The sequence below is a fragment of the Schistocerca americana genome, chromosome 5, assembly GCF_021461395.2.
Source record: "Schistocerca americana isolate TAMUIC-IGC-003095 chromosome 5, iqSchAmer2.1, whole genome shotgun sequence".
Taxonomy (NCBI): domain Eukaryota; kingdom Metazoa; phylum Arthropoda; class Insecta; order Orthoptera; family Acrididae; genus Schistocerca; species Schistocerca americana.
In genome coordinates this window covers 159,649,384-159,793,562 of record NC_060123.1, presented here as the reverse complement: position 1 = coordinate 159,793,562, position 144,179 = coordinate 159,649,384, and the positions used below count along the sequence as shown (strand labels likewise).

The 144,179-nt window shown below is 42.2% G+C and overlaps 1 protein-coding gene across 2 annotated transcripts; it reads right to left on the bottom strand.

Moving 5' to 3' along the window:
• Nucleotides 1-34,071: 34,071 nt before the first annotated feature.
• LOC124615544 (probable cytochrome P450 6a14) lies at nt 34,072-138,106 on the bottom strand. 2 transcript variants are annotated; one of them, XM_047143517.1, is made up of 7 exons: nt 137,984-138,101; nt 72,287-72,768; nt 69,046-69,300; nt 52,403-52,574; nt 49,897-50,127; nt 39,309-39,560; nt 34,072-34,949 (listed from the first exon to the last, which is right to left on the bottom strand). In XM_047143517.1, exons 2-7 carry the CDS (start codon nt 72,731-72,733, stop codon nt 34,774-34,776), a joined length of 1,533 nt encoding a protein of 510 aa, XP_046999473.1. In that variant the 5' UTR covers nt 72,734-72,768; nt 137,984-138,101; the 3' UTR covers nt 34,072-34,773. The 2 variants fall into 2 exon arrangements, with proteins under 2 accessions (XP_046999473.1, XP_046999472.1); XM_047143516.1 differs by having other exon boundaries at nt 34,073-34,949; nt 72,287-72,749; nt 137,984-138,106.
• Between the last annotated feature and the right edge of the window lie 6,073 nt (nt 138,107-144,179).

The window sequence follows — 144,179 nt, the reverse complement described above, 5'->3', positions numbered from 1 at the left end:
TTTGTTTTGTAGTGAGATATTGGCAGAATGCAATAAAAATCTGTGATGTCCCCTCAGTGTAGGAAATGCTGCCGGTGAATCATATGCACAAGTGATGACATTGGAGTCAGAATTACAGTACAAAAAAGTCACATAAATATTTCTTGTGCTTGAAAAAAATATATATTGAGTTCAGAATTGAATATTTTTGAAAACATGGAGGGAGTACCATTCGGCTTACCATTCTTTTTGCTATCTTCTATGTAGTCTCTGTAAATTCTTGTGGTAGTTCTTCTACCTTCCATAAACCTACATCACATCTGCTCTTGTAGGTAATGACTCTCAATGCAAGGGGTTGATTTAATGTGTGTGTGCATATCATTTTTAGAGTTGGCTTCAGCTGACGCATGATTATCTTCTTTGCCCCAAAGATCCTCTAGCATAAATTCATCTTTAATTTTCTTGAAGGTGGTTAAAACTGTTCATCGGTCAATACGCAAAACAGACACAAAAAAATATTTATAGACTCTTAATTGCCGTACATTATTTTCAAAATAGAATGCATGGTTCAGCTTATTATCTTTCTTGGAATATCTGGTTGAACCTTCATTTTGACAGTATGATGAACAATATATTCCTGTTTCTTAGACGAACCATCAGTCTTGAAAAGAAAAGCAATCTTGTCCTGAATTACAAATGGCTTTTACTTTTACTCTTTCCATTCAGGATAGGATTTTTTTCTTATTTTCTTTGGGGTTTATATTATTTTCAGTTTCCAGGTTTTCTTCATTGCCGGTATTAGATGGAATGAGAGGTTGACCACAATATGAGTGATGGTTCTTTTTTCAACTGTTGATCATCAGAAGTAAATGATTTCATGCTGTTAGTACTCTATGGTGGTATCTTCATAGGAGCTCAACAATTTTTTCTGCTATGCTTCCTTTTGTTGTTGCCGTGATCTCTAAATGAAACATATTCTTCTTCTGATGTTGAAATATTGTTACATTCAAAGTCAAATTCAGGCTCCTTTATGCAGTCACCACTGTTAAAGAGTAGTTCATAGTTATTTGGTTAGTACACAGTATTCCATTTGAGCATTTGACTAGAGGAAGAGAAGGTGGAAATTCTTTTCTTAAAAGCATCAAGTCCCACTCACTTATAGGCAGGAAGTATTGAACATGTCCAGAATTGCACAGCAATGAAACATTCCCACTATCACTATACTTCTTAAAATCAAAGACTACACACTAACAACAATTTGTTTTCATGGTTTCATCTGTTTATTTAATCTTGAGCAGACAGTCTGTTTCTAGATGAGACTCAGTGTTTTGTGCCCTGCCAATTAAAACCATTTTTTGGCCTCTCCCAGTGAGGCTGGGACTGTTGAAAGTTGATTTCAATGTGCAAAACTTGAAAAAAGAAAACTAAACAAATAAAAGGAAATTACACCTGTATTGCAAGTCATACTTTTCCATATAGTGGAATGTTACAAATTAAAATTACATGAATGAGCAATGTCACAAGTCTTCATAACATAAACCAACAATGTGGCAGATTAAAATTAAGTAGAGAAGTAATGTGACTTTACAAAATCCTATAGACAAGCAATGTGACAGTTACAAATTCAGTAGACTAGCTATATGGTAGCTAGAAAATGGTATGGAAAACTGACAAGCAATGTAACAATTCAAGAGGTACCTCTACTTACGATATACTACACTCAATGGCTCAAGACCAACCTATTATTCCTAACAGTTGCAATTCTGGACAAGCCTCACCCCTCTTTTTTCTCTAATACAGTACTCTCAAAACAGCCATTTCATGGCAGCTCAGTATGCTAGCATTACCACGTTACTGCAGACTTGCAGAGCAGTTCCCATACTTTTCTGTACAGTACTAACTCAAAATTCTTGTGTACCCCCTCTTGAATGACAGATAAGTCTTTCAATGAGAACCAAAGACAGCACCAGTTACCCTGTGTGGTAGTATGTAAGGTGTTATTAGTCTGCCACCAATACAAATACAAAATACAAATGTTTTATTCCACCTTTGATCATATTTGCATGCAATTGGTGTTGTCAGTGTTAAACAATAATAGTAATATAAACTTGAACATGACAAATGTAGCTGGCGAAGAGTTCTCAGGCTTCCAGCCGGGTGGCGATGTCTTCGAACTGCGACGTTTCGACGAGTGACATACTCATCATCTTCTGGCGAAGTGCCGAGACTTTGCGGATGCCGGTCCCTTTATACCTGCGGTGTGCCCCCCACCACCTGGCCGCAGGAGGCTGGGTCCTGCGGAGCCGGCGGGCGGGGTGTAGGGGGAAGCGGGTGCGCCGTTCGTGTCTCCGTCAGAGCATTCTGATCGCGTCTCGTGAGCTGGACGGTTCTTGTTGCGTTCCTGGCGTACTGCGGCTAATGCTGGATTCCAGGCCGCGCTCAGTTGATAGCCTTCGTCCCTGTTCAAAAGATTCTCGTGGACCCGTATTTCTATTGATTCTTTAATGACGCTATCCCAATAGCTCCCGGCTCTGCACAGCACCCTGGTGTTTTCGAAATCAAGGGTGTGGTTTTCTTTGATGCTATGTTCAGCTATAGCAGATTTCTCTATCTGTCCAAGTCGAACATGCCTGATGTGTTCCTCGCACCTTTTAGAGATGCAGCGCTGCGTTTGACCAATGTACTGCACACCACATTCGCAGGCAATGCTGTATATACCAGGTGTGTTTAGTTTGAGTGGGTCTTTAGCTGAGCCCAGCAGCTCTTTCGTCTTCGGCGGTGGTCGGAAGACGGTATTTATGTTCGATTTTCTTAATAGCCTCCCGATTTTGGCTGATGTGGGTCCCAAATATGGAAGAAAGGCGAGTCTCTTGTTAACTTCCTCTTCCTCTTCCTGAAATTTGTCAGCCTGTCTCCTCTTGAAGGCCCTGCCAATCTGTGTTTCACTGTACCCGTTTTTCCGAAATACCTCTCTTAGGTGGTGCAATTCTTCTGAGAGGCTTTCTTTGTCACAAATGACGTGCGCCCTATGTACCAAGGTGGTCAGTACTGACTGGCGTTGCGCCGGATGGTGGCAGCTGGTTGCATGGAGGTACTGGTCTGTGTGCGTCTTTTTTCTATATACTGAATGGCCCAGCGTGCCATCCGCGTACATGAAAATATCACCTTCACGATGGAAGTAGAAGAGAATGGCTGTATTCTATTCCTGGACATACTGATCAGGAAGAAAGCGGATGGCACGCTGGGCCCTTTCTCTCCCGTCAGCAGAGGCTATCCACCACATCATTCATGATGAGCATCTCGAAACCCGCACACCTTCACAGCTTTGGCGGCACCTTCGTGCATTAATTGATGATCAAGCTGTACCATACACCACACTCTGGTCTATGTGGATGGTCAAACTTTGGTCGGACCTACAACTTCATGTGCTACACCATGTCACCAACCCTCTCGAGGTTCACTTACACATGGCCAATCGGGACTATGCAGTCATTTCTCACCGACACTGCCTGTCACAGATGACATCCCCGTCGCCTTCAGTTGGCATACCTGCACCTCCGGTTCTGCACTCTGCCGGCAGAGGCCAGCGTGCTCGCCCCAGCACCTCAGTGGTCTGTCAGGAGCTCCCACCTAGCAGCCTATAGGAGTTACTGCCTGCAGCCTCCCGACAGCAGCTGACCCTGCCCAAGCAGCAGCCCAAGCGGTCTCAGGCAATGACGTAGTCAGCTGCACCCCCTCCCACTCCACACTGCATCGCCTCCAAGCTTACCTGCTTGCGTACAGCTGGTGCTGCTGCAATATACTTCCTATTCTGCACGTTTTTGACCAAATATAACCTATGCACTACACATCAAACAATTCCGGCGCCACGTCCCACCACGATCGTCCACGGTGCCTACCGTCCGACACTGCACTACTTGCTCCAATGGTGTGATGCCTCTACATCACAGATTTGTCATTGGGCTCTCGCTTTATCGTCGACACCGGCGCCAACGTCAGCATTGCTTCAGCCAAGCATGTAGGCAACATGCTTTCTCCTGTCAACCTCGCTTTGATCACTGCAAATCAATCTGCTACCACGGTCCTTGGCTCCATCAAGATCTCGCTTTGCCTATCACCAGTCACCACCTTCCCTTGGACTTTCCACGTCGGAGACGTGGTCGAACCTGTGATCGAGTTGACTTCCTACACCATAACGAACTTCCGCCAGACCTGCAGGCTGCCACACTCTACCACGCGTCTGATTCTACCGTCCTGCTCTCTGCCTACTTGTCTACACTTTCCACAAGTGCATCTCTGCTCGAGTGTATTACTGCACAACTCTCTGATTTATCGGATGTGCATACACAAATCGACGAGCTTAGCACACATAACAAGGTATTACGCATCCGCATTGTTGGCGCCTCTGCTGAATTATCACAAGCACGGACTATGATTCGCAGCTGTCCGCAGAGCCGCAACGCACGGACCCATCACTCACTTCTACTGCATCGTTGCACTACATCGCTCCTGTGTCGAGCTTCCCTCTGCCTGCTGCAGTTTCTGCGCCTTCGCAGGTGAATATACAGCACGCTCATGTTCTTGCTTCACGGGATCCCTCCAATCGCATGGCTGTCACGTCACGCCCTCCGTCGTCGTCTGCTGCCAACGCTCCGCCCACGCCGTTCCGGCCCGGCAAGGTCAGTGAACTGTCGTCGCACCTGCCCCCCTCTCGCCCCCCATGTCTGCCTCCCTTCGCAGGTATCAGCCATCAGCAATGGCACTTGTCATAGAATGTGCACCATGGATGGCCCACCTGCGCGTTATAAAGCTAGGCGTCTTGACGCTTCCAATCTTCTGCACGCGAAAGAAATCATTCAGGATTTCCTGGTTTCCGCCGTGCTCTGATCATCGGCCAGCAACAAGTCTTTACCTGTCCACCTTGTTGATAAGGACGGCTCCTTACGCATTTGCGGGAACTACAGGTCCCTTAATACTCGAACAATTATTGATAACTATCCCATTCCTCATATTCAGGATTAGGCGCAATTACTGCATGACCCGAAGTTCTTCTCTGTGTTAGATTGTTCCAAGGTGTATCACCAAATTCCCACGCACCCGCCGGATATTCCGAAGACGGCCATCAACACGCCCTTCGGCCTATTTGACTACTGTTACATACGTTACAGCTTGAAAAATGCTCCGCAGACGTGGAAACGGTTTATTGATTACCTTTTGCTACCTTTTCTTTTCGCTTTTTCTTATTTGGATGACATCCTGATTTTTCCCTCGTCTGCCGAGGAGCACCAGTCCCGCCTTGATGCAGTTCGTTTTACTCTCGTGGCCAACGGTGCGGTGATCAACCACAATAAATCTCAACTCTGTTCCACATCAGTTACATTCCTAGGCCATACTGTCTCTGCCGATGGTCTCCAACCAACGGATTCTCATCTCGAAACCATTCTCGCACTGCCTCTTCCTGAAGGTTATGCTCAACTCCGTATTTTCTGGGTATGGTAAACTTTTATCAACGCCATGTCCCTCGGGCTGCCTCCGTCCAATCGGCCCTTACCGACGCCCTCTCCTGTAAAAATACCACGGGGAAATGATAGTTCAAAAAATGTGTATGAAATCTTATGGGACTTAACTGCTAAGGTCATCAGTCCCTAAGCTTACACACTACTTAACCTAAATTATCCTAAGGACAAACACACACACCCATGCCCGAGGGAGGACTCGAACCTCCGCCATAAGAAATGAAAGTTGGACTGGACTAAACACATCTTCAATGCATTTGATAATCTGAAAACTGCGATCTCAAAAGGCGTCACTCTCGCCCAACCAATCCTGAGTCCCATTACAACTGATGCAAGCGAGTCAGCTGTGGGCACAGTATTACAACAGCACACCGCCGACTCCACCTAGCTACTCTGCTTATTTTCTAAAAACATACCTGGAGTCAATGTAAGTGGTCAGCTTCTCGCAGTTTATGTTGCAATTAAATACTTCCGGAGCATCATGAATGGGTGACCTTTCACTATCTACTCCTACAACAAATCTCTCGTGGACGTGACCCAGCGAAAGGCCATCCGCCATAACACTTCCGGCACATGGACTGTATTTGCCAACATTCCTCGGATGCTTGTTACATCCGCAGTGCAGAAAATGTTGTAGCTGACTGTCTGTCTCGTATCTTGGTGCTTACTGCACCCTTGAACTTAGTTGACCTCACCTGACTCCAGACTGAAGACATCAAAACACAGAAATTAATTTCGGACAATGAGTCTTCACTCACTATCCAACCTCTTGTCCTGCACAGGTCGACGACCTCCCCCTCCCCCCCCCCCCCTCGCCCCTTGGTGCCGTCTGCTCTTCGGCACGGGATCTTCAATACTTTACACAATTTGGCCCACCCTGGAATGCAGGCAATGACGAGGCTAGTCAGCTATCAGACGCCTTTAGTGAATTAGCAGTCTAGTTAAAAGTTGATTACTTAACTCTCTAGAGTAAATTGTTGATTTCTTAGGATGGATAGGATGTGTGACTGCTGTGTACGGATGCAGGAGGAGCTGGCCATTGTTCGCGAACAGCTGAACGTGCTGGTGGCCGCGGTCAGCCGTTTTCAGGCTTTAGCCTCGGAGTGTAGCGGCAGTGGTGAGTCTGGTGCGTCGCATGGTACAACCCAGTTGTTACATGCTTCACCCACGGTCCCTGCTGTTGAGACATTTTCACGGGTACCGGGTGCGGTTGGGCCACCTACTCCCCAAGGAGAGTGGCAGGATCAACGGGGTACGCGTCGCACGAGGCGGAGGGTCAATGTGGAAGCTGTCCGTGTGGCATCGCCCGTTCTGCCTGTGAGTGGACATGTGGCCACTCCTTCAACAAGGTCCGAGCAGGCACACGGGGGGAGGGGTTTATTAGTGATTGGGAGCTCCAATGTTAGGCGGGTGATGGAGCCCCTTAGGAAAATAGCGGAAAGGTCGGGGAAGAAGGACAGTGTTGACTCTGTATACTTGCCTGCGGGTCTCATCCAAGATGTGGAGGAGGCCCTGCCGGCGGCGATAGAGAGCGCTGGGTGCACCCGACTGCAAATTGTTGCTCATGTCGGCACCAATGACTCCTTCTGTCTGGGTTCAGAGGTCATCCTCAGTTCATGCAGGCGGTTGGCGGAGTTGGTGAAGGTGGAAAGCCTCGCTCGCGGGGTGGAATCTGAGCTAACTACTTGTAGTGTCGTTCCCAGAACCGATCGCGGTCCTCTGGTTTGGAGCCGAGTGGAAGGCTTAAACCAAGGCTCAGACTATTCTGCGGAGATCTGGGGTGCAAAGTTCTCGACCTCCGCTATCGGATGGAGAAATGTATGCTCTCCCTCAATAGGTCAGGCGTGCACTACACGCAGGAAGCGGCTACAAGGGTAGCGGAGTACGTGTGGAGTGCACATGTGGGTTTTTTAGGTTAGAGAATTCCCTCCCTAGGCCCGACAAGACGCCTCCTGAGACGCGACAAGGTAGCAGTAGGCAAAACGTAACAGGGAATGACAATATTAATGTGGTAATAGTAAACTGCAGGATTGTCTACAGAAAGATCCCAGAACTGCTCCCATTAATAAACGGTCACAATGCCCACATAGTACTAGGGACGGAAAGTTGGCTGAAACCAGATGTAAACAGTAATGAAATTCTAAACTCAGATTGGAATGTATATCGCAGAGACAGGCTGGACAGTGAAGGGGGAGGCGTGTTTATAGCTATAAAAAGTGCAGTAGTGTCGAAGGGAATCGACGGAGATCCGAAACGTGAAGAATTTGGGTGAAGGTCACTGTTAAAGCAAGCTCAAACATGGTAATTGCATGTCTCTATAGGCCCCCTGGCTCAGCAGCTGTTGTGACAGAACACCTGAAGGAAAATTTGGAAAATATTACGAGTAGATTTCCCGACCATGTTATAGTTTTGGGTGGAGATTTTAATTTACCAGATATAGACTGGGAGACTCAAACGTTTATAACGGTTGGCAGGAACAAAGAATCCAGTGAAATTTTTTTAAGTGCATTATCTGAAAGCTACCATCAGCAGTTAAACAGAGAACCGACTCGTGGCGATAATATATTAGACCTTCTGGTGAAAAACAGAGCCGAACTATTTGAAAAAGTTAACGCAGAACAGGAAATCAGCGATCATAAAGCGGTTACAGGATCGGTGATTTCAGCCGTAAACAGAAATATTAAAAAAGGTAGGAAGATTTTTCTGTTCAGCAAAAGTGACAAAAAGCAGATTTCAGAGTACTTGACGGCTCAACACAAAAGTTTTATCTCAAGTACAGATAGTTTTGAGGACCAGTGGACAAAGTTCAAAACCATAGTACAATATGCACTAGATGAGTATGTGCCAAGCAAGATCGTAAGAGATGGAAAAGAGCCACCATGGTACAACAACCGAGTTAGAAAACTGTTGCGGAAGCAAAGGGAACTTCACAGCAAACATAAACGTAGCCAAAGCCTTGCAGACAAACAAAAGTTACACGAAGCGAAATTTAGTGTGAGGAGGGCTATGCGAGAGGCGTTCAATGAATTCGAAAGTAAAGGTCTATGTACTGACTTGGCAGAAAATCCTAAGAAATTTTGGTCCTATGTCAAAGCGGTAGGTGGATCAAAACAAAATGTCCAGACACTCTTTGACCAAAATGGTACTGAAACAGAGGATTACAGACTAAAGGCCGAAATATTAAATGTCTTTTTCCAAAGCTGTTTCACAGAGGAAGACTGCACTGTAGTTCCTTCTCTAGATTGTCGCACAGATGACAAAATGGTAGATATCGAAATAGATGACAGAGGGATAGAAAAACAATTAAAATCACTCAAAAGAGGAAAGGGCGCTGGATCTGAAGGTATACAAGTTCGATTTTACACAGAGTACGCGAAGGAACTTGCCTCCCTTCTTGCAGCGGTGCACCGTAGGTCTCTAGAAGAGCGTAGCGTTGCAAAAGACTGGAAAAGGGCACAGGTCATCCCCGTTTTCACGAAGGGACGTCGAACAGATGTGCAGAACTATAGACCTATATCTCTAACGTCGAATAGTTGTAGAATTTTGGAATACGTTTTATGTTCGAGTATAGTGACTTTTCTGGAGACTAGAAATCTACTCTGTAGGAATCAGCATGGTTTTCGAAAAAGACGATAGTGTGAAACCCAGCTCGCTCTATCCGTCCACGAGACTCAGAGGGCCTTAGAAACGGGTTCCCAGGTAGATGCCGTGTTCCTTGACTTCCGCAAGGCGTTTGATACAGATCCCCACAGCCGTTTAATGAATAAAGTAAGAGCATATGGACTATCAGATCAATTGTGTGATTGGATTGAAGAGTTACTAGATAACAGAACGCAGCATGTCATTTTCAATGAAGAGAAGTCTTTCGAAGTAAGAGTGATTTCAGGTGTGCCACAGGGGAGTGTCGTAGGACCGTTGCTATTCACAATATATATAAATGACCTTGTGGATAACATCGGAAGTTCACTGAGGCTTTCTGCGGATGATGCTGTAGCATATCGAGTGGTTGTAAGAATGGAAAATTGTTCTGAAATACAGGAGGATCTGCAAGGAACTCACGCATGGTGCAGGGAATGGCAGTTGAATCTCAATGTAGACAAGTGTAATGTGCTGCGAATACTTAGAAAAAAAGATCATTTATCATTTAGCTACAAGATAGCAGGTCAGCAACTGGAAGCAGTTAATTCCATAAATTATTTGGGAAGAGGCACTAGGAGTGATTTAAAATGGAATGGCCATATAAAATTAGTCGTCGGTAAAGCAGATGCCAGACTGAGATTCACTGGAAGAATCCTAAGGAAATGCAGTCCGAAACAAAGGAAGTAGGTTCAGTACACTTGTTCGCCCACTGTTTGAATACTGCTCACCGGTGTGCGATCCATACCAGATAGCGTTGATAGAAGAGATAGAGAAGATCCAGCGGAGAGCAGCGCGCCTCGTTACAGGATCATTTAGTAACCGCGAAAGCGTACGGAGATGATAGATAAACTCCAGTGGAAGACTCTGCAAGAGAGACGCTCAGTAGCTCGGTACGGGCTTTTGTTGAAGTTTCGAGAACATACCTTCACCGAGGAATCAAGCAGTATATTGCTCCCTCCTACGTATATCTCGCGAAGAGACTATGAGGATAAAATCAGAGAGATTAGAGCCCACACAGAGGCATGCTGACAATCTTTCTTACCATGAACAATACAAGACTGCAATAGAAGGGAGAACCGATAGAGGTACTCAAGGTAACCTCTGCCACACACCGTCAGGTGGCTTGTGGAGTATGGATGTAGATGTAGATGTAGATGAACGTTTCGTCTGGCCCAGTGTGCAACATGATTGCCACACCTGAACCCGCACGTGTTTCCCTTGCCAACGTAGTAAAGTAGGCAGATACGCGCAGCCTCCTTTAGACCAGTTCGACGTCCCAAGGGGTCACCTTCGGCATGTCCAGCTTGATGTGGTCTGTCCTCTTCCCCCTTCTGAGGTGTGCAAATACATATTATCTAAGATCAGCCGCATAACTCGTTGGGTTGAGGCGGTTCCTCTTGTCTACATAACAGCAGAGACCATAGCACGCACTTTCTTATCCTCATGGCTCACAAGATTTGGCTGCCCTCTTTCATTCACTACTTATCAGGAACGACAATTCGAGCCCATGCTTTTTGCTTGACTGTGTGTGCTGTGCAGTGTAACAAAATTCCACACTACGTACGGCCTATCACCCGCAGGCGAACAGCCTGGTTGAGCGGTGGCACCGAACTCTAAAAGCCACACTAATGTGCCACGGTGGGTTTTGGTCTGAGGCACTCCCTTGGGTCTTACTCGGCATCTGTTCCACCCACAAGGAGGATCTGAATGCTTCGCTGGCAGAGATCCTATACAGAGAGCCTCTCCTCCCGCCAGGAGAATTCGTGAAGGGCGCACCGCCGGTTGACGCCATCGACCTTCCGGCCCTTGTAGAATGGGTGCATGCACACGTCACTTGCCTACAACCATCCCCGCCTTGCCCTCATACCACGCAGTTGGTGTTTGTCCACGAATTTGTGATGCTACACGATGATTCCGTGTGTGCGACCTTGCAACCATCTTACTCGGGCCTGCACCGTGTCTTACATCGTGGAGTGAATACTTTTGTAATGCATCTCAATGGACAATCTCATACAGTTTCTGTTAACTGCTTAAAACTGGCGAGGTCCCTCTCCGAACAGTATTCTGACGCTTCCGATCTGCCTGCCATCGGCGCCTGCTGACGCTGCCGACGTGACCTCGAGCGACATTCCACCGTCTACGCAACAGTGTGACGCAATTGACCCTGTTGGCGCGGTTTCCGAGGCGCCCACTTCTCCCGCTGGACGCCGCCTTCAACCGCCGCGCTGGCACGAAGATTTTGTGTTCAAGTGAGAAAGGCTCCCTCCGCCGTGCTCCGCACTGCCGGTGGGGGTGCTCTGTGGCGCCTCTGGCATAAAGCACCATATCTTTGGACTCGAGCATCATTGATTTATCTTTGTCTATGCTCTCTCGGCGCGTTATGTTTGTACAGCCATGTTGTATTCACTTTCTTATATGTTTAAATAAATGTTCGACATCTAAAGTGTGTTATAAGCTTTTTTCAGTACCTATATCCATGCTTGTTGTACGTCTGTAAAATGTTTTGGAAGCTAGGCCCCTGTTAATAATTATGTACTATATGTCGAGTTGCTCTGATTTCCTGAATAATATGATCTTCAGGAAGATGTGGCATGCAAATTTCTGTGTTCTTTATAACTAGCAGACTTTCCCTGGGAATTGTTTTTATCCATATATTCATCTTTCCTTCATCACAAGGACAAGAAAAACCTGGCAGATATTACCTGTTACTATAATTAGATATATAGCTAGCTATCTGTATATATATCATTTTCTAATTTACATAAAAAATAATTGATCTAGCCAGCTCTTAAAGTAAGACATTCATTGTTATAATACCAGAAATAGCAATAAAATAGGTGTGCCATTCTATAGATTGTCAAAATCATTAGATAGTTATAATGTTTTAGGATTAAAATGTATAATAAGTTACCTTTAGAAATAAGTAATTTACCTTTAAATTTATTTAAATGCAAGTTGTATCACAGATTAGCTGGTTTACGTTTTTATTCTGTTACTGAATTTTTTTAAATGCAATTCTATGGGAAATTGCAGTATGAAGCATGAATGAGGAGATACCTGTCGATATATTAATAAAGTCTATCCAGTACAACTTAGTGTATTAACTTATATATAAAGTCTTTTACTTATTATTACTGACTTTGTCTGTTGCTTGTAAAAGTTCAATGACAATAAAATTTATATTATTATTAGTATTATTATGTATTATATCAATGGAAAATAACATGAAACTTCAGAGAAATGCATACTAACCTCTTTACTGTCTCGCCATCCCTATCCTCACATCTGTTGTAAAAACGCGTTGAAGTGCATACCGTTGCTGCTGTGCTGAATGGGAGAGTTACTTTCATGTTTCTGAATAATCTTCTTGTTATATTTAAGTTTCGTAGAAATGTCTGCTGCTGTGATTACGCTCGATCTAAGAGTGCCACAAACTTGAGTGGGTCGTTTTTGTGGTAACATTTGAGATCTTGGTCGTGTGACTGCAGGTTAGTCGCTATCGAAATCCGCCTGTCATCAAAATACAGTATATGTCTGAAAGCTTAATGTAGTTTTATTACACTGGTGCACAATGTTCATATTCCGGTTGCTATGAGTTTATTTATCGATTCTCATTTGTTATTTGTACGTCAGCTGTTGCTATTTGAATTTACATTACATTACATTTATCGTTTTCCATAGATCCCAAGACCTTTGATATGCTCTTTATTGAATATATGAGTACCCATGTATTTGACTCCTTTTTGTACTAATGTTACGCTTTTATAGTCATATACATTGTTTTTGGTTCTGTTATTATAATCATGTTTTGCACTATTTTGTGTGAAAAGAGACATGTTGGAAATGTCAAAGGACATCAATGAGTGTATGTACTGAGAAGTAGTAGTTAGAATACCAAATTTCTTAAAGAGGTCTCTGCATGATGATCTAGGACTGACACCAGATATGATTCTAATGATTCGTTCCTGAATTTTGAAAATGTTCTCTTTGTGAGAGGAGTTTCCCCAAAAGATGATTCCATAACTCATTAGTGAATGGAAGTAGGCTGAATAAACTAACTTCTTCATTTTTAAATCACCTATTTCTACTATCATGCGTACTGCAAATATAGCTTAACTAAGGCGTTTCATTAAGTCTAGAGTGTGAGTTTTCCAATTTAGGTTGTGGTCAATTTGCAGCCCTAAAAATTTGACACTGTCTACAGCTTTAATATCATTGTTTGAATACATTATACTTGTAGAGTCAGGTATTCTTTGTGAGGTACTAAAATTCAGTGACAATCCATTTGTTGTGAACCACCCATTGATACTTACAAATATTTCATTAGCTGATTGCTCAGTGAGATCAAGTGTACTGTTTTTCATACCAATACTTGTATCACCTGCAAATAAGACAAAATTTGCATTTTGTGACACTGCATATGGAAGGTCATTAATATATAATAGGAAAAACGAGGGACCTAAAATAGAGCCCTGGGACACCCCTTGTCTGATGGTTTCATATTTTGAACTGTTTTCTATTCAAAAGATAGGATGAGAACCATGAGCCTGCTACTCCTGTTATCCCATAATATTTTAACTTTTGTATAAGGATATCATGCTTAACTCGATCAAAAGCTTTATCCAGATCACAGAATGTTCCAAGTGGTAATAACTTTTGATTTAATGATTCTAATATATCATCTGTAAAAGCGAATATAGCTTGATCAGTTGACAATCCTTTCCGAAATCCAAACTGATTGTGAATGAGAATATTTTTCTGTACTAAGTGTTTATAAAGTCTATTGTACACAACCCTTTCAAACACTTTTGAAAACACTTTTCTCATTTAGAAATAGTGAATGGAGCTGTGGATGCTAGAAGATGGAGTACCATATGGAGAAACCCGAACGTTTCAGTCATATTTTTCTGTGTGAGCGCACTAGAGGAGTCAGAAACATTTGCGCCGTGTAGGTGGATAATGCCGTTGGAGATTGCATGGCAAGAAAATGGTTTTCTCGTTTTAAAGAGGATTGTTTTGAAGTTCGTGAAGTTCGTGAATCTCCACGTTCAGGAAGACCTTCGTGGTTTGATGAAGATCGTTTAAAAGCATTCATCCACAATGATCCACATTAGTGTACTAGAGAACTGAACTGTCTAATGTGATTAACTGTGATCTTTCCACTAGCATACAACATTTGCATGCAATGGGGAAGGTTCAAAAATCGGATGTAAGCCAAAATCACAAAAATCAGTGGGGGCCATAAGAGCATTCCTGCTTGCTTATCATTAATTTGCTTGTGAACAGCACTGACCATTCCTATTCTGTATCGTTACTGGTGGCGAGCTAACATAAGTAAGAGAGAGAAATGGTTGAGCCCAAGCAAAGTAGCAACCTATTGTACAAAGACCTGCATGAATCCAAAGGTAATGTTATGCAAAACGTGGAATAGTGACAGTGTGGTGTACTATGAATTGCTTCCCTGAGATGTAACCATCACTGCTGAAATTGTCAATAACTGAGATGTCTTGTAGACGCAATCAAAGAACAACGACCAGGAAGATTGCGTGAAGTGATGCAACTCCACGAGCGTGTCCAAATTCAGCTAGTCATTCCGCACCCACTTTATTCACCTGATCTTGAGCCCTCAGATTTTCACCTTTTCCGCTCTCTATCGAACAAACTTCAAGAACTGCACTCCGAATATGGCTCAAGGAGGTCTTCGTCTCAAAACCACGTGATTTCTACAGTCGCAGAATCGAAAACTTGTCTCAGCATTGGCAGACTGCTGCAAATAGTGAAGAAGAATGTATTATTGGTGACTAAAGTCATACATCTTCTGTACCAATACAGATTCTTTATCCAAGATAAAACGTCAGAATCTCTCTCTTTAAACAGTAACAACTGAATGTAGCACAGCGTAATAGATTTCATATAAAATGTCACTGCACATAAATATTGTCATTGGTTAAAAGATATTCGCTTCATTAACATATAAGTATAATCAAATAACAGTTCATTCACTTGATATACGGGTTGTCAAATGGTATTATAGAATTGTGATATTACGTCTGCACAGTCCATCGACTCAATGAGTCAGCTAATTGTGTTCCCGTCAATTCTGCACTAAGCATAGAGTAGAACCGAATGAGTGGCGCAGTGGTTATCGCACTGGCTCGTTTTCGGGAGGACAACGGTTTAAACCCGCTTCTAGTCATCCCGTTTTAGGTTTTCCGTGATTGTCCTAAATCGCTTCAGGAAAATTCCAGGATGGTTCCTTGGAAAAGGCAGGACCGACTTCCTTCCCCATCCTTCTATAATGCGATAGGATCGATGTCCTCGCTGTTTGTCCCCTCCCCCAAATCAACCAACCAACCACAGAGTAGAAAAATCTTTAGAATGAGCATTGTGTTCTGCGAACAGCAGCATGAAGCTGGGGTTGTCCCAGGATGACGCTGTTCGTTTATGCTTTGTGCAGGGTTCGAAGAATATAATATAATTTACGCATTTACTTTGTTTTTACCATTTGTTTGATCGTAACAGCAAGAGGCCATTTTGTCATCACATACAATAGCCCAAGGCCCACCGCAATATCGGCAATCGATTCAGCAGACGCCATATTTATTTTAGCATATTTAGCATATATTTTGTATTATAACTTGCAGTATGCCGCTTCCAGGCAACAGCACATGAAAAATGTATCACAAACAAGTCACTCTTATCATAAAATGTCAGTAACGCATCAATGATGTAAGTCTCCAATAGATACTAGGACAAATATTATGTAAGACAAATAACACGTGAACAGGCTGTAGCGTATTGTAGTGCATAAGGTCGTGGTTTACAGAGCCGAAGGCTGTAGGTTTTCATCTCCCAACATTATAATTTTTAAAATCCGATTGCTGTTAACATAATCTGGGCCTTTCTTACAAATGTAATGCCAATATTTCTGCAATATTCAATGTTTTTACAGTTCTGTGTGATTAGAGAACGAAAAATGGAATAAATATATGGTTGCTCATTTCCGACTATATGGTGATTTCTGAATGTGGTTAGGCAGGAATCTATGAAAACAGTCTAAACTGCTGCAAATGAAACGAGCAGCAACGACGTTTACAGTATAATGCCTCGCTTGTCACAAATATTTCGCTGTTTACCTGTATTTCTGAATATGTGGCGATTTCTGAGGGTGTGGTTAGGTATGATCCTGAGAGGACAGCTTAATTGCTGTGATGAACCGACCAGCACTAAAATACACGTTCTTCCTTCTGACAAATATTTAGCTCTTTATTTCTGAACTCTTGGCGATTTCCGGGTGTATGGTGCGACAGGAACCCAAGCGGACAGTTTAAATTGCTGTGAGTGATGTGATGAGCAATAACATTCATATTCTTCCACGTCAAAAATATTTCGCAGGTAACAAGACAACTCAAGTCCTCCTGCAAACCAAAGGCAATTCCGGTTGATGTATTCGTGCCGGTAAGGAGGTATGGACAAGTATAAGCTGTTATACATGCGAGAGAGGCTCACGTGAACAAAAGTCGACAGAAGTTCCTGCACCCGTCGATGTTGCCCGTTACGTCAAAATGAAGGCACGTTTGCAAGAAGTGTTGTGAAACGAGTGTTACCTTTGTTGTACCAGCGCAAAGAGAAATACATGAAAGGAGAAAGTGTTTGTATCGTAAAGTACTGTTTTGGTTTCGTCCCAGTTTCATTTTGAATAAATGTTTTAAGTATGCTATTACGTGTGCAACATGTTTAGGACTGTTGGGCATCTGCTGCAGCCGTTTGTAATTTTCATCACTGTGTTCACACACACATGAAAGGTAATTGAAATCCGCAGACTGAAAAACGTTCGTTTCATTTTATAGTGGCGAACATCAAAAGAGAGTGCGTGAAAATTACATGTTTTCCTCTTGAAACACATCTGACAGCTTACACATATGTGATGTATGGCAAGGTCGTTTGCTCGAAACCAGAACATACGCCCTTTATGCAAAAACAAAATATTTGTGAAATGTTTCACTGTTGTCTGAAATGATTGTGTGCGCAATGTAGAAGAAAACGGTGTGTGTGTGTGTGTGTGTGAGAGAGAGAGAGAGAGAGAGAGAGAGAGAGAGAGAGAGGTATCAAATGCAAATTATTATAGTATCTACAAAAGGCCTACACCTGTTCCACAACATCTACGAAGCAAATCTGTCGGCGCTAGCGATGAATTTGTATTAAAAAATTTACAGGGAGCATTGCGGACGGGTCTACGCCATCCAGACATACAGTGGCCAAGCTGGGAGTGTATGTTGACAACGTGAAAACTGTTTTGCGCATCTAAAAGCTCACTCCAGAGATATTTATACTACAAGGCGCTAATGCCTGTATTTATCATAAAGACAGTGCTGTAGGTCGTTTGTAACAGCAAAGATCTTACATTAGAAGAAGTGTGTTTCACAGCAACAAAGACGAAAAAATGCTCATAGCTCATAAGGTATACATTTTCGAGACCATGATTATAGGAAGTTTTTATCTTGGTTTTTCATTACCACATGTGCAAATATGGAACTTTTTTAAATACCCATTACTTTCCATGTCAGTTTTGTTTTGCGCACCTTGTATTTCAATCGGTAACTCTTGCTGAGTAATTTGTTTTTGATATCCTTTCTTCCAGGAATGGTAGTCATGGTGCTAGTTCAGTAAGGTATGTAGAAGAGCTTCTGCAGGAGACAGGTATGTAGGAGACAGGTTATAACAGAATTAAAGCTCTTTGTGGGGGGGGGGGGGGGGGGGGGGGGTATTCGTACCAGGATGTTCATTTGGTTAGACCATCGCTGCGAAAGGCAAGGTTCTAGATTCGAGTCGTGGTCCAGGACACAGTTTTCTTAAGAAAGTTTCTAAGAGTATGTTACTATTTCTAACAGTATCATAGCAACATAAACACCATTAGTATGCACCATACAAAAGAATAATTTGTTTTCCAAATGTTTCATTATTCCATCCTGATTTTGTTTTGTATTTTGACCATGGTATCGCTGATGTGGTAGCCCAGTGTCTAAAGTGCCACTTCTGATCCAGAAGCCTGGTATTCGATCTGCGGTAAGTCCTAGGTATATTATCCATCACTTTTTAACTTATTTCACCTCTGGCAACGTTCTTAACGTGAAAATTGGCCGAGTTGCACCGTGATTCCGAATCCACATTAAACTGCAGGTGTCCTATAACTATCTGGATAAGTCAGTTCAAAGGTCGCAGCAAGGCTGTGGCATACCAGCTGAAACAGGCTCATGCCCAGGAAACCACGGTAGCTTTCAAACCAGCCTTTGGGTAGATGACAGCTTTACCTTTAACACGGGTCTGAAGATAAATTTGCAAACTGGAAGTCTTTATAGTTGTGAATAAATTTATTCAGAAATGTGAACCTGTTTCGGCGTGTAACGTTGGAGATAATATTTGACATATCAGTCTGAAATCCTTTGTTACAAAGTTTGATGTCTCAGTCTCTTTTTTAAAACAAATTTCAGCCACTTCAGTTTGTCAACTGCTTGTCAATTGAGACAGCAACCACAGTGTCGTATTCCTTTCTACTTACTTATTTACTTACTTATCCAGCAGTCACCAGCTTTGTAGGTCCCGCAGTGTTTCAACTACCTTCTCCGCTGCATTCTGTCTGTCGTTGTTTCCTCTCAACTAACTACAATTCAAAGCTTCTGCAGCTTACTTTTTGTCATCTTCCTGTCTATTTCTGGGCGTATCCAGAGGTCTTTCTGTTGTAGTGTAGGCAATGAAATCTCGCTTAGGAAGTCGGGTCTGTGGTTTAAGGATTAAGTGATCTGCCCATTGGGGTCATCTATTATTTTGATATTGTAAAATGTAGAGCTGGTTCATTATCTCATAAATTTCATTACTCTTCTTGCTTTTCAAGTATCTTCGTCTCTCATCGGGACCCTGATTCTTCTCACCGCCTTTCTTTCAATGATAGAAGCTTTTGCATCTCCTCTTTCTGAGCCATAGAGGACAACGAATGGGACGTATAATGGCACTGTGGTCCATTTTTGCCGCATGTAGTAGAGCTTTAGACTTGAATGTATCTCAGAGACGTATAGACATCTGGAGCCAGCAGAAAGTCTTTCATTCACATTTATGGGTATCTGATTATAAGAACTGTATCAACTTTCTTTGCAACTGAGCTAATCAACAGACTTGAAATTGTCTCCGTTAGCTGGGAAGTGCTTTTGTGCATATTTAGCTCGGTCTGCTTGCATTATGTTCCGTTTCTTGTTTACTGATGAGTATTCTGGCTTGACTTGCTGATATGGCGACACTTCTGTACATCTCTCCAAGATCTTGTTCCCTCTCGCTCACTGATGCTATGTCGTCTGCTTAAGCAAATGCGTGAAACCTGCCACTTTCCATTCACAGTCCATTACATCCTTCCCTTTGCTCTCTGTTATGACTCCCTCCAGGGTGAGATTAAACGGTTCGCTTGACAATGCATCTCCCTGTCTTAACGGCGTTCTTATGGCGAAATGCTCCCCAAGTTCTTGCTATCGCTCTCGATTCACTCATACACACTCTAAACATTCCAATGAGTTTATTTGGGAACGGAACCCCTTCAAGATTTTATATACGCTATCTCAAAGGATACTGTCATAAACACTTTGAAAATCTATGAATAGTACCTGGATTTTTCTACCTCTTTCCCAATTTTTTCAATAATTTGCCAAAGAGAAAACAAATTGTCCAGTCTGATATTCTACTATGATATTTTCTGCAATTTGTTTTACCTTTAGAAAAAGAAAATGTACAAAGGATACTGTATGGCGCATTAAGTAGACTGATTCGTCGCTAATTAGACCAATACATCTTGCTTCCTTTCTTGTATGTCTGACAGAGGATTGCTGTATTCCAGTTGCCTGGCAGCGCCCCAGTCTTTCTAATGAGCTGAATGAGTTTGGACAGCTAAGTCTGTAACTTGCTTCCTGTATCCTTCAGCATTTCTGCATAGACCATATTCTCTCCTGGTGCTTTATGTTTTTTTTTTTCTTCCATTGCCTTTCACTATTCTGTCGCCTTTGTTTCTTCTTATTTTTCATCGAAATATACCTCTGGGATAGAACAGCTGAGTAGTTCGCTGAAATACTCTTTCCATCGTTTTAAGATTGATTCAGCATCCATATCCATGATTCCAATTTTGTCATTGATGTACTGAGTTCTTGCGTTGATCGCTTTTCTTGCAATTTTCACGTGCTCGAAGAACCTCCTATAACCGGGTTTCTGCTATTCAGCTCCACATTTTCAAAAATTGTTATTATGTATTTTCTCTTTTCAGTTTTAAGTTTGTCTGTGAGCTTCTAGATAAGTTATCTTTAGTGCTTTATTATTTGTATCCTGTAGCTATAACTCAGGCGTTTTCTTCCTTCTCTTAGCCCAGTGAAGGATTTTGTGAGTGATGCGCTGACCCAGAATGATAGCACACACAACTTGTTAATAAACACTTTTAATAGGCTCAAAGTTTACACAATACGGTGTCGCTAGGTCACAAAAGAGCTCGCCGAAAAGAATACAAAGAGCTTACAAAAGACAAAATATAGCTTGCTGTAACAGTCAACTGTTCATTATGATTTCCCGGTCGACCTTCAGGTCCCTACTCCAGAGGAGTCGCTGCCCCCCCCCCCCCCCCACCCCCCCCCCCCCCCACCCAACTTTTTTTTTATTGACCCAGAACCCAAGGAACGTCGGTGAACTGTTGTTTGATCTGCCGTCCTGCCCTCTCGGCATACATTTAGAGCGCAAGCCACCGAACGGTGCGTGGCGGAGAGTACCCTATATCACTACTAGTCTTTTCGCCTCCTACTTCACTCACAAATAGAGCGATGCCCCTATACGATCCCTAATTTTCGTATGTTATCTCCGTGGTTCTTACGTTAAATATGTGTTGGAGGCAGCCGATTCGCTCTCAGTCAGCTTCAAATGCCGGTCTACTACATTTTCTTAATAGCGTTCCTCGAAAAGAACTTAGCCTTCCCTCCAAGGATTCACATTTGAGTCCCCTAAGCACTTGCGTGTTAATCAAACCTCCTGGTAATGAATCTAGCAGCCTCCCTTTGAAATGCTTCAATGTCTTCCTTCAGTCCGGCCTGGTACAGATTCGAAACTCAGGAAGAGGTTGCTCTGCATCCTACATGCAGCCTCCTCTACGAAGGAACCACACTGTCTCAGAATTCTTCCAATAAAACGAAGTCGACCATTCGCATTCCACGTTCCATTTCACATTGCTTTGCAACGTTACATGCCGATATTCAAATGGCGTGACTGTGTCAGGGGTGACACACCTGATGCTGTATCTGAACATCACGAGTTTGTTTTTCTACTCATCTGCATTGACTTACATTTTTTTTCCTACATTTAGAGCTAGCTGCCATTCATCACATTAACTAGAAATTTTAAGTCATCCCGTATTCTCCTACAGTCACTTGGAATTCGACACCCTTCTGTATACTATAGCATCATCAGCAAACAACCGCAGATTGCTCCCCACCCTGTCCGCCAGATCATATATGTAGTACATAACATTGGTCCTTATTTCTGATGAACACAAGCCGTCGAGGACAACATAGTGGCTTCTATTAATTAAGAAGTGTTCGAGCCACTCTCATATCTGGAAACGTATTTCGTAAGTTCTTACCCTCTTTAACAGTCTGCAAAGGGGCACCGCGTCAAATGCTTTCCGGAAATCTGGAAGTATGAAATCTGCCTGTTCCCCTTCATCCATAGTTTGCAGTATGTCAAATGAGAAAAGGGCAATCTAAGTTCTAAATGAGCGATGCTTTTTAAAACCTTGCTGATTCGTGAACATAAGCTTCTCGGCCTCAAGAAAATTTGTTATATTAGAACTGAGAATACAACGTTCAAGGATACTGCAGCAAACTGATGTTAGGGATATTGTTCGTAATTTTGCGGATCCGTTCCTTTGCCATTCTTATATACAGGAATCACGTGCGCTTTTTTCCAGCCTTTTGGGACTTGCCACTGAAAGAGAGATTCGTGATGAATCCAAGATAAGTTAGAGACCAGTAGCATAGAGTGTTCTTTGAAAAACCGAACTGGGATTTCATCCTGACCTGGCGACATATTTGTTTTCAATTCTTACTGTTGTTTCTTTACTCCGTGAATGCAGGAATGCTTATTACTATGTCGGCTGTACGGTAGTCTGTTCGATGGTCAAACGACGATATGTTTGTCAGATTCTCCTGCGTGAACGATTTTTTAACGCGAAATTTAAGACTATGGCTTCCGTTTTGCTATTTTCAACTGCCATGCCAGACTGGTCAATGAGTGACTGGATGGAAGCCTTAGACCCGTCTAGCGATTTTATATAGGACCAGAATTTTCTCGGGTTCTCGGCCAGATCTTTTGGTAAGGTATGACGGAGGTAGTTCGTAAGTAGGCTGTTTAGGTTTTTTTATTGGTAACGCCACGTAGCGCTCTGTATGAAAATCACTGGCTGTGCTGTGTGCAGTCTGTGACTGGTTTGCATTGTTGTTTGCTGTAGTTTGGGCAGCTGGATGTTAACAGCGCGTAGCGTTGCACAGCTGGAGGTGAGCCGCCAGCAGTGGTGGATGTGGGGAGAGAGATGGCGGAGTTTTGGGAGCGGATGATCTGAACGTGTGTCCATCAGAGACAGTAAATTTGTAAGACTGGATGTCATGAACTGATATATATATATATATATAATGACTTTTGAACACTATTAAGGTAAATACATTGTTTGTTCTCTATCAAAATATTTCATTTGCTAACTATGCCTATCAGTAGTTAGTGCCTTCAGTAGTTAGAATCTTTTCTTTAGCTGGCAGTATTGACGCTCGCTGTATTGCAGTAGTTCGAGCAATGGAGATTTTTGTGAGGTAAGTGATTCATGAAAGGTATAGGTTATTGTTAGTCAGGGCCATTGTTTTGTAGGGCTTTTTGAAAGTCAGATTGCGTTGCGATAAAAATATTGCGTGTCACTTTAGTGAATGTCTGAGTACGTTCAGTTTTGCTCAGCTGTTTGAAAATCAAATAACATAAGATGTTTATCAGCACAGTAATTCATTAATTTTTCTAAGGGGACGTTACAAGTTGTATGCTTCACAAACATATCTTTTCACAGATGCGTGAATCTCTTCTAAACTTTGCCTGTCGTCATTTGCACGTTCTCTTTTGAATCGAGAGTGTAACACAGCCTCTGCTTCCTCAGCATTTTTCGAATGTTGATGTTTAACCATGATAGATCGTTTCCCTCGCTGTTGGTAGACGTCCTGGCGCAAGTGATTGCGCGGCCAATGCTGCTCGTTTATCTACGCGATGTCCATGTCGGTCGAATTCGTCGTCTGGGGCGAAGTGGTAACGGGTGGCTGGTCTCAACCCGTAGACGTATTTCGTCCTCCCAGCTGAATCCGTGCCCGTCGTCTATGCTGCAAGGTGAGCGGACCTTAAGCGGACCACACCCTCCCTATCTAACCCGTGTTAATTTAGGCAAGTATTTGACCCATTTCTGAAAAACCTATTAATATTTTTACTGTATGTTACATGATGCTAATAGAGTCAACTGTACTAAAATCTACTTTATCCATTTTATAGTTTTTAAGAAATAATTTTTTTAAATTTGTTAACAAAAAATATTAAGTTTTTTCTGCAGAAAATATTTTTTTGTGAACTTCCTAATGGGGGAATATTAATGAATATAGTACCAGAGGCGGCCTTTTATATTATGCAGAGTCTCTGAAAATTTCATTCATTGATCTACGATAGTTTCTAATACAATGGGCCATATGTACTGAAAATTTTAGTTTGCTGGAAATTGACTTTAAAGAAAAAAGTTTTGAAATTTACTTACGGTTAATTAAAACTGTCCTGCTGCATATTATGGCCCTTCTTTGGCCTCTAGCAGGTCTTCCAGCTTCTTTTCCACCTTCCTGGATGTTTGTCTTGCTTTCTTGGCCATAATAGATGCAGACCTGTCTGCATCGGCTATCCTCATTTTATCGCAATGTTGCAGCCCAGTGATCATATTTTCACCAGGATTAATACCCAGCTTTTTCAGTACCCAACACTTATCAATATTACCACAATTGAATGTAATAATAGCATCAGGAACTCCTAGTTTCATTGTATGCATGCCTACAAATACAGTTTTAGGAAGGCGGTTCCAAATTATGCTGTTGAAACATTCATTTGGGTTCTGTGTCTGCCCATGCAGACATTTCCTTAGAAGGTCAGGATAAGCCAAGTCTCTGAAAATAGGTTTAACTGCTGTAACAACAGCACAAGGAAGAGAATCCTGGTGAGAATAAGATTCTCCAGTTGCCTGAGCCCTATTGTATTTGCACCTCGAATTTTCTCCTGATGGACACAATCCATGACATGGCTTATCATCTGTAGGGGACTTATGGAAGAACATGGCCCAAACATCTCTCTTAATTGCCTCCAGATTTCCTTTAGTTCTCCTAATTGCCTGCCCATAGTATACCTGTTAGTTTTCTATTTCAGTTTTAGTTAACCGACCCTGTCTGGTCAATAATTTTCCATCTTCTAATTTTTTTCCTCTCATATCAACAGTTAGTTTTCTCAGCCTTGTTTCCAAACGTTTTTGAACACATTCTATTTTGCTAATAATGGCATCTCCATATGGGGTAGAGTTCACCACATTGTTGTATGCCTTACTGTCACCATCACCCAAATATTTGGTGTACCGTATGCCTCTTGTTCCTACAGAGGGATGAAATATTTGTTGTACTCCCATACCACCACTTGTTCCTCTAAAATTAGCCACACAGTTGTGTTATTTATGTCTATTGACTTTACAACATTTGCAATAATTAGACATTATCTTCACATCTAACACTTTACCAGTGTCACTACTCCTTTCAGAGAAGTATGTCCTCTCTTCTGCCAACTTCCATCAAGTGCAACTGCAATATCCGAACATCCATCATTTTCTTCCACTGCTTCCCTAGCAGCAAGTTTCATGCTTTCCTCACTGACCTCACATACAGCTTTCTCTAATATTGCAGTCAGTTTTTCAAATTTATTTGGTGGTTGCTGTAAGTTCATCACCGTACAAAATGTTCTCCCTGCAGCCATGCCCTTGCCAATGGATTGTCAGGCATAAACTAATCTAGTATTGATTTCCTAAGGGCCACTTGCATCTGGTTTTGAAGAACTCATAAATGAAATCACAGCTGAGCATTTAGTGCAAATTAAATCCAAAGCAATTGCTAGGCCTTTTCTCCCACTGGTACTCTCACAAATTTTCACACCCTTTGACTCACCACACTGTCTACATTTTACAAATTTAGAAATTACATCTGGTAATATTCTCAAATTTATAATAATGTTCCTGACCCCTTTGTCACTTACAGTAAATTCGTTGTAACTCTCTTGAAATGGTGAGAGCTTCTTTGATGATACACTTATTGAAGACTTACAATTAGAAACATCGTTTCCAGGCGACATAACCTCTTGTACAGAAAGCTTTCTAAACTTGTTTCCTCTAAATTGTCGTTTCTTGAAAACGCCTTTACGTTTCGTCAATAAACACAACAAAACACACGTAAACAAGCACTGCAAACGTCAGTGTAACAACTACTCGCAATCACACTTGAACAAAACTAACCGCGTATTTGAAAGCGTGTTGTTTACAAACACCAGAAACAAAAGAATACCGACCGTTGCATTCCAAGGATAGCCATCACACTAGGGAGTAAAAAAAAATCCCTATCGTGCAATGTAGGGGATATAAAGATCTAAAATATATGCAGAAAAGTGGGTGACAGAAAAGTGGGCGTGGCACATAAACATACGTGGTAGGAAATGCTCTTTAAATGCCCGAAAAAATTTTTTTCGGCAAAATCCTTTTCAGAGTACTTAAATAAAACCTTAATCTATCGAAATATGAAGAAAAATCGATTTTTTCGACCTGAACCATGGTGTGGTCCCCTTAAGCACTCAATTGAAACCGTCTCCTCACGCCTGTTCCTAGAAATTTTACAATTGTGTGTTCCTCTTGTATCACCAGTGTATGGTGACATAAAAGTTGGGTGGATAAAACCATGTTGCATGAAAAAGTGAGCAGATTTGAACAGATCCCTGTGAATGAAGACTGGTTTGTCACTGGGAGCCTTAGACACGGTCGGCAGCAGAAGAGACATTATCTTTCCGAACTCAGAAATACTCCTCGCCGTTGTAATCTTTGTGGGTTTGTCCGTAATAAGCTCATTTGGTAATCTCTAATTTTCCGCAAATATCATCCGGGCTGCTGTGTGTCATACGTCAACTTCCAAGATGTGGAGCAGTTGTTCCACCACACCATTACTTGTGAGATGGAAATGGTGATTTGAATGTACAGTATGTTCAACCGCATAGTCGAAGCAGCTCCTGAAACAATGATGCTTCAAACTGCCTGCTTCGATCAGTCGCAGTCACCTTCAGAGACCCGAATCGTGAAATCCAGCCATTAACCAACGTCTTTGCCACTGTAACAGCGGCAGTCTCTTTAATGGGATATGACCCAGGCCATCTTGTGAAACAGTCTGAAACTGTGAGCAAGTAACAGTAATTTTCTGAATATGGCAACGGTTCTACCAAGCACGACCGCCCATAACGGGGGCGAGTCCCCCCTTCCCCCATCCCGCTCTAGTTCTTAGGGAAAGGAAAAAATATAGTGTAGTCAGATGTTTTTTCTTTCAAGAAAATGATTTAAAGCTCACGCAGGTTTTTAACAGTGTTGGAACTGGAACTTTTTCATGATTGCCTGCAAGTCGCCATTCGTCTTGCAAAATATGGGGATCTTTGGCCATAAATGTGAATGAAGTTGCGAATTTAATAAATGTACTCAACCTCTGTAAAATCGATATAATCATATTCTTTGTAAGACTATTTGAGACCAGTGATGTTGGTCAGAGAGGTTAACTTTGCTTTGTCAGAATGAGTCAGATAGTAGCATAGCGGAATGCATTGAACTGTCTGGCAACGTACTTGGTTTAAAAAAGGGTGGAAGGTGGCCTGCTTTGTAGTGAACATAGCATTATTTAAGAAGGATTTTGTAATAATATGTTTTAGGGAAGAAGCAAATGAGTTTATATTAATGAAAGCATGATGAAAACCAACTTTGAAGGTAATCTAGTTTTTTTTTTATATTTGTAACCGTGCAGCTTCTGATTGTTAAAACATCACGTATGGTTGAAGGTTGCTGTAGAAATTTTATAATGAAGTATATGGTTTTGTCTTGTAATTGAAACAGGTGTCAATGGAGGCAACTGTCCACAGGAAAGTTATTAAGAAATATTTTTCTAACTTGTCTAGGTCTGAGAACTTTATGAAAAGGTGTATGGTTGTCGTGGCTAAATGAAACATAGTTAAACTTGGAGTGTTTTTCCCATTTATCAGTCGTTAATATTAGTTCCCCGTTTTCATTTGCTTTCATGACTGTGTTTGCATACTCGCAATGCACGTCGCTAATTATGTACTGAGAAGCATTTATGAAAATTGTTATGATACTGTCTTGCACTGTATATCGCAAGTACTGCAAATGAAATTTGGTTTTGAGACAGTTACGTAATTATAATAAGTTGCAGAGCAGATGAGCATTCAGAGCGCAGAGGCCAATAAATTTAATTACCATCAAAGTTCATGTCCAGTGTAAGACATACTGATTGTCAGAGTGTATTTGTGAAAATAATATCTATATCAGTTCAGAGGCTTAACGCCAGTAAAATATTTCAGAGAATTTTCAAGTAGTTTTATCAGAAAGTCAGATGCGTTAATTTTTATGTTCATTTGCTGTGTGTTTACAGTAACAGACCTAGTGCAATGATTGCAAAACTTAAGATAAAGATTAACAATATCCAGGGCTAATACTTTAAACTGAGTCATTTTGTTTTCATTGAAATCATATTGCTTTCTCGCAGACGAATTGTTTGATGTACCGGCTAGCCTGGATTTCGCATCGTGTAGCGTGAGCTCTGCGTATTTCTGTTTAAAAACAAATGTTCACATAGTTCTGTTGCCCTGCAATGAGGATTACATACATCAAAAATAAGTTTTGCACATTTTTCAGATACCAACTTGACACTTACGAACACGAGTTTTAAATATTATAAGAAACATTCAAACGTTAAAAATATTTCGAACCCCCAGATCTAGGACCCGCATCGCTCTACAAACTACCGTATGGGCACCCTTGCTTACAAGTCCTCAGTGCATCTAGGCGCCGACTCATAAATCCCTACTTTGCATTGCTGGTAACGTTACCCACGTTCTGCAATCCTTTAAAACGGGCCAAATAACTTTCTTTGTCAGTAACCTTACAATGGCATGAACTTCCGGATCAGACAAATCATGCAACGCATAGAAGACCAAACGCCGAATGTGTTCGAGGAACATGACTTGAAGTGTGTTACGAGATTTGTCATACCACAAAGATACAGCCAACTCCGGGACATATACCTGTCCTAATTCCAGGCTGGAATGTCCTTGTTCCCACAGGAAACAAAGGATCGAGTCCAGTACAGCCTTAATGTATGCGACCACATTTCTGGTTCCACTGATGTGATGCACATCCATCGTAAACTGCGACACTAATTCTTTATGCCTAAGTGACCCGTTTGAGAGTCCTTTTGTGTGGAGCGCCGTTAGAGGAGCGTGGTCAGTGTAGGTTGTAACGGAACATATTAAAGGCTTTACTTTACCGAAGTATGCGATACCCTCCAAATTCAACCAGTTTAACGAGTATTTATGATAATAGAAAAGTTATTGTGTATTTTAGCAATGATTGCATAACATGTCTCCATAAATTAAATTAAATTATATAAATATTATATAAATTAAATTATACTGAATAACTGACCCACACAAAAGTTAATATCACTTGATCACTGATACAGCAAATGTCATCATGTAAAAACACTAAGTTCATCTTAAATAATTAATATGAAGTACGAAAAATAGTGCCCAACTTACGTATTTTGGATCTCCTTAAATAAAAATCACCCAGTGAAACCTATTTGTTCACTAGGAGCGTTTTCACTCAGTATTCACGTAATCAATCCTATTTTAGACGAAAACCAATGTAATTCTTAATAATTCATGTTGTTTACTTATTTATGCAAATTAGAGAAGTCAATTGACAAACTTCTAAAAAACGGCCTTTTTGTAACAAAGAATTATTCTGTCAAGTCAACAAATCTGTCTGTCATTCTAATAACATGTTAAATTATGTCATTTGCTGTAAATTAATAACTTTTCTGCACAAATTATGATAACAGATGTACATGTGACTTATAAAGTATCTCTCTTTTTAGTAGTTCTTTGACAAGGTTATAAATACAAGCAGCAAGAAGGGTTGAGGGCGCAGTCGGAATGTCACTTTGGTAAAGTGTGTTTGTGTGTTATTGTTTGAGGTGGATAAACAATGCAAAGAAGATGTAAAAGAAGTACTACTTTGTGTTGTTTCATGGTCTTTGGTGGACAGTGGAATTAAGATGGCCACCAGAGTAATAAATATTTGAAGTTTACATATTTGTTGGTTTCGCTCGTTCTTTATCATCAAAAGCACATAAAAAACACGGGACCTCATGTTTTTAACCCTAGACAACCAGATTTAGAGCCAGCATCAGCATCGAAACACAGTAGCGATCCAGCAAGCAGCAGCGATTACCACAATGCATTTTAAAACAAGCTCCGTAAGTGGGAGTGAATTAGTGCAATTATAACAATTAGCAATATCTACGACTAGGCGACCATTACAAGGTGGAGAAATGTTTCCCTTCAAGTGAGTCTCTAAAATGCCAGACGGCGCCATACATGGCGTGTAACACTCTGTCGATGGTGCTACATGCGAATTATGGTGTGGATATGCAAGCAGTATAGGCTGCACTGCTGAGTCCTTGACTCTGTCGCAAGCTATCAGTTATTCTTCTTCCGGCTGTATATTTCCCTTTTAGGAGTACAGCTGTTTGGGACAGGTGCCGACAGTAGTAGTTTAGCACGCTCAGAAACCTCAAATCTTTTTATATTTTTGGCAGAGATATGTTGCGGATAGTACCCATACGTTCTGATAAGAGTGTGATTCCCGCTAACAAAACTTCAAAGCCTAGGAACACATTTATCTTGGTTGATTACCATTCTATACTATTGTAGACGCTAAAAAACTTGGAGCAGTTCGACCTTGCGCTGAGTGTGGGCTCTGAGAAAGCCAGAATGTCATCCATAGAACAAAAGAGGAATTCGGGGCCCCTGAGTAGGTGATGAATGAACATCAGAATTTAAAAGAGCTTTGTAGAACTTAAGATCAGATAAGGGAGAAGGAATAGAAAACATTCCATCTTGGTGTGTAGAATGTATGACTCTTTCGGTATACCATTTGACTTTCGGAAAAATCCAAATGGCGTATTGAGTGCTGTCTTTTTAACGTCAGTAGGTGCCCAGGAATTTGTGAATAACGTTGGCCACAGTCAATGACGTAAAAAACTTTATCTCTCGCCATGGAGTTGTTGAAATCCATGATGTGTGGTGTCAGATACCTGTTAGGTGTTCTTGGGTTCAGCGCACGATAGTTGTCACATGTGCCATCACATTTTTGTACCATATGTAAGGAGAAGCCTACTGGCTCTCAGATGGGCTTGTCACTCATTCCTGAATTTGCTTGTCTACCTGTATGTCGTTTTTTGCTGCCGCGAAATTTTCTGGAGTGAGCCATGAGGGTTTGGCTGCCGCCTTTGGACCTAGTGAGGTGCGGATGAAGTGCGTGTTTTGCTGGACCTTAGTCTTTGCCTGTGTTATTGATATAATGTCAGGAAACTCATCAAAAATATAACTCAGATTCCCTCCGTACTTAACACCTGCGATCTCAGCAACTGTCCGCAGTGCACGACAAATTTGAAATGGCGTATTAATACGCCCCGAAAATGAGGTCACTGACATCTGCTAAAAAAAATTCCGTTCGAAAGGTTTTTTAAGCCGGTGTATAATTTCATTGTCTTCATGCTGCATACCTTGATGAGTGAATTGCTCGCCAGTGTAAAACTAGAGGAGCCACCATACTGTTCGGTTAGAAATGATTTATCAGCGGCGAACTTAGTTCTGAACCAGTGTTCACCAAAACTCTGTTGCTGAATTTGTTTCCACCGCAAAGAGCCACCGAGATACGCTGACTGCGCCCGTAAAACCAGTTCTTTGAAGATTCTGACTAGGCACGTTACGACTACTGATCGCATCTTGGAAATGAAATCGGAACTCCTCGAAGCTGAGGTCCTCACAGACAGAAGCGAAAGTAGTGCAATATCGTCGTGCGTTGAGTAATTCAGTGCCGAGCACAGGACCACATTTATTTGCCGTACGGAAAAAAGTCTGATGTCACGTTGTTCTGTACATTAGGGCTGAGACCTTTCCGGTTCAGGAAAAGGAGACCTTCCGGAATTAGAACAGTTTACTCGTTAGTGACGTGAGCAGAAAATCACTGTGACGGTTCCTCCGTGGAAATCTTCCTGCGTTGTGGGCCCAAGTGCACGCCGCGGAATTTTTCGCTTACGGGCTTCTCCAGTACATCCGGCGCGGCAGTCGCGTCAGGAGAGGGGAGCAGGACGACTGAAAAATGCAGCACGACAGTCGGTAGTGCCATTTAGAGGACGTCGAAAGAGTTAGTGTGTTAGCAAGGCGCGCCCAGTCTCCAACACGCTGGTGAAACCAACATCAGTAATCCTTATCCTTATTTGTCCTGTCTTTATACTCTTGGTTGAGTGCTGACGCCCTCGATTAGTTTTCGTGTCCTCCGCATGTTGTCTATCCTGTAGTGCTCCGACTTGCACGTTACACCTGAACGCTCTCTGCCATCTGTTCTGTGGAATCCACCGGAGCATCCGACTGAATGCCTTGAACGGGGCCGTTTCGTGAAACTGCCACTGAAATGCTTGGTTCGCGCCCGCAAGCCATGTCGATTCTAGCTACAGTGCTGCCAGCATTGAAATGTAGACAAGTAGCAACGGCTTTTTCTGCCAGCACTGTCGCTCTGTCAGAGGCAATTCCGCGTTCGCCGGTAGTATCATTCATCATCCACAGGTTATCAGGAATTTTTTTTATCAAAGTATTGTCAATGACCTTTCAGGCAACAGTTCCGACCCTCCCCCTCCCCCTCCTCCCCCCAGTGACCGAAGTTATAGCAATTCTTCGTGTGTGACTTGCTTCCGAAGCGCTGGTCCGCTAATAACCTCTGTAACCTAATCTCCGGAGTAGGTGGAAACTGTTTGATTAAGCAGTTTTTCAATGCCTCCTCCGCCAGAACAGGCTATGATTCATTTAAATGTGCAATAATGCAGCAAAATTGGGCCGTACCGTGGTGAATACCATGCTGACAGAAAATGCTTTCAGCTTGTGTGAACAAGATTCCTGGTCTAGATGTCCAGATCACCCGCAGTTTGACTTCTTGTGCAGTCCCACCTCGTGCAGGAAACGGATGAATCGGTAGTTACTGGACGACGGAGGAGTCTGCTTGCAGTGAGGTGTACTTCGTTCGCGTCCTCCTGTTTAACGTTGCCATTTCCAAGTTGATACGTCATTATCCCGTGTTCCTGCTCGGGTCACCACTGTAGGGTTCCGTGAGTGATGCGCTGGTCCAGAATGATAGCACACACAACTTGTTAGTAAACATCTTTAACAGACTCAAAGTTTACACAAAACAGTGTCGCTAGCTCACAAGAGAACTCGCCAAAAAGAATACAAAGAATTCACAGAAGACAAAATTTATTTCCCTGTAACAGTCAATTGCGACTTGTGATTTCCCGGTCGATCTCCAGGTCGCTACAATAGGATTTGCGCGACTGCTACGGTCGCAGGTTCGAATCCTGCCTCGGGCATGGATGTGTGTGATGTCCTTAGGTTAGTTAGGTTTAAGTAGTTCTAAGTTCTAGGGGACTCATGACCACAGATGTTAAGTCCCATAGTGCTCAGAGCCATTTGAACCGTTTGAACAACAGGATTTGACGTCGCAAAACTAAAAAGTGAGGAAAAATGTAAAGAGTTTGAATTAGATATAAACAACCGTTTCGATGTACTACAAAATGCAGATGATGAAGGAGACGTGGAGAAAGTGTGGCACTCTGTGAAGACAGCCATGGCAGACGCTGCGAATAAAGTGCAGGGTAGAAAGAAAAAACAGGGAAAAAGAAGTTGGTCTAGTGAGGAATATCTTTCTAAGATACTCTAAATCAGTTTCATATCGATGAAACGGAGCAGCTGATTCCCTGTACTTCTAAAAAGATGTACCCTAACTGGGTTCCATGGACATTGTCTAACAGTAAAATGTATTATACGAGCAGAAAGTCATATTTTTGTCCTCAAACTGGTCTTCAGGCACAGTAGATATGTCAACAAATTAATGCTGACAACTTTACCTTTTATTTGCTTGTTCATAACCGTATTTTACTACCCGTTACATGGTTTAAGATAAAGGCCTTAAGGTTCAAATGGTTCAAATGGCTCTAAACACTATGGGACTCAACATCTGAGGTCATCAGTCCCCTAGACTTAGAATTACTTAAACCTAACTAACCTAAGGACATCACACACATCCATGCCCGAGGCAGGATTCGAACCTGCGACCGTAGCAGCAGCGCGGTTCCAGACTGAGGCGCCTAGAACCGTTCGGCCACAGAGGCCGGCAAAGGCCTTAAGGGAGAAAACACACGAAGTAAAAAGTTTTCTGTTTTTTCTTTTCGTTACTTCTTGTATTAAATTAAGTTTTCTTGATTGATTTACGGCGTGCTCTGTCTTCTTCTGCTGGTCTAAATTTCATAAGTTTGATACATAATTTCCTGAGTTGCTTGTTTCCCTTCGGTTAAGCGACGATTAACTTATAACGAATACTGGTATTTATTTCGTTGTCATGGTACAAAAAATTTTTCGTTTATTGTAGGTGTTTATTTTAGATTAATGATAACAAGCCTTACAACAAAACACGAACTTTTTCGTCTAAGCTCTACACAGTTATCAAAGATGGACAAACAAACTTACAACATGCTGTCTCAGAAATAAGACAACGAAGTGCTGCAACTGAAATTCAATCTGGAGCTCAATGTCTCTCAAATTTTCACAATGACGTTATCTTTTGATTCGTAAAGAACACACAAGAATGCGAAGTGCAGACGGTCTTAACAGTCATCTGCTCCAACAACGTCAAAGATTCATTAAGATTATATCGATAGATGATACGTAATTAATATGTTTTGTATTCTAATTCACTTACGGTACGCTACATAAAACAACAGCTAACATAAAAGACTTTGACGGTACATAATTAGACATACACATAAATAGTGCAGATAAGAAAATACGCATATAGAAATGGCCTATATTGCGGAAGAGGTGTAACATACACACACAGCGGACTTTGGTTGTCGTTAACACGTATTTTCTGTACAGGTGTATGCTGGAGTCGTTCAAAGAATCCTTCCCTGCGCACATCGATAAGCAAATCATGACAGTTTCAAAGTCAGTTAAATCTAAATTTCTGCCTCTTTCCACCTGCTGAGAGTTGGCAACTGCTTTCGGAAACATCTTGCTGAGGCAAGTATTATAAAAATAATAGACTTTATGTTTACAAAATTTATGTCTACAGATGCTCACAAAAACACAGTTAAGCTTTTTGGGATCTCGCAACGTAACGTAGCCAAATGCCAGAGACTGGAGTCAAGATGAACGAACGCGGATCCATCTTCAGCTCCTTGACAGTCCGGCTGCAGGTCTCTATGTTGTAGCGACTGAGCAAACTAGCCAGTCCGATTTTGGTCTGCATCAGGCCGAATCGCATACCTGTGAACGGAAATCATTGTGCTTTACTTCAGAGAAGGCAAATCAAAACACATACACACACACGCATACGAGATGCGCGTATCCCACTGTCACACACTTTCTTTGTTTTAAATTTCATTCATTGCTGTTCCGTTATAACTTCCTCCATCATTTTTATCATCATGTGTTCGTGTCACATATGTATTGTTTGTCCGTCATTCCCATCCTGCAGTGTTTCATAGACGTCCGTACGAAATTATTCTTATGTTTTCGAAACTTCTGTGCTCCCTCATTGTACATGACAAAGCACAGACTCTGAGATTTTTTCTCCCTTCAGATAAAACAGTATCCCTTCCACAACGTTTGTAAAAAAGAAGGAACTGTTGTAAGATTCAGAGACACACGATAATATTTTGTATTCTTCTTAGTTCATTAACAAATTTTAGAAGAAACAATTTGCTTTTATCAATTCTCATAAGTCAATCTTGAAATTATTGCATTAAAGTACATGATGCTATTCTTGTTGACTACCTTTTGAAGAAGGTATGTTCCCGTCATTATGTTCACTGCTGCGGAATTACATTAACAGTTTTCTCCTCCCTCCCGCTACTAAAATGTATCTAACATCATCACGTCTCTGTCAACCGTCCACGAAACCTTAAAAGTTGACCTGTCCACACATACACACACACACAATTTTTAAAACATAGTCACACCATGGTTTTGTCTTATTTTAATGTAGAAAACCGTCCAACTATTCCAACAATCAGTAGTAACATGTAGGCCACATAGGTGAACAACTAGATATGGGAGGGCTGTGCCAACCCAAACTGTGCGTCACTGTCTCCATCAATATATCCTACTCTTCGTCCCCCCCCCCTGAACCCCTGCCCTCACTTCCCAGCTCACAGTAGGGAAGACGTGTGTGGGACCACGTCTGCCGACGGGGGGATAGTGGCGTACGGCGCTATTATATTGTTCCTATTTGAGCTAGCTACATATATGTTATTTCGTTAGGCTCTTTCCAGTGTAAAAAAAATGTATTTCCATTAAAAAATCGTGTCATAATTCGACAGGTATAAACGTTAAGGTAACATTTTCGTCGGTTAGAAAATTCGCCAAAGTGTCCAGTAAAACTCAGCGGAAACCGCAACTGGATATTTATTTCCTCGTTCCAGGTATATTCGACGTTGCCTGCCTTACCTGTCACACCCTGTATTCTGCCTGTGTGCGGCATTTTGCGCAACGTACACCATGTCTTGTTCCTCGGCTTTTAACAGAATTAGACGAAGAGCGGCCATGGTAAGAAGTCCGATGTTTACCCGAATTAGACGAAGTAAGAGCGGCCTTGGTCAGAAGTCCGAAAACGTCATTGCACCATTTAGTACTCCAGAACTGATGTTTCCTTAACATAGGATAATGGCTACCATCAAAAACACCCGGTAATTCTGTCGTAGAAACATTGGCGGTGCATTCTCTTGTATTATTCAGCATGAAATAACCGCAAGTATTTTCAGTAGTTGTTAGTTATCTGAAAAAAGAACTGAAGTATATTGTTCACATACCAAGGTACCAGAGGTTTTAGTCTGATGGAAATGATCGGCCCAACATTTCGTGTCGCTCTAGCAGCACACAAGATTCCTATTTTCACATCGTGCAGAGGCTCTTCGTGTAACCGATGATGATTTTCAGTACTTCAGCGTCGGTTGGTTTGAAAATTCACTTTCCTCGATAGAGGCAGCCATGTTTCATCAGAAAATATGAGCAGTTTAGTATAAACCCATTCATAATGCAGAGACTGCAAGAGCCTATTGCAGTGCCGACGATGTGCTGATTTACTGACTGACGCACCAGTGTGAGGTGCTAAACAGCGCAACGGTTTACTCGTACTTCTTTCAAAGATCACGTCTAACGCATCTTGATCGGCAAAAACCGTTACGCCACTTGCCAAAGTGCGAGAAACACGACACGGAGTACATAACTGCGTGGCACTGGGCTCACAATGCTTCAATCATTCGTAAACCAGCCATCACGCCACGATAATAGATGCTTCATATCTTGATTTGTTTGTTAAATGTTACGTGTACGAGTACACAATTCTGAGTGCCACGCGACTGAATGAACTCTAAAAGAACTCTTGGTGACGTCACGTATTGCGAAAGAATCTGTCCCTCAAGATTGGCTCCCTTTTACTACAAAATGCTGAAATTAATCTGCAAATAATAGTCAGCTTTGCAGCTTCTGTGACGTCTTGTAGATATGGTGTTAATTGGCTTCCTTATACTAAACAATAAAGGTATTTAAAACGGATTAACGACAGTAGAAAATTACATTACTTAAACCTAGTTTACACGACGACACTAGGTTGCAGGCAACTGCGCTACCGGCCACTGCGCATGCGCGCCACGCGTTTGCTCAACTCGTTGATGAAACTAAAACACTTTCGGCGTGTTCCAACTTTGGCGACACTAGTTGCATGAGTTTGAGGTTATGTGTGTTCGTAGAGTGTAGACAAACTGAAATATGAAGTGGGAAACTGAGAATAATGTTCGCTTTTTGGATATCTATGCTTTGCATAGATGTTTGTGGGATATCAGTGGTACTGATAACAAAAATAAGCAACATATTGCTGCAGCTGAGACCGTCATGTGCTATCATAACATAGATGGTTTGACAATATATGAGCTGCTGGGCAAAATTTATTGAGTTAGGAGTACATATACAACTGAGTTAAGAAAAATACAAGCAAGTGTAATTCTAGCTGTGGTAATGCTCTCGTCTACAAGACTAAAATCCCATCGTTTGAGTTGGCCAACTGTTTGTTAAGGAATATTGTTGACAGGAGGGAAGGGTATACAAATTAAAGAAGCTGCATTCAATATTCATCTATTTAAAACTTCGCTGCAGTGCTCCCCATTCACATATCTTAGAATTTTGAACTATTGCCACTGTACTTCAAGAGAGTAGTATGCAAACCATTCTCTTCTTAATGCGGCCTGCTTCGAATAAATATTGTTGCTAATGTTAATAATTATTACTGTTAATGTTAATAATTATTGGCGTTAATGAAATAGCGTCAGCACCAACTAAAACCGTATCTTATAGCATACCGAGTGTTCTCGATTGTAATGCACGCAATATGATACGTAATTTCAGTTCTGGCGACAGTACCTCATGCATTACATTACCTTTATTCCGTATTGCATAATTAACTCTATTTAGAAAAAGTGAACAGTTCCGGTGACATTCTACGATAATTAAAAGAACTTCTTGGATCTTCCGTTATAAATTATTTCAGCAAGGATGCTGAGCAATCGAGCTGACGTCTTTTCTTCATCCAGTCACGAATCGAAACACGTTTCATATTTTTTTCTTATGTAGCGATTCCACGCAACAAGCTTTAACTCCATCACAACTCGTGCGACTCGTGCGACTCAGGGACCGACCTACAAAACGACGAAACTGAAGTGTATACAGATGTCTCCGTGTCTACAGTCATATGTGAAACCACTTGCGTGCAACTTATTCCACGCAACCAAACGTCGTCGTGTAAACCAGGCTTTACTTTAACGTTGCTCTATCAATGTCTATTCCTGTTCCGTCTTACTACAACTCAGAATGAATGCACAGGTCAACTTCCAAAAATCTATCACCAACGATTAACAGACAGTAAATTGCACACCACGCACCAGAACCATATCGCAGTCCTTTTGTGAGCAGTGTCACTTTCAGATAAAAGGAAATTGACCGAGAGAAAAGGAGAACGAAAGCGAACTTCATTTAACAATGTAATTCGCCAAACAGTCGTGCAATTGAGATGTTATTTTATTTTATTTTCACTGCCAGTTTCGGCAATTCATTATGCCATCTTCAGGCCCCATATACACCCCTCAAAAGTAATCGATGTTGACGAACTGGGGCCATTGTTTCTGGATGTCGTGAATTCGTAGCTCAAGTGCTTCGAAAACTTGACTGCAATTGTGCTTCCTTCGAAGGAAGCACTTGAGCTGCAAGTTCACGAAATACAGAAACGTATGGTCCCAGTACACCAATATCGATTAGGTTTGAGAGATGCATATGGGGCCTGAAGATGGCATAATGAATTGCCGAAACTGGTAGCGAAAATAAAATAAAACAACGTCTCAGCTGCATGGCAGTTTGGCGAATTTCGTTGTTAAACAGGTGACCACCCGCTGTCCATTGTCCACAATGGATCAACAGAGACTGAAAGCGAATTGTTCTGCTGATACAAAACTTCGGGTAGAGCTATTCAGATTTCCTTAAAAGTGACCCATGAATAGAGTGCGATGTAGAAGGCTGGTCTATTCCCGTTGTTATTTTTTTTTTTCCTGAAAGGAAGTCACAGTTACTGATACTCACCAATACAAATACGTGGGCCATCACCGAACGGCAGGTAGACGAAGTCGTGTCTGTCGTTTTTCTGTTCCTCCGAGAAGCGCTCGGGGTCGAAGTGCTGGGGCTGTGGGTAGTACTGCGGGTCGTAGTGCAGCCCCAGCACGGGTATGATGACCGAGGTGCCCTTCTCCAGCACCCACTCCGTGTCCGGCACTTTGTACGCCTGCGTCACCTCGCGGTTCAGCGTTGGTACCGGCGGATACTTCCGCAGCGTCTCTGAAAAAGACGTGCAGGCGCCACTTCACACTACAGACCTGCGTCCTCATAATGATCATGGGGCTGTTTTTGATTCGTCCATTTTACAGGAGGCTAATAGTTCCCATTTCACCCTTCGCCGGACGGGGTGGCCGAGCGGTTCTAGGTGCTACAGTCTGGAATCGCGCGACCGCAACGGTCGCAGGTTCGAATCCTGCCCCGGGCATGGATGTGTGTGCTGTCCTTAGGTTAGTTAGGTTTAAGTAGTTCTAAGTTCTAGGGGACTGATGACCTTAGAAGTTAAGTCCCATAGTGCACAGAGCCATGTGAACCATTTTTTTCACCCTTCGTCGAAGTGCAATCGTTCGTGGTTCCAATATTTTACTTCATTTATGTATATAACTTGATCATATTAAGAGCTTCAGACTATCTCTTACACAATACTAGGGAGTCACAAATACTTTATTTTTTTTTAAAAAATACGAGTAGTTACTTATAAATGTCGATAGTATTAATATGATAAATAGCAATACAAAGTAATAGTAAGTAACATTTGATAAATTGTAATATTGCCAGGAATGTATTAAGTATTTTCCAAGATCTTATTAAACAGAATATACACAACATTTGACAGTCATTTAGGTGAATATCACGGTGGTTTTAGGAAGGGAAGGTCAGGCTTTGGACAAATATTTAATCTCAAGTCAGTAATTCACCACATATTACTTAATTCAAAGGACATTGTATTTACGTTTATGGATTTCAGAAAGGCTTTTGATTCTGTTGACAGAGAAACTATAGATAAAATAGCTCGAGAATTTGGCGTAATGCCTAAACCGACAAACCCAACCCGTGAAACACTTACATGTACAGTCTGCAAAGGCTGAAATTTCACAGCCTTTCAAAATAAAGACAGGGGCACGACAAGCTGACGGGCTATCCCCAATTCTTTTTAATAGTATGTTAGAGGAAACAGAGACATTTTGGAAAAAAATACTTACTGAACGCAACATCTCGCCTATTAGGTTAGGAAGGGGAAGCAAAAATATCCAAATCAATTGTCGTGAATTTACAGATGATTTTGATATACATTGCGCTAGTGTGGCATCTGCTATAACACAAATAAACCTCTTAGAAGAAATAGCCAACAGAAGTGGCTTAAGAATTTCTGCAGAAAAAACAAAATTTGGAACAAAAGTTAAGGATGGTACAAAATTCCTGAAAACAGATGTAGAGAGAGTAGAAAAATTCAAATATACAGTGGAGACAATTCAAGAAAATGCTTTGGAAAAATCTGCAATAGAGGAAAGGTTGCATAAAATGTGGAGAGCATATGGTATAACCAAAGACCTCTACAATAAAAAGTTCTAATGCAAAAATAGGTGCTACAACACAGCAGTGAAGGCAGAGTGCCTGTATGCAAGCGAATGCCTGGCATTAAACTATAATTGAGATAAATTAGGAGAACTAGAAAGGTGATTATAAGAAAAATATTAGTACCAATAAACACAGCAGAAGGTTAGAAATCACGAAGTAATGCTGAAATATACCAAAATGTAAAAAAAAAAAAAAAAAAATTCAAACATAATGAGATAAAGAATACATGTTTTTTGGACATTATGCAAGATAGCAGATTAACAAATAATATTTTCAAATGTTTGTGAAGTAAAAAGTCCAGAACAAGTTGGATCAACGAACTAAAAAAGGATTTAGAGAGAAACAACATAAAAACAGAAATTATAAACAACAGAGAAGCCTTTCAGGGAGAAGTATTGGAAATGGAAGGATTCCAAGGGAGGGTAGCTAAAGAGACTGGTTCAAAATGGTCTGAAGACAGAAATAAGTAACATAGTGAACCGATGAAAACATACTGTAAGAAAAAAAAAGAACATAGAACGAGCAACTGAAATTAGAACGTGATCGTCAGATGACCTATATATATAGACGCCGCGGCTGGCTTGGCGTTAAAAAATCCTTTACTACTCCTGCGACGGTCAACGTGATAACTGATGTTGGTTTCGTCGGGTCTGCAGACAGATCATTCAGTCACCTATACACAATATTTCCTCTATCCATCTCGCCGGCGTGATTAGCATGCAGCGTTCTTATCTGAAGAAGACTGTAGAAATATTGTATCTAAATTACTTCATAATTCGGCTGCACACCCAACAGGAACATCATCAATAATAGTGGTAGCAACAGATACAAGATTACAGGTTATCTCAAATGATGTTTTCTGGCAGAAGGAGTTTTGAAGGGGAGAAATTTATGCAGACTGCATTAGCTAAGTGCTTAAAGAGGAAGGTGTGGTTGGAAACACTGGTACTCTAATAGCTGTAATGGAGTAACGAGTGTGTACAAAACAAAGACAGACATTCTTGTAGTTTTAGAAGATATGTCATTCAACGGAGATGTTATTCATTTCTTTGATGTTAAAGGGAAATAATTCCAGAATAGGGTTTCTGGTGCCGAAAAGGCCCCCGCAATAGCGATTGGACGATGGAGTAGGACACAAAGGATTTTGCTCTGATGGTAACGAATGTTTCTGCTGTGTTGTTCCGACAAGAGTGTTAAGGTAGAAGAGAGATATGAGAGACTTTATATGTTGATAACACGGTAGAGGAGAGATAGTGTATGGATATATCTGCACTTGTCTGCAATTAGCCAGAATATCTGTGCATAAGACGGTGAAATATATTTAAAAATCGAATGTCACAGGAATTCTGTTCGCAGGCAGTCATCGCAAGTTCTAAGCGCTGTGAGCCTTCCTAAGAATCAAGTTGCAGTATAAAATCGCTGTAATCAACAATTTTAAGTTAAAAGCATTTGTACAGCTTTCGTTGTCAGATGGAGAGGGGACAGCTTTTTATATTTTTGTAGGGCATGCAGAGACGGTAGTACTTTCTCGTACAGCGCAGCTACGAGTTCAGCCCTGTTTAGATTTTCATTATTACCCTAGACTCTTCGCCGAAAGAGAGATACATATATTTATCCAATTTAGAATTAAATATGATGATATGCTCCCGATATTTCGGGCTAATGAGCCTAGAATAAGCAATCAGGAGCGTATGGTTTTGGACAGGTTGAGTTTTAACCCTATATCGTGTGCCTCTTTTGATGATGCGTACTGGTGAGCACTTAAGTTCTCGATAGCCGTCTTCCAGTTGACTGGTTTTTCGCTTACGAGGAGACCACCCACGTGTAATTCAAAACTCAAGTATTTTTTTGCCAAAGCAGTTCGATGCAACACTAAAAAATTATCAAGGAGAACGATTTCGAAGTTTTCTAAAGAATTTTTATTTCCTATAGTTAAGGTGGTTTTCACGACGGACTGTGTTGGTCAGTTCCGCTTCGCCGTGGCATTTGCAAGCCATGAATAGGAGAAGTTTACTTTGCGTTCTGTGTAACCATTTAGTGTTTATTCGTTATCTTTCTGTTATCGTGTGTCGTGTTCTTTTGTGGTAGCGTTTTCGGCCACATGTTAGTCACGATGTTATCAAGAATGTTTCCCAGAAAAAGCACAATCAGTTTCAAATTTGACAAGGCAACAAGAAATGTTCAGCGAAGCTCATTAGAAGTGCACGATAGTGGAAGTAAGCCGGCCGAAGTGGCCGTGCGGTTAAAGGCGCTGCAGTTTGGAACCGCAAGACCGCTACGGTCGCAGGTTCGAATCCTGCCTCGGGCATGGATGTTTGTAGGTTAGTTAGGTTTAACTAGTTCTAAGTTCTAGGGGACTAATGACCTCAGCAGTTGAATCCCATAGTGCTCAGAGCCATTTGAACCATTTTTTTGATAGTGGAAGTAATTGGTATCACATCAGATCAATTTCACACTGCTTACTGTGGCACGAAGCTCTACTGCTTTTCCGTGAAGCTCTTGAACCCTGTGTTGTTGGAAATGATTTCTCTCAAAAACGGAGGGAAAACAATTCCGCTACCGTGACGCCTCTGTGAGTACTGTCATAATTCCAAACGCTGACCTAGAGTACAAAAATGTGCGCTTGTTTACCCTGCCTCCTGAGGTTGAGAACTGTTACTTGAAAGATTTTAAATAAGTATGGAGGAGTGAAACAAATCCGTAATGCGTGTCAGGCAGAATATTCCCTCTCATTTAACGGTTTGTGGGTGAAAGGTGCATGTTACTTACGGTCCACGGATACGAACTTGTTTCATCTGTAATGAATGTGGCCTTCAAAGAACGGTTTTCGCAAGACGAGTCTTCGTTTCAAAAAATTCGTTAGAGCAACGCAGGGAACTGGTCGTCGCTGAACTTGTGATGGAGAACCAAGTGATGGATACGGAAGCCAAAACTACCATGTGCAGATTTTCCCTGTTACCCTCAAAACTGGTAGCAGGAAAACCACCTGATGTTCAGCTATTAGAAAACAAGAGGCGTCGACTGTGAGACGGAAGCAGCACAGACGAAGAGGTACCTGATTTAGAACAAATCGAGCGGCAAGAGAGAGCGAAACCGCTACCTGAAACTACAGAAAAGCAGTCTAGGCAGCAGCAGAGGAAGTCACACCGACCAACATGCAAGCGCCTCTTGAACCACAACAGGCAGCGGACAATACAGGGTGATCCATTGATACTGACCGGGCCAAATATCTCACGAAATAAGCGTCAAACGAAAAAACTACGAAGAACGAAACTTGTCTAGATTGAAGGGGGAAACCAGATAGCGCTATGGTTGGCCCGCTAGATGGTGCTACCATAGGTCAAACGAATATCAACTCCGTTTTTTTAAACAGGAACCCCCATTTTTTATTACATATTCGTGTAGTACGTAAAGAAATATGAATATTTTAGTCGGACCACTTTTTTCTCTTTGTGATAGATGGCGCTGTAATAGTCACAGACATATGGCTCACAATTTTAGACGAATAGTTGGTAACAGGTAGGTGTTTTAAATTAAAATACAGAACGTAGGTACGTTTGGACATTTTATTTCGGTTGTTCCAATGTGATACATGTACCTTTGTGAACTTACCATTTCTGAGAACGCATGCTGTTACAGCGTGATTACCTGTAAATACCACATTAATGCAATAAATGCTCAAAATGATGTCCATCAACCTCAATGTATTTGGCAATACGTGTAACGACATTCCTCTCAACAGCGAGTAGTTCGCCTTCCATAATGTTTGCACATGCATTGACAATGCGCTGACGCATGTTGTCAGGCGTTGTCGGTGGATCACGATAGCAAATATCCTTCAACTTTCCCCACAGAAAGAAATCTGGGGACGTCAGATCCGGTGAACGTGCGGACCATGGTACGGTGCTTCGACGACTAATGCACCTGTCATGAAATATGCTATTCAATACCGCTTCAACCGCACGCGAGCTATGTGCCGGACATCCATCATGTTGGCAGTACATCGCCATTCTGTCATGCATTGAAACATCTTGTAGTAACATCAGTAGAACATTACGTAGGAAATCAGCATACATTGCACCATTTAGATTGCCATCGATAAAATTGAGGCCAATTATCCTTCCTCCCATAATGCCGCACCATACATTAACCCGCCAAGGTCGCTGATGTTCCACTTGTCGCAGCCATTGTGGACTTTCCGTTGCCCAATAGTGCATATTATGCCGATTTACAGTACCGCTGTTAGTGAATGACGCTTCGTCGCTAAATAGAAATGGTGCAAAAAAATCTGTCATTGTCCCGTAATTTCTCTGGTGCCCAGTGACAGAACTGTACACGACATTCAAATGCGTCGCCATGCAATTCCAGGTGCATAGAAATATGGTACGGGTGCAATCGATTTTGATGTAGCATTCTCAACACCGACGTTTGTGAGATTCACGATTCTCTTGCAATTTGTCTGCTTCTGATGTGCGGATTAGCCGCGACAGCAGCCAAAACACCTACTTGGGCATCATCATTTGTTGCAGGTCGTGGTTGACGTTTCACATGTGGCTGAACACTTCCTGTTTCCTGAAATAACATAACTATCCGGTGAACGGTCCGGACAGTTGGATGATGTCGTCCAGGATAGCGAGCAGCATACATACCACACGCCCGTTGGGCATTTTCATCACAGTAGCCATACATCAACACGATATCAACCTTTTCCGCAATTGATAAACGGTCCGTTTTAACACGGGTAATGTATCACGAAGCAAATACCGTCCGCACTGGAGGAATGTTACGTGATACCACGTACTTATACGTTTGTGACTATTACAGCGCCATCTATCACAAAGCGAAAAAAGTGGTCTAACTAAAACATTCATATTTCTTTACGTACTACACAAATATGTAATAAAAATGTGGGTTCCTATTTTTAAAGAACGCGGTTGATATCCGTTTGACCTATGGCAGCGCCATTTAGCGGGCCAACCATAGCCACATCATGTTTCCCCCTTCAAGCTAGACGAGTTTCGTTCTTTGTAGTTTTTTCGTTTGACGCTTATTTCGTGAGATATTTGGCCCGGTCACTATCAATGGACGACCCTGTATACACAGCACGCACCGCAGCAAGTCGCCAAAACAAAACAAGCAGATCAGCAAGTACGAACTCTCGATTAGCAAAACAAAGAAAGCAGTAAAGCAGGAAGCGAGAGGGAAAGCGGAAGGAAGTTGCCTGCAGAGGAGAATACGTCTAAGACACAGGCCAGAAGGGACACAAGAATAGATGGACTCCGATACCGGCAAGACCCTCCATCTGCCGAGATATTCCTGCCTGGCGGATGACACAGAAATATAATCCAGCCAAATGTCAATGCAGTACGGAAGAAAAACAAATTCGGAGCCTTCAAATATGTCATTATTGCTGCTCAGAGAAAAAAAGTCCCAATCTGAAACTCAAATAGCGGCCGAAGAGACTAGGATTGTTTTCTTCCTTTCCGCAACTCAAGGAATCAGAGCTTCACAAATAGCAGTAGAGCTCTCTGTCAAGCAGTGTGAACTTGATCTGATGCGATTCCAATTACTTCCACGATCCAGTCATACACTTTTAAGGAATTTGGTCGAACGTTTCTTGTCGGCTTCTTTAATTCGAAACTAAGTCTGCATTTTCTGGGAAACATTCTTGATACAATCAGCACTATTTTTCCCTATTTATTGACTTTCGGGACATACACTGCCATCACATCAGTGGAATATCACTTCTGAAGACACGAACGTAAGAACAGCACAGCACACAGTCCCCGAGCGGAGAAAACCTCCAACCCGGTCGGGAATCGAACCCGGGTCCCTGCGGTTAGCAATCCGCTGCGCTGACCACTCACCTTCTGAGGCGGACACCATGACAAACAGGCGGCCGGAACCGTTAACGCAGAAGAACAAAAAGAGATAACACAAAGACAACGAGTAAACACTAAATGGTTGCACGGAACGTAGAGTACGCAAGTACTATTATCCCTGAATGAGATTTTCACTCTGCAGCGGAGTGTGCGCTGATATGAAACTTCCTGGCAGATTAAAACTGTGTGCCCGACCGAGACTCGAACTCGATGGTAGAGCACTTGCCCGCGAAAGGCAAAGGTCCCGAGTTCGAGTCTCGGTCGCGCACACAGTTTTAATCTGCCAGGAAGTTTCATATCAGCGCACACTCCGCTGCAGAGTGAAAATCTCATTCTGGAAACATCTCCCAGGCTGTGGCTAAGCCATGTCTCCGCAATATCCTTTCTTTCAGGAGTGCTAGTTCTGCTAGGTTCGCAGGAGAGCTTCTGTAAAGTTTGGAAGGTATGAGACAAGGTACTGGCAGAAGTAAAGCTGTGATAGCGAGCGTGAGTCGTGCTTCGGTAGCTCAGTGGGTAGAGCACTTGCCCGCGAAAGGCAAAGGTCCCGAGTTCGAGTCTCGGTCGGGCACACAGTCTTAATCTGCCAGGAAGTTTCACTATTATCCCTGTCATGCAAATGCGGACGTCCAAACTGCGTGCCGTTGCAGACGGAAGTGATTCAGCCACGCAGATCGTCATGAAACTTGCCTTTACTGTAGAGAATTATAGTTCCTCGAAAAATTTCAAGGTCGATTTTCTTGAGAATTTTTGCGAGTTGCATCGAAATGCTTAGAAAGATTGAAATTTGAGTTCTGAACTTCACGTAACATAAATATAAACGTTACAAAAATCTGATTGCCGGATGGCCTCTTTGTTAGATCTACATCTACATAAATACTCCTCAAACCACCGTACGGTGCATGGTGGATGATACCTCGTGCCACTACAAGTCATTGCCTGTCCCGTCCCACTCGTAAATAAAACGAGGAAAAAACGACTGTCTGAAAGTCTCCGTAAGAGACCTAATTTCCCCCATCTTATCCTCGCGGTCCTTAACAAAATGTCTGCTAGCAGCAGTAGAATCATTCTGCCATCAGCTTCAAATGCGGGTTCTCCAAATTCCAACTAGCACACGGAACCAAGAGCACAACACGATGCGACAGCCAGGCCCTTGTTAAACACTCAGCGGAAGAACTCATTGGCGCGGCCTAATGCCGCTGGCAAGGAAACATCTGGGTCAGGCATTCAGCCCATACAATGCTCCGAGCACACCGTCTGTGGAACCTTTACAGACTATTTTGTTGTGAGACCCACGCCATCTCATCTGTGTCCATATATTTTTCTGCTGCCATGGATACTGAAATGGTGATGATCCGTAAGTGAACGTGAAAGAGGTAAACAATGAAAATAGTTAACTATGGATCAATACAACAAGTATATTAAAATGGTTCAAATGGCTCTGGGCACTATGGGACTTAACAGCTGTGGTCATCAGTCCCCTAGAACTTAGAACTACTTAAACCTAACTAACCTAAGGACATCACACACATCCATGCCCGAGGCAGGATTCGAACCTGCGACAACAAGTATATTAATTCTCGTCTGTATCTAAAGGAGCTTCAGGTATATAAGAAGTTACTTATTTCAGTAATTATAACTCATCAAAAAGTTAGTATTTTTATTTGCAGAAACTGTCATCATTTATCAAGATAGTTAATTCGTTTTTGCTTAAAATATTGAAAGAAAAGCAATGAATCGACATGTTACTAACCTTTCTCTGTTAACTAAGTTAGTGACTTATTTTTATTCAGATGTTTACCATAGGAAGAAACTTTCTTGTTCAGTTCAATACTATTTTTGTAGTATATTAATGCATATAGCTTTCAGACACCTATCGAAATATCTACGGCTGTTCTGAAATATTACTAGACGGTTGTGGTCAAAATAAATCTGATGAGCCTCACATAAAAAAATCCACTTAGGAGTTCATTAAAGAGTTCTGGTAACACACAAAATTTTGATATGAGGACCACAATTTCCTGTCATCAGGTTAAGTAGATGGCAAGTCTACCGTTAAATCTACAGCTGTACGCATGTCATAAACAAATAGTCGGACAGATGGGGGCATTCTGAATAAAAAGTAACAGATTTGTGGGTCTGGAGTTGAAACCCATGTGCCACAGAAACTCTTACAAATAATTTTCGGTGAACCTAATTGAAACCCTTTCTGGTACCTCAGAAAATTAACACAGGTGGTAGCAACGCGATATATTTATCCTCATCGAGGTAAATTAGATTATGCTCTGAGGAAGGCCACCACATTGCAGTCGAAACGTCGAATATTTTATTATTCCGGTGTTTAAAGTATTTTATGTGGCAACGAGCCAGTACTCCCACGAGTATTTCAACGCGATTCAAACCAGCTGCGGAAATGGATGAAGTCCATTGTATTCAACCTCATCGACAGACAGGAGGTTCATCCAGTAATTAGTTCCACAGAGAGCCGGTTTTTCCCCGTAATAGTCTTCCTGTTGTAATTGTTCAACTTTGTTCTTCTCTTAATCGTAATACTGGAAATCGAGTGAGGTGGCAGAGAAACGCTTGGCTTATGTTCAAAACAGTCACGACTCGTTTCCTGTCCTCTCGTCATTATTTAGGACTTCGAGCAGAACACACCATATGGAACGTAGTGCCGCACATCTTAACACGAACACCAAGTTCTGTTAGTATTTCATAGCGGAACACTTTTTTTTAGGAAAGTACCAGGAGACGTAAAAGACAATGGAGTAGCAGTTTTAGTAATTGTTTTCATAATTTTACGGTAAACAATGCTTTATGGAACGCTGTGGTATTAGCAGTGAGACAGACTTACGAAGGCTCTATTCCTGCCACATATTCGAGACAGTGTTTAATGAGTAATCTGATCTCAACTGAGGCTTTACATTTTTTACAAACAAAAATTACAAAACAAAACAAAAAATAGCATCGATACGAAAAGGTATTTTAAGACCAAAATTTTATTATACTGCTGTACTAGTAAACTGAATACATAACTAAGTGATATTCATAAGCAAAACTCTAGAAACAGAGACTTTACTCTTCAAATTTATTGTTCTTACCTGAAACAACCTTATCAAGATATGGCATGTTCATAACGTCATCATACGTCAACTGCCCATTAGATTTTTGTACAGTCTCATCGACCTCCTGTTGTAATTTCTTCTGAATGTCTGGATTGAGCGCTAGCTCGTGCAGCGCGAAGCTCATCGTCGTTGAGGATGTCTCGAAACCAGCCAGGAAAAATACTACGCACTGTGCTGCAAGCTGCCCAGTGTTTAGCTTTATGTCCTCTGGAAACACAGAAAGGTGGAACATGAGACATTGTGAAATGATGCAAGTGGTTCGTTTTAACTAGTGTAGAACCCCTTTAAGAAGCTATTAACAATGAACTAATACTGTTATTATATGTTTATACGTATTACTAATCGTCCCGGATAATTATCCTTATGGTTTCAGTTTCAAAAAATTTAATAAAAACATTTACGTATCAGTAAACGACCCCAAAGCAGCCAACCAGTTGCAACAAAATGTGATTTTATTCAACCTTTGACCATGCCTGCTATGGATCTTCTTCAGAAACGCCTGTGAGTAAAACTTTGCGTTGGAAAAACAACAAATACTGAAGCGATGTGACATTTGTCCAATGAAAATATGCTGTCGGCACACATCATTTACACATTATTAAGTATACTGGCCCCTATGATTAGGGTTTGTCATGTTACAATAGTTAAAATTCACAAATAAAAAGATCAAATGAAATGTCAGGTCATGTTATGAGCTGACTACCAAACGTGGGCCAGCCACGGTGGCCGAGCGGTTCTGGATGCTTCAGTCTGGAATTGCGCGACTGCTATGGTCGCAGGTTCGAATCCTGCCTTGGGCATGGGTGTGTGTGATATCCTTAGGTTAGTTAGGTTTAAGTAGTTCTAAGTTCTAGGGGACTGATGACCTCAGATGTTAAGTCCCATAGTGCTCCGAGCCATTTGAACCACTCGTGGCCCGACACCTCAGCGACTTGCCCAGCAGCTAGAAGCCCACGTTTCCCTTTCCGTGAAGGTATCCCAGGCGCTAAGATGCCACTCACCGCTTTCAGCAGTACTCTTTATTCTACAGATGTTTCCGTTTGTCGTTCCACTGGAATTATTGTCATTGGCTATTCTCTTGTTCATCCAATTATGACGTCGATTCTCTCTAATGGTATCAGTTCCGGTTATATTTATCTTATGTTTATTTTCTCCATATGTACAGGGTTATTACAAATGATTGAAGCGATTTCACAGCTCTACAATAACTTTATTATTTGAGATATTTTCACAATGCTTTGCACACACATACAAAAACTCAAAAAGTTTTTTTAGGCATTCACAAATGTTCGATATGTGCCCCTTTAGTGATTCGGCAGACATCAAGCCGATAATCAAGTTCCTCCCACACTCGGCGCAGCATGTCCCCATCAATGAGTTCGAAAGCATCGTTCCAGCACGTTTCTTGGTAGAGGAGGTTTAAACACTGAATCTTTCACATAACCCCACAGAAAGAAATCACATGGGGTTAAGTCGGGAGAGCGTGGAGGCCATGACATGAATTGCTGATCATGATCTCCACCACGATCGATCCATCGGTTTTCCAATCTCCTGTTTAAGAAATGCCGAACATCATGATGGAAGTGCGGTGGAGCACCATCCTGTTGAAAGATGAAGTCGGCGCTGTCGGTCTCCAGTTGTGGCATGAGCCAATTTTCCAGCATGTCCAGATACACATGTCCTGTAACGTTTTTTTCACAGAAGAAAAAGGGGCCGTAAACTTTAAACCGTGAGATTGCACAAAACACGTTAACTTTTGGTGAATTGCGAATTTGCTGCACGAATGCGTGAGGATTATCTACCGCCCAGATTCGCACATTGTGTCTGTTCACTTCACCATTAAGAAAAAATGTTGCTTCATCACTGAAAACAAGTTTCGCACTGAACGCATCCTCTTCCATGAGCTGTTGCAACCGCGCCGAATATTCAAAGCGTTTGACTTTGTCATCGGGTGTCAGGGCTTGTAGCAATTGTAAACAGTAAGGCTTCTGCTTTAGCATTTTCCGTAAGATTTTCCAAACCGTCGGCTGTGGTACGTTTAGCTCCCTGCTTGCTTTATTCGTCGACTTCCGCTGGATCTTTGTTGAACTTCGTCCTGAAGTGTCGTTGCACTGTTATGACTGACTGATGTGAGTGCATTTCAAGCACGACATACGCTTTCTCGGCTCCTGTCGCCATTTTGTCTCACTGCGCTCTCGAGCGCTCTGGCGGCAGAAACCTGAAGTGCGGCTTCAGCCGAACAAAACTTTGTAAGTTTTTTTACGTATCTGTAGTGTGTCGTGACCATATGTCAATGAATGGAGCTACACTGAATTTATGAAATCGCTTTAATCATTTGTAATAACCCTGTACAGTGGTTCAGCAACAGCGTACAAGAACTTAAAGAAGAGTGGAAATATTATGAGTTTTTGAGACAGCTTCAATATAAAATAAAATTTTAACTTACTTGTGTTACTTCTTTCCAAACTATAGAGTAACTTACTTGAACTAGCCGACTTTTGTTGATCTCCCTCGGCTACCCTCTGGTCGTCACGCAAATTCATGAGAAGTTGCAAGAAATCCCCTCTTGATATTTTTTGAGCGTCACGGTAGTTCATGGTGTCCTTCACCAAATTAGTGAAATATCTGTCCACGTCTAAAGGTACAGAATGGATCTAAAGTGAAAAAATAGGAAAATTAATGCTCAAAACTAGTTTACAGTCTAAAACATTGCAAAACACTGATAGAACTTACTTGCCTTCTGAACGGAGACTTTACCAACTTATGCACCACATCTAATTTGTTTCTAATCATTTAAATATTTTATTAACGAACAGGCCTTATAGCCTCCGTCAACTCTTAGGCGTTAAACTCTAAATAACATCGGAATCGAAACAACTAGCGAGTAACCGGAATCAACGTCTCAGTGTGTTCCAATGATGGATGGCGCAGCAGCTTCGTCAATATTTCTGAAGTTGTTTAAGATACCATCTAACTTGTGCTTTTCTCACATCTCGACGCTATTCTCAATAGTGGCACATTACATCAACGTTACCGTGAAGAGTTGTAATTCACAACCTTACAAGTGTATGTGTCCTTCGTAGAATCAATGGGGTACAGTAGATGTTTTATTTTATCCCCAGCTGTTTATTTGAATTACACTGTAGGAAATACTGCAGCCAGGTCACAAGTTTCGGGAATGGGCGCATCGTCAGCTTGCACTTTCTGAAGTCATTCACAGTTGTCTTTACCTGGCCGGATAATAACGACATTATTTTATCCATTTTGGTTGGACAACATCGTAGACTTTTTTAATTATTCTGTAGGAAATACTGCAACTTATTGAAAATAATACTTGCTATAACATTTAACAAAATTTGTCTAGCTGTAAAAGTGATTCTAAAATACATCAAAGTGAACATAAAGAACAACAGTAAAAGTACACATCTAGCAAAAAACACAAGTGTAAAACTTGCAAGAGTTCAACGCTACCATCTGACGATGAGCTCAGGCCAGAAACTAGTAATGGTATAATAAAATCTCTTCAAGAAATAATGTGGCCTCGTTGCAATATTTCCTACAGAGTAATTTACAAATATTCTGTTATTAAAAACGCTGCCAACGTTTTATCAATCTCAGTTAGGCATAACAATGAACCCTTTATTCCATTCTTATAATCTCTCGAAATATAAGTTACATATATCAGCAACCTGAGATGTTATGGCTTTGATATAATCACCTTTTTAGTTTTTAAATACATACTATCTTTTACGATGCACGAGATGAAGAAATACTCTCTTAAACGCCTTTGTTTGAAAATGTCTTTTTCTGCCTGACTGTATAGCCCTGTGCGCCAGTACTCATACTCAACCCTCAGATTTGTTTCTTGAATAAAAACTTTCATTAATCTAAACATAAACAATTAAGTACTTTACATGTTACTATCAGAGTAATAGCTTAATAACCTACTCTTCTTCGTGATGGAAGCTCTTGACTGAACATCGTCCAAAAATACTAACTTTGGTGCTCAGCCGACACATTGATAACCAATTGTCAGCATATCGCATCACAAACTTCTGTTTGTGGGGAACCTCTTTCTCAATACCCTTTCGACTACGGGCCATAGTTACGAACAGCCACATGTTTAACAGAGATAAATGCGAAATTGCGTGCCCAGTGCATTCATCAGGGCATGCAATGTCTGCATTCGTGAGAGCACGTGAAGTTGCCGGCGAATTGATGTTCACCACGGCGACGTTATTTTAAGATCCAAAGGCTCTTCTAATAGACAAAATATTGAAGAGTTGCTTCATAAAAGTCGTCCGTGGTCAACAACATTAGCTGGTGACTGTCACCTACAGATTTGTGGGTCGTAGGCACCCAGGCAAGAACCCAGCAGCACTGCATGCTGGAACAGCACAAATCTCTCAGCACTGTGGTGGCAGAAGGAGGTAAATTAATGGAGACAGGTTCTCCTCAGCGATGAGTGCAGCTTTTGACTGTCGCTTGATGATCATCATGGAAGAGTACATCTCATGTTACGCAGTCCCATGGGTACATTGTGGTGCTAAGTCAGTCATGTTTAGGGCCAGTATCAAGTAGAAATGTATACCTCTCGTCGCTCTCTAGGATAACTTGAGCGCTGTGCAGTTTCGAGACAGGCGTCTCGACGATGTGTTCGTCTCTCGAGACGATAACGAGCGAGCACACCGTGTCCATTTAGGCAATATCTTCCCCAGCGAGCACACCGTGTCCATTTAGGCAATATCTTCCCCCGGCAGACAGCAGCCAATCGAAGGGAGTGCTAAATGGTATCTCATGACATCGACTCGATAGAGCAGTCTTACAATTAGTTGTAACTTGCAGTGAACGTCGCGAGGAATGTTCTTCACACACTGGATGACCTCAAGAGAGTCACCACTGAAGAATCGGACAACATCTCGAAGAGTATTCAAGTACGATATAATACATGATATTAAATGTATTAACCAGTGTCATAACCAGGGTAAACGCCACCAGGGGCAAAATTCGACTTTCACCCACAACTTCCAACGTCTTTCCACATTTTTCTTTCCTATATAAGGTTTCGTGCTTCAGACCGTAAAAGCGGAGCCCTTATGGGATCACTTTGTTGTCTGCCCATCTGTCTGTCCTTCTGTCTGTCTGTCTGTCTGCCCGACTTTAAAAGCCCTTTACCACAGGAACGGGTAGGTATACTAAGGTCCACGGTCCCTTGGCGGTGTAAATCATTGAAGCTTCTAAGTCAAGTTTTAAGTTTTTCGCGCCTGCTATTAATTCTGTTGAAGTGATTTAGGACAAGGCGCTCAGGGCACGAGGGGACACTTTCCCAAAAACCAGATAGGTACGGCTTAACTAAGTATCTGCTTCACTTGGAAAGCGTTGTCCTATTTAAGTCTGACTGTCAGCAGTAGGGATGCCGCTGAATCACAAACTCTTCGGGACTCTTGAGAAAAGCCCAGGCATTCGTATTACAAACAAGTGGGCTTGTTCTTGGGTTGCCGCTTTCATAACAACTCAGAATGCAAACAAACACTTGAAGCAACGCCTAACAGACTACAATCCGCTGAGGAGACAGCAGAAAATGCTGGAAGGTTTTACAACAAGGAACCGACTTGAGAATGAAGTGGAAGTTCCCTGGTTGAACACCATCCCTGAAAGATAGGAAATTTCACGTTGTACAACGACTAGAACGATTAGTTACACAGCATTGATCGTTCATTGGGTGAAATTGCAAATAAAAACCACCAATGACAAAGATGATATGATGGAAAATTCAGCATCCTGGAGGGCAGAATGGGGGAGGCCAGTAAGAAAACTGACAAGCAGTAACAGTCAAAGGTGCAGACAGCCAATGGACGGAATAAAATCATAGGTCTGTCAGCGGGCAATGAATCCATGACTCATTAGCCGAGGAGTAAGTAAGACAGCAATGCAGAGATAGGTCTGTCAGCTGGAGGCATGCCAACACACTGCAGTGGCACAAAACAATAGGAGAACTTGAAGCAGAAGTCAAAGGCCGAAACTGCAATAAAGTCACACTATGGAGTCAGTCAGGCGCCGATCAGTGACCCTGGAGCTTAGTGGACGTCTGCAGCTTCCGAGTCACTGCCGTCCGTGCGATGCAATCCGACCGGCAACCAGGAAGAAATGCAGCTTCTAGTATGATAAAAAAATTATTACTATTATTAGGTTAAATATATTTCAATTCTATCAATTTAAATCTGTATTTCATACTAGAATGCCGTGTTCCCAGTTTGGCACAGCTTTGCCACAGGAGACACGAAAGCGGTCGAAGACGTCCGTCTTCTGGTCGGCTCTTGATCGTTGTCAGGAGGAGACTAGTTTTTGATTACGCAAAGACTTCCATTATTTGGAAAAGAACAACCCGGATTTCTTTACGTAATCAGCATGAATTTTATAATTACCTAAGGGACCTTTAACAATGAATAGTAAAAAAAATGCATTTGCAAATGAAATTATTAATAGATGGGGCAGCTATGAGTTGTATAGAAGACAAAGAGCGGCCTTCTGTCTACGACCAGGATGCCGCAGTATTCTCTGCTGTAGTAAAGGCTGTTTGACATTTATAAAAATAATATGGCATGGAGGATAAAAAAGTATAAAGGAAAAGAATAGAATAAGAAATCTGGTAAACGCTAAATATATTCTAATAATTCTCACAAGCAATTAGAGCTACTTTATAGACAGCATAACTTACATAAGTAATTATCTAACTCTATGGTGCGATCACATTTCAGCCTGTCCTTTACTAGCTACTATGTTCGCGTTTTTGTCACAAATTACAGTCACTTTTCTCCTTCGTTAAAGACAATTCTTGCACTGTTCAACACCTCCGATAACAATAGCTTGCCGAGTTACAGTTTTGAACATAAATTACTTGAATGTTATTGATTAATAATGTTGTCTGCACGCTGGCAAGACCGCTCACTTTTCGACCTTCTTCACGCTTTCACACCACAAGCAGAAGTACATTAAAAAAATCTGAAGATCTACCAAAGTTTTTTTTACTGTCATCTTTTATTTAGATCGAAGCGGAACGTCGTTCAGCTTCTGTTAAAATGTTTCTTTGACTGCGCAATCGATGTATTAGCGTCCGCGCTAGATGCGCATCTTTACAGTAATGTTAATTATATAAAACGAATGTCTTTCATGTTAATTATATAAAATAAATGTCTTTCAAAGAATATGTCTCATGAGTTGATCATTTAATATACAGATAGTTGAATGCCTTTCCAAGGGTACTCAAAGTTTTCATAGGACGGAAATACCAATAATATTACAAGCTCGATCCACTACCAATCACGAGAGGCGGTCATTGCCTCCACTCCAGGTAGATTGGTGTGACACGCTACCGTCGCGCCTTCCGCGACTGTTAGCGCATGGAAGCAGTAGTTAACCACGCCTGTACCAGCTCTTCATGGTTCGGCCGCCTGCCCAGTCTGTGTCCGTTTGCACCATTGCCTTATCTCTGCTGCCGCCGGGTCGCGAAGGTGGGACCTCTGCTTGTCTGCCCAGCTCGGGCTGCCAACGCGGCCAAAATAAATCTACTAGTCAAACACAGGCCTTAATTTGACGAAGAAACTTCTGAGAATGTACGTTCGGAGCACAATATTGTATGATAGTGAGTGACGATGACGGAAAAACTGAAAAAGAAGATAACCTAATCGTTTGAGATGTTGTGCTACAGTAGGATGTTGAAGATTAGATGGACCGTTAAGATGATGAGTGAGGAGATGAGGAGATTCTCCGAAAAATAGGCGATGGAAGGAATGAGTGGAAAACACTGACAAGAAGAAGAAGGGTGATATGACATGTTTTAAGATATCAGGAAATAACTTTCATGATACCAGAGAGAGCTTTAGAGGATAAAACTGTAGGAGATGACAAGATTGGCATACATCCAATAAATAATTAACGACATAGGGTGCAACTGCTGCTCTGCGATGAAGATGTTGGCGCAAGAGAGGAATTTGTGGTGGGGCGCGTCAAACCAGTCACAAGATGTACGACAAAAAAATTAACAATCAACTAAAAGAGTGCTTCTGGTTTTGACAGTGGCTCTATAGCAGCATTCTGCAGGCCAAATTTTTTACACGCAGTTGTCCATCAACCACATCACAGCTGTAAATTTTAGCAAAACTTTCATTTAGTCTACACGTCCTTTCTGTCAGCGTTGTAGCACAGCCTCCTGTATCGAGAAGAGATAAGAATTTGAGTATTTTTCATTCAACAAGGAGATCTTTTCACTCATTTGTACACTTTTCCGCCTCCTTCCGCTAACCCCTCCTCCTCTCCTCATACTCTTCTTCTTATTATTATTTATTATTGTTATTACGCCTGCTCCTGTATAAGTTTTGCACAGATTAGATTACTACGAAGATAACATTGATAGCTCCGCGCCAGGTCGTGGTGCTGTTGAAGGCAAGCCTAGAGGAGTTACCCATATAGTCCGTTATCACGCCATGTCCTTCAGCAGCAGTTTAGCTAGCAATCCTAAGGTCTTCGAAAGAGATATCCACGTAAACAGCCACATAAAGTAAGCGCAGCGCCGGCGAGAGAATAGTAGCAGATTACAGCACGATATGATGTGTCAGTTCAGCCGAGCGATCAGTTACATGCTCTGTATGACGTCAGCGGCCTTTCCCACGTGGCAGTCTTCAGGCGCTTCCTGTCGGCCGCCGGCGGACTACATTAGAGATTAGATTGGATTAGTTTTTCGTTCCATAGATCCGTGCTGAGGAGATCCTCGTGGATGTGAAACAGGTCAATTTTTTTTAAGCTGAAATAACAATACTAATAGTATGAATATATACAATACATCATTTGTCTCTATTAAAAAATTCGTCAATGGAGTAGAAGGAGTTGGCCACTAGTAAGTCTTTCAGGCTCCTTTTAAACTGATCTTTATTTGTAACTAAATTTTTTTATGTTTGCTGGCAAATTATTGAAGATGAATGTTCCCGAGTAGTGGACCCCTTTTAGAACTGAAGTAAGTGCTTTTTAAGTCCTTGTGCAGATCATTTCCTGGTATTCTATGTATGAACTGAGCTGATTGTTGGAAAAAGAGATATATTATTTAGGACAAATTTCATTAAGGAGTAAATATACTGAGAGGCAGTAGTTAGTATACCCAGTTCTTTGAAGAGGTTTCTACGTGACGTCCGTGAATTTACTCCACAAATAATACGTATTACACGCTTTTGGACTCTGAAAAATTTTTGTTTGATTTGAAGAGTTACCCCAAAATATTATACCATATGACATTATGGAATGAATGTGGGCAAAGTATGCTAGCTTTTTCATTTTTATGCCGCCTATGTCAGCTAACACTCGAATTGCAAATACAGATTTGTTAAGGCGTTTCTGCGGCTCTGTGGTGCGCTCCTCCCAACTGAATTTATTATCAAGTTGTAATCCCAGGAATTTAAGACTGTCAACCTCTTCTATCTACTCTTCTTCACACTTTATGCATATGCTGGGTGGAAACCTCTTACAGGTTCTGAATTGCATATAGAGAGTCTTTTCGAAGTTTAATGTCAGTGAGTTGGCTTTAAACCATTTATTAATATCCATGAAAATATCATTAGCAGATCTTTCTAGAACTACACTCGACATACTATTTATTGCAATACTTGTGTCATCTGGGCATCTGGGCAGCGATTATCGTAGGATATCGACCTCGCTCTCAGAGGACAAACACAGAGTGATTATAATAGGTTGGTGCACTAGAACTAGAAGTTCCTGGTGTTTTTGTTTTGACTGCTAATATTCCAGTAGCTACGGGCTGATTTATCGATTGTCATTCTTTATTTGTAATTCACTGTTACTATTTGAGTGTATATGTTTTCATTTCCTTATTTGAAGATAGTGACAGGCGCTGTGAATGCTAGAAAATGGAGTGCCAAGGCGAGAAATTGGAACATTTCCGACATATTTTTCTTTTTGAGTTCAGTAGAGGGGTGACACAGTAGCGGAGGCAACCAGAAACATATGCGTCATGTATCAGGATAATGCCACTGGACAGAGCACGGCAAGAAAATGATTTTCTCGTTTTAAGGAGGATCCTTTTGACATTAGTGACTCTCCAAGTTCAGGAAGACCTCCGGGGTTTGATGAAGATCGTTCAAACGCATTAGTCCACAAAGATCCAAGCCAGTATACTCGAGAACTGACAAATGTGATCAACTGTGGTCATTCCACCATCTTGCGACATTTGCTTGCAATGAGGAAGGTTCAAAAATCGGATGTATGGGCACCGCACGCTCTAAGCCAAATTCACATAAATAAGTGGTTGGCCTTATTTGCATCTCTGCTAGCTCGTCATGAATTGGTTCGTGAACGACAACGACCATACCTATCCTCTATGATTACTGATGAAAAGGAATGGTTGAGACCAAACAAAGCAGCAAGTTCCTATACAAAGGGCCGCGTGCATCCACAAAAGATAATGTTATATGTCTGATGGAACAGTGACGGTGTGGTGTACTGAATTGCTTTCCCGAGGTATAATGATCACTGCTGATATTTATTTTCAACAACTGAGATGTCTCTTAGACGCAGATCAAATACAACCAGGAAGACTGCGTGAAGTGATGCTACTCCACAACAAAGCCCGGTTGCATTCAGCTAGACTGACAAAAACCACTATTCAGGAGTTGGGTTGGGAAGTCATTCCGCACCCACCTTATTCACCTGATCTTGCGCCCTCAGATTTTCACCTTTACACCTTTTCTATCGAACAATCTTCAAAGTACTTACTTTCCCGATGAAAATGCGCTCCGAAAATGGCTCGACGACTTCTTCGCTTCAAAATATGTGATTTCTACAGTCGCGGAATCAATAAGTTACCCCAGCGTTGGCAGACTGTTGTAAATAGTGAAGGAGAGTATGTTATTAATGATTAAACTCTCTCTTATTGTACCTGTTCTCTTGATTAAACGTATGGAAAAACGATACAGTGTTACGCATCACCCAGTAATTAAACTTCCACTTTCAAAACGTTGTAAAATAAGAACCACTGCTCTGACTGACGTCCGATCTGGACAGAATATTATCGGAGAAGAGGAAAGCGTAATGGAAACAAAAAGTACTTAATGAAAATTTTTACCGCTGGATGGCGCGGTAAGCGGCAGAATAACCAAAATAAGAGACGCAAGTTACACGGTTGTTCCTGTTTGCGTCTGGGATGCCCGACTTGACTGTCTCAAAGGAGGATCGAATGTTGCTGGCAAAACTCTTGTAAAAATTATTACGAAATATGACAACACAGGTTCTTTTCGAGTGCAATGTGCCAAAGGGAAGAAAAGAATTGATCCGACGTCAGTGGAAGACGTTGTCACAGCAATACAGGAGGGGTCGAGCGGTGGGTGCAAACATGCAACGCATAGGTAATTGCCCAAACTTTGAACATGCCTGAGAACACAGTGCATAAAATTCTACGAAACACCCTCCATTGTTATTCATACGAAATTAACCATGTTCAGGAGTTGTTCATGCTGACCTACCAATGAGAAAACGCTTGCTCTAGAATTTCTTGCTCGTATGGAAGTCGACGATCAGTGGTCATAGAACATTCTGTGGACAGACAAAGCCCATTTCCATCTCGAAGGACATGCCAATATCCAGAATTGCAGAATATGGGCAACGGAAAATCCGCACGCACATCAACCGGTACCGTTTCATTCTGCAAAGGTAACCGTGTGGTGCGGGTTGTCGGCATCGTTCATAGTAGGGCCTTATTTGTCAAAGGAGATGGGTTCTGGTAGCTGTATCGTCGCTGGGAGACACTATGAGAGTATTCTGCACACCTGCGTCATTCTAGCCCTTCGACGGCTTGGATGTGTGGGTAGGGTTATTTTTATGCAAAATGGCGCCCCTCTGCAAATTGCACAACTGCAGAGGCATTTTGAAAATGCTACAGTTATCAGCCGCCATTTCCCTGCAGCGTCACCGTCTAGATTGGCTGATCTTAACCCGTGTGACTTCTGGCTGTGGGATTATCTGAAAGTTGCTGTTTAGTATTCTGATTACAAACGCAGATGAACTGAAGCCACGCATTGTGCAGTACATTCTGAACGTGACACCAGAGACACTTCGATCTCTTGTGGAACATAGTGTTTCTCAGTTACAGCTTGTGACAGGAAACGGTGGACAGCGTTCTGAACATTTGGGTATTGTGCAAGTCTCACGAAAATTAGAAACAGGTGTCATTTTGCTTTTAATGCGGTTTTTACCCCAGGACAATCGCATCCAATGTGGTCAACCTTGCCGTGAATGCCAAACTTGTGGGGTCATGCACATTGCAGAGTACTGTTGGATTAATGTGCAACTCACACCCTAACCGTCGTGATGAGATTCATCTGTCATTTGTAGTCGAGCCAGCTTACTTTATGACGCTTACTTGCGCCATCTAGCGTGAAAATTTTCGTTAAATTCTTTTTGTTCCCATATTGTTTCCCCCTTATTATATAATATTCCGACCAAATTTGACGTCATTCTCAGGAGCGGTTCTTTTTTTACAGCGTGTTGAAACTGAAACTTTGACTATAATCACCCTGTATATAGCACTTCTTTTTCTTTTTTTTTTTACGTTCTCATCCCTTCCCCATTCTTATCCTTTTCACTTGCCCTCCCTCAGATTTCACAGTTTTTCGAAGAATTTCCCTTTCAAACAAAATACATTTATTTTGAATTTATTTAAGAGTACACTTACATTTGGTTTCATAAGGCTTATTTTCCCATTCTCTGTTCCTCCTGAATTGAAGCAACAAGCAGTCGTGATATGCAGGTGGGGCAAACTTTCCTCGATCAATTTAAATAAATAATATTCCCATGTTAGCTACAGGCTATAGACCACGAAATAATGGATGTCAAGCAGCATGTGAGTTAGAACGATAGTGTAACACTATAAAAATTATTCCATTCAATCGTACCATGGTGATACAGCGACCTTATTATGGCTACTACTAAAAATTGTCGTATACTGCACAATGTACTTTATTAACTCAAGAACGACGTTTTTCGTCCGAGTAGTGTGCCACTAGGTTATCTGTTAATATAAGAGGAGGATGACATTACAATTATCCGACGCGGTCCTGTCGTGGACTACTGTAACAGCAAAGAGAGAACCAGGAAAAAGCAGACCATGAAAACGGACTGGATCAAAACACCGAAAACAGGAGCGGTTGAAAACAAGAAAAAACGACAGAGCAGAATTACCTCATGAGCGTTGGTAACAACAGCACAGAACAAGATCACACGCACAAGCTGTAAATATGGCCCTGGACGAAAACGACACCAGAGGCCACATTCACAAAGAGTGTACGTAATATGAGTGATAAGAGCAAAGTATTGGGCTAGTAGCAGGTGGCGCAGTTAAACGGGGTCCAGTGTAGCAACACCAAAAAATCGTAAAATAATAGTGAAAATAATAATTGTTACGAACATATGGAATCCGTATTGGAGTAGAGTAGAAATTAAAATATAAGTAGTCCAGGACGCATAAAAACGCAGCTATGTGTGGAGCATAAGCAGAAAGGCCAGAGGTGCAATCACAGTAGAACCGAATAAAGTAAAGTTCTTAAAAGCAATAATAAATGAAAAGATTTACAACAAATATAAAGCTAAAATACATGATAAGTAACAGAGACCTTGTTCGTAAAGAACAAAAATAACTAAAAAGTTATAAATTCTTTAAAAGTGGGAAACAGGGAATCACAGAACTTTATTTACACTGGTCAACTGACAATTAAGCAACACATTGTTTTCAATGTACGAATGTTCAACAATTTCAGTTTCTTCAAGAAAGTTGAGTCTCTGTCTTTTGGAGCGTGATGTAAAATCATTAGGTTCCCGAGTATGGGTGGTTAAGCCCGTCCGACTAGCCACGCAGTCTAACGCGCTGCTTCCCATGTGGGAAAGCACAAATCCGCTTGGCGGATTGTGTATTGTGTATGGAACTGGGGACATAGAAACGACGAAGAGGTGTCGTCCTGCCGTAACCCTCAGTGGTTCACAACCCCACAACAGGTCACAGCAGACCCCCCCCCCCCCCCCCCACCACCACCCCATACCGAACCCAGCGTTATTGTACGGTTCAGCCCCCCAGTGGACCTCCCTCCCCCCACCCCTCTGGGAATTCTCATACCAGACAAGTGTAACCCCAAATGTTTGCATGGTAGAGTACTTATGGTGTACACATACGAGGAGACAGTGTTTACGCAGCAATCGCTGACGTTGTGTAACTGAGACAGAATAAGGGGAACCAGCTCGCATTCGGCGAGGCAGATGGAAAACCGCCTTAAAAACCATCCACAGGCTGGCCAGCACATCAGACCTCGACACTAATCATCCCAGTGGATTTGTGCCGGGGACCAGCATGCCTTCCTGCTCGGGCCTAGTGGATTACTGTCGAGGCCCGGTGTGCCAGCCAGCCTGTGGATGCTTTTTAAGGCGCTTTTCCATCTACCTCGGCGAATGCAGGCTGGTTTCCCTTATTCTGCCTCAGTTGCACTATGTCGGCGATTGCAGCGCAAACACTGTCTCTACGTATGAGTGCACCATAATTACTCTACTGCGCAAAAATTTGGGGCTACACTCGTCTGGTATGAGACGTTCCCAAGGGGGTCCACTGGGGGCCGAACCGTACAATAACCCTGGGTTCGGTGTGGGACGGCGGTGGGGTGGGTGGACTGCTGTGGCCTGTTGTGGGGTTGTGAACTACTGAGGGCTACAGTGGGATGAAGCCTCATTGTCGTTTCTAGGTCCCCGGTTTAATACACACGATACAATACACATAGGGTGGTTAACAGCCATTGGATTCAAGGTTTTCTGCAAAGGCTGACCATTGTTGTGAGTACATGTTCGTGAAACCTAGTTTTAAAAGCCAGTGTAAGCCGCTTGACATTCACAGTACTCAAGTCCGCGTACGCGAGAGGGAGCATGATGAGTTATCTTTTCGAGGACGTTCGTTGTGAATATAGTATTACTGGTCGTTGTTAGAGCTGGTAAACACTGTTCACCTATTTTGCCCCGAAAAAGTTTAGCTAGACCGTAAGACACATTACCTAAAAGTGAAAGCTTAGTATATTTGTAGTCCTGAGGTATGCGGCTAAGAGTTTCGTTAGTTTCTCTGTCAAACAGCGATGTTTTTTGCATGTACCAAAGTCATATAATTTGCCATTGATTGAGGTGCAGGTTAAATATAATTTCGCCTGTGAGGAACACCTCAAGTCCAGTGGCCTCCAACCACCCACACTCGGGAACCTAACGGTTTTACTCCACGCTCCCAAAGGGAAGAGACTCAGCCTTCTTGAAAAAACTGACATTGTTGAGCATTCGTACATTAAAAACATGTGTTGATTAATGATCAGTTACTCAGGTCTTCTGTTATTCCATGTTTCCCATTTTTAAAGAATTTATGACTTTTTAGTTCGTCTTGTTCTTTACGACGAAGGCCTATGTCACTTATCATATATATTTCATTGTACGTTATTTATATTTTCATTGTTTTATTTTAGCTTTATATTTGTTGCAAATGTTTTCATTTATTATAACTTTTACGAACTTTACTTTTATTCTATTGTAATGCGATTGCACCTAAGAACCCTTTCTATTTACACCACTACACACAGTTTCGATTACTACGTATATTTGCCTTTTTATTCCAATATGGTTTACATTTGCATGTCAATCTGTTCGTTATTATTTTACGACTTTTTGCTGTTATTGAACTGCACCCACATCTTACTGCGCCAACGAGCACTTGTCGTTTCTAGTAGCCCAGTACTGTGGTCGTGGTCGTGCTCTTATCATTCAAATGTGCGCTCTATGTGAATGTGGACGGGCCTCCGGCCCCGTTTTGGTCTACGGCCATATTAACAGCTTGTGCTCGTGGTCTTATTATGCGCTACTATTACTGTTGTCACCAACACTCATGATGGAATTCGGGTCTCTCGTTTGTTCTTCTGTTTCCTATCGCTCCCTGTTCCCAGCGTTTTTCTTCAGTTGTTTTTATGGTTTGTTTTTCAGTTTTTGCAATTTAGTATCATAACTGTAATTGAAACATACCTCTTGGCAGGAACTTTAAATCTTTTTACATAAATTATCGTATATACTGCTGTGCTATTTCATTCGACCTGTATCCTGGTTCTCACTTCGTTGTTGCAGCAGCCCAGGTCAGTACCACGTCGGGTTGACTGTAATGTCGTCCTCCCCTTATATCGTGTAGGGCTCCCGCAAGCAAGCAGAAGTGTCGCAGCACGACGTGGCATGGACTAGACTAATGTCTGAAGTAGTGCTGGAGGGAATTGAAACCATAAATCCTGCAGGGCTTTCCGAAATCCGCAAGAGTACGAGGGGGTGGAGATCTCTTCTGAACAGAACGTTGCAAGGTATCCCAGATATGTACAATAATATTCATGTCTGGGGAGTGTGGAGACCAGCGGAAGTGTTTAAGCTCAGAAGAGCGTTCCTGGAGCCACTCTGTAGCAATTCTGGACGTGTGGGGTATTGCATGTCCTGCTGGAATTGGCCAATTCCGTCGGAACGCACAGTGGACATGAACGGACGCAGGTGATCAGACTGGATGCTTAAGTACGTGTCACCTGTCAGAGTCGTATCTAGACGTATCAGCCACAGACGCCTCACACCACTACAGAGCCTCCACCACCTTCAACAGCCCCTGCTGACATGCGGGGTCCATGGATTCATGAGGTTGTCTCCATACACATACACGTCCATCCGCTCGATACAAGTTTAAACGAGATTCGTCCGACCAGGCAACATGTTTCCAGTCATAAACAGTCCAATGTCGGTGTTGACGGGCCCAGGCGAGGCGTAAGGCTTTGTGTCGTGCAGTCATCAAGGGTACATGAATCGGCCTTCGGCTCGAAAAGCCCATATCAATGATGTTTCGTTGAATGGTTCGCACGCTGACACTTGTTGATGACCCAGCATTGAAATCTGCAGCAATTTGCGGAAGGGTTGCACTTCTTCACGTTGAACAATTCTCTTCAGACATCATTGGTCCCGTTCTTGCAGGCTGCAGCGATGTCGGAGATTTGAGTTTTTACCGGGTTCCTGATACTCAAGGTACACTCTTGAAATGGTCGTGCGGGAAAATCCCCACTTCATCGCTACCTCCGAAATGCTGTCTCCCATCGCTCGTGCGCCGACTATAACACCACATTCAGTCACACTTAAACCTTGATAACCTGCCATGCACCCGGCAAACGGTCTACCCGACGGGAAGCCCTAGTCACACGACATTTACATTTACCTGCCATTGTAGCAGCAGTAACGAATCTAACAACTGCGCCGGACAATTGTTGTCTTATACAGGGTGTTACAAAAAGGTACGGCCAAACTTTTAGGAAACATTCCTCACACACAAATAAAGAAAAGATGTTATGTGGACATGTGTCCGGAAACGCTTAATTTCCATGTTAGAGCTCATTTTAGTTTCGTCAGTATGTACTGTACTTCCTCGATTCACCGCCAGTTGGCCCAATTGAAGGAAGCTAATGTTGACTTCGGTGCTTGTGTTGACATGCGACTCATTGCTCTACAGTACTAGCATCAAGCACATCAGTACGTAGCATCAACAGGTTAGTGTACATCACGAACGTGGTTTTGCAGTCAGTGCAATGTTTACAAATGCGGAGTTGGCAGATGCCAATTTGATGTATGGATTAGCGCGGGGCAATAGCCATGGCGCGGTACGTTTGTATCGAGACAGATTTCCAGAACGAAGGTGTCCCGACAGGGAGACGTTCGAAGCAATTGATCGGCGTCTTAGGGAGCACGGAATATTCCAGCCTATGACTCGCGACTGGGGAAGACTTAGAACGACGAGGACACCTGCAATGGACGAGGCAATTCTTCGTGCAGTTGACGATAACCCTAATGTCAGCGTCAGAGAAGTTGCTGCTGTACGAGGTAACATTGACCACGTCACTGTATGGAGAGCGCTACGGGAGAACCAGTTGTTTCCGTACCATGTACAACGTGTGCAGGCACTATCAGCAGCTGATTGGCCTCCACGGGTACACTTCTGCGAATGGTTCATCCAACAATGTGTCAATCCTCATTTTAGTGCAAATGTTCTCTTTACGGATGAGGCTCCATTCCAACGTGATCAAATTATAAATTTTCACAATCAACATGTGTGGGCTGACGAGAATCAGCACGCAATTGTGCAATCACGTCATCAACACAGATTTTCTGTGAACGTTTGGCAGGCATTGTTGGTGATGTCTTGATTGGGTCCTATGTTTTTCCACCTACACTCAATGGAGCACGTTATCATGATTTCATACGGGATACTCTACCTGTGCTGCTAGAACATGTGCCTTTACAAGTACGACACAACATATGGTTCATGCACGATGGAGCTCCTGCACATTTCAGTCGAAGTGTTCGTACGCTTCTCAACAACAGATTCTGTGACCGATGGATTGGTAGAGGCGGACCAATTCCATGGCCTCCATGCTCTCCTGACCTCAACCCTCTTGACTTTCATTTATAGGGGCATTTGAAAGCTCTTGTCTACGCAACCCCGGTACCAAATGTAGAAACTCTTCGTGCTCATATTGTGGACGGCTGTGATACAATACACCATTCTCCAGGGCTGCATCAGCGCATCAGGCATTCCATGCGACGGAGGGTGGATGCATGTATCCTCGCTAACGGAGGACATTTTGAACATTTCCTGTAACAAAGTGTTTGAAGTCACGCTGGTACGTTCTGTTGCTGTGTGTTTACATTCCATGATTAATGTGATTTGAAGAGAACTAATAAAATGAGCTCTAACATGGAAAGTAAGCGTTTCCGGACACATTTCCACATAACATATTTTCTTTCTTTGTGTGTGAGGAATGTTTCCTGAAAGTTTGGCCATACCTTTTCGTAACACCCTGTATAGGCGTTGCCGACCGCAGCGCCATATTATGCCAGTTTACGTATCTCTCTTTGTTTGGCTCTTCAGTGTATTTCGAGATAACTCGGCAATGCCCTACCCAGGCGAAGCGTGTCGTTCTTGAGTTAGTAAAGAAGACTGTGCAACCTAAGAGTGTTTTTATTATTAGTGTAACCTTAACCACTTACCCAAAAAATGTCGGCGAGTTTCGGGAACAAATTGCAGAAGTTCGCCTGGAGCGATTCGACGGTCGTTGGCGTAACCAACCTCTTGCCCCAGTAGCGGAATTCTTCATCGGGGTGCTGCAGGCTGTGCACTTCGAATCCGAAGGCACAGGAGGCGATGACGTCAGTGGTGAAGCGCGCCGCGAGGTCGCGGAACTCGGCTTCCCCGGAGCCGCCGTCCAGCACTTCAGCCAGTTCGCGTGCGCACTTCTCCATTATCTGCACAGCACAGCACAGCGTCTGCCCTTTAGTGCGCTTAAGCTCTGCACGTCCAACGCTAGAAGAAGCATTAATTACTCGAAACGATGGCGACTCTTGGGTCTGACACGAACCTCCGCTGTTCCAACCCTGGACGTGATAATCGAAGTCAGTCCTTCAGTCAAGAAATTGACTCTAGAGCAGAAATACTGGGCAAGGTTTTGGTAGTGGTTTTCTGCTGTAAAAATTACAGAATACAGAATTTAAGGTCACGTCGACAACGAGGTCGTTAGAGACAGGGCACAAGATGGGACTGAGGAATATCATCTTCAGTGCCCTTTAAAAGGAACCATGTAGGCACTTGGATGTGATATATTGAAATGGGTGTAGCTCGCAGTAACTATGCAGAGATGAAAAAGGTTTCACAGGACAGACTAGCTTGGAGAGCTGCAACAAACCAATCTTCGGAGTAGAGGCCACCACCACCACGACAGCAACATCGTTTGGTTAAGAAACACAACGCGGCATACAAAAATGTGGAGCTGTATATATGCAGACTGAAGCGACGAATGAAAATCTGTACCAAGGACAGATCACTGCTGATCATTAGGCAGAAGCGCTAACAACTACACCACGCTAGCACACTGGGTTTGTACTACTTCGTGGGCTAACTTAGCATGCCACACTGCTGTTTGAATTTAGGGGGAATACCACGTGATTTGAGACGTGAATGGGAATGTGGGCTGAGAAGCGAGGCAAACTAGGGTAGTACTCGCAGTTGTGCAAAGCCAGTGTGTTAGTGTGGCGTAGTGGTTAGCACATCTGCCTCCTGAGCAAGAGACATTGGTTAAAATCCTGGCCTTTGTACCAATTTTCGTTGTTTCAGTCTGCATATATACAACGTAACAGAAGAGATATTGAATTTAATTGATGAAAGGAGAAAATATAACGACAGAAAGTGCAAAATGGCTAAGCAGGGATGGCAGAGGACAAATGTAAGGATGTAGAGGCTTATCTCACTAGGGGTAAGATAGATACTGCCTACAGGAAAATTAAAGAGACCTTTGGAGAAAAGAGAACAACTTGCATGAATATTAAGAGCTCAGATGGAAACCCAGTTCTAAGCAAGGAGGGAAAGCAGAAAGGTGGAAGGAGTATATAGAGAGTCTACACAAGGGCAATGTTCTTGAGGACAATGTTATAGAAATGGAAGAAAATGTAGATGAAGATGAAATAGGAGATATGATACTGCGTGAACAGTTTGACAGAGCACAGAAAGACCTACGTCGAAACAAGGCCCCAGGGGTAGACAACATTCCATTAGAACTACTGACAGCCTTGGGAGAGCCAGGCCTAACAAAACTCTACCATCTAGTGAGCAAGGTGTATGAGACAGGCGAAATACCCTCAGACATCAAGAAGAATATAATAATTCCAATCCCAAAGAAAGCAAGTGTTGACAGATGTAAAAATTACCGAACTATCAGTTTAATAAGCCACGGTTGCAAAATACTAACACGAATTCTTTACAGACGAATGGAAAAACTGGTAGAAGCCGACCTCGGGGAAGATCAGTTTGGATTCCGTAGAAATATTGGAACACGTGAGGCAATACTGACCCTACGACTTATCTTAGAAAGTAGGTTAAGGAAAGGCAAACCTACGTTTCTAGCATTTGCAGACTTAGAGAAAGCTTTGTACAGAGACCAGATGGCAGTTATAAGAGTCGAGGAGTATGAAAGGGAAGCAATGGTTGGGAAGGGAGTGAGACAGGGTTGTAACCTATCCCCGATGTTATTCAATCTGTATATTGAGCAAGCAGTAAAGGAAACTACAGAAAAATTCGGAGCAGGTAATAAAATCCATGGAGAAGAAATAAAATCTTTGAGGTTCGCCAATGACATTGTAATTCAGTCAGAGACAGCAGAGGACCTGGAAGAGCAGCTGAACGAAATGGAGAATGTCTTGAAAGGAGGATATAAGATGAACATTAACAGAAGCAAAACGAGGATATAGGAATGTAGTCGAATTAAATCGGGTGATGCTGCAGGAATTAGATTAGGAAATGACACACTTAAAGTAGTAAAGGAGTTTTGCTATTTGGGGAGCAAAATAACTGATGATGGTCGAAGTAGAGAGGATATGAAATGTAGACTGGCAATGGCAAGGAAAGCGTTTTTGAAGAAGAGAAATTTGTTAACATCGAGTATAGATTTAAGTGTCAGGAAGTCGTTTCTGAAAGTATTTGTATGGAGTGTAGCCATGTATGGAAGTGAAACGTGGACGATAAATAGTTTAGACAAGAAGAGAATAGAAGCTTTCGAAATGTGGTGCTACAGAAGAATGCTGAAGATTAGATGGGTAGATCACATAACTAATGAGGAGGTATTGAATAGAATTGGAATGAACAGAAATTTGTGGCACAAATTGACTAGGAGAAGGGATCGGTTGGTGGGCATATTCTGAGGCATCAAGGGATCACCAATTACGTATTGGAGGGGAGCGTGGAGGGTAATAATCGTAGAGGGAGACCAAGAGACGAATACACTAAACAGATTCAGAAGGATGTAGGTTGCAGTAGGTACTGGGAGATGAGGAAGCTAGCACAGGATAGAGTAGCATGGAGAGCTGCGTCAAACCTGTCTCAGGACTGAAGACCACAACAAACAACAACATATACATAGTAGATGTTTCAGACTTGAAAAGGTCTCTGGAAACATATAGTTTCTTGTGAAAAATGTGAATTTCTATTAAGTGGGCAAGTGCTGTTATCTGTTTTTGTGTAACAGAGTGAAATCATTGAGGTTCACAACCTGTTCAGTGTATCTGCCGGCACTGTCCGTTCAGGGAATCATGTATTTACAAGTCTCTTAAACAAGTGACGATACACAGCAGCTTCAAACACTTTGAATGTAATTTCAAGTGAACAAACAGAAAGCACGACAGACACCACAGTTGACATACACCAGATTCGTGCATTATCGGTACCACACACTTAGAAACGTACCGGAAACATCATCTTCATCTTTCCCGATGTGAATGTGGGAGACAGCTTATTCCTCAGCAAGCGCCATCTCTCGCCATGCATCAGGAATAAGTGTCCGGAGAGCGGATCTACTTTCTCGTTGATGTAGAAGCCGCGGTCGTGGAAGTACTGGAAGTCCTTGATCAGAATCCTCTTGATGAGGTCCGGATCCCTGACCACGACGGCAGGGTTGGTGAAGAAGTAAGCGCCGGCCAGCGGCGTCGACGCCGGGACCTTCTCGTAGAGGCTGCTGCACTCTTCTCCGAAGGAGAGCCGGAGGAGCACGGTCTTCCAGATGTGGCCCAGAGGGAAGCGCGCCGAAGGGATCTGAGGGATGCTCCGGCGCGTCCAGTAGGAGAGCGAATAGTAGGCGTAGAGCGCCAGCGTGGCGCACGCCGCCACCACCACGGCGACCACCAGCTGCAGCATGCTGGATCTGTCCCTCCTGCAACCACACCGGCCGCCTATCAGGCACACCGAACCAGCGTTAAACAGCGGCTGTTGTGAACACAAACCACTATGCGCTTGCTTGAGTCCTGTACACAACTGCTGACTGCCATATCGACGTCTAGCAGGTTTCCCTGGGACAATGGTGCCTTTTTAAGGGAAAATGGAATGGATGGGGAGGGAAACTAAAATCATTAAATGATTGAAGTCTCCAATGCAGAAAATACTTAAATTTACAAAAATAATGTACACTGCTACGTAAAGAGTAACCGCACTGAGGTGAGGAAAGTCATGGGGTAGCAGTATCACATATACAGATGGCGGTAGTATCTCGTACACGAGGTATAACAGTGTGGCAAATTGGCCAGGTTTCCCTGGGACAATGGTGCCTTTTTAAGGGAAAATGGAATGGATGGGGAGGGAAACTAAAATCATTAAATGATTGAAGTCTCCAATGCAGAAAATACTTAAATTTACAAAAATAATGTACACTGCTACGTAAAGAGTAACCGCACTGAGGTGAGGAAAGTCATGGGGTAGCGGTATCACATATACAGATGGCGGTAGTATCTCGTACACGAGGTATAACAGTGTGGCAAATTGGCGGAGCTGTCATTTGTACTCAGGTGGCTCATGTGAAAAGGTTTATCGCGGCACGACGGGAATTACCAGACTTTGAACGCAGAATGGTAGTTGGAGCTAGATGCATGGGACATTCCATTTTGGAAATCGTTAGGGAATTCTATATTCCGAGATCCACAGTCCCAAGAGTGTGTGGAGAACACCAAATTTCAGGCATTACCCCTCACCATGGACAAGGCAGTGGCCGACGGCCTTTACCTAACGACGGAGAGCAGTGGCGTTTGGGTAGAGTTGTCAGTGCTAACAGACAAACAACACTACGTGAAATAACACAGAAATCTACGTCTACATCTACATCTACATCTACATCTATACTCCGCAAGCCACCTGACGGTGTGAGGAGGAGGGTACCTTGAGTACCTCTATCGGTTCTCCCTTCTATTCCAGTCTCGTATTGTCCGTGGAAAGAAATATTGTCGATATGCCTCTGTGTGGGCTCTAATCTCTCTGATTTTATCCTCATGGTCTCTTCGCGAGATATACGTAGGAGGAAGCGATATACTGCTTGACTCCTCGAAGCCTGTACCGAGATACTGACCGTCTCTCTTGCAGAGTCTTCCACTGGAGTTTATCTATCATCTCCGTAACGCTTTCGCGATTACTAAATGATCCTGTAATGAAGCGCGCTGCTCTCCGTTGGATCTTCTCTATCTCTTCTATCAACCCTATCTGGTACGGATCCCACACTGGTGAGCATTATTCAAGCAGTGGGCGAACAAGTGTACTGTAACCTACTTCCTTTGTTTTCGGATTGGGACGTACGATCAACGTATCCGTTAGGAGACTGCGGCGAAATGTGGCAGCAGACGACCGAAGCGAGTGCCTTTGGTAACAGGACATCGCCTGCAGCGCCTCTCCTGCACTCGTCATCATGTCGGTTGACCCTAGACGATTGGAACACCATGGCCTGATCATATGAGTCCCGATTCTAGTTGGAAAGGGCTGATGGGAGGGTTCGAGTTTGGCGCAGACTCCACGAAACCATGGACCGAAGTTGTCAATGAGGCACTGTGCAAGCTGCTGGTGGTTCCAAAAGGTGTGTGTTATGTTTTCATGGCGTGGGCTGGGTACTATGGCCCAACTGAACCGATCATTCACTTTAAATCTTATGTTCGGCTACTTGGAAACCATTCTCTGCCATTCATAGGCTTGATGTTCCCAACCAAAAAATGGTTCAAATGGCTCTGAGCACTGTGGGACTTAACATCTGAGGTCATCAGTCCCCTAGAACTTAGAACTACTTAAACCTAACTAACCTAAGGACAACACACACATCCAAGCCCAAGGCAGGATTCGAACCTGCGACCGTAGCGGTCGCGCGGTTCCAGACTGAAGCGCCTAGAACCGCTCGGCCACATCGGCCGGCGTTCCAAATCAACAACGGAATTTTTATGGATGACAATGCACCATGTCACTGGGCCACAATTGTTCGTGACTGTTTTGATGAACGTTCTAGACAGAGCGAATGATTTAGACATCCAAATCGCCTGACAAGAATTCCATCGAACATTTATGGGGTATACAGACGCAGCATGGCTCAGTATTTCTGCAGGGGACTTCCAATGACTTTTGCACTACGCCAGGCATAAAGAAGTCAGACACGAAATTAGGAGGTATCTCATCACTTTTGTCACCTCAGTATAAGTAACTAGTATCATATTCTACAATTTGCGAGTTGCATGAAGAATGTAGATTTTTGTTCTATACAAGTTAATTCTTACACTAAAGGAAAAACAAAGACAAGCCGCTGTTGAGAATTCCATTTATTAGGGATTAATTAATAGCATTAACAACAGTGGCTAATTGCTGTTTGTACTTTATTGTAAGAGTTAAACTGTATTTCCACACAGTCACAGTCTCAACATGTCAGTTTTTGTCCAAATGGCATTTTTGTTCTATTTGTCACATTTATTCAAATGAAATTCACTAAAGAATAAGAGCTAAAGCTGATAATAAGAGCAACAAAAAAAAAGAACAGCGATCAGGACCTGAAGACCACGCCATAGTTGATCAACCACTGTGTCATCTTCAGCTATTCATCATCGGATGCCATACGGAAGGGATTGGGGTCAGCACACACCACTCCTGGCTGTTGCCAACATTTAGACCTGTCATTTAAATTTAATATGAATGTTAGATGGTACTGTAACGAATCAGACGGTCTCTGTACCTGCAGCCCTGTGTTCTGGGAACTGACTGCCGCAGTCAACGACCCGTGTCAATGCAGCACCCTCACCAGCAAACCGCTTCCGCGCTCTTACCTTCTCTGGAGAGGTAATGACCGAGTCCTCGAACACATATCACCCCTCTGGAGCTTCTCTGTGATCAAATAATGTGCCAGTGCTACCTCTTCCGCATAATTGGTGACCTTACAGTAATATTTATACCGACTAGGAGCCAGCCAGTCATCGTCAGACAGCTGGGGTAGGGTAAATGTGGGGGAAATGGCGCACATCTCAAAATCGCGTATGTCAAGTCCAATTGTGAACTTTTAGTAAAAATTTTCTTTTGTACAAACTAAACACTCCAGTTGTCTGTGACATACAGTTTTTCTGATTTTTTTCTATGTAACATTTAAACACGATATTTGACTATGAAAATGTCTTGACATTGCGGCATCTATCCCTTATGCTGTATGTGATATGCCACATGCTAAAACCCGCAAAACTACCCTTTTTTAAGTCAAAACCTATATATATCTGGTAATAAATATGTAGTGCGGTGAAGAAAAGAGGATGAAATGTTAACAATAGTTTTTTTTAATTAATGTTATCTAATTTGTACATCAAAGTAGTTTGCTGGTTTAGATAACTAGTTTACTTACTGACAGTTGGAAATATTAAAACTAAGACATATGATACATTTATCTTTAGTTAACACAGTCAATAATTGCTAGTGAAATACTGAATCAAAAAAAGTAAGAATTACAAACTTAATTGATCTGGTTTTCCATCTATTTTCTCGACAGGACCGACTAAAAAAATCGACAGCTGTGTAATTTTTGCTTTTTTTCAATTTTTAGGAGTATAATTCTCCGCTCTCCTTATACATATCTAGAGATACTTTTTCTATTCTCTTATGGCGTCATCCGAGTCGTCTGGACTTGAAACGTCCATGCTAAGTCGTCTGAACGAAACATAAATGTTTTCTCGTGTTTAAAACTGTTACTTGTTTGCGCAGCAAGTATTCCTAGCGAAAAAATGCGCGGCGCATCTTCCGGATTTTACTGCAGCATGTGCCACACAATCTGTAAGGGATAGACGCTGCTCCTTATAAGCTCATGACCTTGATAGCCAAGATGACCGCACGAGAATCAAAAGCACTCAATAGAACTTACTGTTAATACAGCTGCTCAAACATTTGGAAATATTTTACTGTTGACCATACACTAACAACTAATCGTGACGCTGAAAAAGGTTTTGAAGTGATATTTCTAGACTTATCTCAGTTATTTCCAAAGAGCTTATGTAAGACTTCCTCGATAGAAATGTAAAACACTTCATTATGGCCTGGTGTCCGCTGAGCAACTGCAGTGCCGATACGCGGACACTCTGTCGGAATTTGTCAAAATTACGAGGGGTGTGCAGTATACACCGCATGCGGCGCCTTGCAGGATTTGACCCTACGTTGTAATCCCCACCCTGTGTCGGAGGCTGCCGTAAAGACGACAATGCAGCTATGATGCAACTGCCAACACCGTCACAAGGACTCGAGCCCTCGACTGCTGCCTCACCACCGAGGCTCTTGGCAGCCCTGTGCTCTGCCGGCACCGCAGGTCTACAGTACTCGCCAGGATCCAGCTACCTTCCCATGTTTCGCGGCTTCAACTAACGTCTCCGCAGCCTTGCGCCACTGAGACCTGCACAGCTAGCCATAGCAGTCCGTCTTCCGGTACATAGTTCGGGGTACTGGTTCACCTTTTAGTCACTCTCATTCAGTCGCCTTTGCTTGGACAACGGCAGGAGCCACGGCCAGATCTGCTTGAGTCTCGCTTGTAGGAGACGTCCCTGGAGCCTGACGCAGTATTGGTGGGCACTACCCGTGGCCAACAAGACTGAATAATTGTAAGTAATAAGCCGGCCGAAGTGGCCGTGCGGTTCTGGGCGCTACAGTCCTGGACCCGAGCGACCGCTACGGTCGCAGGTTCGAATCCTGCCTCGGGCGTGGATGTGTGTGATGTCCTTAGGTTAGTTAGGTTTAATTAGTTCTAAGTTCTAGGCGACTGATGACCTCAGATGTTAAGTCCCATAGTGCTCAGAGCCGTTTTTTTGTAAGTAATAAACAATACATGACAGTTGTACCGGTAGGCTGCCTTCTTCTGTTACATCTAAGAATGTTACATATCCCTTACTATCAAAATGTTCGTAGATGTGCAGAAAGTAAATATCCCACGTTGAACTAACTATTCTAGCGTTGTCAACGTTTATACAGGGTGCAACAAAAATGTACGGCACAAATTGCAGGACGAACTACTCACATATAGACGAAGAAATTATATTACATTAACATGGGTCTGCAAAACCTTTGTTTCCATTTACAACTCATTTTCTCTAACTCATTAATCACGGAAAACACACAAGAACAGAACGTTAGAATCATGGGGAACATGCGCTCTTGGTGAAGTCTGGTTACGTGGTGCACCGCTAGTATTTTGTTTTACATGTCCCTGTTGCCATGCGACGTATGCCATTGTTTGTTTAGAGGTAACATCTACTGTTCCAGTGATCAGTACGACCGTTGCAAGCGCACAGTCTACTATGTAGAGTCAACCGCAGACTTCGCACGTGCAAAGTCAGTGTATAGAAATGCAGAGATGGTAGATGCTCATTTGATGTATGGATTAGCTGGCGGCAATGGTGTTCACGCTCAACGTTTGTACCCGGAGAGATTTCCAGGACGAACCTGCCCCAGCAGGAAAATGTTTGAAGCCATTGATAGTCGTCTTAGGGAACATGAGGCTTTTAAGCCTGATAATCGCCACCAGGGTAGGCCTGGAAGGACGAGGACGCAGCAACGTCAGGCTGCAGTTTTTCATGCAATTGACGACGACCGCTCTATCAGCAGCTGGTTTTCCTGCACGGGTACTCTTCTGCGAATGGTTTATTCAACCAAGTATCAACCCTAATTTCAGTGCATCGCCATGTATGGGCAGGTGTCAATCCTCACGTAACTGTTGAAACAATTCAACAACAAAGATTTTCTGTCAATATTTGGGACGGCATTGTCGGTGACCGGCATTGTCGGTGACAGTTCTGTAGGCCCTCACTTTCTTCAACCCTGCTCAACGGACAAAATTATCATGATTGCGTATAGAATGTCTTACCTGATCCGTTAGCTGACGTGCCCTTAGCTGTGCGACAAAACATGTACTTCGAGCACGACGGAGCACCTCCTCATTTTAGTGTTAATGTCCGTCGGCTTCTAAATAAGATTCGGTGACAGATGGATAGGCCTCTGTGATAAACAGTTTAAGATCCTATGAATTTATTCCTTCAGTGAGCTACTTACAGAATTTTATTCATCCTTTTTCATAAATGACATTCATTTCCATAATTTTATGGAAGTTAAATAAAGAAAAATGAATTAATTCTTTGTAGTAACACAATACAATGCAATAAGTCGACAAAGAAATCAATATGAAGTGCATTTTATATTGATATTTATATAAAACAGAGTAACACACAGACAAAGTTGACAGTATCTCCTCCTCTGGAACCATGACTTCCCTCTCTGGAATGAGAGAAAAGGATCAGAGTCATAGTAACTACTCAACAATAACACACAACACCTATCTACATTAAGATGATCATGTTTTCTTTCCTCGCTTCTCACCCTCCCAAAGAGGATGAAGTCAGCAGGGCAAGCAAATTCAATGAACACCAACAATGATACTGAATACTGCAGCACAATTAACAGAAAAGAGATGGCCATGAGAAGCAAATACAAATATATATACTAGAAACATGTTTATTCTCAGTCAGCCACACCCACAAAGCCATTTTTAGGGATGTGCAACTGCACAGGGTGACAAAATTTTGAGAACGGCAAAATGCTGTCATCAAAAAATTACTTTTTAAATATAATTATTATGTGTATTGTATTACTTTCACACTCAATAATTTGATGGCAAAGTATTGACAAATTTTTCTACCTCTGATTAAAGTTATATTTTACTAGTAGTCCTTTATAATACCTTCCATGTAAGAGCACATTAATCTCACAAATTACATATTAAGTAGCTCTCCATGTAATCACATAGCTAATGAGATCTCATGTGTGGCGTGTTGTTCAATTCTTCATCCATCCATGGTTATGTTGGCATCATACACAACACAACATTGCTCCACGTGGTTGTCAACTTAAAACTAAGGTATGTAATTGAAGTACTAACTGGCCTCCACGCTCTCTGGACCTAAACTCACTGGACTTTTTTTTTATGGGGGCACTTGAAAGATCTTGTGTATGGAACTACAGGACAAGATGTTCAGTCTCCGTGCCCGTATTACGGAAGGCTGAGAAACCATACGCAATGGTCTTGGGACACGACAACGTATTCGAGATTCGCTACGACGCCTTTTCGATGCATGCATCGATCCCCACGGGCGACGTATTGAACATCACCTTTGGGGAAGAGTTGGCTGTGGTATGTTGGTGCGTTCTGTTCGTGTGTGTTTTCCATGATTAATGAGTTGGAGAAAATGAATTATAACAACACAATGTTCCCAGACCCATGATCATGTAACATAATTTCTTCGTCTACCTGTAAGGAATGTGTCTTGTAATTTGTGCCGTACATTTTTGTTACACCCTGCGTAATTTCATAAGGACGGAAACACTATATTAACAGATAAATGTTACATATCTTGCTATGGCTGGTTGGCTGCTTTGAGGAGAGAAAACCAACCAGCGAGCTCTTCGGATTAGAAAACAATGGGGAAGGAAGTCGACCGTGCCCTTTCAAGGAACCATGTCGACATTTGCCTGAAGCGATTTAGGGCAATCACGAAAAATCTAATTCAGGCTGGCCGGAAGCGGGTTTGAACCGTCGTCCTCGCGAATGCTAGCCACTAAGCCACATCGCTCGGTATATCTGCCTACGACTGTCTAGGGTGTCGGTTCCTATTTATTGTTTCCAATTAATAGGTTTCTTCTTTCACTAATAGTCGCTGGAATATAATTGGTTTCCGACATCATTAGTATTTATTCATAAATTCTTGACACTTTTTCAACACTGCTTGTTAAGTAAATGCATTGTGCAACATTTCAGCTAAACACAAAGGATTTGATAGTTACATTGGCCAGTCTCGACAATAATTGAAAATATTATGCCGCGTTTGGCACCTAAATTTTCTGGAAGTACCACGTGTGTAGCTTCCAGATCCTTCTAGAACAGGATTTTTTGAAATACATTTCATTATCACCGTCTTAATTGAAATTACTTTTCAGATATAATTTACGTGATGTTTTCCGGAAATAATTATATTCATTAATTACTAGGCTCGTAAATCTTTATATAAATAATTTATTTGCATAAAGATTTACGAGCCTAGTAATTAATGATGGAGGTCGCAAATTCAGACAGTATAAAAACTCTTTGTATAATTATCGAGTGAATTATCGATATAGAATTAGAAAAAATTAAAAATTAAAACAGAAATTTAGTTTACATGAAAACTAAAGCACAATAATATTAGTTTCACAGTAAAGTGGTTTTTTGACTCATTTAAGCTAACAATTGTGATTGTTAAATTTCATGATTCAAGATCGATGGCGGCCGAGCGGTTCTAGGCGCTTCAGTCTGGAACTGCGCTGCTGCTACGGTCGCAGGTTCGAATCCTGCCTCGGGCATGGTGTGTGTGATATCGTTAGGTTTAAGTAGTTCTAAGTCTATGCGACTGATGACCTCAGATATAAAGTACCATAGATGAAGAAGCTTGCACAGGATAGAGTAGCATGGAGAGCTGCATCAAACCAGTCTCAGGACTGAAGACCACAACAGCAACAGTGCTTAGAGCCATTTGAACCAAGATCGATGTTGCTAAATGGAACTATATGACAAATAAAATTGTATTATCAGAAACACTGTGTTTTTGTGATAAAATACATGCAAAATTATCTTTAAACGTGCAATATACACTCCTGGAAATTGAAATAAGAACACCGTGAATTCATTGTCCCAGGAAGGGGAAACTTTATTGACACATTCCTGGGGTCAGATACATCACATGATCACACTGACAGTACCACAGGCACATAGACACAGGCAACAGAGCATGCACAATGCCGGCACTAGTACAGTGTATATCCACCTTTCGCAGCAATGCAGGCTGCTATTCTCCCATGGAGACGATCGTAGAGATGCTGGATGTAGTCCTGTGGAACGGCTTGCCATGCCATTTCCACCTGGCGCCTCAGTTGGACCAGCGTTCGTGCTGGACGTGCAGACCGCGTGAGACGACGCTTCATCCAGTCCCAAACATGCTCAATGGGGGACAGATCCGGAGATCTTGCTGGCCAGGGTAGTTGACTTACACCTTCTAGAGCACGTTGGGTGGCACGGGATACATGCGGACGCGCATTGTCCTGTTGGAACAGCAAGTTCCCTTGCCGGTCTAGGAATGGTAGAACGATGGGTTCGATGACGGTTTGGATGTACCGTGCACTATTCAGTGTCCCCTCGACGACCACCAGTGGTGTACGGCCAGTGTAGGAGATCGCTCCCCACACCATGATGCCGGGTGTTGGCCCTGTGTGCCTCGGCCGTATGCAGTCCTGATTGTGGCGCTCACCTGCACGGCGCCAAACACGCATACGACCATCATTGGCACCAAGGCAGAAGCGACTCTCATCGCTGAAGACGACACGTCTCCATTCGTCCCTCCATTCACGCCTGTCGCGACACCACTGGAGGCGGGCTGCACGATGTTGGGGCGTGAGCGGAAGACGGCCTAACGGTGTGCGGGACCGTAGCCCAGCTTCATGGAGACGGTTGCGAATGGTCCTCGCCGATACCCCAAGAGCAACAGTGTCCCTAATTTGCTGGGAAGTGGCGGTGCGGTCCCCTACGGCACTGCGTAGGATCCTACGGTCTTGGCGTGCATCCGTGCGTCGCTGCGGTCCGGTCCCAGGTCGACGGGCACGTGCACCTTCCGCCGACCACTGGCGACAACATCGATGTACTGTGGAGACCTCACGCCCCACGTGTTGAGCAATTCGGCGGCACGTCCACCCGGCCTCTCGCATGCCCACTATACGCCCTCGCTCAAAGTCCGTCAACTGCACTTACGGTTCACGTCCACGCTGTCGCGGCATGCTACCAGTGTTAAAGACTGCGATGGAGCTCCGTATGCCACGGCAAACTGGCTGACACTGACGGCGGCGGTGCACGAATGCTGCGCAGCTAGCGCCATTCGACGGCCAACACCGCGGTTCCTGGTGTGTCCGCTGTGCCGTGCGTGTGATCATTGCTTGTACAGCCCTCTCGCAGTGTCCGGAGCAAGTATGGTGGGTCTGACACACCGGTGTCAATGTGTTCTTTTTTCCATTTCCAGGAGTGTATAATTCAAGTATAAAAATCGACTTAAGTCAGGCCGAAACTTATGCAGAATCGGCACATTTCAAACGAAGTAACGAAAGTTCTGAGGAGGCAAGATTCATTACAACCCAAATCTGTATCCAGTATATCCCGTGTTCTTTGACTTCCATAAGGCATTCGATACACTTCTGCTGCAGTGCCATCTAATGAACAAAATTCAAGCGCACGGAATATTAGACCAACTGCGTGAGTCGACTGAAGTGTTTCTAACCAACAGAACACACCATGTTATGCTCAGTGAAGAGAAATCTTCAGACGTAAAACTGACTTCAGGGGTACCCCAAGGGAGAGTTATAGGTCCACTTCCACAATATACAGGGTGATTCACGAAGATATGTAAATATTTTAATGTCTCATTCTACAAGTAAAACTAAACAAAAAAGTGCATATAAACATAGGTCCGCAAATGTTTATTTACGAAGTTACGGCTAATAAAAGATTTTGCCTGAAATTTTAGTAGCTTCGCTAATATGAAGCCATGGCAAAACTGTACGAGGTTAAAATAAAGCACGACTTCCATTTAGTTTGTTGTTATTGATTTAGTCAGCTGTCTAGGATCCAACCGATATGGTCACGAGCGCAGGAGAGGTGCTGCAGGCGTTACCGTGCTGTTAACAAAGGCACTCGCTTCGGTCGTCTGCTGCCACAGCCCATTAACGCCAAATTTCGATGCACTATCATTAGGGATACGTTCGTCGTATGTCCCACATTGATTTCTGCGATTATTTAACCCTATGTTTCTTGTCTGTTAGTACTGACAACTCTACGCAAACGCCGCTGCTCTCGGGCGGTAAGTGAAGGCCATCTGCTACTGTGTTATCCGTGGTGAAAGATAGTACCTGAAATTTGGTATTCTCTGCACTGTCTCAATACTGTGGATCTCGGAATATTGATTCAGCTTTCAAACTCTGTTAATTCCCGTCGTACGCCATAATCATATCGGAAACGTTTTCACAAGAATCACCTGAGTGCAAATGACAGCTCCTCCAAAGCACTTCCTCACTTTACCTTGTGTACGAGATACTACCGCCGCCTCTATATGTGCATATCGTTGTCCTATGACTTCTGTTATCTCACTGTACTGTGGGGATATTAATCTAAATCTGAAGCCAAAGGGCAAGAAACAGGAAAGGTACAGCTGAAATAGTGCAGCCGATGCGACAAGAAGGTGAAGATGGTACGTAAAAACGGCATTTGGAATTGATTACACTTTTCTACCAGTTTTCTGTGGTAATACAGAAGCTACAGCTGCGCTAAAAAATTAAAAATGTTATCCAGTTTTGGGGATCACCGCACTTAGAATATTTATATATGATCAAGTCATCTAAGTTCATCTCTTTAATTCTCTCCCTTTGAGAACTTGATAAACGCAAACTTAAAAGCCGTTCTTTAGTAACTGCGCTGTCTTCAACTGGCTCAGGATTCTAAATGACCTTTCAGTAGTGCACGCTGTTGCCAGAATTGTGAGATAAATCAGAAAGGGTCTTCGTAACCGAAGGAGGTGACTTAACTTTTACTTCACAATTCTCGGCCGAAGTGGCCGTGCGGTTAAAGGCGCTGCAGTCTGGAACCGCAAGACCGCTACGGTCGCAGGTTCGAATCCTGCCTCGGGCATGGATGTTTGTGATGTCCTTAGGTTAGTTAGGTTTAATTAGTTCTAAGTTCTAGGGGACTAATGACCTCAGCAGTTGAGTCCCATAGTGCTCAGAGCCATTTGAACTTCACAATTCTTGTTATTTGTTAAAGAATACGAGCTGCTTCTTTTGCAGAAACATTTTCGACATCACAAAGCGCAGAAAATTAGTACAGACGTCTGACAAAAATAGCTTCCTTTACATTTTTCATGGCGTTGTAACGAATGAAGACTGATTTGAAAGGGGTATTGTCGTTTTCTGTAAGACTTAAGTAACACAACCAGAGAGTCGAAGTAAGGAATGAAAACAGGAGTAATTAAGTGGATCGATCACAGGAATCTTAGGTACTTCGATTTCACCATATACATGGATCAACACATTTTAGTTTTGGCCTTCATTAAAATCATTAATGATTTGGGAGAAATTACAAGTGGAGTCATAGAATAAAATAATAAATGGATGATCACTAATAATGTGATAATGAAGGTAACAAGTATCTCATTCTGTAACCACTCCTTGAAGTAAATTATTCGACTGTACAAGAGCTGGAAAATATGCATTCAATGAATAATTCATAATCTGCGTTTCTCAGTCTAATCCAAATATTTAAACAAGAATTCTAGGTCTTCCGTGTCCTGTTTGTAGCTGCAAAAATTTATCAAGAACTCATTGGCTAGAATCAAGAACACAAGAAGAAAACTAGCCGAAACGATGCAGTATAAAGTAACCTGACAATATATACAACTTCAAGTGCTTCCATTTATTGGGTTAGAAGTCGACTCCAGACTACTTCCAGTTTTCCTAGGAATAGCGCCGGTAAATTTACAACGTTTGCGCCCAGCATAAGCTGTTTCATACAATACCAAGTTATGTTTGTAACTATTTTAATACACAACAGAATTTGTGCAATGATATCTTGAGGTTTTTATTGCTGGAACAGGTCGATCAGCGTGTACTTGTTTGTCGTAAAAGGAAAAGTTATGTCCAGTAGTTATTGCTGCTTTAGGTGAGCTGCTGTACTGTTTGTTGGAGGGATCTTCTACACCAAGGCCTCTGCATATCTGCAGGTACTGGCGTTATAACTCCTTATTGCCTCTCCTTACATATTCATCCTTCGTCAGGATTTGGCAGTCTGGCATTATAAGGTACGTGGTTTTTGGATGCCTCACATAAAAACGAAACTTGTCAATCCAAATTCTTTCCACAATTAGTCGTTCATGATATTTCCTTCTTAAAGACTGTTTAAAATGGTTCAAATGGCTCTAAGCACTATGGGACTTAACATCTGAGGTCATCAGTCCCCTAGACTTAGAACTACCTAAACCTAACTAACCTAAGGACATCACAAACATCCATGCCCGAGGCAGGATTCGAACCTGCGACCGTAGCAGCAGCGAGGTTCCGGAATGAAGCGCCTAGAACCACTCGGCCACATCGGCCGGCTAAAGCCTGATTACGTACATTTGTTACGATAGTTTGAAATTCAGATCTTATTCTTTTAAACCATAGGTGTGTCCGCTCGTTGTAGATTTTTAATTGTCCAGGTAGCTTAGCTGACTGCCCTTGAAATGGTTTTTCTGTACAGGTTTTATTTTAGTCCCTTTCGACTCTGATACTTCATGTTACGTAGATATTTTAGCCTTGTTATTTACGTGTCCTGTTAACTACGATTATTTTCGATCTGTCAGTGGTTCCTCACAACAAACTTCGTAAGGGAGTAGAAGTTTAAATATGCCTAGTTATTGTACAGCTGCCCATGTTGCCTTCCAGAATGGACACTAGATACTATGCTTACAGCGTTCTGTGCAGTGAATACTTTATGTTCAAGAAGGTTACGTTCATTAGTTTGTGTTCTGCATAAACTTTTGTAAGGACTTGACTACTTGAGTCTCAATTTATGTCGCTTCAGTTATCTCGGTATGGCGATAGTTATGGGGAGACTATGAAGATCTGGATTGACGGGTTGGTAGTGCAACAAAATGAGAATTGTTTATTTATTGAAAGGCACGTTATGTTCGGAGTAGCTACAGGAATGGCTACGTAAGATGTCGGACTAGGCTCGGGACACGTATTGACTGATGGCTTTCGTGTAGCGTTCGCCGCAGTGTTTCAAGTTTAATTGCTGTCAACGTGTACAAGGTTACACGGTTTTTAAATAGCATTACGGATTATTCCCTGCCGCTTCTTCTTAGAAGATACGGTCCACTTCGGATACTTACAGAGAGAACTGTTGACCGTAGGAATAGAGGGAGAATCGTAACTACGCATAACATGCCTCGAGCGCCCGTTAACAGCAATCGCTCTGCTTTTCTCGACGATACAAGTCAAGTGCTGCCTTCATCACTCTGATCGGTGTGACAGGTAAGCCGCGTTACATGACCTAACAGCACCACGGGTCTTATTTTACTTATACTTTGTTCATTTTATTCTGTCTACCCTGTACTTATTGGGGGCAGTTGCACTATTGTCGGATGATTGGTTCTGTTCCTCGGAGTAAGAAGATTGCCTTTGTACCGTCCCCTGGAAATGACTTTAGTAAAGACATTAAACGTATGTTAAAAAAAAAAATACTCATCTCTTACTCGCAAGGCGAATTGAACCAAAGACATAACACTGAATAGCGTTTGTGTGTGTGTGTGTGTGTGTGTGTGTGTGTGTGAGAGAGAGAGAGAGAGAGAGAGAGAGAGAGAAAGAGAAAGAGAGAGAGAGAGAGAGAGACAGATCTGGCAGGAAAAGATAAAGACATGACAAAAACTAGATGACAAGTGTTTTGTTTGATAAAATGTTTCATCTGTCTGGCTAGTACCGCAGAACTGAATGGACGCACTAACACTTTGCTCGACTGACCAATTAATAATTTCTTGCTTTGTGTTTTAAAATACATTTGTTATCATAAAGTTTAAAGCAATATTCTTTTGTTTACGTAAAAGATCGTCCTTTCCTGGGTTGTAGGACTTTAAGATTAGTGGACTATTCCCATTGTTGACCGCCTTTAAGGCGCATAGTATTAATTTTGTTAAATAGGGCCCAGAGAGCCAAGTTTTGCTAAAGAGATGGGATAATTCCTTAACATGTGATGAAATATTTAATAATAGTGGTAAGAATTTTCAGCTTTTGCGTCAACTTTCACTCGTACCAAATTACAAATGCCGAATGCGTTAACTAATAGCTGCTAGAACGGGAAAATTTTACATTATGTTAAGTAAATATCATTAGTGAGCTTAACCAAATAAAATGTGGGTTGTTGTCTACATATAAATCGAACCAGATACTTGAGATGAATAACAGAGCTCATGTTTCAAAAAATTTGTAGCCTGGTACGAGAAAAGAGGATTGCATGTTACGTAACAATTCCACAGCCTGATGTGAGACAAAAAGGTTTGCGTGTTACGTAATAATGCCACAGCTCTGCAAGGACATTTAATAGCCATATTGAAAATAATTCTGCTCAACGTCTACTTAAAAGCGAAGTCGTTTATGTTACCATTTTGATTTTAACTTACAATGCGTTTAAAGCAAAGACAATATTCACCAAGTATTTTTCATGCTACAGCGGCAATCGTGACAAACCACACCAACGTAAAGAGGCTTTATTTTTTGTTAATTCGTGCTACACCTCGCATGATGTGACAGCTAAGATATTGATGGTTACTATCAAAATGTGGATTGTTGTTTCTTGTCTGTGTAGCTAATCAGCGGCAGTTCTTTCGTTTCTGTCCACGGCAACTGATAGTGGTGGCGGCGATCTTACCCGAATTGAGATACTCGCCGGAGACACTTTAACACGATGCCAAGCGACAAGCTCTGTGTACGAACAGCTTCGGGTGAGCCGCGCCTCAGTAATCTGAGTGAAAACAAAGGCCCTGAGATCTCGTAATGCACCCTGTGTTCAACAGCTGATCAGATCTTAAAGATATTGTCTGTTGAGATCACTGTCAACTACATTATACACTGAGGCGGCAGGATGACTACATTTGCAAGATGACGGTAGGACCTTAATATTTCAGTCAATGAGAGCGCTGTCTGCGACAGATAAGCACAGGGGACTGGCGGCTGGCTGGCACATAGTTTTAATGTGTCAGCAAGTTCCGCCACAGCGTACACTTGGCTGCAGATTTAAGGATGCAGTCTGGGAATTTCAGATTAATTGAACATCAGAGTAATCACTCAACACTTTATGAACTGCAAATATACCAGTTACTTAGACAAAAACACTGAATTTTTACTGTATTGTTTATTAACTTTGACTTATGTTGACAAATGATATGAGAAAGAAACTCAAAACAGTTTGTCCTTGAAATGTGCAATGTGAATACCATTTATCACAGGCCACACATTCAGTCTCCACAGGAGCATTTCACATAAGAATGTTCCTAGCACACAGGAACGTAGCTTATCCAGCCGAATTCCCGGTTTATCCAGGTTCATTCTTTATTTCCTTTTTTTTTTTTTTTAACGCAAAAATGTGCGATGTACAGTTGGTATGATACGGTATGTGCACAGTCGTTATGTTGGCACCACAGGGATCAAGTTACTGAACTATCGAGTCTGAAGGCGCGGAAAGCAGATTGACCTGCTAGTTGTAATTCCACCACTGAAATTTGTGATGTTGTCAACACCTTTGAATCCTTTAAAATGTCAGCAGACATTCCTGGTTGTTCAGATGTGGACTATTGTGACGTAAATGCTTGTTGCAGAATGACGATGATGCTGCTCATCGTATGATGACCGAAATTGAAATTTGTATTTGCGCCTGTCGTACTACAGTGAACGACAGTTATGGTGAATTGGACAAAGAAAGTGGCGTTTGAGGGGAAAAAAGTGGTTCAAATGGCTCTGAGAACTATGGGACTTAACATCTGAGGTCATCAGACCCCTAGAACTTAGAACTACTTAAACCTAACTAACCTAAGGACATCGCACACATCCATGCCCGAGGCAGGATTCGAACCTGCGACCGTAGCGGTCACGCGGTTCCAGACTGAAGCGCCCAGAACCGCTCGGCCATGAGGGGAAGAGATAGTGCCTCATGTAGAGGCGAAAGCACAGCTGAAAAAAATAATGCTTTATGTAGAACGTATCCCGGAAACATTTCTAGCCCAACTGTTGTTCGTCAAGCGTCTATGCCATCGTGCTGCTCTCAAACGCCACACAAGTCTTTATTTTTTAAGCGAATCTTACACGCCATTTCAGTAAATAAACCTGAGTAAACTACAGTTCCTGTAGAGATTAAGTGCCAAAAACAGTGTTTCTTGTCAAAGTCAAAACTGAACGTGTGTACTGTATAATGTAGTACATACTGGAGTTTTTGCATGCAGTAAAAATATTTCCGCGTTATCCGGATTTTAGTTCATCCGAATTACATCAGGTCCTACCAAGCCCGGATAAACAAGGTTCTTGTGTAACTCATATGACAGCTGTTTCAGTTCTTTTCGTCTAGTGGAGTGTGGCTGTCACTCGGCTGTCACTCGGTGACAGATTGGGTGAACTTGGAAGAGACGGTTAATAAAAGCCCCAGCGATTGGGGACATTTACTTTCAACCAGTGCTGTACAAAGTTATCAAAATTGGGAAAAAATATCTTGCCGCCAAACAAAGCTCTATGATTGTATGATTGCTGTTACACTTGAAGAAAAAGCTATAGTTGTAGATCAGTATTATATTTTACAATTTGGCTTGATTCAATGGAGAAAACTGGCCCACAAACGTCCAATCAAGGTACGTCACGATAAACATTCAGTTAAATTAATAACGAATGCACGTGAACCGTTATTTCAGACGCACCCTTTGCAAACTATAAAGCACAGACGGCTTTCTGTTTGAGAGTTAACGTGTTTCAACAATCTGATAAAAGATGCAGATTGCGATCGTATACATCATTTTCTAAATTCTAGTATGGCATTATTACTTTACACCACACTTAGTGGGATAGCAGATAGCCAAAATTACTCAAATTTCTTTGACATATTCCGTATTTTAACAAATATCATATTCGAGCATTATAAAAGATATCTCGAACAATTTGCCATCTCCCTTTGCATTCACGTCAAAGAATGCCATTCTGCTTGGATAACTATACCTAACCGCAAAGCCTGTTTAATGCGAGAAATGCGAAGTAGCCTTTCATTGTCAAGTAGCAGTTTATAATCATACAGATAACTGTTACGTGCTCCTTACGTACTATATGTAGCACCTGCACAGGATCCAAGGTCATTCTGTTGGATGATGAAAGACGATACGCCTTCTGATAATCCCATGGAGACATGGACGTGTGCATAATTGATATGTGCCTCCCGTTCACCCACACATTCGCTCATCGTGTTCCATACGTCCGATTAAGAAGGATAACCTTCAGGGAAGTGGAACTGCGTTCAAGGAAAACAAATCCCAGCACCAAAATATAATTAATGTAGAGTAACGAAATTTCAGGAATCCATTTGTCTAGATAACATATTTAAGTAATAAACATTGCAAGATCACAAGTTAATGTAAGCGCGAGATAAGCCATTGCAAATGTGAAGCACTGGTACACCGGTGTAACCGCCAAATGTTGAAAACAAGCATGCAAATGTGGACGCATTATATGGTATAGTGTTGGATGTCAGTTTGTGGGATAGGCTTCTATGCTTGCCGCACTTGGTTCATCGATACAGGGACGGTTAATACTGGTTATGGATGAAGCTGGAGTTGTCGATCGATTATGTCCCATACGTGCTCGACTGGTGATAGAACAGGCCAGAGTACAACATGTCGACACTCTGTAGAGCATCTTCACTTGTAACAGCGGTATGTAGACGAGCGTATCCCTATTGGAAAACACCCACTGGGATGGCAGCACATCAAGTCTAATCACCAGATTGACGTGCAGTTTTGCAGTCAGGCCGCTTGGGATAACCGCGATAATGCTTCTGCTGTCATACGAAATCTCACCCAAGACCATACCTCCAGGTGTAGGTCCGGTGCGTTTAGCACGCAGACAAGATGGGTGCATGTCTTCCACTGACCTCCTCCTAACCAACATATGGCCATCATTGGCACCGAGGCAGAACCAGCTTTCACCAGAAAACACAGCAGACCTCCACCCTGCTCTCCAATGAGCTCTCAATTGACACCACTGAAGTCGAAAATGGTGGTGATCTGCACGCGCCAGGGCGTGTGGCTCGGAGCTCTCCTTGAAATAGTCGATTTGCAGCAGTTCGTTATGTCACAGTGGTGCCAACTGCTCCTCAACTTGTTCTTGCAGATGCAGTAGCTCCACAGTCCCTCGTCGAATACCATAGTCGTCCCTCTCCGCAGTGCCACGGGGCAGTCCGGAGCCCGGTCTTCTTGCGACCGTACATTCTCGTTGTCACCGCTGCCAGCAATCATGTAAAGTGGCTACATTCCTCCCAAGTGTTTTTGCAGTTTCGCAGAAGGAACATCCAGCTTCTCGTCGCCCTATTACATGACCTCGTTCAAACTCAGTGACGTGGTGATAATGGCGTCTTTCAGACCCACTGGATACAATTCTGTACATTAAATTTTACTGTCTCTTAGTTGCAACAGAAATATTTTCTCCAGTGGAAACCTCATGTACACAATGATGAATGTTCAGTTTTTTTGTGATGTACAAGTGCTGCCAACTGCGGGGCTCACTATAAAAATATCGGCAAGTTAATGTAGCAGTGCGCAGCAGCTTGTGACCGTCACAATACTTGGAAGTGTTCCCCTGTATAAATGAATATCATTTTTGTTACTTTGCATGGTAATTATTGAATGATCAGTTTATTTATTACAACAGTGAACATTTCAAAATTAGTTGTTTTAGTCCATAAAAAGAAGCCAGGTGTACAAAGTATATTTTGAAAACGGATACATATTTTTGTATAGCTCTTGCATCTAAAATCATTTTAAAAAATCACCTAAGAACATTACAGCATAAAAAGAAATTTTCCTTCCTCCAGAAAAAATTAAGGTCTGAAATGGCCAAAGGCATTCTCGACGAACGTCAACTACCACGTCCAGTCTCAAAGGTAACTAAATCTCACGACCGTTACAGCGTGTATTTGAAGCAAACCTGATTTGCATCCTCATAGAGGCTCCACTAGCGCGTGTCTTACACAGCTGGCGCATAATGGGAATGGACATCATCTTTCAGGTATAGAAACACGCCTACCAACTTTCGTTTATGTCGCACAACTCCTTCTTGGTGTTGCGATTTTTTTGCCGTCACTGTACCAAGGTATGCATTAAAAAAAAAAGGCAAATCATGAAAACCTAGCATGGACAGCGTATTAACTATGGGGAATCGCTATACAGCTTAACGCTGTTAAAGTTCATATCAACTAAATTTAAGCAAGTAAATGACAAAGTCGTCATTCTGAACAAACTGCTCTTTTAGCTTAATATTTATTTCATTGCGTTGATATTTTTATGAGATTGTCTACACATATTTGCAATACATTACGCCTTGTCATGCACCTTTACAAGGAACGCTGCAATTTACCATGTAGCTAAAAGAGCTCTTAAATCTGTGAATTAAGATATTCAGATAATTTATGGAAAAAGTTTCTAGTGAAGCATGTCTTTAATTTTCATTAGATTTGGTTGAGATTCCCAATTTCTTTATTTTGAATGCGATACTGCTGAATATCTTTGAACCACAGTGCATAACTTCTATCTTATCTGTAGGCGCCCCCGTTAGCTGAGTGATGCCGGCACGGTAGCTCAGCGTGTTCGGTCAGAGCTACCCTCTGTAATAAAAAAACTGAGTGAACGAAACAACAAACACACTAAACGGCTGTCATCGGACGTCCGTAATGAACAATTCAACGAACAATATAGAACAAAAATGAGATAAAAAGAAAAAAAGTGGTCAGCGTGGCGGAATGCCTTGCCAAGGGGCCCGGGTTCGGTTCCTGGCTGGGACAGGAGTTTTTCTCCGAGCAGGGGCTGGGTGTTGTGTTGTTCTCATTATTATTTCATACCCATCTCCCATCGCCATGTGGCGGCGAATGCAATAAGTACTTGCTCTCGGCAGCCGAACTTCCCCGAATGGTGGACTACCGCCCCACAATGCTGTACGCTCATTTCCATCCGTAGACAAGGAGATAAAGTCTAGAGATAATTATTCCTGTGTTTTGTATTGTATTTTTGTAGATTATAGCTCCGCTCAAACAGGTTTTTATTGGTAGTATTCCTCCAATTACAGCTTATAGTGACATTTTCGCTTAAATTCTCTTCATTGGCTCTAACGGCTGACCACAACTTCTTACGGACTCATAGAAAATTCGACAGCAATGAGTACTTAATAATACTATTAAACATTTCTGGATCTTAAAAGCTACAATAATTACATACAATAACCAACTACTTTCAATGAACAGAAGTTGCAGTTAAACTGCAAGCAACCAAAAATTGTGCAGAGAAGTGTACACAGTAAAAATGTGTGTGTCTGAAACAGAGGCTTCTGAGAGACATACCTTCGTTTAGCTAATGAAGTGACAGGATGTCGTACAGACAGCAAATTGAGACGAGTATGCGTTGTTCTGGGTACACTGCACTCATGGTTTTACAAGTCTCTAACTCTGAGCGATAACATTATCGGCATGTGATGGAGTGATAAAGCTGCACAGCCACCAATGAATGTTCTATGTGAAATGTTGGCAGTTTTTAATCTGCTACGCTCCCCTCCACAAGGCATCTTTCGTACTGTTTTTATAGGAATGAAATTGCTTGAGAAGCATCGTGGCTGTGTGATAGCAAACGTGTAGAAAATAATTCAGCACCCAATGACTTTCCGCTTCTGATTCTTTCAAGTATCTTGGCGTGTTCAGATGCACCGCTCATAGTCAGAAGGCGTGATTTCTGTTCCTGGCTTTCACAGTTTTGCAAACACGTCCTATTAAGCAATAACTGTTCTTCTTTATTTGTATTTTACGTTGTTTTACAGTGGATGAAAGTGTGCATTTTTCATGTTCTGTAATGAAACATCATGTTTTCTAAACTATCTACTAATGATGCCTATCTTGCAATGAAATGATTACTAAGTAATTCTGCATTCAATTTTTCTGTGGTGTTCGTAAACTTAGTTTCAGTTTTGAATATTGCAGTCAACAATGCGATATAATCGTAGTTTTGGTTAACCAACAGAACTGTTAGTTCCATTTTACTTCCTGTTCTGTTTTAATTTCTTACCGTTGTTTCCTCTCCATCCAGAGCTGCATGCTGCAATTCTTTATTAGTTTTGTCACATACAAAATAAATAAATATTGCAAGTAAGTCATTGTCACCTGACACCGCTGCTTCTGAAGAACCTTTCCAAGTCTTCAGGCTCTGAACAAAAGTAAATGTGCAGAGAAGTTTAGAATCAAATCAGTGGAATATAATATTGCAGGAAACCTGTTTAATTAATTTTGTTATTGTAGTTTTTAGAATTTTGTGCAGCGTCTTTCCTTGTATCTATTGTAATGTCAACATCAATCAGTTTCTTTTGAGAAATTATACGCACAAGTAAACACAGTGCAAAGTGTCACTATACTATTAAAAAACCAGAAACAAAATTTAAAAGTATTTTTTACTTAAGTAACTTGACGAAGCACAATCTCTGACAAACATTGTAGTTTCATAACTAAATAAGAACAACACTAAACCGTATCTCGCTATAGCAGAGTGGTTTCTAACGATGAAAGCCTTGGTAGTTCACCATTTTTTCCATTAATTTACTGTGGTCAAATAGCATTTAGTAAGAGCTTATATTGCCCACTGTGGGAAACGGCGAAAGTTACGTGTTAAAAAGATTTACTTGCTTTTAAATTACATCAAAATGCGATACACTTGACTTGATTTACCCAAAAAACGCATGTTGTTGCGGGAACTACTCGTAGAAATTTTCAGCTTGTTCCTAAGCTCTTATCTGAGGCGAAGAAAATTTTTGTCGAATCATCATGCAGAAAATAGGTTTTTAAAACAGCACCAATTGACATAAAATGCAACTAGAACCTATTTTAACACAAAGCACATGGTTAGATGCACTTATTTACTACACTTAACTCTTGGAAACTGTTAGAGGCACTGTGAATACATTTAATTCACGAAAGTGCAGCTTCGTTACCGATTGCGAATGGCTTCCAGAAAAAAATACGAACTATCTCTTATCCTTCTGTTCTAATACCCTCTGCCTTCACACAGCAAGCAATCTAATTTTATTCATTTAATGACTTAAAACTCGACGAAACTTTAGCATAATCGTGTCGCAGAAAGTTGGAGAAATAATATAGCATTTAATAGCAAGAAAACTTGCGGCATGAGAATATTTAAAGCAATAAAAAATTTTAATGGTACCTGTACTGATCTTCTAAGAGATATATTTATGTCGATGGAGCAAGTGGGAGCAAGTAGCCACTTTTCTCGATTCAGCAATAATTTTCTCAGAGAAGGAAAAGTCTATCGTCTTGTGATGCAAGACCTAAATTCTTGTGAAATATATGAAAAGGAAAGTGGGAAAATAAATGCAGGTATATATAAAAGCAAGTACGTATGGCCTGCAGCCTATATATGAACGTATGTAAGTTCCATATCTTTCCCTGGTTACTGGGCCAATGTCAGCCAAACTTGGTATCCATATCACTTACTGTGAGGGAAGAATCACTGTGGGCGCCTAACATCAAAGGGGTGGGGGTAGGGGTGAAAGAGAAGGGTAGCCCACGACGCCTGAATTTTCAGACTTCATTTACCCAGTATTTAAGAATGAGAGCACTTAGTTACTTGCAACAAACTTTACACACCATTTCAAGCTTTTACGAAACTTTTTTCCACTGACACCCCCCAACAAAATGATGAAAGGAAAAAGTTTACCGCTAACTACGTTTTCGCTGTTCGTGCACCATAACTGCCGCATCAGACATGACGTTTCAATATATTACTTCTGGACTACCAACTTCATTCACGACTCAGTTTGCAGACAGCATTCACATGTACCGCTGAAAATACCTGCAAAAGTATACCATTGTACGACACACAGTTCAGGAGATATATCGTCATAAACACTGAAATTCGTGAAAAACTGCAGCATCATTATGACGTTCAATTCTATTACGAAGGTCATTCAATAATTAAAGAGACAAATTGGTCTGGAGAAAAAATTGTTAGTAGCGGAAGTTTGGTATTTTTATGGCTTTAAGTTGGCATCACTGGGATGAGCCCTGATCAGCTGATGTATCAACATTTTTTTTTGAAACTTCGTGGCAGAATGAAATTCTCATTCTGGAAACATTGTTTTGTTTATAACCTCATAAATACACTTCAAGATGGCGAGTCCGCTTCAGACGTCCACATTAGTTGAACAGCGTTCTGTTATTCGTTTTCTTTTACTTGCTGAAGGCGAGAAACTAGTGAATATATACTGTAGAATGTTTAAATCTTATGGTGAAGGTTGTATGAATCCTGCAAATTTTTACAAGTGGGTAGAGCAGCTCAAAAATGGTCGCGACACAGCGACTGACGAACACAGTTCTGGCCGACCAGTTGCAGTTTCAACTCCCTCACTTGAAAGTCGAATTGATGACATTATTCGTGCCGACCGCCTGTGACTGTGGAAATGATAGTTGATAAGGTTAAAATTAGAACTGGTTCAGTTCATAACAAGCTGAAGTCCCGCAAAACATGGGCAAGATGGCTCCCAAAGGAGTTGATGGGGCTACACAAGGAAACGAGGTTGAGAGTTTGAACAGAGATAAAGGAACATTATTAAATAGAAGGTGAGCACTTCCTCAACAAAATTTTAACTTGTGATGAAACTTGGGCTCACTATCATTAGCCACAAGCAAAAATACGAAGCATGGAGTGGAAGCACCAACTCACCGATCAAGGAAAAAATCCGAAACCCAATCATCAATAGGAAAAGTCGTGTTGACGGTGTTTTGGGATGTTGAAGGTTCAGTTTTTTGTGATTATCTCGAAGATCAGCGTACAATGAATAGCCAGTACTACTCGGATTTTCTTTTAAACAAAGTGAAGCCAGCCATGAGAGAGAGACGTCTTGGATCTCAGAGAAGTGTGATTCTCCAGCAAGACAACACACGTCCTCATATTGCTCAACTAACCCGTGAAACCATCGACTAAGTGGGCTAGGAAGTACTGCCTCACACCCCTTACAGTCCTGATTTACCACCTAGTGATTTCCATTTGTTTGTTGCACTGAAGGAGGCATTACGTGGGAAGAGGTTCTAGGACAACGAGGACGTGAAAAAGTTTGTGGGAAATTGGTTCAAACATCAAGATAAAGAGTTCTTTGCAGTCAGAATAAAAATTCTTGTAGCCCGTTGGAAAAAGTGCATAAATGTTCAAGGGGATTATGTTGAAAAGTAGAAAAAGTGTTGTTTTGTAAAAATAAACGCTTTTTCTCCAGACCAGTTTGTCTCTTTAATTGTTGAACGTCCCTCGTGTTTCTTTGCTACTAACTATATTCGAAACGCTACTCGCAAATAATATCCGCATATGCCGCTCAGTGCACCTACAAAATTAAATCATTGGACGGCGCATGGTTCAGGAGTAATGATGTCATAAACACCGGGATGCGCGAAAAACTGCTGCAATATGCCTGAGGTTTAAATTTATGTCTTTGCTATTAATTCTCTTCGCAAAACATTTCACACAGCACTCAAATATGCCGCTGAACGTAGCAATATTTGTATAATTGTGTGACATATAGTTTGGGAGATATGATGTCATAAACACTGAGCTGCGTGGAATGAAACTGCAGGGCAAAATTCGCCAGTGATACAGGTGAAATGTATGTGCAGTTATGTGTGAAATACACTGAAGCGCCAAAGATGCATGCGCATTCAAATACAGAGATATGCAAACAAGCAGAATACGGCGCTGCGGTCGGCAGCACCTACATAAGACAAGTGTCTAGCGCAGTTGTTAGATCGGTTACTGTTGCTGTAATGGCAGGATGTCAAGATTTTGAGTTTGAACGTGGTGTTATAGTCGGCGACCGAGCGATGGGACACAGCATCTCCGAGGTGGCGATGCAGTGGGGATTTTTCCGTACGACCATTTCATCAGTGTACCGTGAATATCAGGAATCCAGTAAGACATCAAATCTCCGACATCGCCGCGCCCGGAAAAAGATCCTGCACGAACGGGACCAACTACGACTGAAGAGAATCGTTCAGCGTGACAGAACTGGAACCCTTCAACAAATTGCTGCAAATTTTAATGCAGGGCCATCAACAAGTGTCAGCCTGGAACCATTCAACGAAACATGAACGATTGGGCTTTTGGAGCCGAAGGTCCACTCGGGCAACTCGCGTACCCTTGATGATTGCACGTCACAAAGTTATATCTCGCCTGGACTGTTGATGACTAGAAACACGTTGCTTGGTTAGACGAGTCTCGTTTCAAATTGTATCGAGCGGATGGACGAGTACGGGTATGGGGACAACCTCATGAATCCACAGACCCTGCATGTCAGCAGGGGACTGTTCACGCTGGTGGAGGCTCTGTAATGGTGTGGGGGGGTGTGCAGTTGGAGTGATATCGGATCCCTAATACGTATAGGTAAGACTCTGACAAGTGACACGTACGTAAGCATTCTGTCTGATCACCAGCATCCATTCAAGTCCACTGCGCATTCTGACGGACTTGGGCAATTCCAGTGACACCCCACACGTCCGGAATTGCTACAGAGTGGCTCCAGGAACACTCTTCTGAGTTTAAACACTTCCACTGGCCACCAGACATGAACATTTTTGAGCATATCTGGGATACCTTGCAAAGTGCTGTTCAGAAGAGATCTCCACCCTGTCGTACTCTTACGCATTTATGGACAGCCCTGCAGGTTCCATGGTGTCTATTCCCTCCAACACTACTTCAGAGATTAGTCGAATCCATGCAACGTCGCGTTGCGGCACTTCTGCTTGCTCGCGGGGGCAGGTGTACCAGTTTCTTTGGCTCTTCAGTGTATTTTAAATATATACCACATGTATTTAGTAAGCAAAGCCATGGATAAAAAACTCCTCCTAACCCCCTTGATCGATTTCAGTCAAACTTGGTAGACAATTACAATCTGGAAAGAAATACAGTGAGGTTAAGAACAAGCGACCTCCTATTAGGTTGGGGGTGGTAAGATGGAGAGAGAACATGGCGAGGAAGAGAAGACCGGACGGACTTCATTTATTTGTACATCTAGATATAAATGTATACTGTGCAAAAGGGTACCACTTGTATAACAAATATTAAGATTCTTTCCTGTTTTATTAACATATGACACGCGGGAAAAACGACACAGTGTCTCTCTGTGCTCTATAATTAATCTAATCTTGTCTTTTCAGCCCCCTCCGCAGCGACACCCAGGGGGCTGTGGTATACTTTCTATAGTAGATTCTTCACTTCGCGCTTCAGTCTGGAACCTCGCGACCGCTACAGTCGCAGGTTCGAATCCTGCCTCGTGCATGGACGTGTGTGATGTCCTTAGGTTAGTTAGGTTTATGTAGTTCTAAGTTCTAGGGGACTAATGACATCAGATGTTAAGTCCCATAACGCTCAGAGCCATTTGAACCATTTCTTCACTTCGCAATGATTTCTTATACTTTGCAATGAGGCTTTCATGGCGTAGGAGACCCTATCTTGAAACATCTGTCACATCAGGCTTTGCTTCGTTTCCGTGTCGCTCTCGTATCGGTCAAATAAACCTGTGACCCTGCTGTGAAGCCATCGTTCAAATGTATCACAAATCGGTACTGAGAATGTTACGCACCAGCTGTCGAAAATGTGTGACGTATGTACTACAACATATTTTGGTACTACATTATCTCTTTATCAAAATCTTTAAAACAGGGAAGCAGAAATCATTATTTCGCACTCCAACATACTGATGTGGGGACTCCGAGGCAAAGAAGATCGCAGATCAACGTGACCGAGGGGAGGAGCGGAGCGTCTGCTCTTTGGACACGCAGTTCGTGCTGAGCGATGCAATAGAAAGGTGGCGTTCTACAGGGTGTTACAAAAAGGTACGGCCAAACTTACAGGAAACATTCCTCACGCACAAATAAAGAAAAGATGTTATGTGGACATGTGTCCGGAAACGCTTAATTTCCATGTTAGAGCTCATTTTAGTTTCGTCAGTATGTACTGTACTTCCTCGATTCACCGCCAGTTGGCCCAATTGAAGGAAGGTAATGTTGACTTCGGTGCTTGTGTTGACATGCGACTCATTGCTCTACAGTACTAGCATCAAGCACATCAGTACGTAGCATCAACAGGTTAGTGTTCATCACGAACGTGGTTTTGCAGTCAGTGCAATGTTTACAAATGCGGAGTTGGCAGATGCCCATTTGATGTATGGATTAGCACGGGGCAATAGCCGTGGCGCGGTACGTTTGTATCGAGACAAATTTCCAGAACGAAGGTGTCCCGACAGGAAGACGTTCGAAGCAATTGATCGCCGTCTTAGGGAGCACGGAACATTCCAGCCTATGACTCGCGACTGGGGAAGACTTAGAACGACGAGGACACCTGCAATGGACGAGGCAATTCTTCGTGCAGTTGACGATAACCCTAATGTCAGCGTCAGAGAAGTTGCTGCTGTACAAGGTAACGTTGACCACGTCACTGATGGAGAGTGGTACGGGAGAACCAGTTGTTTCCGTATCATGTACAGCGTGTGCAGGCACTATCAGCAGCTGATTGGCCTCCACGGGTACACTTCTGCGAATGGTTCATCCAACAATGTGTCAATCCTCATTTCAGTGCAAATGTTCTCTTTACGGATGAGGCTTCATTCCAACGTGATCAAATTGTAAATTTTCACAATCAACATGTGTAGGCTGACGAGAATCAGCACGCAATTGTGCAATCACGTCATCAACACAGATTTTCTGTGAACGTTTGGGCAGGCATTGTTGGTGATGTCTTGATTGGGCCCCATGTTCTTCCACCTACGCTCAATGGAGCACGTTATCATGATTTCCTACGGAATACTCTACCTGTGCTGCTAGAACATGTGCCTTTACAAGTACAACACGTGATTCATGCACGATGGAGCTCCTGCACATTTCAGTCGAAGTGTTCGTACGCTTCTAACAACAGATTCGGTGACCGATGGACTGGTAGAGGCGGACCAATTCCATGGCCTCCACGCTCTCCTGACCTCAACCCTCTTGACTTTCATTTATGGGGGCATTTGAAAGCTCTTGTCTATGCAACCCCGGTACCAAATGTAGAGACTCTTCGTGCTCGTATTGTGGACGGCTGTGTTACAATACGCCATTCTCCAGGGCTGCATCAGCGCATCAGGGATTCCATGCGACGGAGGGTGGATGGATGTATCTTCGCTAACGGAGGACATTTTGAACATTTCCTGTAATAAAGTGTTTGAAGTCACGCTGGTACGTTCTGTTGCTGTGTGTTTCCATTCCATGATTAATGTGATTTGAAGAGAAGTAATAAAATGAGCTCTAACATGGAAAGTAAGCGTTTCCGAACACATGTCCACATAACATATTTTATTTCTTTGTGTGTGAGGAATGTTTCCTGAAAGTTTGGCCGTACCTTTTTGTAACACCCTGTATATTGTGCGCTTACGAATATATGTTTAAACCTGCAATACCTGCGTTCGGGTGTATTGGTGTATTCCCTTCCATTATACGCAGGAAAACATTTACAACGGTGACATCGATTACACTGCACGCTGAGTTATTCGTGACACACCGCCCCACGTCGCTTAACTGTACGTTAACAATGGTCATCAAATTTACTTCGTTTCCTGTTCTTCACATCTCTACTGCTCCGACGTCATCGAAAATGGCTTCATTTCAGTGTTCTCATTGCCTTCATCATCAAACACCGCCTTGTACACGCCCACCACGGCGCTCATGGATCACAACACCTAGTTACCAGATGGCGTACAAGAGCCCGAATCCGGCCTGTGATAATTAAAGAACTTTACAACTGCAGCGGAATTTTCAACCTTGAAAGGTATGTGCAAAGGTCTGATCAGGGTAGCTCCAGAATATAGTCGGTAGTTGCCAACCGCAAGGTGGAACGAGTACAATATCTTTGAGTAGGACGTTCTTTGATGGTTAAGGGAGCCGGGCGCGTGCAGTAAAAAACCGAGGAGTCGCAGGTAGGTGCCGGGAGGAAGTAGAAGTGTGGTGACAGCTGTAAGGTAGGTCGCGCTCGCTGCCCCAGACAAAACCTTAGCACGTAAATGGGAGAAGATGTATAATGATTTCAAATTAGTTTTGTTAGATAATATTCAGAGTTAGGTTTTGTATGTCCAAGGTTTGACACAGTAAGCGTTTGGTAAATTTTTTTGTAAGAGTGTTAAGTGCTACAAAAATGTTGGAAATGATAGGTATTGTGTATGACTTAAAATTTTAACAATATATATATTGAGATCAACAATGTGTTTAAATCTAACAGCCTGAATCATAATCCAAATCCTTTGCTTAAATTGAATATGAAAATAAATAGTAAAGTTACCCACCAATGAAAGAACCAAGTAAACATCAGGGCCAAAAGTTAATTTTCCAGTACCATCTTAATGCCATTGCACAAACGGCATTATTCTCTTAAATTTTATTGCTGAGTCAAATATAGTTGCATTTCTGGCAAAATGGAGGAGTGCAAGAAACAAGTTCACAGACGCAGTCAGATGCAGGTTTGCTGAATAATTAATTTAGAACAATCTTATCAATGATACTTTTCACTTGGCGACATCCTCTGTGGAGACGTTCTTTGAATATTTTCTGTAACTGTGGACTTCGTTGTCGAGCATTCTTTTCGCCACCACTGTTTCAGCTGTGGGCTGCATTGCTAGTTAAGTAATATTGAGTTTGATGCTACGCTTGTGAATATTTATTTTTTAGCTCTGCTTCTGATTATACTGATTTTATGTGTCTGTTCTAAATATTTTACCTTTTGTGTGAAAAATATCGTCTTGTGAATTACGACCATTTTGAGATTCTGTCCGCCGTATTGTCTTCCTCAAGTTGTCCAAAACAAATCGGCAGGGTGATAAGTACAATTACTCAGTTTCTCAAAATCGCGTAAGCAACAACAACCGGACAATGCCCTAGTTTCGTCAGCTAACCCTCCTACTTCACATAGTGATCAGGAATTTGACAACAATGCTGCGGCAAGTAATGACGCCACAGAGCCACAAAATTCCGCATCGGTTCCTCTTCTGCCTTCGGGTTCTCAGAACGCAGTAAGCCAATTAGAAACAGTTTCCCATGGCTAGTTCGTGTTAATTCAACTTTCAAAAAGCCATGTGGTTGATTCCGACAACCAATTTCTCTTGCAGTGCTCTTCCACAGACAGAGAAATTGTTTCATCTGAGAATTCTCAAACAGATTTTAGCAACCCTTCCCAGCAATATGAGTTGCAACACCCAAATCTCGAGGCGACATCCCCAGCTCTAGCTGAAGATAAATTAGATTGTTTTCTTCGACTACTGAGCGAACGTGACGCAAAGCGTGATGAACAATTTGCGCGATACCGTGCAGACAATGCTAAACGTGATGAACAATTTGCTCAATACCGTGCAGAAAATACTAAGCGTGATGAACAGAACGCAAAACGTGACGGGTACCTCACCGGTACCATCAGAAATTAACCCAAACTATCGACACATTTAAAGAAGTAACTGACAATAAATTACAGGATATCATTGAAACGCATAAGCGCGATGTTACTGACCTTAGGGACAGAATCAATGCAGTTCTTCCACCAGAATCTATTGAAAAGTTGCTACAAACTTCCGCTGCTCATTCTGAGCACATACAGGCCTTAGAATCATGTACCGAATCCCTGACATCTGACGTCACTCAACTTAAAACAAAGGTCAGTGAACAGGGAGAGCAACTCCACTGACAATAAGAAAACATAACGGAAAGAGTAGGCGCTTTGGAAACTCATGCAGAAAATGAATTAGATCAGACAACCCCACTTCCCTTTTCAGAGACAACTGAATACCAAGCTCTGACTAAATTTAGATTAAACAAATTACTATTAATGAACAACAAAAACGAGAACTCAACTCAATTCATAGTGAACTTTCCGATATTCAGCAACAATTACAGGACGACAGTGCGCCTCGTGATTTTGTCCCAGAACAGCAGGAAAATCCGTTTGCATACCAGCAACAACAGCCCCCATTCTTAACTTCACAGGCTACATATTTGCACGAGATTACCCTGTGCAAAGTAGTACCTTCCCAGGCAGTTTTCCTTTGCCCCATGATGCTCCTTCTTTTCCACGCCAAGACAATGTAGATTACAAACACTACCTGTCAATCAAGAAATTTAAGACGTTCCGGAATGCCGGCCGGTGTGGCCGTGCGGTTAAAGGCGCTTCAGTCTGGAACCGCGTGACCGCTACGGTCGCAGGTTCGAATCCTGCCTCGGGCATGGATGTGTGTGATGTCCTTAGGTTAGTTAGGTTTAAGTAGTTCTAAGTTCTAGGGGACTGGTGACCACAGATGTTAAGTCCCATAGTGCTCAGAGCCATTTGAACTATTTGAACGTTCCGGAATAACACGAATGATTTACATCCTCTTGATTGGATTCAGCAATTTACATTAGCTTTTCCTCCAAATTGGCCAGTGGCACATCAATTAGAACTTGTCTGCAGTTTCTTGGAGGGCGAACCTGCAACGCGAATGAGATACATTGCACGGCAATGTTTGTCTTTCCAGTCATTCCAACAACAATTTCTTGATGCTTACTGGAATCCCACTTCACAGCGTGCAGTGAAAGATCAGCTGCTAAGTATGCCACCCTTTTATAATTCACAATTTGGCACTTTGACACAATATTTTGACCACATGATTCAACGGAATCAACATTTAACTGAACCTTACAGCTCTTCCGGCCTCATTCATCTTTGTATTTCAAAATTACCTAGATCATTGAGAGTTCCGTTGCTGACAGGAAATCGCACAGAAAACGTGAACACTTTTAGTGATGTTTTACAGCTTCTTGAACTGGATGAAACACGCAATCAACGATCTAGTCAACACTCTTTCCCGGAATCACACGCCGGCCGGGGTGGCCAAGCGGTTAAAGGCGCTACAGTCTGGAACCGCGCGACCGCTACGGTCGCAGGTTCGAATCCTGCCTCGGGTTGGATGTGTGTGATGTCCTTAGGTTAGTTAGGTTTAAGTAGTTCTAAGTTCTAGGGGACTGATGACCTTAGAAGTTAAGTCCCATAGTGCTCAGGGCCATTTGAACCAGTTTTGAACCGGAATCACAAAAGAATAGAGACAACCGTTTCCGTAATAACGGCAGGCAGTTTCCGAATAATAGACCTCAATATGGAAATGCAGGATGCTTTCTTCCACAATCCCAGTATCAGCAGAATGTTGTGAATGCCTACCCACCCAGGAATCAAAATTATCATCCCCTTCCATCAATGTTGTTCCGCAATGGTCAATATGGCAATACCCCACAAAATAATCGGCGGTACAGTAACAACCAGAGAAACTGGGAAAATCAGCGGAATACTTCCAACACTTCTTTTGTACAAAGAAACCAAATGTGGCACCAGAACCGCCATCAACCATACGGAACCAATGATTACTACCAACGACGACAAACCTTTGATCGCCCAACCACTCATCAGTGAAGTCAACAGAATTTTCCAAATCGTATTGATAATTATCCAAGTCATAACCAGAGACAAACCAATGACAGCCAACAGAATTGCGGCATGACAGATGAGTACCATTTCATCAACCTGATTCCCGGTTCCACCTCAGACATGATTTCAATCGATAATTCATCAGGTAGAACAGTACAGTTAGTAGAAGTTCGTCCACCAAATCCACGAAACAATGGAGATCATCAGCGTGAGACAGAACACAAACAATAAACTAACTGCTCTGCCTACAACGTGCTCGCTGCAGCGCGAGCGGAGCCATGATTCTTCTGAAAAATTTACATCACACGTTATCCGTTGTGACGATATACGAGAGGACCATCTGCTGGAAAAAATCAAACTACAACCAACAGTTCATCATCCCCTCATTAATATTTCGATAGGCACACACAAATTCTCTGCAGTCCTTGATTCGAGTTCTCCCATTTTTATTATTAGTGAAGCCGCTTTCCAAAAATGCGCCACTGTTTCTACCATTCCAACACTTCCGGTTTCTCATACTAAGGTCAGTGGTGCTGTTCCTGGCAAAAGTATAGATATTAAACAGCAATGTTATCTGCAGTTTCAAGTCGATACACATTTTTTATATGCTACATTCTTAATAGTTCCGCTTCTCACTACAGACGTCATTTTGGGGATCGATTTTTTTGAACAAATATAAAGCAATTTTAGATGTTGAAGATCATTGGATTCGTCTCTGTGATGGAGTTTGCTTCTTTTTGGACTTTCACAAACATTTGTCGCAAGCAGAACAAGACCTTAACAAAATTAATTTCATTCAGTCTCAGCTCCCGCCGGACGTAACACTGACGTCATTTTTTGTTCCTTCCCCAAACATTGACAATGACGATACGACACCAGACATTGGTAACATTATTCAGGATAAAATCAAAGTAGGTGATTCAGCTTCAGTTCAAGAAAAGGAAGATTTATATGCCATTTTAACTGGGTTTTCCCATGTTTTTGACACGGCTCCAGGCACAACTAAAGATTTTTTATATGAATTTCAAGTAAAACCCCATACCCCTTTTGCTGTTACACATTATCCAATACCGCTAGTTCACCGTGACAAAGTCAAACAGGAAATCCAATCTATGGTAGCTCACAATATTATTGAAACTGCTACCAGTCCATACAATTCTCCAATACATGTTGTGCCTAAACGGGATGGTTCAATTCGTCTTGTTTTGGATTCAAGGCAGATCAATACGATCATCATACCAGATACGGATAGGCCACTAACTTTGGATGAAATCTTACAACAGTTTCACGGCGTATCTATTTTTTCCTCCTTAGATCTTCGGTCCAGTTTTTACCAAATAGAATTACACCCCAACTGCCGCAAATACACAGCTTTTCTCTGTTTTGGTCAGTGCTACCAGTTTTGCAGACTCCTCTTTGGGTTAACAATCTCATCTGCAGCCTTTATCCGTGGACTAAATACTATGTTGCCACCTCATTTGAAAGACAGGATTACCACTTACGTGGATGATATTCTCATTGCCGTTTCTTCCTGGCAACAGCATAATGGAATATTGTCTCAACTTCTTCACTCGTTTTCTAGCTTCAGTGTTACAATAAATTTAGAAAAATCTCATTTTTGACAAGCCCAAATCAAATTTTTAGGCCATCTTATGTCATCATCCGGAATTTAACCGGACCCTGATAAGCTACAAGCAATCCATGACATCCAAGTTCCTCGCACTAAAAAGCAACTTCGCAGTTTTCTTGGAATGATAAACTTTTTTCGCAGGTTTATTAGCAGCAAAGCTTTAGATACGCCAACTTTATGCAAATTAACAGGAAAAAATTATCTCTGGATTTGGGATAATACTGCTCAAAAGGAATTTGAGACCCTAAAACAGTCTCTCATAGGTGCACCCCTGTTATCTCACCCAGATCTTACTACTGATTTTTGCATTTCAACAGACTCCTCAAACACAGCCCTTGGAGTTCATCTCTTTCAAGAGCTCATTGAAGGTGAAACTAAGGTACAAAAAAAACATCGTATTTGCTAGTCGAGTGTTATCTTCTTCAGGAAGAATCTATTCCATCACTGAATTAGAAGCTCTGGCTGTTGTATCGGCATTTGCCAAACTTAGACCTTTTCTTTTTGGTAGACACACTACAGTATACACAGATCATAGAGCACTAGAATTTTTGATGTCAGCTCACAATGTCGTTGCTGACGCTTTGTCACGCACCTAAGACACCGACAGTACTGATCCAGCCAACATCTTTCAACCTCTGAATTATTAAGTGGTTCTCTGTGAATGGACTCTCACAAAATTTTGAGAAAACACAGTATATTTTGAGGTAATGCATCATTAAGAGAAAAAGTATTGATAGCACAAAAGTGTGCCATCAGAATAACAGCTGGAGGCCACCCAAAATCAGCTTGCACACCTTTATTTAAGACGCTAGTCATGTTCACAGTACCTTCACAGTACATATATTCACTTAAGAAATTTGTAGTAACCCATTCCAGTTCAAAAATAGTAAAGTTCATACCTGGAAGAAAGGATGATCTTCACTATTGTGCGTTAAATCTGACTTTTGCACAGAAAAGGGCGAACTACGCTACCACAGAAGTCTTTGTTTATTTACCAACTTGCATTAAATCCTGACAGAGAGCGAACCCACATTTAAAAACTAATTAAAAGAATTTCTGAATGACTACTCCTTCTGCTCAGTAGATGAAGTTTTAATTATGAAGTAGTAAATGTAAAAAAAAAGAATAAATAATTATATCATGTTAAGAAACTTTACGTTAAACTGACACGTTCCACATCACTAAGAAACGGAGTCTTCATTATCTGTGGAAAAAGTATTAATGTAACGTAATGCCAATTAACCTCACTGGTTCCCTGATTTCCTGGCATCCAGGTACGAAGGTTCGAGGTTCATTATAGTAAGGTTTTCTATTTCTTCTTTAGTGAACAAAAACTAAGTTTCTTTAAAAGTTTCTTAAGTCCTGCTTAAAAACTACTAGTATAGTCATATTTCGCTTCTACGATCTAGTTTTCGTAAAAGGAAACATATCGATTTTACTCGCTGTAGAACTCTATGTTAACGTAGTTTTCAACTCTTAAATAAAAGGTTTTATTGTTCATATCACATTTACCTGCCCCATTTTTCCGCAATCTTTCTTTTTTACTGAATCTAGTAACTTCTTCTCGAGTTAAAACTATAGTCTGTTTTTCTTTAAGAACTAAGACACTAATATCCCTATACAATTCGTAGAATTGAACAACAGAAACGGCCTTCAATAACCGTAAGGTACTTTATACAACTCATCTCCTCACGTGGACTTCTTCTTAAACAATTCTCTAATTTCACTATATAGAAACATTTCGCAACACCTTTTACCTAACCTATCTTTAAATTTTTCTTTACATTCATTTTAAAGTCCGTCGTCACATAGTTGAGAGTTGTACGAGTTTCTAAACACTATCTGTTGTTGAGAGTACCATTGTGCAGAAATCCACAAGGAGACACAGCACCTGTACGTAGGCAGGAAAAAATACAATTTTTGTAACCTTGGCACGGAAAAAAATCGTAAGATTTATATTTCCCGATTTTGCGATTGCAGTAAAATTACAAAAAATGACTGCAGGGCAAGAGAGGCAGAACAGCTCTGACGCAAACATCACAGAAAACATCATTGTGAATTTTTGCACTTGATAATCATGGAACACACTTGCTATGCATGCAAAAACTAACTGATGCAGTGTTATATTGTTTAAATCACAAAGATGTGATGACAGAGGTTTATCGACAATTTCGATTTCTTTTTTCTACTACGTTCATTTTCATACTTCTGGCAATGATATATTGGATTATACTGTTCTTACTTATGTTACTTGCAGATTAACCATTCGTGACTGACATTGGAGTTATGAAAATGTCCGTTGACTCTTACTTATTCGAATCTACTCCCATGCTGCAGGTGTGATGGGAGCACTTTTAGCTTTTAAATCTATTATTTTACTACTGACTGTAGTTTTTCAAAGTCTGATGCATTTTGTCTGTACTGACGTAGGATGTTATCCTTTGAGTGACGAGAAATATTTGTGGTATTAAAATATACTTTTTCAAGGAATCACTACGTGCAGCACTTAGGAGGGTTCTGATCTTTAATAAAATGATATTTCCTACGACTTTGTGTACGTTTTTAGTGGTCGTGGAAGTCAACAAACTCTCAAACGAAACAAAGAACGTAAAACCAGTCACTACCGTCGAACTTTTATCACCCTTTAGAGGTAACCGCTGTAATTATCTGAACGACAGCCTTATCTCGCGTTTTGAGTTACACGCCATTGTTCAACAGGCGATGAAGCGTCGTTTGACAGTTCACCTTGCGTTATCAGTTTCTGATGCCGAGCAATGTGAGACACGCTATTTTTTGACCGTCGATGCTTGTCACGTAAGTCCCAGAAGGAGTAACGAGATCAAGATACAATAAATTTAAACTGATCACATCACTTTCGCATATCTCAGTCCAATGTACTTAGGCTGAAATTCGCAGCAGATTATATCGTACAAATTTTGGGCAGAGTTCACTTGGTGAAACAGAGTTAGCATGTGCGAAATTTTTACGAAATAGTTGGTGGCTTATCAGCTATTACTCGTTGTTCCTTCTGCAAACTGGAGTGTCTTGTGCAACTTTTAAAGCTGTTATTGTATTTCTTTTCTCTTATGTATTCTACCGAACGTATTCTACGCTGAGTGACTGTTGTTCACATCACGTCTCGTAAAATTTAATGCAACCACTATTATTTTCCTGTATTTGTACTTACAGGACGACTTACTTGACAAGGAATGAATTGTTGTCATGACTTTTGCCTTTTGTTTCCCTGCACTCTGTTTTTCTCTCCGCTTTTACTCTTTAAATGCAGAAATGTTTTCGCCATCGCAAAGATTTCTCTTTACGTTTATTTATACTGCTGCATTCAATTTGCACGCGTCCTCTTTCAAAGTTTATGGATAACAGGTCACGTCATGAGGAACAAAGTTTTGCTAGAGACAAAATGTTCGTTGACGATTCACGGCGACTCTGCGCCGTGCATACGCCTTGTATGTTGCTAATAATCGAATCGTCTGTGCCATACGAAAGGGGGCAGGCCTAGAAAAATTAAAGTTCCTGCTTCGCTTTCTCCGCTTATAGTCACTCACCCTTAAAAGTTTCCGTCTTGAAAGTCACTCAGTTAATTTACTGGGGTGGGTAGCAGGCAGCACACCTGGTTAGTAGATGCTGCTAGGAAGTTCGGTGAAATCTCGACTCTGGCATCGCCGCGAACAGAAGTCGTTCCCCCATGACGTGATCTGTAATTCTTAGACGTCAGGTACATAGATTGTGGTGAACCGAAATTGGGGCACTTCAATGCCACACCGCGATTCCATGCATACTGTGCCTGTAATAAAATTACTTTCCGTGCACATTTTCGGTAGAAAATGAACATCAAAGAAAGGCAGTTTGGCATAAATGAATGGCAAGCATCTTAAGTCAGTAGCGTATTCGTGTATTGTCCAGTTAAAAGAGTGTTTGTGAAGTGTATCAATAGTGAAGTTTGTGAAACAATAGAACCAAATACAATAGTTGGCGGTAAATTTAAACACGCTGATGGTTCGAAACACTCTGCTGCAGTTACTTATGCAAGTTTAGGTTTACGGTCTGTCAGAATTTACAATTTGTCCTTTGAAGTTTCATCTGTTAAAATAGGAGATAGTCTGAAGATTTATGGCACTGTACACTATGTTACAGAGGATGCATGGTCGGTAAAATGTATGTATGGTAAACTAAATGGAAACAGGGTAGCCACAGTAGATATGTAGAAACGTATCACGTCCTACCTGTTTACCGGTGGCCACAGAGCGCATATAAAATACGAAAATTAGTCCTGTACTTGTTAAATCGGCAACTCAGCGGAGGATCTGAGGGATTCTTGTGATCGGAGGAGGTCTGTACAATTTCCTAGTGACACGGACTACCAGCCGATACCTACGTACGCAACCATTTTGGTCGAGTAAGAATGGAATCAGTGTTTGGCAGTCCAATCAAGAGAATGAGGTTGAATGTGTAGAAGCAACGAATAATCAGTGAAAACAAATAAAGTGAAAATGGCGATTATATCACAGTCAGCTATACCAAAGTCTAACAAACTTTACACCGCCCTAGAGTGTCTAGGAATGAGCAGACAGAAACAGAAATGAACGCTAGTAGAATGGATAAACTGTAGATACTCAGCAATGAATCCATAAGTGGACTTGGCATGCACTCTTGATCAAGAAGTAAATGAGTCGTCAGTAACTATGCAAAAGGAGGAGGAAATTATGGAAACTACGAATGAGGAACAAATGATAATCGAAGAAATGGGAACAAAGGCATATGTTGCTACATGTCAGTCTGAGAACTGTGAAATGATCAGTTCCCTCTGGCTAGTGGCGCAAGGAAACAACGTCGTGATACAACCGAAAATGCCGGCCTCTTTGGTCGCTAACAGAGGAAGATCTAGAATAAAACAACGAACAAAATCATCACAAAAAACGAAAGACTGTAGAAAAGAATATTGACACTTGTAACGAAACCTATTAAAGGCTTTACTTTACCGAAGTATGCGATACCCTCCAAATTCAACCAGTTAAACACGAGTTTTTATGATTATAGAAAAGTTATTGTGAATGTTAACAATGATAGCATAACATGTCTCCATAAACAGTCAACCCATTAAATTATACTGAATAACTGACACACACAAAAGTTAATATCACTTGATCACTGATACAGCAAATATCATCATGTAAAAACACTAAGTTCATCTTAAATAATTAATATGAAGTACGAAAAATAGTGGCCAACTTACGTATTTTGGATCTACTTAAATAAAAACCACCCAGTGAAACCTATTTGTTCACTAGGACCGTTTTCACTCAGTTTTCACGTAAACACTCCTATTTTAGACAAAAGCCAATGTAATTCTTAATAATTCATGCTATTTACTTATTTATGCAAATTAGAGAAGTCAGTTGACAAAATTCTAAAAAAACGGCCTTTTTGTAACAAAGAATTATTCTGTCAAGTCAACAAATCTGTCTGTCATTTTAATAACCTGTTAAGTTATGTCACTCGATATAAATTAATAACTTTTCTGCACAAATTACGATAACAGATGTACATGTGACTTATAAAATCTCTTTTTAGTAGTTCTTTGACAAGGTTATAAATACAAGCAGCAAGAAGGGTCAGGAGCGGAGTCTGAATGTTACTTTGGTAAAGTGTATGTGTGTTATCGTTCGAGGTGGATAAACATTGCAAAGAACATGTAAAAGGAGTGCTACTTTTTGTTGTGTCATTGTCTTTGGTGGACAGTGGAATTAAGATGGCCACCAGAGTAATAAATATTTGAAGTTTAAATATTTGTTGGTTTCGCTCATTATTTATCATCAAAAGCACATCAAAAACACGGGACCTCATCTTTTTACCCCTAGACAACCAGATTTAGAGCCAGCATCAGCATCGAGACACAGCAGCGATCCAGCAAGCAGCAGCGATTACCACAATGCACTTTAATGGCGCCAACCTATCATCAAGTGCTAACAAGCTCCGTAAATTGGAGTGAAATAGTGCGATTATAGCAATATCTACGAGTAGGCGACCATTATACACTCCAGGTGTTATCAAAAAGAAACATATGGCTGAAGACAAAGATCAAGTGGACGTGCCAGTCAAAGCGTGCACACACAAGATGGATAAAAATATAAAAACACAGTGCCGGCCGAAGTGGCCGTGCGGTTAAAGGCGCTGCAGTTTGGAACCGCAAGACCGCTACGGTCGCAGGTTCGAATCCTGCCTCGGGCATGGATGTGTGTGATGTCCTTAGGTTAGTTAGGTTTAACTAGTTCTAAGTTCTAGGGGACTAATGACCTCAGCAGTTGAGTCCCATAGTGCTCAGAGCCATTTGAACCATAAAAACACAGTGAGAAAAGTATGCTCGAACATAAAAGCAGATGCTAGCCAAGCCTGCAAGTTGCACCGTGTCAGTCGTGGTTGTGAGTGCATTGTTTGGAAGTAAGTCGATTCTGACGTAGGTAGATTGTTGGTGGTCTTATAGTGGGTGCTTCCATAACCAACGGAGCCGAAATGGTATTTCAATAGGCACCGTATCAACAGTTTGTATCACCCACAGCGAAAGCGCGGTCTCAGGCGTCTTGTCACGGTCCGCGCGGCTGCCCCGTCTGAGGCTCGAGTCCTCCCTCGCGCATGGGTGTGTGTGTTGTCCTTGGCGTAAGTTAGTTCAAGCTAGATTAGGTAGTGCGTAAGCTTAGGGACCGATGACTTCCGCAGTTTGGTCCCATAAGACTTTACCACAAATTTACAGTGAAAGCGGAGAACCTCATCCACTGTGTCACAACGCTGACGAAATTGTGCGTTGAGTAATCGCGTCATACGGTCATTTAAGAGGATTATAACGAAAGGTGGCAGGGGTAAAATACAGGGAGCGAATGGCTATTTGCAATTTGTACAGAAACCAGATGGCAGTTATAAGAGTCGAGGGACATGAAAGGGAAGCAGTGGTTGGGAAGGAAGTGAGACAGGGTTGTAGCCTCTCCCCGCTGTTATTCAATCTGTATATTGAGCAAGCAGTAAAGGAAACTACAGAAAAATTCGGAGTAGGTATTAAAATCTATGGAGAAGAAATAAAAACTTTAAGGTTCGCCGATGACATTGTAATTCTGTCAGAGACAGCAAAGGACTTCGAAGAGCAGTTGAACGGAATGGACAGTGTCTTGAAGGGAGGATATAAGATGAACATCAACGAAAGCAAAACGAGGATAATGGAATGTAGTCCAATTAAGTCGAGTGATGCTGAGGGAATTAGATTAGGAAATGAGACACTTAAAGTAGTAAAGGAGTTTTGCTATTTGGGGAGCAAAATAACTGATGATGGTCGAAGTAGAGAGGATATTAAATGTAGACTGGCAATGGTAAGGAAAGCGTTTCTGAGGAGGAGAAATTTGTTAACATCGAGTGTAGATTTAAGTGTAAGGAAGTCGTTTCTGAAAGTATTCGTATGGAGTGTAGCTATGTTTGGAAGTGAAACATGGACGATAAACAGTTTGGACAAGAAGAGAATAGAAGCTTTCGAAATGTGGTGCTACAGATGAATGCTGAAGATTAGATGGGTACATCACATAACTAAGGAGGAGGTATTGAATAGGACTGGGGAGAAGAGGAGTTTGTGGCACAACTTGACTAGAAGAAGGGATCGGTTGGTAGGACACGTTCTGAGGCATCAAGGGATCACCAATTTAGTATTGGAGGGCAGCGTCGAGGGTAAAAATCGTAGAGGGAGACCAAGAGATGAAACACTAAGCAGATTCAGAAGGATGTAGGCTGCAGTACGTACTGGGAGATGAAGAAGCTTGCACAGGATAGAGTAGCATGGAGAGCTGCATCAAACCAGTGACTGAAGACCACAACAACAACAACAACAACGAAAGATAAGAGGACAACAGTTGAAAAAGTCACTTCAGACCTGAATGTCGCTCGCGCGAACTCTTTTAGCGCCGAAACAACAAGAACGGAACTCCATAAGCAGGGAATTGCAGGACAAGCTGAAATTCCAAAACCACTCACCAGCGATGCAAATGCCCGCAACATTAAAACGATGTACCGAATCCATAAAACCTGGACAGTGGAGCAATGGAAGAATGTCGTTAGTTCGGATGAGTCTTGCTTCACACTGTTCCCTATTTTTGGCCGAGTTTACGTCCCAGGAGTGAAAAATGGTAGGGTCTAGGATTTGGTGATGATTTGGACAGCCATATCGTTGTATTCCATAGGCCACATAGGTACTCTGTAATCTCACATTACTGCCATGGATTATGTGACCATTTTGGCTGATCAGGTCCATTCCATGGTACAATCTTTCTTCGCGATGGTTCTGCTTTTTTTTAAGACGGCAGGGCCCCTGTTCACATAGATCACATCTTACGGGACTGTTTTTGCGAGCACGAGGATGAACTGTTGCATCTCCCCTGATCCAGATTTTAATATTTTTGAGCCTTTGCGACCTGCTTTGAAGAGATGGGTGCATGATCGCTATATACCTCCATCATCGTTACGTGAACTTGGCACAGGAAGAATGGGATAACATTCTCTTAAAAACCTTACAGGATCCGTATTTATCCCTTCCGAGACGACTGTTGAAAGCTGTTTTGTATGTCAACGGCTTTCCTATACCGTATTAGGCACAGCAACGCGCTGTGTCTTTGGTGTTTCACATTTTTGTTCAGCTGTATTCGTTACGTACGTGTTAAGTTGGTACTGATGCATTTGTTGGTTTCCATATGTCACGGAAACCAAGTGTTTCAATGGGCATCTTTAGTTCTGCCGAAGTTGTGAGAAGCAACATGAAATAAAACGTTGAAGCCTCTGCTTAAGATAATTTTCTGTACTTTCTTACGCGACAAGTATAATACTTCCATCATCTCATTTTATTCACTCTGTTTTATTATTTGCGTCAGGGGGTTAATACAGAGGGCGCCGTTTCCGAGTTCATTAGCATTGAAGTTACCCAACCAGGCCTTTGTACGCGCAAATTCAAGCGGCCCGCCAGATACAATTATGAGTGTCAGTTGTTCCCATAGCATAGATGAAAGCGCACAAGACTGCCCAGCCTCTGGCTCTGGTTCTATCCTTACTGCCACAGCCTGTCCAATTTTTGTATCTCTCTCTTGTTCGGTTTTAGGAAACCAAGCGAAGAGCACATAAAGATTAAGAGAATAGTAGCCCATGGCCGCAAACGTCAGGGGAAAGTGGTAGCAGAGGTCGAAGGTTGGAACGGAAACAAGAGACTGATCCATCTGAAAAAAAAAAAAGATATTTGACATAATGAGTACACAGGGCGTACGACGTGAATACAGCTCTAATTGTACGTAATACCGACGGTGCATTGACTGCCGGACGTGCCCCAACACGCCGGGATTTTCTTTGATTGTTGCAGCTGTGCGGACGATTCTTGCAACGAGATCCATTTCAGACTCCACAGGATCACGATGCGGGAAGGATTTTATGGCTCCCCACAGAAAGAAATCAAGTCTCAATAAAGCCGGTGAGCGTGTGGGGACCACGGAACCGCTCCATCACACCCTATCCACAGATGCGGGAATGACATGTTCAAATCCCTACGAACAGCCAGTCGAAAATGAGCAGGCGCCCCCTCATGCTGGAACCACATGCTATACCTCAAATTTGCTGGAACATCTAGTCAGCAAGAACCTGTTCCAGTATTCTCGTGTACAGTACCACTTAGCGGCATACGACGACGTTTGCGACCTTGGGTTGCGCTTCTAACAATACCACCACTTGCAAAGTAGATTAGAAATCAGATTAATAATGTTGCTCACGCAGCATATGTTCGCTTTATAGGGCAACAACTAAATTATTGACTGTGGATGGTATCGTCAGAATAGAAATAATGATGTCACTGTAAAAAAAGTCATTAATTTGGCACTTATCTTGAATGGATTCCCACGTAGATTTCGTCGAAGTAGTTATGGCTCATCTTGTTGATTCTAGGGTGATTCCACTTTGGCTGCTAGAAGGTCCGGATCTGTATTTTAGCAATATTTGAAGACCTAACAAATGCGTTTTTCAGGAAATTCTTAATGATCAAACAATCCCAGATCAGAACAATGGTATGGTAGAAGTAATTTTTGACTTGGTGTTCACGATCCACATTTTTAATAAACTTCTTGTAAATTCACATATACTTCTTCTTAATTGTCACATCATCAAGAAAACAGTTTTGTATCAATCTTCATATATTTAATTTCTACTTTAACCAAACACAAGACTTCACTGTTCTTTTACAGAGCGAAATAACAACATAAATTCTGCAAAGTGAAACAAAGACTGCTCTGTGCGCATTCACGCCAAAACGATTACAAGTAAGTCAAAGATTATGACAGTCTCACAGAAATGAATAAACACAAGAACCATATCACTGTAATATATCGATACATCAGAGTACCTATACATTAATACAACCAAATGTGAATATTGTCACAAAAATATGTCTGTTACTGGGTCAACAGAAACATCCGATCTCACGCGTCGGCTTTGACCCGTGACGTAAGGGTGTTGTGGTGTGTGACGTCATTACGGCGCGGAGTTTGGTTTGTGAGTGTGGCGTGTTTGTAGATGTTGCCTCGTTGACGTTACCTTAGTAGGAGTTTTAGGGCCTGTAATATATAGTTTACCTTTTTACTGTACTTTTTGTTTTAACGTCGTCTATGAGGCTTTTATCAGTTTGCCATTAGATTGTTCAATCTTTATGGTCTATATGTTTTGTCGCTACTCGTTATGTCTAATGAATCAATATTGTTTTTTTCTTTTTTTTATTTGTTTCTTTTTTTTATCTTTTGATTGACCTACACATTGATCTGTAGCGTAGCCCTGAATACGAGGTTAGGTTGGGAGTTTTTTTTTTGCGGGGGGGGGGGGGGGGTCAGGGGGGGGCGCAACACCCCCGTGCCTGGCCTTGAGTACCACTTGTTTATTATTATCTTTGTTTGCTATCAATGTTAGCAGATTGTTCTTGTGAAACCTTTGTGTGTGTTGTTTTTCTATGTGTTTTCGTCTTTGTGATACGTATGCAACGTTTCTATATCCGCCATATTGGAATTGTCGTTTCCGCTATATTTGTGACGTCATGGGTCAAAGCCGACGGGTTAGATCGGACGCTTCCGTATTTCCCTGTTACTTCGCAGAAAAGTAGTACGATATTACTGGTATCGAGAACTGTGGTTGGTGTGCCGTAATGGTCACGTAAATAAAGAACCATTACACGCTGCAGCTCTGAATCCTTATGGTGTGCCTCCCCTCCCCTAGAAGTATGTGACGAAATTTCTGGAACACACTGTATATGTGTCATTTGAGTGGCGCGTGATAACTAAAATTTCATTTTAGGACTCTGTCGAAATTAATCTTCATTAAACTTTTGTGATGAAGTGGCGACTGTCTCTTGTTTGGATTTGAAAAAGAATGCATTTGCCTATATTACAACTCAACTGCGGCTTTAACTACAGCTCAGCTCAGATTTAAGTCAGTAGTGGCTTGAAACCCTGTAATACCGTTGTAAGACACGATCATTAACTAACTGTATGCTGTTTTCATTATTTCAGTTTGGTAAATAGTTTCTAAAGCCAAGACCGCATAAACATTTGTTTATGCACAAACAACCGGTTTCGACAGACTTTGCTCTCATCTTCAGGTGTCCAAATTTTTTGTTATAAAATTTGTTCATTTTGAGCTGGAACTAATATTTTATAACAGAAATTTCTGAAGATTTAAAGATGCCAACAAAGTCTGTTGAAGCCGGTTGTTTGTAAAAAGAAATATTTAAGTGATCTTGGCTTTAGAAAGTTTTTACCTAGCAAAACAGGTCGCTCTTTCAGATTTGTCGTCATGAGAAAATTCAATTAAATTATTTCAGTCAATGGCTCTGGGGAAACTAAAGAGAATGTTTATCCAGTAACTGGCGCTTAAGTCTTCGTGCAAAGGACACATGCACTCGTTTTTATTTTCTGGTCTTCATTCTTTGTAACCGGTAATTTTCGTAATGCAGCCCTAATACTACAGTGATATAGTTTGCTCTCTTGCTCGTACCGGTACTCCAATATCCCGGCACTCCAGCGATGTAGAGACAGACTCAGAGAGTGGCGGCGACATTAATTTTGTGTGGCACGTACGCGTAGTTCTGCTTTCGACCGCTGCGTGGCCTGAGGTCGCAGCAAACACGCCGCACGTAGAGAGCCTATACAGGCTCTCTAGCAGCACGGTGCTGGTCGTCGTGGATCACACGCACATAGCTGACCAGTTCTTCACATCGTGGCTGAGAACGTTACATGTACGTCACCCTTTTACGAACCATTAATTATGCATCAACATACTGTTCCTCCAAATGCACTCCCAAGGTGTTCTGAAAATGTTTACACCGAGGCTGCTTACTTTTTCATTAATGTCAATATGAATCTTGTCATTAATTATGCACTTTCCTAAAATGATATTACTTTAGCTAGTACCACTTCTTCAAATATTCTCTTCACAAAATTTTCAAAGTGATCAGAATACCAACGTCTTCAAATTAATTCCAACAACTTCACAGAAGTTTTATTGGAACACTGCGTACAACATTGTGTCATGTAATAACATTTAATACCATCATCAGATTATGACTCTTTACATTTCAAAATCTCAAGAGAGGTTGAAAGTTTTACTACACAAATTATCTCTTCCATTCTTTATTCATTGTTAACAAAAATAGGCATAGCTCGACACTCTTGGAGGAGGAGCAGCAGATTAGTGTTTAATGTGCTGTCGACAGCCGGCCGGAGTGACCGAGCGGTTATAGGCGCTTCAGTCTGGAACCACGTGACTCTACGGTTGCAGGTTCGAATCCTGCCTCGGGCATGGATGTGTGTGATGTCCTTAGGTTAGTTAGGTTTAAGTAGTTCTAAGTTATAGTGGACTTTTGACCTCAGCTGTTAAGTCCCATAGTGCTCAGAGCCATTTGAACCATCCTGACGACGTAATCAGACACGGAGCGCAAGCTAGGGTCAGGAATGGAACGGGAAGCAAATCGGCAGTACCGTTTCAAAGAAACCATCCGGCATTCGCCTGAAGCGATTTAGGGAAATCGCGGAAAACGTAACCAGGAAGGCCTGACGCGGGTTTTAATCGAAGTTCTCCCCAATGCGAGTGCAGTGTGCTAACTACTGCGCCACCTCCCGCGGTTTGACACTTTGGGCATTTTCTTCATCCCTCTGTGTCCGATGACGTTAATTGCTCTCTCGGATGTGAAGACATATTTCTTGCTGCGCAGCTTATGGAACAAAATAAAACAACACCTTGTGTAATCATGTGCGAAGAGTACTGATTACATAAATATAAAATCATAAGTCATAATTATATTCAAACATAAATCGGCTTACCATATACCGTTGATGCCGTAAAGACCGGCAGTGATATGGCTCAATATTTCGGATCACTACAACCACCTCACAAATGGGTGACGTTTTTGTTCGGAAATAGCTGAAACTACTAAAAAAAAGGTGCCAGGCACAGTGTAGGGTAGTGATTCAGTATCTGGAGTCTTTATTAAGAAGAAATTGCAGTAAATACCAAAGAAATTCCTAAACGTGCTGCTACAATCTTAACTGGTCGGTGTAGCCCATACGATAATGTAACAGAAATTCTCGGCGTACTTTAATTGCAATCACTGGAACAAAAAACGACGTATTTATCACGAAATTCTTTTAAGTAATTTGAGGGACTCAGCATTCTAGGAAGACAGTGCAGCAATTCCGTCAACTCGAAGGCATTTCTCTTGTAGCAGTCAACTGAACAAGTTGAGAGCGATCAGGGTGCTTACGGAGATAAGAAGTCATTGTTCCTTTTACCGCATGCGCGAATATAATCGGACAGAAAGAGACTAATGCTGGTTTCTGCACCATTTCTCCATGCACTATATAATAACGTAAGTGCAACGTACGTAGACCTAAAATTAGGTTTAACGGAGTACAGTGCTGTCAGACGGCATTATTAAGTAATCAGTCATTAGAAGCGTAATTGAGACAATGAAAATATTTCATTGATGAATTCTGTGCGAGGGACAGCGAAGAAATGAATGCATCTGGCCTCTCAGTCTTCCTAACCTGACCTCTCGCTGAAGGTTATCCTGGATACGCTCTTATCTTGTTTACGCGAGACATTCCTCCACATAAGGGAAGTGCTTTCTACTCTGTAAGTGTGAAGGACAGATGCGATGTCTGATTATTTTATGAGCCATTGTCATCACTCTGTTTACGTTTGTGTTTCTTTGCGAGTTCACTTACCTAATTTACCTACATTTATAAACGCCGCAAGTTTCCGAACGATGTTTTTCGGGCCTAAAAAGAGATGAACTATTTTCTCGGGTGTACGAGAGACTCGCTGAAATACCGATGTAGTGACCTTATTTTCCCTCTTCACAGCCGGCCGTTGTGGCCGAGCGGTTCTAGGTGCTTCAGCCTGGAACCGCGCTGCTGCTACGGTCGCAGGTTCGAATCCTGTCTCGGGCATGGATGTGCGTGATGTCCTTAGGTAAGCTAGGTGTAAGTAATTTCTAAGTCTAGGGGACTGATGATCTCAGCTGTTAAGCCCCATAGTGCTTAGAGCCATTTGAACCCTCTTCACAGAATGTATACTGAGGTGACAAAGTCATGGGCTGGCGAAATGCGCATATAAAGGTGGCAGTAATATAGCGTACACAAGGTAGGAAAGGGCAGTGCATTGGTGAAGCTGTCATTTACACTCGGGTGATTCATGTGAAAAGGTTTCCGACGTGATTATGGCCGCACGGGGGCAATTAACAGACTTTGAAAGAGGAATGGTAGTTAAAGCTAGGGCATGGGAAATTCTATTTCGGAAATCGTTCGGGAATTCAATATTCGGGGATCTACAGTGTTAAGAGTGTACCGAAATACAAAATTTCAGGCATTACCTTTCACCACGGGCAACGCAATGGCCGACGGCGTTCACTTGGCGAATGAGAGCAGCGGCATTTGCATAGAGTCTTCAGTGCTAACATACAAGAAACACAGCGTGAAATAACTGCAAAAATTAATGTGGGATGTATGATGAGTGTGTACACTACGACAGTGCGGCGAAATGTGATGTTAATAGGCTATGGCAGCAGACGATCGACTCGAATGCCTTTCCTGACAACACGACATCGCCTGCAGCGCCTCTCCTGGGCTCGTGACCATATCGGTTGGACCCTAGACGACTGGAAAACGGTGGTCCAGATTTCAGTTATTAAGAACTAATGGTAGGGTTCGAGTGTGGCGCAAAACCCACGAAACTATGGACCCAAGTAGTCAACAAAGCACTGTGGAAGCTGGCAGTGGCTCCATAATGGTGTGTTCTGTGTTTGCATGGAATGGACTGGGTCTTCCGGTCCAACAGAACCGATCTTGACTGGAAATGATTATTTTATGGCTATCTGGAGACCATTTGCAGCCATTCATGGACTTCATGTTCCCATACAATGTTGGAATTTTTTATGGACGACATTGCGCCTTGTCACCGGGCCACAGGTGTTCGCGAGTGGTTTCAGTGACATTCTGAACAATTCGAGCGAATGATTTGGCCATCCATATCGCCCGACATGAATCCCGTCGAATATTTATGGGACATAATCGAGAGGTCATTTTTTGCACCAAATCCTACACCGGTAACACTTTCGCAGTTATGGACGGCTATAGAGAGAGCATGGCTCAGTATTTCTGCAGGGGACTTCAAACGACTTGTTGAGTCCATGCCACGTTGAGCTGCTGGACTAATCCGGGCAAAGGAGATCCGATAAAATATTAAGAGATATCTCATGACTTTTGTCACCTAAGTGTCAAGTGAGTATTATGACATGTGAGATAATTGTGTTCTTGTTGCTACGAAATATAATGGTAATGAAGAAAAGACTATGGCGAAATCTAGCAGATGAAAACATATAGCATAAGTTACTTACTTAGTTAATTACGTACTTATATCTGTCGCTATATCATTGATGGATGATGCGAATGCTAGCGAATACCTTTAGATTTTCATACACGAACATACCTCACTTATGTTATCATTGTAGACTTTGTGGTTCATTTTTACCTACGAAGATGCAGGGTAATTAATTAATACTCCCACTAGGCATCGAAATAGACGCAGAAGTTGAGGCTTAGGAGGCGCTGCGCGTAATTCAGATTCGCTGGTCAGCAGGTGGCTTTGAAACTTGGCCGCGCTGCAGGCACTGCCACTGTGCTTCGACCACACTTGGAATGGATGTTTGTTCACATGCTCCCAAAGAAGTACTCTTTGTGTAACGTAGGCTTTCCTGGCTGCTGTCACTGGAGTTAAGATCTTCTCGGTTGTTCGACCACGTCATACTGCTAACACAAAGAGGTATTCAGGCGCCACTTCGTGCCACCACCCAACCCAGATGCAATCAGTGTTCAACACTCTGTCTTCACAAGCTTTCCATATCAGTGATGATAATAGCTTGGAACAGGACAAGGAGTTGGATTTTTAAAGAAGAAAATGAAGCCGGCCGGAGTGGCCCTGCGGTTCTGGGCGCTACAGTCTGGAACCGAGCGACCGCTACGGTCGCAGGTTCGAATCCTGCCTCGGGCATGGATGTGTGTGATGTCCTTAGGTTAGTTAGGTTTAATTAGTTCTAAGTTCTAGGCGACTGATGACCTCAGAAGTTAAGTCGCGTAGTGCTCAGAGCCAAGAAATTGAAGACCGATAGCTATGACAATTTGTCCTTAGACAGGGCTTTTAAGAGAAATATTAATTATGCTAATAGGAACGACGAGAAACCACCTTCCCACTCTATTAAGTTACCGTTTCTTCGTGGGGTCACTGATCGCATAAACAGAATTCTAAGGAAAAATGCTTTTCAGATCACTTCCTTCAGTCAAAACAAAAGACATTTTCCGACGGAAAAGTATGCGCCTGATTGTCTGCACACTGCGGGCGTGTACGAAATGACATGTGGATGCGGCAGAGTGCGTGCGCACAGGCGAAATGAGAACAACCGTTAAAGAATGTATTACGGAACACGAACATCAGTTGCGGCTAAAACAGAGTATAAAACGGCGGTAGCGGAACATCACGAGAACTGTTGCCTTGTCATCGATTTCAATAACGTATGTGTGCTTGTTAAGGTAACCAACATTTGTAGAGAACAAGTCTGAGAAGCGATTGCTATTTCAAAGAATGGCATGTAACTGCAATGGAGACGACGGCTACGCGCTTCCGTCACCGTGGGTCCCCGCCATGAAGGATGCGAATACGCGGCAGCGGCCAGCGAGCGATGCAAACAACGCCCTGGATGTCTGCCAACAACAATATTTTGGATAAATATTACCACTCTCCTGTAATGCTCTGTTCGCTTCTAGCCAATGATGTTGGCCTGCCAATAGTAGAAGGAGGAATTTTAACTAACAACTCTTCTCCATCGTAAGTGCGGGAAAAATTCCTTTCTAACCAATTACTACGGCCCACCCACGGTAGCTACGAGATTCCTACCCAATAATCCCACTTCTCCAGCACAAGCTCGGGAAGACTCCCTTACATAATAAAAGGCGACAAGGGTCTCTGGCAGTGCTCAATCTAATGTGGACACCACAAGATCTTGAAGAAGATCAAAGCAGAGGGGTCGAAACGTCGAACGTCTGAAGAAATATGATGCGCCTAACAACCCAGAAGATTTTAACTTCAGATACGCTTTGCTTTCTGCACTACAGCTGCGGCCTCGGGTTTGATATTTGCTTGGCCGTTTTTATGTTTAGCTCAGCAACAATCACTTTCTTCTGGGCGGGCCTCAGCAAATTTGAAGAAAGACGTTATGCCGCCAGGCTGTCTAAAATATTTTATTTGCGCTACTATTTTCAGGCACTGCCCACTCTCAAGTGCATATAAACAACATAAAAACACATGATAAAAAAGACAAAAAACTAAAACTGAAATTAATATATGTACATCGGATCTAGCATTAAACCGGCATAGTAGTAGTAGTAGTAGTAGTAGTGGTTTAACACTATACCATGTGTAGATCATCACTCATGTTTTCATGTTTTAGCTTTCTTCTCTTTTTTATGGCGTATTGTTATGATTTTTAGTTGGACTTTAGAAAGTTCGGTGCCCGAAAGTAGTAGTGAAAATAAAATATTTGAAACGCAGCCGGGTGGAACAACGTCCTTCTTCAGCAACAATCTTGGGCTTTATGGACACAGATTACATTTCGGTTCGCCTCAAGACGAGACAGTGCATTCGTAAGCAACATATGAGAGCGTGCTGAAAAGTAGTAAACCCCAAATTTTAATGTGAAACTCTTAAATCGTTTAAATAAGACAAACGTTATTAACATTCTACATATTCATTAATCATGTCTACCTATTTGTAGCCCTCTGCCGCTAGAGGGCTTCGAACTGTAGTGTGTAACGTTACTATATCGGTGCGTGAGAAAGAGCGTGATGTAAAGCACGAATTCGTCCACACGTCCTCTCCTCCAGCAAGACAATGCCAGACCACACAGGAGTGGTGCGGCATCTTCATCAATCCGACGCCTTGGGTTCACTGTTACCGATCGTCCTCCATACAGTTCCGACTTGGCCCCATCCCGTTTTAATCTGTTTCCAAAACTTAAAGGACACTTTCGAGCACTTCACTTTGATAGTGATGAAGCGGTGCAGGCAGAGGTGAGGTTGTGGCTCCGTCGACAGTCTCACATTCTACAGTGAAGGCATCGACAAACTGGTCTAGCTGGGAGAAATGTGTTCGTCGCCACGGTGACTATGTTGGGAAATAAATACATAGACACGAAGAATAATGATGTAGACAGATAATAATAATGTTAGTTTTATCTTTAAAAAAATCGGAGGCATTACTTCTCAGCACGCCTACATATTAGGGTATCCGCTTAGCGTTATTTTGTAATTCTGTGGTCAATTAAGAGCGGAGCTTATATGATTTTTAAATAAAGTGGGTCTCACCACCCAGACAAAAGATTGTTTTTTAAAACTTGTGCAATAACAAGTTCTCAGTATCACGGCAGCAGTCCTACAGATGGTGCAGCATATCTCAGTGAAGTATGCTGAGCAGCACAATGGGATGCCCCATCTCTTCATAAAAGTTCCAGACGGTCTTAGTTGATCTGATACATACTCCAAATAGACCAGCATTGTTCGAAAATGAATTGCGTTCGCTTGTAAACAATCTGCTGCGTTCGTAGAGAGGCCTATCATACGGGGATATAAAATAGGTAATTATAATTCTCTTCCACTCTTCACAGGCTTCTTTTTAATACACTATAGTAAGGTCTTCGCAAAATTTTTCAATCTCTGCTGTTCCCTCTTATTGAGAGGAGAGATAAAGTGAACGCAAGCCTCTGTTCACAACCTGAAGTTTCTTGTCCGCAGCTCGTTGTCTAGGGTTGCTACCTCTGGATCACTGGGTCCCAGGTTCGATTGCCGGCCGGAGTGGCCGAGCGGTTCTAGGCTCTACAGTCTGGAGCCGCGCGGCCGCTACGGTCGCAGGTTCGAATCCTGCCTCGGGCATGGATGTGTGTATTGTCCTTAGGTTAGTTAGGTTTAAGTAGTTCTAAGTTGTAGGGGACTGATGACCTCAGAAGTTAAGTCCCGTAGTGCTCAGAGCCATTTGAGCCGGCCGGGTTGGGGATTTTATACACCCGGGGACTGGGTGTTTGGTTGTCCTCACCATTTCATCATTATTCGTGAAAGTGCCGAGATTGGACTGTGTAAAGATTGGGATGTGTACGGGCGCTGATAACGGCGCAGTAGAGCGCCCGACAAACCAATCATCATCATCATCATCTGAAGTCTCTTGAATAGCCCATAAACGAACACTCTAAGACAAGGAAAAAAGACGTGCCACGAAGGAATTGTCGGAACGGGACGGACATCGATCGATGTGACGTGCATGTAGAGACGAACAAAAGAGTACAGCCGCGCGGGATTAGCCAAGCGGTCTAAGGCGCTGCAGTCACGGACTGTGCGGCTGGGCCCGGAGGAGGTTCGAGTCCTCCCTAGGGCATGGTTGTGTGTGTTTATTCAAGAAAAAGAGCTTCACGAACTGAGGAACTCAATAACGTGGTGGTCCACCTCTGTCGGGCGAGCAGTTATCCGGCTTTGGCATTGATTGACAGAGTAGTGGGATGTCCTCCTGTAGGGTATCGTGCCAAATTCTGTCCAACTAGCGCGTTAGAGCGTCAAAATCCCGAGATGGTTAGAGGACCCTGTCCATAATGCTCCGAACGTTCTCAATTGGGGAGACAGCTGGCAACCTTGCTGGCCAATGTAGGGTTTGGCAACTACGAAGATAAGCAGCAGAAACTCTCGGCGAGTGCGGAAGAGCGTTATCTTGGTGTAATGTAATCCCAGGATGGCCTTCCACTAAGGGCAACAAAACAAGACGTAGAATATCGTCGACTTAGCACTGTCCCGTAAAGGTGCCGAGGATGACAACCAAAAGGGACCTGCTATGAAATGAAATGGAAGTCCAGCCCCTCACTCCTGGCTGCCGTGCCATATGGCGGGCGACAGTCAGGTTGGTACCCCACCACTGTCCGAAGCGTCTCCAGACACGTCTTTGCTGGTCGTCGGGGCTCAATTCGAACTGCGACTCATCAATGAAGACGATTCTACTCCAGTCAGTAAGACTCGCGCTTCGAATTGAGTCCTGATGACCAGTGAAGATGTGTCTGGAGACGCCCTGGACAGTGGTGGGATACCGACCTGAGTATCGCTCGCCATATGGCCCAACAAGCAGGAGTTGTGGTCTTTGGTGCCATTTCTATTCACAGCAGGACCCGTTTGGCTGGCATCCGTAGCACCTTTGCAGCACAGCGGTACGTCGATAATAATCTACGCCCCGTTTTGTTGGCATTCATGGCAAGCCATTGTGGGCTTGCCACACACGGCGAGAGTTTCCACTGTTTGTCTTCGTGCTTGACAAACCCTACCTTGACCAGCAAAGTCGCCGGATCTTTCCCCAGCTGAGAACTCTTGGAGCATTATGGGCAGGACCTTCCAACCATCTCGAGATTTTGACGATCTAACGCGCCAATTGGACAGACTTTGGCTCGATATCCCTCAGCACAACATCCAACAAATTTATCAATCGATGTCAAGCCGAATGACTGCTTGCATAAGGGTCAGAGGTGCACCACCGCCTTATTGACTTGCTCAGTTTGTGAAGCTCTTTTTCTTGAATAAATCACCAATTTTTTCTGAAATTATAATCATTTTTTGTCTGTACACGCACGTCACGTCTACGGTTTTCACCCCATTCGAATAATTCTTTTGCGTTGCGTAATTTTTGTTCCTTAGAATGTGTTATAGAAACACAAGAGGAAGTGGGTGGAAATGAAATACGATACGGTGAGAAGAATTCGGCAGATCAGCGAAAGATCTAAGTGGAAATAAGTCTCCAGAATTATTGGCATCCCTGGGAGAGCCAATCATGAGAAAATAATTCCTTGTGGGATGCAAGATTTATGAAACAGATGAAATACCCTCAGAGGTCAGGGAAAATGGCAAATGTGGATATTACTGAAACACCAGTTTAATAAGTCATGGATGCAAAATCTTGACAATCTATTTACAGACGAGTGGAAATACTGGTAGAAGCCGACCTCTGGGTACATCAGCTTGGCTTCCAGAGAAATGTAGGAACACGTGAGGCAATAAGGTTTATCCTAGGAAATAGATTTAAGAAAGTCAGGGGGGGGGGGGTGACGACAGGCTGGGCATGCGGCCATCCCTTAAATTAACCGTGCAAAATATTTAAATAACCATATCGAGACTGGGCAGATGCACGACAAAGACATAAGCAATAGAAAAAGTGTAGCCTGGTGCAGAATCGACACGTGCAAGAAGAGCATTTCTAGCAAGATGCAAGTAGAAGGTTTCGAAACGTGGTGCTATAGACGAATGCTGAAGATTAGATAGATAAATGAGAAATCACTGAATGGAATTGGCGGAAAAAGAAATTTATCGGAAACTAGACTAAAAGGAGAGATAGGTTGGTAGAACACATCCTGAGGCATCAGTGAATTGTCAGTTTGGTAACACTAGGGAGTGTGGGGTGTGGAAATTGCAGATGGAGACCATTACTTGAATACAGTAGCAAGATTCAAATGGATATGGGTAACGGTAGGTATTCGAAGATGATGGGGCCTGCATAGGACAGCCGAGCGCGGAGAGATGCGTCAAACCTGTCGCTGGGCTGAAGAACACAACAACAACAAAACGCAGCAGGTGGCGAATGTGTAGAACAGGCTGCATGAAACACTGGATCTGAATGAGTCTAGCAAAATCAAGCGCTCTCTGTATCAGTACTATGCAGATGTGTGAAATACTCTTCTTGTTTTATATGTTCACAGGCAATCAGCATATTATATACACATTTCTGAAAAAAAATAGAGAAAAAGTACCACATTCAGATGGTTTACAGCAATTTAGCAAATTAAATGACAGTAGCAGACAAACTATAACACAAACCAAAAAATTATGTAAATTACTTGCTACAATAATTTTCAACTTCATAGTGAAGGAGAGCTGACGTAACATCATATTTATGTGCTCAAACAAAGACGTGCATTAGTTAGTCAGTGGGATCAGCATTGACAAGATTAAATGCATTTGCCTATCGTCCTTAAAAGCGTTCCTTTGACTTCTACAGTAGATATATGCAGTTGATGTGCTCATTTGTTACGTTACTTATTTGTTATTTAGCGGCCGGCCGGTGTGGCCGTGCGGTTCTAAGCGCTTCAGTTTGGAACCGCGTGACCGCTACGGTCGCAGGTTCGAATCCTGCCTCGGGCATGGATGTGTGTGATGTCCTTAGGTTAGTTAGGTTTAAGTAGTTCTAAGTTCTAGGGGACTGATGACCACAGATGTTAAGTCCCATAGTGCTCAGAGCCATTTGAACCATTTTTTTGTTATTTAGCTGTATCCAATTTCATCGAAACGAAATGCGATCTTGCAAGTCTACTAGACTTTTAATATAATAGGGTCTTTGCATGGGTGGAGAAAGCGATCCTTGCTTCTCAGAAACACTTCTCTGGCAGTGCAAGCAACATGTAAAATGAATATTCGTCAGTGTTGCTACCTAAGCAGAGGTCACAAACGAGAGTAATGATGGTATGGAATGAGTTTATACTTGGCGATTTTTTCCACCGCGTAAAAACTCTAGGGATTGATCGGTAAGAGGATAGGGAACAAAAAAGGTCTAATGAATTAATGTCCGGAAATGCATGGTTTACATGCCAGAGACCATTATTCAGTCATATATAGTCACAGAGACCGCGGTCTAATACGCGCTGTACCATGCAGCCACAGTTACAATATGCATGGTTTCCTCCTAGAGGGTGGTACTGTTCCTCATACGTCATGCCCTACCGCCCTCTCCTGCCAGAGTATTTGTAATGTTGTGTCCGATTCACTTCTCTTGCTGACTCATCTTGTAGTGGATGTGATGCAGCATTGTACACAGTGGTTCCGTATTCGAATCGAGAGCTTGCCGACATGGTGTTTTACCACTACGGAAAGGCAAATGGCAACGAGCGGCGAGCAGCAAGGTTGTATCAAGAGAACTGTCTTCGCCGACAACAACCACCGTACTCAAAGTTTGCAACAGTGTTTCGCCGTTTGTATGAGACAGGATCATTTCAGGAAGCAGAAAAACATGAAGGACGTACCCGAAATATTTCGGACACCAGACTTGGAGGAAAAGTGGTTAACACTGTGGAAGGCGACCACCGTGTCAGTACCAGTCTGTTGGCCAGCCAGTGCAGGGTAAGCCAGACGGACGTTTGGCACATTCTCCATGGCAAATGTTGCTACGCTTATCACCTACAGCCCGTGCAGGGCTTGCTAGCGACAGACTTTCCACATCGGGAGTAGTTTTGTTACTGGTTTCTTCACCGGGCAAAAACGATCCTGGGATTTGTGTCATCCATTTTATTCACAGTTAAGACCACCCTTACTCAGAGTGGTATCTTCAACTTTCATTATACACTCCTGGAAATGGAAAAAAGAACACATTGACACCGGTGTGTCAGACCCACCATACTTGCTCCGGACACTGCGAGAGGGCTGTACAAGCAATGATCACACGCACGGCACAGCGGACACACCAGGAACCGCGGTGTTGGCCGTCGAATGGCGCTAGCTGCGCAGCATTTGTGCACCGTCGCCGTCAGTGTCAGCCAGTTTGCCGTGGCATACGGAGCTCCATCGCAGTCTTTAACACTGGTAGCATGCCGCGACAGCGTGGACGTGAACCGTATGTGCAGTTGACGGACTTTGAGCGAGGGCGTATAGTGGGCATGCGGGAGGCCGGGTGGACGTACCGCCGAATTGCTCAACACGTGGGGCGTGAGGTCTCCACAGTACATCGATGTTGTCGCCAGTGGTCGGCGGAAGGTGCACGTGCCCGTCGACCTGGGACCGGACCGCAGCGACGCACGGATGCACGCCAAGACCGTAGGATCCTACGCAGTGTCGTAGGGGACCGCACCGCCACTTGCCAGCAAATTAGGGACACTGTTGCTCCTGGGGTATCGGCGAGGACCATTCGCAACCGTCTCCATGAAGCTGGGCTACGGTCCCGCACACCGTTAGGCCGTCTTCCGCTCACGCCCCAACATCGTGCAGCCCGCCTCCAGTGGTGTCGCGACAGGCGTGAATGGAGGGACGAATGGAGACGTGTCGTCTTCAGCGATGAGAGTCGCTTCTGCCTTGGTGCCAATGATGGTCGTATGCGTGTTTGGCGCCGTGCAGGCGAGCGCCACAATCAGGACTGCATACGACCGAGGCACACAGGGCCAACACCCGGCATCATGGTGTGGGGAGCGATCTCCTACACTGGCCGTACACCACTGGTGATCGTCGAGGGGACACTGAATAGTGCACGGTACATCCAAACCGTCATCGAACCCATCGTTCTACCATTCCTAGACCGGCAAGGGAACTTGCTGTTCCAACAGGACAATGCACGTCCGCATGTATCCCGTGCCACCCAACGTGCTCTAGAAGGTGTAAGTCAACTACCCTGGCCAGCAAGATCTCCGGATCTGTCCCCCATTGAGCATGTTTGGGACTGGATGAAGCGTCGTCTCACGCGGTCTGCACGTCCAGCACGAACGCTGGTCCAACTGAGGCGCCAGGTGGAAATGGCATGGCAAGCCGTTCCACAGGACTACATCCAGCATCTCTACGATCGTCTCCATGGGAGAATAGCAGCCTGCATTGCTGCGAAAGGTGGATATACACTGTACTAGTGCCGACATTGTGCATGCTCTGTTGCCTGTGTCTATGTGCCTGTGGTTCTGTCAGTGTGATCATGTGATGTATCTGACCCCAGGAATATGTCAATAAAGTTTCCCCTTCCTGGGACAATGAATTCACGGTGTTCTTATTTCAATTTCCAGGAGTGTAGTCATCTATGGGATAGTATGCAGAACCCCCATGGTATGGTGACAGTGAATCATCAGCGTCGTGCAGTCAGAATGTGTGGGCCGGGATAATTGGAAACCGTATTTTGGGACCAGTCTTCCTTCCACGTTGCTTAACAGGCCCGAACTATCGGCGTTTCTCGCAGGTGAGTTTGCCACCCCTGCTGGAAGAAGCACCATTGATGCTTCGAACGGTTATGTGGCTGCTACATGATGGTGTTGCAGCCCACTTCGCCGTTAACGTCCGGACGCATCGCAATCATGTCTGCCCTGGTCGATGGATCGGACGAGGGGGTCCAGTTGCATGGCCTGCTCGTTCACCAGATCTCAACCCGTGCTATTTCTGGTTATGGGGCCATCGGAAAAATATCGTGTATGCAGAGCCAATTCCAGACATGGAGACACTGGAACAGTGTATTCATGCTGACTTCGACACTGTTCAGATGCAGTCTGGCCCATATGAACGTGTGAGACAGAACATGCTACGCTGCGTACGCTCATGCGCTGAGGCACATGGCCTCTCGTCAATCGATCCCTAGAGTTTGTACATGATAGAAAAAAATCGCCCTGTGTAGTCGCTACTGAAATTTGCAGCTACAAATGGTCAATTCTACTGCACAATGCTGCAACGAATACCAGCCGACTACTGTCGATACCTCCGCTCACAGCATCCTTTACAAAAGTGCGAAGTAATATCACGCGTGTAATAGATAACTACGCAGCGTTGCTAGAAACAGTCTGAATACATATTCGATTATAAAGAAGTAAAGTGCTCAGAACTTCAATTTGTTGAAAATAAATAAACGATACATGATATAGATGCATATAAGACACAACGATTGTGTCACGATAAATATCCAGAATATCTAATCATATGAATCGCTCCAAGAAATAAGACATCTTGCAGATCAAAAGTAAACTGTTATCTAACAAAATACAATGCACAGTGTTCTAGATCTTCTTCTTCTTCTTCTTGTCCCTTGCCTTTTCCAGTTTGTTCTACTGGTTCGGCATTGTTTGTTAGATTCTGTCAATGTTAGTGACAGTTGGTAGCAATGTTAGTGACAGTTGGTAGCCGGTCGCCATTCCTGACGCCACCATTCCTCCCCTCCCCCCCCCCCCCTTCGCCATGGGATGGAATCTGTGTACTCCATCCGTCTGCGTCTATAATAAACCGCGTGTCTCCTCTAAGGCTCGTCAGACGCATTTTCTCTGGTATTTCGCCAGATATTTGCAATTTACTTTCTGCAACGTGTAGCTGGTGTCAACTCAAATAAATACAGTTCGTCTCGTCTCTCATGCGACGCCCAGCGTCGACGGAAAGCGTCAGCTTGTTTCCCATTACAAACAAAACGATTTTTAAATCGGAACTTTACGGGCCAATTCGATAGAGTGCTCCCATATTAGTCTAGTGTGTTATTCGTTTTACCGATATTTATTAACAGGAGTCCGCAGCTCGAGGTCTTGCGGTAGCGTTCTCGCTTCACGCGCGCGGGGTCCCGGGTTCGAGTCCCGGCGGGGGTAAGAGATTTTTTTTCTGCCTCGAGGTGACTGGATGTTGTTGTGTCGTCTTCATCATCATCATTCACCCCCATTACGGTCGGGGGAAGGCAATGGCAAACCACCTCCACTAAGACCTTGCCTAGTACAGCGGTGCGAGTCTCCCGCATCGTCCCCTACGCTTAATAGGAATAGTAAAACAGGAAGAATAATCAGTACTCCAGCAGCGACTGAGCAGCAGTTACTGGGTTGGTGCTGTCACTGTCGGAGTATTCCTTACTCTTTGTGTTTTACTGTACCTGTTAATACACATCGGTAAAAGGAATAACGCATTAGACCAACATGGGGCCGCTAAAGATCATTTTGTTTGTAACGGGAAACTAGCCGACACTTTCTATCGACGTTGGACGTCCCATGAAAGACGTGATAGGCAGTATCTGTTTGGCTGACTCGAGGTACACGCTGAAAAAAATGAAATTCCAAATATCTGCCGAAACGCCAGAGAAAATGCGCTTAAAGGTAAGAGACTCACCGTACGGTTGCCTGAGGTGGGGCGTGCGTACCAGCCAGATATTCATCTAGTGGTATGTGGGAAACCGACTAAGAACAATATTCGGGCTGCCCGGTTCACCAGACCTCGTTATTAATTCGCGTGGCGGATTCAATGGGCGAGGGGGCGCTATCAGCGCAGGTCGCACATTGTTCTAGATGTATTTAGGAAATAATTCGTGTAGATTAAAGTTCATGTACTTAAGAAAAGTAGTTCGTAGTATTATTTTAGGTTTTGTTCGCTTTTACCTTTCATTTTTTCTTCTCTTTTAGATATAACAACATTATTTGTCTACTATTGTCTGAATGAGCAGGCTGCCGTAATGTCAGGCGACTACTAGTCAGTGAAACTTGCATTTGCGATGATTCTGAAAGAGGAATATTACTGTGTCTTGTGTCAAAGGCATTCAGGACAGACACATTTTCTAATCTTACATCTACTGTTTACAGAAATATCACTCATATTTGAAGCAGAAAGATACAGCGCGTGTTCGTTTCCTTCCACTGCATCACTACAGACGTACCACTCTCAGGGAATAATTGTACAGAAGAAGACAGAGTCCACGTTAAACGTGAATTCATAAGTTTCTTTTAAGTCACTTAATCTGCGTATGTCCGATTGTAAGGTTTTGCGTTAAAGAAGGTCCTGTTTTGCAGCAGCAACAAGTGCAAGGAATCGCAACTTGCTTTTCTTTTAACTTACAGAAATTATGGAGTAAAACCAAGCGACATGCTCCATAAAAAAGTATTGTTTGCCATCACAACTATAGATTAAAAAGTCATATCTTGACATGTGTAGTCCAAGATCTAGATTTTTTAAAAAAGGGTGAATTCGCTGGAGACGCAGCAGAAATACGAATTGAACCAAGATTGATGGAAAGTGGAGAGGGGATGGGGATTGCCGATGTCGCTTTCGAAGGAGTGTTCTCTGACATCCTCATTAGCTAATTTAGAGAAAGCACATGAATCTAGTGTTGTAAGTACTGTGCCACCTCATTCACTGTGTTTCAGGTTTATCTCACCTACGAATGTTTGCTTGTAATATGATGCGCTCTAAATTATTTTAGCCATGTATCTCTCACCTGTACGTTTCTTATCACGATAAATTGCGACCAGAGGAAATTTGTATTTTGTATACGAGTTTCTAGCTAAAGCATTGTGTCACATTTTTCAAACATTTTTGAAATTAAAACCAAACTGTTTAGCAGTGTGGCTAAGAAAATGGACTCCTATGAGGAAGGTGCGCGTCTCAAATTATCTTCTGTCGATACTGATTTAGTTCTTCACTAGATTTTCCTAAACTAGTACAGGTTAATGTCGGGACAGTCACTTCTAAGGCCAGTTTTCTCCAGTTTACCTTCTCACCTTCGTTAAAGACCTCAACGTCAACAAGACGCTTAACTCTGACTTTTCTTCCCCACATTTCGAAATTAAAGAATCTAATAAAAGAGGCACATTTCACTACAGTGCTTCTACGTCTACATTCAAAGACTGCAAATCAGTGTGTACTATATGGAACTACATCACACTTTAGAACACGAGTGAAAGGACGCCCACGCGCGGCGGTAAGGGACGGAAGGAAGGGACCGCGCCCCTCCCCCAACCCCCGCCCCACCGTAGCTCTCAGGGAAAGGAAAAATTATAGTCCAGTCAGGCGTTTTTCTTCCAAGAAGATGATTTAAAAGCCGATATTAAACAGATTTGTAACAGGGTCGGAAACTGAACTTTTTTATGGCTTCTTACATGTCGCCATTCGTCTTCAAAACTATTAAAAATACTCAATACTCCCAGGTCTACCGCCCCCCTCCCCTCCCTCGCTTAACAAACTATCATATGGTCGCCCTTCCACGAGTGCAGTATGTAGTGTTAGATTAATCATAACAAGATTCTTGTAAAACTGGGACAATACTGTATTGTTATCTGTCAATGAAAGGAATTCTCTAAGTACAAGTGTCAACTGCGGAGGATGTTTGATGAAGTACCTAACGATGCAAGTATTTAAGGATATTCAGAACTGTCAAGTGGAGTAGGGACGCCACAATAAAACCATACGTTAAGGACATTGTTTCCAACCTCGATCTGGTGGGTGCATCCGATATGTGCGCTCCATTCGTTATTATAACAACGCAGACAGCATCAAGGAAAATATTTCCACTGACAACTTTGAGTATAATTTTCACAAACTAACTTAAATTTAAGTTCAGTAACGCAAGTACAATCGTTACTGTGTAATTCGCTGTGAAAACTGCAACAGCAAAAAAATCCTTTCTCAATTATCGCCGTATTCCCACGCCGTCTTAAAATTAGCCAAGTCATCGTGAAGTCAAGCATATCGATAAACTAAAAGTGCGGATTATTAATCACTGTATCTGTTAAGAGTTATCGTCTCCAACGTCTCGCTAGTTACTGTCCACTGAAAGCAATTAATAACAGGAGAAAGTGTTTGTCGCCATAAATTTCATAGTAAACAACTTCTTCTATTGGGAAGTTTATAAACCGTGCTTGCGTTAATCGTTAGTAGAATAGGATCATCAGACGAAAATAAGATATCAGAACAGCAGTATTGAAGCTGAGTAGATAGTACTCGTAATTACCTGTATCTCGCGCGGAACAACACCAGGCGAACGCCAAATCTGGATACACACGTCCTTCACCGCTTTCTCTGGCCTGTGTTACGAGGCCGGAGGATGAGTATCTCGGACCGATGGCAGCGCTGCATGGCGGCAGGACGAGGAACTTCAGCTGACTCATCTGTGTCCTCGCCGGAGGTGGCACACTTTGATACGGCTCCAGAATGAGGTTTTCGCTCTGCAGCGGAGTGTGCGCGGATGTGATACGGCTGTACTACAAGAGTAAGTAGTTTGAGTCACGCCTAGGGCACTTGGGCGTTTAGCAACTACTCGGACAGACGGAAGAGGACTTTTACACTATAATTGTGTCACGATCTTTAGGAAGCGCTGTTCCTTGACGTCTCCAAGGTGTTTGACATAGGGTGACACAGTGGTTTGCAAGTATCCCTGGGGAATGGATCCTGATGCCACACATACGTCCACCTCAGTACGACCCTAGCCCATATTTAGGATTCATACAGCCTATTGCTGAACATGTGGTGTTGGCCCTACTCGGAGACATTTTATGAAAACGACCTGCAAAAAATTACATTGTACAGCAGTTTCAGAATCTAAAGCCTATAATGCAGCCTTTAAGTTTTATTACTTAATTCTATAAAATTTTACTATGCAGTCTATGGTTTAATAAGTTGCTGGGATGGGAAAAAAAACAGAAGAACTGAAATCATTTAACGTGTTCAACACGATCTATTAACATGGCAGTGCACACCTCCAAAAAAGTCGAGATTAACGCAAAAATCAGCATTTCGCTTTTACTAAAAATGTACTGCAACCATAAGCAAATATCTTTATTAGGTAAATTAATAATAAGAAAAGAAATGTATCAACCGAGCAAATTTTTCCTTTATTCCATTCAAATACAATACTTAACCAAGTAGTCAGCCTTAAAATGAAAGTTTTACATAATCTTTTTAGTTAATTGGTTTCCACCTATACTTCATACTAACAATATCTTCATATCTTAATCGTTTTGTGGCATTACCTCCTGCCTTATAATGAGAAGACTACTGTATAGATTTCTCAGAGATGCGACATTAATTTAGCAATTTGCAATGTATGGAGCTCAGTACACTATAACAGCTGTGACATGGTAGCTAGCAACATTGAGAATGGACAGTTTTTACGTAATTAGCATGATGCAGTGAAGCTATAGAAGTTTCGATGGTTTTAATTAACAGATTACCTACTTCTTCTTTCTTTCTTTCTTCGTTTGGGTCATCTAAGGACCACACACCAATTACAGTGTTTCCTTCTTTGTTGTTCTTTCCTTTTATTCCAGTATTCTTTCATCTTTTCACTATGTATCCTTTTTCTTTCCTCAGACCATTTTGACCCTGTCTTCTCCTCCCTCTTGTCTTGGAATCCATCCATTTTTAACACTTTTCTCTTGAAACTCTCTCTTTCTCTTGCATCTTTTTCATTTATGTTGTTTCTTTCCAAATACTTCCTACCTGCTTGAATCCAGACTGTTGTTGACTTCCTATCCCAAAGATATTTAAAAATCTGTTTGGTTAACCTGTTGCTGTTCATTCTGTATAAGTGTCCAAAAACTAGCAGTCACCTCTTCCATAGTGTTTCATTTATGTTCTCTATGTTGCGATAAATTTTTTCATTGCTTCTTCATTTCTATACCTCTGTATTTTTTGGTGGTCCAAGTATTTTTCGAATGATTTTTCTTTCTAGGACTTCAAGTTTGCGTAATTTGTAGTTCAGTACTGAACATTCATTTGCATAAAGACATTCTGCTTTTACTACTGTGTTTTAGTGCTGTATCTTCAAATTTTTAGACAGACACCTTTTGTTGTAGACATTCCAAGTTATTCCATAAGCTCTCTCCATTTTATGTACCCTTTTGTTTTATAGCGAATTTTTAAGCCATTTTCTTGGATAATTTCTCCCAAATATTCAAATTTATTTACCCTTTTTACCTGGCCAATCTCTGTTGCTAGGGATCCCGGAGAATTTTTTATATTTCTCATAAATTTTTGTTTTTTCTACAGATATTCTTAAACCTGCTGTTTTGGCTATTTCTTCTAAGAGATTGATTTGTATTCCAGCATTTGTTAAGTTTTCAGAAAGAGTGGCAAAATCATCTGCAAATGCTAAACAGCGAATTTCAGTACCTTTGTTTTCAGTTCCCAGTCTGATTAGTGATAGCTTCTCTTCTTTTAGTTTTTGTTTCCATTCTATTACTAATTTCTCTAGTACGCAGTTAAAGAGGAGTGGAGACAGGCCATCACCTTGCCTTATCCCTGTTCATGTTGAATGTCTTCGATATTTCATCCTGAAACTTTACTTTTGATTTGGTTTCTGTGAGCGTTTTATGAATAAGGTTTGCTAATTTAGATTTGATGCTAAATTCTCTGATCACTTTATCTAGTGTTTCCCTATCAAGTGAGTCAAATGCCTTTCTAAAATCTATAAATGTTACAACTATATCTTTGGAGTTTGTAAGTCTGTGATGAAATATGGACTTTAGATTGAAAATCTGATCTGAGCAAGAGCTGTCCTTTCTAAATCCATTCTGATACTCTCCCAATTGGCTATCAAGTGTTCCTTCTGCCTTGTTTATAAGTATTGTTGAAAATATTTTATAACCCACTGGTAACAAAGATATACCTCTGTAGTTATTTACATTTTGCTTATCACCTTTCTTGTGCATGGGATGGATGAGAGCCACTTTCCAGCCTTCTGGTGGTATCTTTTCAGTTTCCCATATTTCTTCAAACATGAGATAAAGGTTAGTTATAATTTTTGGTTGAGACCATTTAATAAGTTCAGTTGTAATTGAGTCTTCTCCACTGGCTTTGTTGTTTTTCAGGGTACTTACTGCTTTTTTAACTTTTTCAGCTGTAGGTGGTGGATCTGCTTCTGTATTTTCATGGAGATCTGGAAATGCTAGCTTACATTTTGGATCTCCACAGTTCAATAATGTTTCAAAGTACTTTCTTAGTATTTCACAATTCTGGCTGTTGCTTAGGCCACCATTTTCATCTGTGACGCAAATGCTTGGAGCTTGGTAGCCCTTTACATGACTTTTAAACATCTGATAGAAATTCCAGGAGCTATTTTTTACAAAGTTGTTTTGTATGTCAAGGAGTTGTGATTTCTCAAAAGATCTTTTAGCACTCTTTATTATTCTTGCTGTTTCTTTTCTTTGCATTCTAAATGCATCAAGGTGTTCAGGCTTCCCAGAAAATTTCTGTTTCTTCCACTGCTTTGTTCTTTCTGTAACTGCTTCTTCACAGATTTCATTCCACCAGACTTTCGTCTTCATTTTTTTGTTGTTGCAAATACATCTTTCGCTGCACTGTTGCTTTCTTTCGATATTTCTTCCCATTTCCCTGATTTAGTTCCTTTAATTTTCTCCTGAAAATTTTTTACTACCTCTTTGGTGATGTTGAACCTGTCTGTATTATATTTAATTATTTTTTTCTGTCTCTTTTGGTTTCTATTAGGGAGAAGTTTCAGTTTAATCTTAGGCAGGTAATGATCAGAATCAAATTCCCTGTTTCTTGCTACTTTTACATTCATGATTTCTTTAAAATTGCATTTAGAAACAGCCACGTGATCTAACTGGAACTCCATTGGATTCCGAGAGATCCATGTTACCTTATTATAGTCTATCTTCGATTTTTTTTCACAATAGTGTGCATTGTATCAAGCCAGTGAGTAGGCTGGCAGCGTCATTGTTCGGAAATGGTAACCTCTCAGACCCATATAACTCACACTATAAAGTGTCACGTACAGCAGGAAAATGATTGGATAAGATATCTCGGGGGGTTCTAGCTCTTAATCGAAAAGCAACTAATGAAAGGACACAGTGTTCAGTCGTTCTTCTCCAAATAATCCGCCACCAACCTGGGCTGTTTTCCTCTGAAACATATATAAATCACAAAGTAAATTGAATAAACGATAAGGATACAGGTAGTGGTTCAGATTAATTGTGGACTCAACAAAATATAAAGACGTAAGTAATATTTATCCGGCGAAAGGTCAAGAGGTTACCTAACTTACATTTGCTCACCTTGAACTTCCACGAACAAGAGATAAGTTTACAAGAATATGACAAATCAACAAAACTCTCACATTTTTCAGAAGCTTCATATTTACCACCTATTCAGTTTCTGGAAGTACCTATGTATCAAATATGTTCTTTTGATCTTTGGTGAATATTGTCTTTCATTATACGGTTTTTTTTAAATGAAATTATTTTCTCTTTTAACAAATCACCACATTATAAGCTAGATGAGGGGAAACCAGAGACGGAAAGAAATAAGAAATATTTTATCACCCCCTTGACTGTTTGGAATCATCACATTAACAGTATATACTACAAGCATTCATCTGCAGTGGCAGGAAGTTGCGTTTCAACATAACATATTCAGATTAGCTTTTAGTAAACAATCATACAGTGTAAGATAACAAATAAGAAGAATATTACCCAGCTGTTTCCTTAAAAATTCTTTACAAGCAAGGTAAATCATCAAAAGATGATGTGGATAAGCGCGCATATGAAAGTACGCTGATGGTAACAAAATTAATTTGACTTCACAGCGTTCATGAGAACTTAATGGTTATCTGGTATTTGTGGTGCCTTTAGTGCGTTAAGCTTTCTCCTCCTCCTCATTTGGGTACAGCTCGCAGGAGAAAGGAGCCAAGGTGAAAAACCTACCAGACCAAGGTGCATTACCATGAGTTATACGCAGTTATTGCATTTTTTTTTAGGAGTAGATACTCGATAACATATTTGTGAGATACATTTATGTCTAAAGTTTCATCTAAATTTACAGATTTTGAGTACAATCAACTATGTACATAAATGTCTATACATGAAGCGTCCAAAATTGTTCTTCTCTTGGGAGTATAAATTTATTGATAAAGTCATTACATTTTTGGTTTGCATTATATACATTTTCATGTGAAAGTCTAGTTGTTGAGAAAAAATTTTTACAGCAGGCAGCTACATTCTGCGGTGACGAGAGGCTGATGCAGGTCTATGGGAATGTCATGTGACGACAGATCAACGACTCCACTGGTTCCTAACAATCACTTAAGTGTTCGTCACTGACAACTAGTAAATGTCACTGAAGTGAAACTGCGCGCGAGCTGTATTCGATGCGTTTGCACACAGCTTAGAGTGCTATACGCACGGCGACCATAGTCTTTGTAGCGGTATTATTGATACTTGCCATTTGAGGCAAGAGGTCAGTCTGATCCGCAACTTGCACCAATATCATGTATTTTTTTTAGTGCAAGTGCTTATCATCAACTGCTGGATGTACAGAAGACGAAAAGTGTCTTTGGACTCATCACTCCATTTCACATCTCTACCAGATCATCAGAGGTGAGTACACCGGCACTGTGCATTATCAAATGTTTATCAGATGTCTGCTTGCCTGCATCAATTAGCACCTCCATGCACACGAGCATCCCACATACCAATTATCAGTTCAAACTTAGCTGAAAGAGGACACTGTTCACACACAAATCCAACCATAAAAACTTCATGTAGAACCTTATACAAAGTCTCATTCTTTTGCTGTCCCATCTGCATCGTTATCTGCATTAAACAAAATCAGAAGCAACTGCTGCAGTCCCAGAGTTATCTCAGTGTCAGGAAAACACCTTCTACATTTTATGGGTCCTAGTTTGGATGAAAAGGTACATAGAAGAAATCGGCTTTTGACGAAATCTAACTAGTTTCAAACTATCAGAACTGTGTAAATATAGTGCTTGTCGAGACGTTGGGTATTGTGAAAACTCCACAATATTTCATCAGTGCAAGTGACTGACATCTTCAGGTGTGTTGAACTCACTGCTCAGGCTGTGATTTTTTTTCTTTCTTTGTTGGATTTCGATTCCCGTGAAGGGGGCGGGCTGGCAGCAGCTTAGTACGCTGCTCTTCAGCCTACAGAATTTTTAAAACATAAGAAGATAAGAAACAATAAAAGCAGGCGATAAAACGGTGATGTAAATTGTAAAACGGCGGAAAATTGTGGAAAGTTAAAACATGAAACAAAAGGTGGGCGATGATGACAAAACACACAGGAAGCAGACAGGGAAAATAGTAGACAGACAATTAAAAAACACAGTGACAGTCCGGTTTCTGTTCGCAAGAGATATAAAAATCACACCCTGTAACAGTATGATGTCCGTT

What these genes read in the sequence shown, in the direction of transcription:
- LOC124615544 (XM_047143516.1), bottom strand. Translation starts at nt 72,733, where the DNA reads ATGCTGCAGCTGGTGGTCGCCGTGGTGGTGGCGGCGTGCGCCACGCTG. An exon ending in AACTCGCCGACATTTTTTGG is followed by an intron (nt 52,575 to 69,045) that starts GTAAGTGGTTAA and finishes TTTTCACTTTAG; the next exon opens with ATCCATTCTGTACCTTTAGA. An exon ending in ACAAAAGTCGGCTAGTTCAA is followed by an intron (nt 50,128 to 52,402) that starts GTAAGTTACTCT and finishes CTGTGTTTCCAG; the next exon opens with AGGACATAAAGCTAAACACT.